At 41.4% G+C, this 142,724-nt stretch overlaps 3 protein-coding genes and 1 long non-coding RNA gene across 11 annotated transcripts; 2 read left to right on the plus strand and 2 right to left on the minus strand.

Moving 5' to 3' along the window:
* Positions 1-26,345: 26,345 nt before the first annotated feature.
* Positions 26,346-48,778, minus strand: KIAA0408 (KIAA0408 ortholog). Its single transcript, XM_068936490.1, has 5 exons — positions 48,644-48,778; positions 46,639-46,980; positions 46,207-46,286; positions 43,480-44,848; positions 26,346-26,444 (listed from the first exon to the last, which is right to left on the minus strand). Exons 1-5 carry the CDS (start codon positions 48,776-48,778, stop codon positions 26,346-26,348), a joined length of 2,025 nt encoding a protein of 674 aa, XP_068792591.1.
* A 4,506-nt stretch (positions 48,779-53,284) lies between these two features.
* Positions 53,285-100,547, minus strand: MTCL3 (MTCL family member 3). 8 transcript variants are annotated; one of them, XM_068938251.1, is made up of 8 exons: positions 100,412-100,547; positions 96,977-98,076; positions 96,329-96,553; positions 92,635-92,793; positions 66,396-66,467; positions 64,533-65,699; positions 62,763-63,101; positions 53,285-53,392 (listed from the first exon to the last, which is right to left on the minus strand). In XM_068938251.1, the coding sequence occupies exons 1-7, from the start codon at positions 100,446-100,448 to the stop codon at positions 62,991-62,993; spliced, it is 2,871 nt and encodes a 956-aa protein (XP_068794352.1). In that variant the 5' UTR covers positions 100,449-100,547; the 3' UTR covers positions 53,285-53,392; positions 62,763-62,990. The 8 variants fall into 8 exon arrangements, with proteins under 8 accessions (XP_068794352.1, XP_068794354.1, XP_068794351.1 ...); XM_068938253.1 differs by having other exon boundaries at positions 62,763-63,484; XM_068938250.1 differs by having other exon boundaries at positions 64,524-65,699.
* A 111-nt stretch (positions 100,548-100,658) lies between these two features.
* On the plus strand, positions 100,659-116,772 carry LOC104153100 (uncharacterized). Its single transcript, XR_696144.2, has 4 exons — positions 100,659-100,842; positions 111,023-111,098; positions 112,918-112,984; positions 114,473-116,772. It is a non-coding gene; the product is annotated as an uncharacterized lncRNA (long non-coding RNA).
* Positions 116,773-121,460: 4,688 nt separating this feature from the next.
* Positions 121,461-135,230, plus strand: C3H6orf58 (chromosome 3 C6orf58 homolog). The gene is made up of 6 exons (XM_009688780.2): positions 121,461-121,869; positions 126,310-126,396; positions 130,014-130,198; positions 131,463-131,596; positions 132,095-132,333; positions 134,871-135,230. Exons 1-6 carry the CDS (start codon positions 121,500-121,502, stop codon positions 135,056-135,058), a joined length of 1,203 nt encoding a protein of 400 aa, XP_009687075.2. The 5' UTR covers positions 121,461-121,499; the 3' UTR covers positions 135,059-135,230.
* The last annotated feature ends 7,494 nt before the right edge of the window (positions 135,231-142,724 follow it).

Raw genomic sequence — 142,724 nt, forward strand, 5'->3', positions numbered from 1 at the left:
CCAGCTACTCGTGGTGCCTATTTTGTCCAGAGAAGGTGAACAAAGAGTCAATTTTCTACCATTCCATGCAGAACACATTTATCTGTCACTTTAGGCTGAGATTTTTCAAAGCTGCAATATTAGGACCAGATCCCAGTCCCTCTATGTCTGCAGATATGTTCTGTTAATGACCCAAGACGTCCACTAATACACAGTAGCTGTAAAGTGAGTTTCAGGTTTATGGTCACTGTATATTGGTGGTGTTACAAAATACCTGCAGCAGACTGATGGATCTGACCAAAGCGCTAATCAAATATTCTGGAACCTGTGTGGGAACAAATGGGAGAGTGTAAAAACATTTAACTGTGGGCAGGGTTTTGTGGGAGAACTGAGGAAAAAATACTCTGTGATGGCAAAGACTGGTGATATTCTGAAATTGCTCGTCATAAAGTTCAGCTATTGCTCTGCATATATATGCCAGGGAATACTCTATTCCCTTCCATACAGTTACTAGGGAAATTAAACAGGAGGTTGCAACTATTTCAAGGCTCAGAATGAAAAATAAAAGTGCTGGTTTGATGCAGCAGAGTGAAATTACAGGGAGTCTTTGGGCCAGGCTATTGAAACAGCCTGCAAAGTGCCCATAGGTCTTTATTTTTCTTGTTAAAAAGCAGACTTGGGCTCTGATTCTCCAAGCAGGAAAAAATGAAGTGAAGGTGTATGCCCCTTACCTTGCCTGCAGTACTGAGTGAAAAAATGTTAAATGTGCAGACACTATTCCTTGAAGCACAGCTCTGACTTAGGTAAAGATGTTGTGGGGACTTTATTGGGAGAAGTGCTTTCTCTGCTGTTAAATTACTGCTGCACCTAGTATGCAACCCGTGGTAGTTATTCTGACAGCTGCACACTGATATAAGAAAGTCACCAAGAGAGGCTGAATGCTGCTCACAGGCCTTGAAAAGTGCTGGGGCTGAAATAAGAACCAGAGCTTCAAGGAAGGATTTCTGCAGTGTGACACAAGAATATCCCCACCTCTCTCCAGGAAGTCCATTTTTTTTTCATCACGTACCTAAGAAAGCTCAAGTGTGTACAGATGCAGGGATTGGACCTTAAACAATGAGGATAAATGTGGAGAAGCAAAATTATTTGCTCTACAGATTTATTGAGCCTAGTCGCTACAGGAAAAGCCCTGGCAAGCAAAGCGCTCCCCTCAGTTATCTTTTAAAAACTTCATAAAATTAATGACATATAATTACAAACTGAAATTTGCTTGCAGCTCTGCTGAAATCCTGCTTATTTTCCTGGGCTCTCTGCAGAGACACATGAATAATGCATCTGCTACCTTACTGCTCCAGGTAAGAAGAATGAACAGTCCCCTGTGAGGAACTGTATCTTCATTTCATTGACAGTGTATCAAATACCAAAAGTCCTCAGTGAGCTACAGAGAATCCATTTAAATGAACAACAGGTGAAAAAACAGAACAGGATGTTAAATTGATATTGCTGAAGAGTCCTTCTTTGCTAGGGGGACCAGCTACATTAGCTACCTCCCATGATCACTGGAGCAATGTGAAGTTAAATGGTTTCACTGGAAGAGCGTGAGTCTCCTGAACACAGACCAGCATCTCAGCAGAGGCCGGCACCATGCCATCCTACTGGTGCAGTCAGATCTGGAACCGCAGCCCTGCCAGAGCACTAGCCCCTGTTACGGACATACTTCAAAGTGCTGCCCTAGTGTAGTCTGAACTGATGTCAGAAGCGACATGAGTCATTTCCAAATGCTGCTTCAGACCTTTACTCTCCCCTCCTCCCCCCGGCATCTACAAACATCTCAGTGCTCCTCAGCAATACGCAAAAAAATCGAGAATTGTTGCACCATATGTAACACAACGGTATGTGTCTATAGGACCTGCAAAATATTTACTGCACATAGCACAATTGTGATTTTGCTAGAAATGCCACAAGGGGGAAGAATCGTATTATTTACAGGGTAATGTTCCTATGAAGCAATTGGTTTCTTCCATCAAATCAAGATGAGATTGTTCTACATACCCCTTGATGGGTGAGGCTAGTGGAAAGAGGAGAAAGGATAGATAAGTCAAACCAATGTCTGAGAGCCAAGGAAAGCTCAGTCAAGCATTTCAAACAACATGTATCCAGACTGGGCAATCTGAGAAGTTTTGCATCATGTTGATGCAAAAAACCTAAAATTTTCTGGCCCACACAAAATCAGTCCCTTTCAAAAGTAGGCAGTTTTGTTCTCATGCAAACTGCTTTTGCTTAAATTTTCATTAATCTCTTCAACCAAAGGATATTTTAGGGCTCAGTCTGACAGCTGGCCCAGCTCTAGAACTGACAATACTTTTCCCTTTTTAAATAATGTGTCATAGAAAACAGCCCCTACTGGGGTTGACAAAGGCATCCAGAGGCAGCACAGCTAGTCAAAGTGCCTGCAGGCTCAACGGATATGATTCTCATTAAAAGCAAGTTCTTCTGTCATTACTCTAGCAATGTCTACCTACTTCAGTGTAAAATGAAAACCACACCCATAAGCTTCAGGTTCAGCTTAGCAAGCAAGGCTTTACATCATGCCAACACTCCAGAGTAAATCCATGTGATGATGTGGTGCTGCTTTTCTCAGAAAAGAAGTGGAGGCCAGTACAGCCTAGTCCTTCAGATAACAGCATCATCCTGACAACCTATGAACTGTAACTACTATAAATGTATATATCTATGTCCTTGTTCTGCTGGTGTACTGACCTAAGAAAGACATGCTTGCATGACATATAGTCAGTTGGATGCTTTTAGATAACTGAATAGTTCAATCAGACAGTGTAAAGAAATACAGAGTGGGAATTGCTTTGAAATATGCTTGGATGTTCCCAAACTTTTGCAAGAGTGATGTGAATACACAGAACGAAGAGAGGCACTGAATTAGCATTCCTAGGAAATGAATAAGCTGTTGCAGTCTGACCAGGAAGACAGACAGAATGTTTTCTCTTCTCAGGAAGTAATGAAAGCTGAGTTAATACTGCAAAACATAACGAGGACTGTTTGTCATAATTTAAAAATCAATGAACTCCAGCTGTTCTGATGGTCCTGTAAGGTTCATTTTCAATGAATAACTGATTTCTTCCAGGAGCATTCATGAAAAGAGATTTCATCCTCGGTGACAGTGTTGAAAGTCGAACTGGATGGGACATGTGTTTACAAGATAGTAGAGAGGCTCTCTGATACCCTGTTAAAATCGGAAATGAAACATGCCAAATGAGGATTTGGTTTCCACATGTAGTCTGTTTTCTACAGTTAGAAGATCAGCAGAATAAGACTTGCCTGTTCTTTCGAACAGAGGTTCAGCCTCAGTTTCAAAAGCCAATTCCTGGCTTGCTAAGGAGCACTTTCTACTCCCTATCTGTAATCTTCTGGCACACCTCAGACTAGTCTTACCGTGTCTATATCTGGTAAACATTAGCTTCTCTAACCAAGGAAGTACCTCACTAACCAGAAGAGATGAATCATATGGCATTTGTCTTTTTGATGTTCCAGCTCCAATCTGCCTCCTCTCAAGAAAGACTTCTGTCTTACCTCTGCTCAGGAATTAAAGATGTTTTTAGTCCCTTTTGAACTGAAGGACTTACCTCAGTGACAGAAGACATGTTAAGGATCTGGATCTCCATGTCTGCTGCTATTATAGATTATTCTATATGGAAATGGAAATAGCCTATGTGATGATGAGAAGGGACAATTAAATGTAAACTATGTACCCACTCGATGAATCTGACAGGACCCACTTTACTGTTGGAAAAATGCCCCACATATAGGCTGTTGTAAGAAATGATTTCATAGTTTCTAGAGTTCCTGATTCCTATTTATCTCAGTCTGTCTCTTCGGGTAAAAAAAATCAAAATTCTAGTGAGATTTTCAAATCTGCCTCTACCTGAGTTACAGCCAGCCCACCATCAGAAGCCATCGTGTCACTGCTGAGAGCAAACACAGCAAGCAGCAGTGTCAGCATGAATGGCTTTTGTGTCCAGTTCATGAGCTCTAATACTGCTAGGACACGAGGGAATTTAACTGAGAAATATTGTGGAAGAAACCCACCTGTACTTGGAGGCGTTCTTTGGGCAGACAAAGATCACACCCACAGAGCGATTTGGTCTTTAGCAGTTGTGCACACACACTGAGTAAATAACTGCATTAACAAGAAAGGGAAGACAAGGGAAATTATAGTTAAATCTTTGTTTCACATTCTTCTTTTAAGACTTTTTTTAAAAAGAATAATTTCTTAGAGAAAGCAGAAATATGTGGAAACTGCTGAAATTTCCTTCTATCTAGAGTTTATTCAAAGGCTGCTGAAATGAGAGTTGGAACGGCAACTTCTCAGGAGTACAAGGCCCATAACTAATTTAAATGAGCTATTGCACAAGTTTAGTCATTTTCTAATGGTGGTGCAACAAAAGGATTACATGGTCTCACCTATAGTGCTGAATTTAGGTAGGGCGCTATCCATATTAAATGGTAACTGCAAGAGCATTGATTTGCATGGTAATCTTTAACTTACCACTATTTAAATATGGAGCAGAATTTTTTCTGTTTCCTTAGGCTGCTCCTCTCTTTTAAAGCTAATGCTTGTCATCAGCTGCACTCATGAGCAGTGCTTGCCCACAAATACGTTTCTCTAACGCCATGGATTTCGATACAGAGATTCTACTTTAAATATGTTAGTATAAGTGAACTCAATTTACCTGAGCCATTGAAAAGAACATTTTAAATGACAATCAGCTCTCTTTAAAAAAAACAAAAAAAACAAAACTCCCCCAAACTGTGCAATCAGCAGATGCACAAGATATTCTAGCAAATAATTTCTGATTTTTAAAAAGATTGAAACTGAACTTTTTCAAATTTGGAATTAAATTGTGATGAATATGCAATACAGCCTAAGTCTTGGTCACTTTCATCTAGGAATCATAGCAGAGCAAGCTAAAAATTCAATGGCCTTCTGCCACTATTTTTTGATAATTCTTGGTATACTAGAGCAAATCAGCAATAGTCATCATTTTCATAAAAGACTAGGATGTAAATACAAAATCTCTGCTGTTAAAACTGGCCACTGAGATGAGAGAAAAGAAGTAAATAAAGATCAGGCTAAGACTGTCAGGTATTTTGATCACTTAGTAAACTGAACCTACTTAATGAAAATAGGTTTTAACACAAAGTTGCAAAGTTTCACATCAATGAAGAAGAAATACAAGCCAGACTACTAGACTGAAAGGAACTATCCCAGGAAAGAAGGGAACAAAAAATGCCCTAAAGAGTTTGATCTGTTTGACTTAGCATGAAGAAAAAGATGACATGATTACAGCACTTTTTATGGGGAAATATATGGGGTTTTACATTGCTCTAATTTTATAGACATGGTGTTAGAAAACCTAACCTGCTGGAAAATGAAGCCAAACTAATTCATGTGAGAAATTAGACACATATATATATATACATATTTTATGTATACACACACACACACACGCGCGCCTTTATGTATGTGTATGCATGTGTATGCATTTATACAAATATAACACCAGCAACCTGGAACATACTGAATGGTATGATAAAGCCTCCATCTCTGTAATTATTAGTCCCTTTCCAGAAGCCTTAGCTAAACACATTATTTTTTTGGTCAGACATAAATTGTTGCACTCAATACAGGAGTAACATGATAAAATGTAATGGTCTGTTCTCTTGCAGGAAGTCAAATTAGATGATCTAATGGTTCCTTTAAATCACTGAATCCACAAGGTATATCTCAGCACCATTTTCAAAAGTATTACCAATAATTACTTAGGAAGCCAGTGCCAAGCAAAATATTCAGTCAACACAATTGCTTGTTTGGCAAGTATTGCAGTTGTGCCCTAAAATTATACTCTGGAAACATCATGATATGGGGGATCATGGCAACATGTTGAGAGACCCTTGGATCCTCTGTGTACAACGTGGGATAACTCAAGAGAACTGTCATCCTTTTTTTGGCTGTGGGTCATCTTTTACTATGACTTACGAAGTGAGGCAGTGCAGCTGGCTGAGAGACTGCCAACTACATGGTAGAAGGCTGCACGCAACATATTAAAAGTATTTGCTTCACACTGATCTTATACGTACACATTGATGCAATAAAAAGAAAGCTACATGTGAAAACCAGATCCCCAAAGCACTTCATAGAATGTAAACAGGTTTCCCATTTAGATAGCTGGGGAGCAGAAACATGTGAATAAAGATAAAATATATACACTGAAAGAGATAGATTTATCAGCTGTATTATCTTCAGTATCTTCATAAAAACCTCTGCTGGACTCCTTCATGGCCATCACCTTCATGGTTTGCAATATCAACAGTATCCCTTAAGAATATAAAGCTTTGTTATACCTAGCTAAGTGCAGAAAATGTACCTTATTGTTTGATATTCATCTCTTATCTTGCACATTTCAGAAGCAAAATAATATTGTCTAGGCTGGGGGTTTAAACCTTTTTTGAATTGTTGACCCTTAATTTTTCATGTTTTTGGAGGATCTGCCCTGCCTTTAGATTTAAGCCTACTGACTTGCTTTCCTTAGGTCCTTTTCACTTATCTTTTAGAAGAAGTCTATGAACTCAAGCTAAAAACACGACTGATTGAGGCAGCATGAGTCAGGCAGCCTCTTGTACTTTGAGTGACTATGGCTGAGTGGCTTTTATCTTTGCAACATATAATGCCAATTACAGCACAGTACTGGCTCTTTCAGTAGAGGAAGGGGCAGAGTATGCCAGGTGAACGAACATGCCCCTTAGTGAGGGCATGACACACAGAGCTAACACCCGCAAGAAGACTTAAATATAAGTGCTAGGAAAATTTCAGGTAAAGAGAAGAGACTAGAGACTTTCTTCATCTAAGCAACACAATTACAAGTGCAGCAGTTGGCATCATCTAGAAATCCAAGCCAAGGCGCGCTCCAATACCTGTTAGTGTCTTCAAATATTGGCTTAACACCGCTTTAGATTTTGGCAACGCTAGAGGGGTCTGGTTTGATGGCAATACACAGTGTATGGTATTAGCATATGAAAGGAGAGTTTAGCAGGGTAGCAAATGAATGAGTGGTGAAAGCCCAGGGTTGTAGATGGATTCCAGAGGCAGAGAGTAAAACGCAGCATCCAGGAGATGGAGTGAAATCAGAGCCTGCTGATGATGTGCTGTTGTCTTCCTGGCTGCTGCCTGGAACAGAAATGTTATTGAGGAAGCTAATCTAGCTTTTAAAGGGAGAAAGGAGCAATTTTGGGTATGATGAAATACAGATACGTAGTAAAGCTGTCAAAGTTCACTCAAAGTATTCCACCTTAACCCCGTCACGCCTATTTCTATACTTTTACTCTGCAGAACACACAATTTCACTATCATTTTACAAACCGCACACATCAGGGGGCCTCTCTCCTTTGGGGTCATTTTGTTTAGACAATGTAAATGTCAGTTATGAGTATTATTATTTATATGGAGCTGTCAAGGAGTGAGGAGAAAATGATGCAGACAGCTCACTTCTGTCTTGTTAGCGCTGAGAAGAAGTCAGCAGAGCCTTTCAGAGAGGACACTGTCAAAGCCAAACTGTCTTCCAAAATCCACCCTCCAGAAACAGTGCAAGAGACGAAATGTTTTAAAGCCTGCCAACGTAGCACGAAAGTGCCATTTGCTGAAAAGCTCCCTTGATGAGTGCCTGCGATGTAAGAACCCACATGGACCAGAGGATGGACAGATTTTGTGCTAGTAATTGCATCCAGCTGCATTCGTTTGCTTTGGAGATTTTTTTTTTTTTTGCCTTCTGTTCAAATGCTTCTTGCCCTAAAATACATCTGAGGGATTTCCATCCTCTGGGGATATGAGTGTTTGAGCTGCCACGTGAGTACATGGAGCCGCTCTCCACCCCACTGCCTTGATGGCAGCAGAGGAAGGCCCTTATAGCCATGCACTGCCACCATTTCTTACCAAGCTGTACAGCTTGCAGCTCTCAAATGCCTTAAATAATGACAAACTGAGTGTTTGCGAACTCAGCAAAGGAATATTGGACATATTGCTGAGAACAGCAAGATTTAGGGCAGATTATGGTAGTTAGCCATGGATAGCCTGACCAGAAATTTTACAAGTGCCAAAAGGAGTTCTCTTCAGAGAGGTTTGGCTCAAATCCTAAAAATGCTTAAGTGCCTAATTCCCAAGGAAATCAATAGCAGTCAAATGGCTAAATATCCTACTTATTCCATAGAAGAAGCAGAAGGAAATCACTTTACCTCTCCTGTTAGAATTACTGTATTAACAAGATGCAACTCTGCTAACATTTCACTGTGAGGGACAAGATTAAAGGATGGAAAGGCAGATTCTAGATGAATGCTGTGAAAGCAACTTCCTGATATTCAGTGGTGCTCTCCAGAGAGCATCTCATCCCAGGAGGGCTTTGGAATAGCTCCAGGCGCGCTGGGTTTGAGGCTGTGAAATCCACCTTCCAGGTTTTGGCTTCAGCCCATTCAGAAAAGCAAAAAACTCTCATATTTCCCTGAAGGCTTCTAACAGAGACCCACTTACTATTGCTGCTACATAATAGTTCAAGAAAATAAAAATGAGCAGGGCTTTTATCAACCCTGCCCACACAAATATTTACTGTTCTGGCTCCTCCTTAGCCAGATCCACATTGTTAAAGAAATGGAATCTCTTCCCCAGCATGGGGGAGAGGATGTGGGTGAAGCGGAATAGGAGGAGTGAGTCTCTCCCTCCCTCTCCTGGTTTGCTGCGTGATTTCAGAGCCTTGCCCCTCTTCGAGTGGCTACCAATTCTATTTTTGTCTTATTGATGTGCTCAGCTGTTCTTTTTCCACTTGGCCTGCTCTGTGCTCAGATCTCAACTTCTGAGCTCTGCATGTGAAATCCGAAGGCAGAAAACAGTAAGGCACAGAAGCATTAAAATGAAAAGTAGTTTCGCATGCCCTTAAGTCTACTGTTACTGTGGGGCCAAGTCCTTTAAGAGAATACCGCAGTGTATTTCAACAGGGAGACAGAGGAGCTCACTTTCGCTTCTATTTCTCATTCTGTCATAGAGGGTCCCAAGGAGCAGAAACATGTGGAAAAAGACAAGAGCCCACTGCCATAACTCATTTTGGATGAGGCTATCACAGCTTAAAAAAATGTAACGCTCATTTACCTATGGGGGTGTTTTCCCTTTGACACACAGTTTGCTCTTGCTAACAGATACTGAAACCACAGCGGGTAGATTCGCCATGAGATGTATGCGTGACGGAGAAGGAAACATTAATTCTTGGGTTCCTCCAGTTCTTCAAACTCAGGCCACCACTTCAGCAAGTCTGAAGCCTTCCCCTGGGGCTGTGGAGAGGGCTCATGACAGCCCTCAGCTCTGGCTGAAATGGGGGTGAGCTGGTGCTGGGACTTGAGAAAGCTGCCTTGGGTTCACCAAGGACACAGATTTTCTGAGCAATGCTAGACAAACCCACCAAACGTTTCCCCATCCTCATGTCCTCACTTGTAAATAGGAGAAGGTGTATTTGCCCATCTCATGCACTGCTTTGTTTCAGTTCAGCAGTGTCTAGAAAGTGCTTTGGACAAAGGGTCATGACAATATCAGGACTTATGCTTTCCCCTTATCATGCTTATTTTGGCTGCTTATCTCCAAAGAATCTTATGTGAAGATGCTTATTGTTTATTGCTATATTTTACTTATTCTCTGGAGGCTTTTGATTGTTTTCCTCTAGCTTTAGTTTACCCCTTTATTGTCTCTTTTTTTTTTTTTTTGTCTTGTTCTCTTACCCTCTAATCATTTGTTGTGCCTTCTCTCAGGCTGTGGTTTAATGATGATTAATACCAGACCTGAGCGTGACCTGTCCTAACAGGACAAATGACATCGAACAATCACATTCCTGCCAAATTAACCCAAGCCCATACCAGCAGTTTATGGCAGTCTGAAGCTTTGACCTGAGCTGTGGAAGAACAGACAATAAAGTGACATAAAGTTGAAGCAGCGGCATAAAGCCAGCTGATAAAAACCGAAACCACCGATGCGCTTTGAACAAATGTGAGCTGGCAGAGGTTATTTGTGCCTTTTCATGTGGCTGCAGAGGTTTTGGTCCAGTACCAGGACCCCTAACCTTTCTAGTCTTAAAGATCTCATATTATCAAACCACAGCCTTGCCACATAAACGCATGCCGGTTCCCCTCTCCTTGCCCCTCAGACCCTCCGTACTCCACGTTTGTCCATTTCCCTGTCTTCACGGGCATGAGAATGGGGTGTGCAGTAAAGCCAAGCAGGGCAGAGGGCAATGAAAAGACTTTCATGGCACTGTAACCCCTGAACTGTTATTTAGCCTCTGCTCCCTCAGTTGCTGGCAAGTCCAGCAGTTTGCAGGAAGAGATGGGCAGAAAAACAAAACAAACAGCAGAAAAAACATGCTTCAGTGCATTGTATCCAGAAGCACCACAGTAGTAGTTTGGGGAGGAGGATGGTTACAGGAAAATCTGTGCCCGCCCCATTGCACTGCCTTCCTTACACTTGCTAGTTAGCTCCCCCAGTCCCTGCCTGCGTTTGAGGGCTGCGGTCGTGCTCCAGGCTTGCGTTTCTGCTGTGCGCAGTTGTCCTGGCAGGAAGGCTGTGCGGGCAGGCGGCCCAAAGCTCTTGGTGCCGCTCCAGGCTGCGGTGCACTGTGGGCCCCCATGCGTGGCCTCTGCGTCCACCTAGAGGGCTGCCTAAAGAAAGATCAAAGCCTGAACTGCCCTCGTGTCGCCTCTTTCGAAACTCTGGCGTTCTGAAGCCTGTTATTTCCATGCATAAAATGCATTTCATCTTCTCCGATCGCAGGGTGACTCTGGGACTAATATTGTTAATCTAATATTGCAGAGGGAGCGTTTGCACACGGTGCTGTTTTGTAAGTCTTGAAAACCTATTCATAATTAAAAGCAAAAGCAAAATTACAAAACCACACAGCTCAGATTTATTGTAAGGATGACTTTTTAGAATTAAAAAAATGATTGAATTTAGGAGAAAGAACCATTACCAGGAGAGCAGTTTTCAGATAGATTAGCTCTGTGGACAGTTTTGTAGGTTTATGTAAGAAGTGAAAATAATCCATTCAAGATGCATACTCAGCCCTTTCCCACAAATAAAAAAAGGCATCCAACCATATTTTGACAATAGAAAACAATATGTGTGTTGTAAGCCTGTCTGTCTGGGACTGAGTTAAATTTTAAGTTATTCCCATCTGTTTCGGATATCCTAACACATTTATCACAGTTAAAATACTTAAGAGCACAGTTTCCGTAACAGTCCAAGAGAATAAGCCATCACGATACCTGGTTGTGCACCCTCTCTCTTCCCATGTCCTGTGACAGTCACTTATACAACTTTTACACAAAGAAGCCAAAAGCCCACAAATATGAGGGTTGCCCTGCTAGAAGAACTGTTGTGTGTTGACACGTGTATGACGTGTGTATACTTGCCTACACAGCATCCTGATGTCCCTCTGGCTCTAATAGCACTGATGACTTACGTGCAGTAAACAAGTCTGAACAAAAGTCTCATCTAAAACCAGCACAGGACCTTGCTCAGCCTCTCTACAACAGGGAGCCTTCTGGCAACCATTTTCTGGCAGAGTTCAGCTGCGGAGGGAACAACAACATGGACAGGGCTGCCCCGGAGCAGTGTCCCTTGATGCAAAACACCTGGTGGAAAGCAAATGCTGCAAAGAGAAAGGCAAAACCAAATCTCCATGGTAATAATGGGTACGATAAGAAGGAAGGGTTTTAAATTAAGCGCAACATCAGAAGTCTTGTTTAGCCTCTGCAGAAATCTCGCCAGTGGTAGGGATAGCAAGGCAATGGAAGGGAGCTTTCTGAGAGAGTTCAGATCTGGCTGGTCTTGCCTTGAGACATTTGAGACTCTTCCTAAAACAGCCTCCATCCTTATTTTTTATTATTTTATGAGCTGTTCCAGAAATAAGCTACCTTTTCCCGGGACAAAATTAGCCAGAACCCAGAGCCAGGAAAGACTAGTGAAGTTTCCCCTCAGTTTCAGGCCTTGCATCATACAATTATTATATATATATACATATATATATTTAACCCTCAGGGCATCTGGGACTTTCCCTGGGTGAATATGCATGTGCTAATGGTTTTAGTGTAATTGCTCTGTGCAGAAATGCATGCAATTCCCTGGGAATTCTTGCTCAAGCAGGTAGTCCTGCATCAGCCAATAAAAGAAAAGCCGTAAAAAGTACAGCTAATGGCCATATAGCCAAAATATAGCCATATCACTAATATAGCAAATAAAAGGATGAAAAACAACAACGGCAGCCGTAAAGCACTCTCTGCCAAAGCCATAAGCATATAAACTCATATGTAGCCCTTGCTGAAGAGGAGCTAAGCTAGCCCAATCTTTTCTAACTTTCTTTGCTTTGCAGAGCACCACGCAGTTCCCAGAGGAGAAGCAGACCTTTTTTGTGCTTTTCTTGGCTTGCTCTTTTCTTCAGTGAGCCCTTTAAGAATCAGCCCATGCACACAGTTGGCCATAAGTTCTGCTATGGGAGATGGCTTGTTCATACTAAATTTATGAGCTACTTGGACACGCCAGGATACAGAAGGGGAAAAAATGGACAAGTAGAATAGTGGAAGCCTGGCAGTTTCCATAGCAATCCACTACCTTACCAAAAATAATCAATCAATGCAATGATAGTAACAAGTAGCAACGTGCCATCGCAGACTGCAAAACAGGAAGATATGGAGCAGAATCACATTGTCCACAGCATAGGAAAAACCACCAGGGTGGCCTTGAAATGCAGAAGTGGAACCAACGAAACAGAAAACTCCATTTGACCTGATTTTTGAAAGGTTGCTGCATCCAGAAATGTTCCTGACATAAGCTGGAATTGCAAGTGTCAGCATCTCTGAAAAGCAAGGTCCTAACAAGTGTGCATATGAATGCCGCATTAGGATATGGACTGTGACAAGAGACAGCCTGTTTGCACTCTAATTTATTTACAGTCTGTTTCAGTGAGTAGAATTCTATTTTTAATGAAGTGCAATAACCCAAACTGTTTCCCAACAACACTTAAATCACTAAGGAAAGACCTTTACAATCAGATGATGATCTCAGGAGGCTTGTTTTAAGATATTGTAACACTGATAGTTATGAAGTAATCAAAGCTGTTTTCACATTGGTAAGCAGGGAGGATTTTTAAGAGTCAAATATGCAGGGATTACCTGGAAGAGAACAATTTTTATTCTTAGTGTCAGGCCGTCAATACTATTTTTCTTATTCTGCGCAATTCACCTAATGCATACACTGTTTTTATGTTAGGTGATTCTTATTACATCTTATTACATCTTTCAGGAACAACCACCATTTCTTCCATCTGGATTTCCCAAAGAGCTTGCTGCTCGACACATCTGACTTTTACATAGCTTCATTGCTTTTCTGCTGTCTTTAACAGAGTTACTGCTATAGGCAAATGCCTCCCCACTTGTTATTGCAGGCAGGCATCATCCCACCAGCCCTCTCACATGTTTGCAGGGCTAATTTGCAGCAATTACCTTGGTGTACACTGACTTACACATCTCTTAGAACATGACATGAAAATGTGGCTCTCTACTATAGCATGCAGTAAACAAGATATTTAAAATGCTGAAAAGTACTTCTCTGCTGTATTTGCTAATGCTTTTTAAAGCTTTCAGTACACTTTAGTACAGAGAAATTTCTTTACAGAAGAGCTCCAGTGACTAGATGGGTGCCTATGGGTGACTAATGCTGCGTGGTGTAAGTCTGTGCCATCTGCTGAATTCGCTCATTCTGGGCATCATAAACAGCCTGTGTTCTCGAGTGCTAAAATACAATCGGTTTTGTTAGCAGCGTGCCTCTTTGTAGCCATTAGGAGAAAGGCCCTGGCACAGCTGGGAGAAACGGTTTTGAACAAAGTCTGTGGTACCAGATGGGGAAGCTTTTTCCTGCTTTGCGGTCAGATACGTTTTCCATTCATTCTCGGCGCACATCTCAGAGTAGACATACCCCCGTTGATGGGGTAGGGGCATGGGGAGGACAGACTGCGCAGTGCACGAAGCATGGCACTACCTGGTGCTGATGGCAGTGCTCCTGCAGCTCTCCAGCTTAACCTGTGTATCGTGGCATCGCTGCACTCGTGCTCTCTCCCTGAGAAGGGGACCTTCCAGACCTTCCAGTCTGAGGAAATGAGCCTGAGCTCCACAAACAGTCGCATGAGCATGCCTTTTTCTTTTCATGTGGCCTTTCCTTCCCCACTCCAGTAACGAGATAAGCCATGAAATGAATAGCTATAGTTCAAGCACTCTGAGCTGAGGAGCATACTAAAGATTAAAAACAATGTCAAAATATCAGTTTGGGACCTTGTAAAACTCACAAAAGCAAGACATTTGATGAAAGACTTCCCTCCAGTCTCAGTTTCACTACCTTGCTTTGTCCTTACCACACTGCGTATATACAATTAGAGTTTCTTCTCTGAGAATTTGGCAGTATCAGGGGACTGGGGAGTTGGCTGCTTTTTACACCGAATTCCTTTCCTTTTGTTCAGCCTTTGAGATTCGAGGAGCCAAGTCCGCGGGAACTTTCTGGAAACCAGCTCCTTCCCGTGAGGCTGGTACCCAGCAGTGGGCTGGGTTATTTATAGGTGGGAGCTTGGGTGCCCCTGAGGAAGAGGCAGGAAGCTTTCCTCCCCCTGCGAGGACCAAGTTTCATTCTGCTCCATCCTCCAGCTCGCAGGAATACAGTCCATCCTCCCCTTCGCACGCACCAGGAAGGTGGGGGACGGGCAGCTGAGGCAAGGATTCAGAGCAGCCAAGTGCAAGCGGGCAAAGGGAAATAGTTGAGCAGCATGAGGCTGACAAGGCAGAAAGAAAATCAGGAGATTTTCAAGCCTCTCCTAGCTGGTGACAGAGAAGAGAAGGTCAGTGTGTGAGAGGGAAGGCTGTTTCAGCTGAGGCAGAAAAATGTTTTGACGATTGCCACGGCCTGGAAAAAAGGACACACTCTTAGCACACTTTTTCATGAAAAACGCGCCCATTATTGTTGGAAAAGTCTGCGTGTTGTGAAACGTTTGACTGGGTTGGCAGAAAGCAGCGTGATCGTGCACAGCACCTCTGTGCCGAGTGCAGGGAACAAATGCAGTCAGCTGCTGCAGGATTCGCTCAGAAAGCGAGTGACTGCAATGTGTTTGTCTGGATCCCAGCCTCCCACGGCAGTCTCCTACCGGAATTGCTCCAGTATCTCTTTTCCTATAACCTGCTGCACCATCCTCTCGGTGCCTCCAGCCAGGCTGCTGAAGCAATTGCCTGTCGCTTCTCAGGCCATCAGATAGCCCAGCTTCTCCCCTTAGACAAGGTGCACTCAAGGCAGCAGCACCAGGATTCAGGCATTAGCCTGGCTTGCAAATCACTGCACTTGTGACCAAAACTTTGATATGGCATCATTGCTTTTCTTCCTACCATAACATATTGCATAGCAGCTTTTCATACCTCACCACTTCGACTTTTGGTGTTTTTTTCTGCCAAATACAGTAGCATAATAAACCCATGACCAGTTACACACTTCACAATTGTTGATATGCTGCAAGGTGAAGTCATGTGAAACTTCACAGTAACTTCAGCAAGAGAACAAGAGCTATTCCAGCCTCAGACAGGTGGCCCCAAATGACCTCAGCGTTAGGCGCTGGTTCAGGTCTTACTCACACAATCCTCTGCACCGCTTGATGTGCAATCCTGCTTCAAGTTGGTGAACATGTGGTCATCTGGAGATTGGGATCTGCTCACTGATATGGCTGAAAACCAAGCCACCCCAGAAAGGCCTTTTTAGGCAGGCAGCAGACTTGCACCTCAGCTGGACAGCTGCTAATGCCCTCATAGACGAGGTGGCAGAAGGAAGGACACCCAAGGGCTGGAGGAGCAGGACTCTGTTCACAGCAGGGCAATAGCAGACTGGCTAAAACAGATGGTGAAACGGCACCTCCCCTCCCCATCTGCTACCAAAAGGAGTACGGCCCAGGTATACAGCCTACAGTCTATCAGGCAGCGGGCAGTGCCACAAACACAGGTGAGTTAATTGCTTTACTACACTGTGGTTCTTTTCCTCTCCCTTCCCTTCCTCGCTCCCTGCCTCCCCCCGCCCCCACCCCGCAATGGCAGTTAATAAACAAAAATACCAGAAAGATACTTTAAAAACAGTTCTACTATGTGAGCATATGGTTATAATTACCGCTGTTATGGTCGTGTATTATTTTTCTTTCCTTACATCTCCTTTGTGTTACAGGAAATATGCCAGTTCTCAAGCATCTTGCTTCATTATTATTGGAAGGAAATTTCCAAAAAGCAGAGTTTGCTTAACACAGGCTCCTGAGCCCATCCTGAGAGTTACCCTTAAAAACTGGGGTGGAGCAATTCAGAAGGAATAGCAATTTCTAAAAGTCATGGGCACTTTCTTGCTTCTTCATTTTCATTTTGTATTTTTTATTTCTCTCCCTCATATATAACCTCTTGTATGTTTTCTTCCCCTCTTTCTTCTAGTTTCCTCTTACCTTAGGTCCAGTCTCCCTTCTTCTTCTCGTCATGATGTTTTTTCTAGCCCCGTTTCCCCACTGTCCCCAGGGTTCCCACCAGTCGTCCTGCCATCCCTGATGCTGCCAGCTCAGTAGGTTTACCTGTGTCCTTCTGCTGCCCTCTGACAGCTCCTGCCATTTCCCACCTTCTGATTTCCCTCCCACAAGCTTAAAATCAGCCGATCTCCTTATTTTCTGTCTTCTGTCCTTCTTTTCCACTATTTCCCATATTATCATCTTTTCTCTTTTCTAGCCCCCTGCCCTCACCCCATCATCCCAGGTCTCTGCTCCTCTGCCCAGCCTCGCTCCGGCAGCTCTCTCTATCCTAATCTTTCCCTCTGGGCTCTCCTTTCAGGGCTCCCCCTTGCCTGCACCCCTAAACCCTCTCCCACATTGGTCCCTGCAGGGGGCTGTCGTCCCCCTGCTTTTTATGACTGCTTTCTTGGTTTGGGGATTTGGATTTTGTTTGTTTGTTTTTGGTTTTGATTTTTGGTGTTTGGTTTTGAAAGGATGAGCACTGACACAACCTGAAAAATGCAAATGTTTTGTTTTTGGATAATTCCAGTTTCAAGAACAGAAATTTTCTCTGACAAAACGTGTCTTGTTATAAAGCAAGGCTAGCTCTCCCCTACCTTTGATAAATTCACCCAGGCACATACAGGTCACATGTATACATGTATGCACACACAGTCAGTATTTCTAGAAAATGCGCTCAACACTCTCCATAACATTAGTTCCCAGTCCTTGCAGAGTCAGAACTGATCATTAATTCACAGATATTTTTAATGGGTAAAAAAAAAAATTAAAGAAAATGCAAAAGATTAGAAAAGTCGGTCTACGTGGTTCTAAACTCTAGAAGTAAAGATACTTTTCCAGTAGACAAAACATAATGGAAAGAAACAAAAAAAAGTGTAGCATGAAGAGAAAAGAAGTAAACCAAACATGAACAAATGAGAGAAGCAAGGATGCTGTATGTGTGAGGTAGAATACACAACACTAACTCCAGCGTCGCCCGGTATAGACGCCAGATATTTCCAGGACTAAGCCACATGTAGACCATGAGTGTGCTGCATTCAAGTGAGATTACCACCATATATGAGAGGGCTGTATGCGGTTGTTCCCGTTGCTACTATAGGGTGCTAATGCAGGGAGGGGCCATCAGGAGATCAGCCACTTGGAGATCTTCGAGAGCACACAAGTCCTGATGCTCTCCACAAAATCAGGGTCCTTTACAGAAGTGTTTGGCCAGTCCTAGAACAATGCTGTCTTCTGTTAAAAAGTGACAGTACAGCCTAAGAGGCAAGATTGCAAACCTAGAGATGTGGTACGGACTTCTCCTGACTGAACAGGACTCAGCCCTCAGCTGCTACTGGCTGGCAGAACCTCACGGAAGCAAGGAGAGCAACCAGTGAAGGCTGCATGGCACGTTGCGGTGCTGAGGTTTGCCAAGTTGCAAGCCCGGGATGAAGATATTCGCTAAACACCCTGTGTGTTGGCAGCAGAAACCAAAGAGGGTTTGTTTCACCATGGGCCTTCCTGCAAAGCAACGGAAATCGGGTTTCCCAGGGGCAGAGGTGTCCGGTGTGGCCAACTAGAGGGGATGCTGGGTATGGGAAATGGCTTTATTTCTTCCAACTGCACACAGGAAATCAAGGCTTTCTATTTTGTAAGTTAAATAAGATCACACCAAAGAACACATGTAATTCAGGTAATCGATTATACCTCACAAAGGAAATGATCCTGAATATTGATCATCTGCTCCAGCTGGACAAGGCATCTTTTATTTCAACACCTCATGTCTGTGGGGCACCAGGCACCGGGAGAAAGAAAGTCAAGAAAGTATTGTATCCACCATATTTTATATTGCCATTGTTTCACTCAAAACTAACTGCAAAGCACTAGTAATATCAAAGGCTAGACCTTCCATCTGCCTTTCACTATTTTTTGCATTTCACAAAACAGGTCAGGAAATGCAGTGCTTCAGACCAAAGGGTTATTTTGTTATCTTCTGAAACTGTTGTTCCAGAGTGGTAGCCTAAACTGCTTTAACTGCTGACTGTCACGATCACTGCTCTTACTCCCTCATTTCCACCACTTTCTGATGATTGCCAGACCCTGCAAAAGGCATTTCAGTGCACTGGCCTGATAAAGAGGCATTCACTTGCTTTTGAGGGGTTAATTTGCTGAGGGTTTAACATGCTGAACTGCACAGCATGGGGTTCAGTAGACTCCAGGGCCATTGCAACAAGGGGGCAGGAGCACAGCTGGAAAAGGGCGGGTAAAGGGGAAGGGGGAGACATGCCAGGTCAGCCAGCAATTGGGCTCTCAAGCAGCCCAAACTAATTTGAGTACCTAGGGGAATGAAATTCTTCATGGTTAATGCTTATTTCTATTTTAGTCTGAAAGGACAGTCCAGATAAACAAACAGTCTCCTTGAAACAAACCCTCGAATTCTCCTCCAAGTCTGACCTGCATGAATCAGGCTGGGGTTTCATGTGCAGTTAAACAGATCTAATTCCACACTGTCATCAAAAGGGATGAGGCTGCCCCCACTGCACATTCCCAAAGCCTTCCTTGCACTATTACTAGCAGAAGTGGAGCTAGATGGTAAACTGAATCAGGGAATGTCTCAGGCTGACCATTATTTTTATTTTTTCCTCTAGGTTAGTTTTCAGCTGGATCTCTCCCCTGATCCTGCCTGCCAGGTGGAGGCACAAGTGTTAGCACTGGGAATGTGTGACTGGAAGCAAAGTCCCTTTCAGCAGCAGCAGCGCACACTGCAGTCTGCGTAAGCAGCACCTTATGACATCAATGGCATTGCACAGCAATGCTAGTGCGAGGCATCTTGGGCCATGTGTGCTCAAGCTGAGCATGTGTGTACGTGTACATGACCATGTCCATATGTAGATCCTTACTCATAAAATAACAGAGCTTATTTCACTGACATGGAAACTGGTACACACATGATTCTTGTCCTGACTTGGCAGTGTTTCCCCATCTTGCTGCCATTAGTGCATTTTTTCCTTTCAGTGGTCCAGCCCTGGAGACCACCCCGAGCTCTTCATGGGATATGTTTGGCAGCTACAAGGATTTGCATGCCAGTTGGATTATATTTTATATCACCAGTGGTGTCTGGAACAACGCCTGATCTTTTGGCTTCCTTCCGTAGTGACCTTCTCTTTGGTTCAACTGCTGCATGCTCTGATGCCTGTCATTCTGTGAGGTGCCAGGGAAGCAGCAGCAGGACAGAAGTCCTTCAGGGTTATAGCTGCCCTTTCCACATGAGTTTAGGCACTATGAGGAGGTTCACAAAAAGCCACTTATGAACAGTTCAGCCCCTGCTGGACAGTGTCCTCTGTGCCAAAAGTGGGTCAGCAGGAGCTCCTGGATTTGACAGCTTTGGCTTATCTGAGTTAACAGCAATGCAGTTTACCCAGCACTGGCCCATAAAAAGCACTGAGAGCTCTTGTCATCCCTTGAAGATGAGGATTTGGAGACTGGGTTCTTCCTTTGGCTTGTGGCCATGTGAAAGTTTGTGTGTACGTGTGCATATGCGTTTGTACAGTTCCTGCCCTGATATACAGCAATTTGGTGTGTGCTCTAGTGCAGTCTCACACTGCTGTAGGCTACCTCTTGACACAATATAGTGGGCTATGCCCACTATAGTGGGCTAGTTGGGGCTATGCCCTCCTGCATCCTCCACTTTGCCTTGTACATAGAAAAAACATATTTTCTTTCCTCTGAATATATATTTTAATTTGACCCAGGAGACACCCTAACAGCTAGAAGCTCATAATGGAGCATGATCCTGGGAGGCAAATGGCAGAAGCTCCAGCATGGTGGAAGCAGGAGCACTGCTCCGTGGGCACCAGGCCTACTCACAGACATGGCTGAGGACGTGCGGGGAAACAGAACATCTCAAGCAGGTCATGTAGCACCAGGTTGAGGAATGCGGCTACCTTTTGCAACGCAGAACTGAGGTTCCCTGGCACCATGACCATTTTACATGACTCAGAAAGTGTAAAAGATCTTGAAGGAGATACAAATTCTATATGAATTTGCTCAGAAGTGTGCATTTACTCTCCATTTTGCAGTAAATGAGAGCCAGATCCAAAATATCCAAGTTAATATATCAGTGTGATTCCATGTTGTATTATACCATGAAGGGCAAATGAAAGGTCTAATCCTGTAAAAGTATTCAGTGCCTACAGAACACTTACAAACAGCCCTCAGTGGTTATTTATAGCAGGGTGCATGTTGCTCCTCAGTGCTTGGAGATCTGGGTCTGCTGTGGCAGAAGGATTCACAGTCTAGAGGAAGTTGTATTTGTTCATGGTTAGTAAATAACAGAGATTATTGTAGCTTGTCTTCCGCTACTGTTTGCCACTCACTTTTAAATACTACCCACTTTCTCTGTCAGAAAAGTAGACAACTATTAGTAAAAAGCAGAAAAAATTACACTCCAAAAGTATTTCCCACTGAAATGCAGGCCCCTCTAAGCGAATCACACCGGCTTAGCTCTGCATAGCTATACCAGGGTACAAGGAAGGGTAAAAGAAAGAATATTATATCCAACTACAGGATCTTCAAAGAATTTTCATGAATGTTTCTAGTAACATGCTCTTTTTTTCTTTTTTGGTGGAATGTTCCTTTGCTCTCACCTTTTCCATCCTTTGGCTCCAGTTCAATGAAACACTTAGGCACATGTTTAACTTTAAGCAGTTAATCATGTCCTTGTAAGTGTTTTGCTGAATTGAGGCCCTGATTGTTAACTGCCTGCTTCTTATGACTAAGCAGGGTTCTGTATTATAGCAAGCATCTGTTAACCTTCCCTCTGAAGCTCTGTGAGGTTGCTGTAAACATTAACCCCAACAGATTTGCTCTAGAGCATTACAAGCGGGCAGGAGACCTGCACGGATGAGCAAGGAACTCCTGGCAAAACTCCAGCAGAAGAAGGAAGTGTACAGAATGTGGAAAAGGGGACAGGCCACTTGGGAGGAATACAGGGACGTTGTCAGAGTAGGCAGGGATGCGACAAGGAAGGCTAAAGCCCAGTTGGAATTAAATCTGGCAAGGGATGTCAAGGGCAACAAGAAGGGGTTCTTCAAATACATCAATAGCAAAAGGAAGACTAGGGAAAACATGGGCCCGCTGCTGACTGGGGCGGGTGCCCTGGTGATGAAGGATACAGAGAAGGCAGAGTTATTGAATGTTGCCTTTGCTTCAGTCTTCACTGCTAAGGCCAGTCCTCAGGAATTCCAGACCTTGGAGACAAGAGAGGAAGGCTGGAGAAAAGAAGACTCTCTCTTGGTGGAGGAGGATCAGGTTAGAGATCTTTTGTCCAAACTTGACATCCATAAATCCATGGGCCCCGATGGGATGCACCCACGAGTGCTGAGGGAGCTGGCGGACATTATCGCTAGGCCACTCTCCATCATCTTTGAAAGGTCCTGGAGATCAGGAGAGGTGCCTGAGGACTGGGAGAAAGCCAATGTCACCCCAGTCTTCCAAAAGGGCAAGAAGGAGGAGCCAGGAAACTCCAGGCCTGTCAGCCTCACCTCCATCCCTGGAAAGGTGATGGAGCAGCTCCTCCTGGAGGTCATCACTAAGCATGTGGAGGACAAGAAGGTGATCAGGAGTAGTCAGCATGGATTCACCAAAGGGAAATCATGCTTGACCAATCTGATAGCCTTCTATGACAGAATGACTGGCTGGGTAGATGAGGGCAGAGCAGTGGATGTTGTCTACCTGGACTTCAGCAAGGCTTTGGACACTGTCTCCCATCACATCCTCCTAGCGAAACTCAGGAAGTGTGGGTTGGATGAGTGGACAGTGAGGTGGACTGAGAACTGGCTGGATGGCCGAGCTCAGAGGGTTGTGGTGAATGGCACAGAGTCCAGTTGGAGGCCTGTGGCTAGTGGTGTCCCCCAGGGGTCAGTCCTGGGTACAGTCTTGTTCAATATATTCATCCATGACCTGGAGGAAGGGACAGAGTGCACCCTCAGCAAGTTTGCTGATGATACAGAACTGGGGGGAGAGGCTGACACACCAGAAGGCTGTGTTGCCATTCAGCGGGACCTGGAGAGGCTGGAGAGGTGGGCGGAGAGGAACTTCCTGAAGTTCCACAAAGGCAAGTGCAAGGTCCTGCCCCTAGGCAGGAATAATCCCATGCAGCAGTCCAGGCTGGGGGTTGACCTGCTGGAAAGTAGCTCTGCCGAGAAGGACCTGGGAGTGCTGGTGGACAACAAGTTAAACATGAGGCAGCAGTGTGCCCTTGTGGCCAAGAAGGCCAATGGTATGCTGGGGTGCATTAGGCAGAGTGTTGCCAGCAGGTGGAGGGAGGTGATCCTGCCCCTCTCCTCAGCCCTGGGGAGGCCTCACCTGGAGTATTGTGTCCAGTTCTGGGCTCCCCAATCCAAGAGAGACATGGCACTGCTGGAGAGAGTCCAGCGGAGGGCTACCAAGATGATTAGAGGGCTGGAGCACCTCTCTTATGAAGAAAGACTGCAAGAGACTCCAGGCCTGTTCAGCCTGCAGAAGAGAAGATTGAGAGGCGATCTCATCAATGTGTACAAGTATCTGAAGGGGGAGTGTCAAGAGGATGAGGCCAGCCTCTTCTCCGTGGTGCCCAGCAACAGGACAAGAGGCACCAGGCACAAACTGAACCACAGGAAGTTCCATCTGAAGCTGAGGAAAAACTTCTTCACTGTGAGGGTGACAGAGCATTGGAACAGGTTGCCCAGAGAGGTGGTGGAGTTTCCTTCCCTGGAGATAGTCAAAACCCGTCTGGATGTGATCCTGGGCAATATGCTCTAGATGACTGTGCTGGAGCAGGGAGGTTGGACTAGATGATCTCCAGAGGTCCCTTCCAACCTAAACGATTCTGTGATTCTTTGATTCAGAGTTTACTGGAAACACTTGTCACTCACGCCAGTCAATCTGGACTTGAGGATGACTAACTCCAGGAAGCAGCCCCAGACAAGAAGTTGCTGTTTCCCTTGAACACCCCTGCATGCACGCTGTCTTAGCATCAGTTTCAGCTAACGTACATCTCACCCTTGGGATGGCAACATTGCGCACCCTCTGCAGGAAGCAGACTTTGCACCGGAGGCTGCATGTGACACTGCACCACCACCATCCTATTGGAATAGCACTGAAGACAGTGCTCTCAAAGTCAAACCCTCCATGGTATTTGAAGTGAGGGATAGGAAGAATATTTTGTCTGCACATGTTTTTCACTGTAACTGCATGCATTTGCACTGTATTAGCCTAAAGGTACTTTCCCACTTGCATTCCCGTTAATATATACCTCATTCAACTGACATTTGTTTCTCTATTTCTGTATTACAGTTTAAAATCTAACCAAAGACAAGCCTTGTTTTTTGCACTGCAAGCCTATTTGAGAAGGGCTTCTCCAGGCACCATGCAGGTTCATAGAGGGACTGGAGAGAAAGCTGCAGAGCTGAGCACAGAGCCACTTTTGCACAGAGAAAAGACTCATATAGCACCATCTGCCCTGTAAACGTTTCTGGCAGTGCAAGCATGCATACCGTGTCCCAAATGCATAGCACCCCCCACATACAGAAAGCTAACATCCCTTGCTATATCACATCGTCTTTTCCCTGATTCACTTTACCTGGAGAGACTCGTACAGGGATGCTCCTTAAATGTTAAGTTCTCTAATTGGTTTTAGTCCTTGTCATTGTCAGGCATGAGTTAGCGTGCTAGCAGGAGTGAGCGTTTAATGCTTTGTTCATGATTGTGCAATAAGGATGGAAAAGCTGTAATGACTGTTTCATGATGTAGGCACTATAAATAGAGCATATTATAAAGGAGGCTCTCTAATGCATTTTGTTCTAATCAACAACAACAAGCTGACTCCAATTATATGTTATTGTGTCTGAGTGAGAAAAGTATTTACACTGCAGAACTGGTGTGATTCACAACACTGGTTTATTTAGGAGTCACATTCAATTAGGAAAAATTCATACTAATCGGTACTGTTTTCTGCACTCAGGCACTGTACCATTCACTGCTCTTGCTGCAGTCAGTACATAGGTCCCTTTGTTGGACTCACGTTACTTACATACATGGCTGTCTTCTCCAGAGTTCATTGAAGCAAGAGGTTTGTGTCCCAGCTGCAGGAAAACCCCAACAGACATAAGAATTATTGATATGGTGAAGTTTTAAGATCCTAAGTGCATATGATCCTTCACAATTTTATAACCTAAGTAAACAGGAGAGACAAAAAAGGTAAAAGGGAAGAGAGGAGGGCAACAGGTCAAAGGGACTTGCCATAGGTGGCCCGGCAGATGAGTAGCAGAGAGAGGAGAATAGACCAAGTTTCCTAACCCTTCGGTTATTAGATCTGACTGCAGCCCTAAAGATACGATGTTTTATTTTCACATAGGTCTGAGCTATGTCACATTAACTTGCCCCTATAGCAGACTAGAAGCTGGTGCACAGAATCTCTTTGTGTCTTAGCTGACACTTGGCAATTAATCAATAATTCAGTCATATGGCAGGGTCCTCACATGTCCCTTTGGGCTTGAGGAAAACTGTCATAGAACATGATCAACCTGCAGATGTTAAATGCTCAGAACTTCAGTAAATCAAATCCAAATACTCTGCACTAACACTTAGCAAGAACTGGACAAGAACTGGACCTATGATAAACACAACTTTCAGCTATTTTCGCTATTCAAAAATGTGCTATAAATACTTAACATTGAGAAAAGGGCAGTGTTTTATCTTTCTTTCCTAGCAGCTTTGAAAGGTTGGCTAATACTTAAAGAAAAAAAACTCTTCAGTCGTGAAGGAGCCAGAAGTATATACTGCAGTTTGGTAAATACAGTTATACATATTATTTCATATGGTTATTTTATGTAACAGCATTTACATGCCTAGCTTTTCCAGGGCACTTAATATGTTTTGATAGCCAGTGAAGATCACTCGCTGGGAGGTGGAAAGCAGGGAAGCGGAACGTATCTGACGTTTGAGAAAAATTACTGTCCATGTGGAGGTCCCCTGCAGTGACTAATGGTATAAAGTTCCTCTTTGTCTCCATAAAGTGGCAAATTTGAAGATACTACTTGTGCTTTCTTGGTTTCTTTTTAACTGTTGGGCAAAGAGAAAAAATATAGGGAGGAGAAGAAGGAGGAGGAGAAGGACAGAGAAAAACAAGTAGCAGTTGTGATCAAAGTATGAAGTAGCCTCAAAGATAAAAGGAATGGGCCATTTTTCTCTTGGATACTGTAATCCTTTGATGATGAGACCCCTTGTTGTCAGTGAGTTGCAGAAGCCAGGGCCTGAAAAATATCCTTTTGCACATTATTAGCAGGCTTAACCCCCAAATACCTTTCCCTTTGAGAAATATGAGACTGGCATACTACTAGTCTGTACTTCTTGATCGTTGAGAGTACGAGTTGTGACTCTGTCCTAGGGTGTTGCTAACATCTGGAGCCCAAATTCCAGGGAAACTATGCATTATTGACTCCTGAATTAGACAGACATTTTGCTGCTGCCACTCTTCTGAAACAGAAAATTGTTTTATCCCCCACTTTGGGAAGTCTTGGTAGTACTCAAGTACACACAGCAAGTACATGTGCCAAGTTACACTTTTATTAAGGATGTACAGTGGTTATTCTGACATGAAATGTGAATTCACATTAGCAAATCCTTGCTTGCCTGGTGTTTTGGGCATCTAACATGCCACTTAAGCATCAAGTATTCTAAACCTGAAAATCATTGGCAGCTGATGACATCATCATCATTATCATCACCATCATCATCATCATCATCATCATCCATTCCTGGCAACACTATCCAGTTTCCAAGGCAGCCCTGAAGCCCATAGGGACAGAATGTCCATAGCTATGTAAATAGCATCACCACAGTAAATATGTAAACACAATGTTAGGAGGTGGTAACACCTGATACTTTCAATACCAGACTATAGTTAGTACCTCTGCTATGACCTAGTCGTTCAGAAATGAGTTATTGCTGATCTCTTGAACTTGTTGAGCCTATGAGCTCATTTGGAAGAAGATTTATCTCATTTGGTGGTAAGGTGTCTCTTAATATTTGCCTGCACAGCTATAAGAAACGCAGGGCATAAGACTCCTCTTGGTAAGATAAATTGCTCTACAGTATTTGGAGATGCAGTAGCTATACATATTTTAGCTATAACATTTCCAGAGATAGTTTTCATCTAATGCTGTCTACAGTAAGAACATTTAGCACAAGGATAAAGCAATTTTTTTCTCTCTCCATCTCTTCCACTTAATGTTATATATTGTTCATGGCCACAAGGTCGGATCAACATGTGTTTGTATGTGTTTGGAGCTGTGCAGCCCACATCTCCCCTGGTGCCTCCAAAAGATACCGCACCAGATTTATGTTTTACATATTAAAATACAGGTTTATCGATATTTGGATGTTTTTAACCAATTATCCAGCATACGATTACCCACCTGCTTTATTTTATCTACCCTATTTTAAAATACATCTTTTTTTTTTCATCTGGCTCGGTTTCTTAAACCTTAATTTCCCAAACACTAAATGCTCTCTTGTAATCTAAGATAACGTTTCCCTTACCAAAACAAAATTAACCACTTAAAACACTTCTTTAGATCAAGCTAGGGATCAGAAACACTAAACAAGATCAAGGCCTAAGCAATTGTCTTCTGTGTACTACGTTTGCATGTTTGATTTAATTTATTCTCTTCTTTAAAGGGTGAAGGGAGTGACGTTATACCAAGTGAGAAAACCAGAGACTTCAAATGAGCGTGTGCCACAAAAAAATTCCTAACAGTGTGTTTCAGAGAAGAGTCTAACATCCCCTGTACCTGAGCAGGCTGACCTGGCAGCTCTGCTTCTGCAGGCAGCAAATGGAGGCTCCTTTCAGAGGAGCAACCTTGGCCTCTCGCTTTGTCCTGGCATTGCTCCTGCGCAGCAGCGTAAGCCAGGCTCAGAGAGTGAATGTCTTCTGAGCAGGACTAACATATACACATGTATTTCTGTCTCACATGTATATCTGAAGAATAGCTTTCAGCTAGATTTTCCCAGTACTTTTACTGCATGTCTGTCCTTGAGGAACTTGTAGTATTTCTACCAGTCATTGGCAAAATGCCCATGGACTTCAATGAGAGTTAAATTTGGCTGCAGAAAGAGACATGTCATTTAGTCTGTGTGATGGTTTTCAGTCTTTCATTAGCATTTGCTGCCCACTGCTATACAGAAAAAAATGACAGGTTTCTAAAAGGAAAGCTGATTCTTTTGTATGCGTGTTTTCTAACTGTATGGGTAAAAAATAGACATGGCAATTTCCCTGCCCGTAAGTGAATGTCTGGAGCTTCTGGAAAATCATCTTTCAGAGCCCACAAGTGAATTTGCAGGGCTCACCCACAGGCACCCAGGTGCTAATTCCATGATTGAGCCAGGCTGAGGGGAGTCAGAGACACTCAGCAAGTGACACTCAGTGGCTTAGCACCTAGACGTCTCTGTTCAGTGCTGGGCGGGGCCCCACGGCGTTGTGTGGCCATGCCCTGACACATCGTGGATATAAGAGGTGCGAGTTCAGTTCCCTTCTCTACCATGCAGTTGCAGGGTGGGAGTAGAGGCAATAGGAGGCCAGAGGCTGAAGCAGGGTTTGAAAACCTTACTCCCATGAGAGATCTCTGGAATCATACACTTCAGTGCCTTTCAAACATGGCTTTAAAGTGGGAATAATGGCATTGCACTCCATCCAAAAAAAACTGAGAGGGCCAAGCCATCAAAGCTGAGGAAGCACACAGACAGAAGTAGATCTGGGGAGCACACCAGGGAGCTGAGACACATTCTCTTCAGAGCAAGTTAGCTCATTTTCCTTCTTCCTGGTCCTTTTTTCTTCCTCTCAAAGCATATGATACTGCTAACTACTACTCAGGTCTAGCTGGGCTGCTAGTACAGCAGCAACGTTCCTACCTACTGGTGGGGGAAAGTCTAATGCCAGCCTCAGTGCCACAAAGAGTAAGGAGGGTAATTATAGTTTTGGTGAGCTTTGCCTGTGACTCAGTACCACTATCCACTTTCCACAGTCTCTAATTTTCAGCGACTATACTTAGATCCATGTTTTTTTCTGCAATATGGACCTTCAATAACAAAGCATCAGAAAGGGTGGCAAAAGTGAACCCAGAGTGAACCTAGGAGACAATTATTGTCGGCTGTTCCTTTACCTGTCTTCAGTGCAGAGATATAATGCCAAAACTACATCTCGTAGCATGCACTATCACATCTTAATCAAAATGGAATATTAGTTGCATAGGAATTAAGTGTTTTGTCAGAAAAATATCTGTACTTATGACTATGTGGACAAACATTGTCATATTTGTATTGCTTCTCCCTGTAAACCGTGTTTGGGGCATTTGGTATAGCAAAGTTTGGAAGTTATCAGGTTTAAAGCACCAAACAGCTACTAGAATCACAAGAGGAAAGAAAAGGAAATGCAGCACTTTTTGCAGCAGTCTACACAGAATCAGTACATAAATCATATGGCAAATATTAGAAGATGCTGTTTGGCAGTATGTCTGACCATGCTTGAATAATCAGGTCATTCTCATTTGTTACTGTTCCAATCTCTCCTACAAATACTAGCTTCCTTGTTTTATTTTAGTTTACAAAGGCCCCACAACCATCTGCGATTTGGCAGCTTCTACTGAGTTAGAAAATATCAGCAGGAGAGGGGAGGGGTGATTAAAGAGAAAAAACAGAAACTTTTCCAGCCATCAGCCTGTCTTCCTTTTCCGTGTGCTTTGTGTGAGCTCTGCTGGCAATACCTACAACTTCTTTCTTTCATTAGAACATCTGATTTTGTTAACTGGCTGCCCAACACTTGATTAAAGATGTGTTTTTAACTGAGAAGAGTTCAATTAAATGTGAGAGTTATATGGATCCATGACGTTTATCAGGGCGGGAGAATAAAGTATTGCAAACTTGGAACCTACTGCATGGAATCTGTTAACTCATACTGACAGACAGAGACCAGCTCAGTTTTGAATCCAACGTGCCTTATATGGTCAGCAATATTTTAATAACTTTATCCACTAGCTTGATAAAAAGAAGCTCCTTTTTTGACAGTTTGCAAGACTGTCAGCTGGCATTTGGGATATCCAAAACATGTTCCCAGTACTATAATTAAAACTCAGCAAATTTTGCCAAAGAGAAATTTGGAAATAGTTATTAATTAAAAAAAAAAATCTCTTTGCATCTGTTCAGGTTCTTCTTTCATGGCTCCTTTCCATAGCATTCTCACAAAAATAATCAACAATAGGAAATATTAGCTGAAAATTCATCTTCAGCAAACAGGGCATGATCCAGGCTAGAAAAGATTGTTAATGATTTCAGTGGATTTTGGATTTGTTACTATTCCTTCTGCACTGAAAGGGAGGTCCTATTGTCCCTCAGTTACGTCTGTGGAGCAACTAACACAATCTGAACAGACAAGTCATCCAAAGAAAGTATTATTATAACCACTATTTTGCAGAAGGGAAACTGAAGTCCAGACCCTAAAAAGCATGTAAGTGCCTCTCTCACTCCTGTAAAAATAAACAAATATTAGGTACCTATTTAAAAATTTGACCAAGTGATTTGAGAAAGATTAGCTAAGGCATCTTCTAGTAGATCAGGAAGACTCAGCATAGATCTCCAAAGTCCCAGCCCCATGCTCCAACTTGCTGCTGCTTCTGTTCTTCTCATTAAGCCCCTGTAGATGAATGAGCACAGAAATCTAATAGTGAACGTGCAGTTGTCAGACCAGAAACGTGAGTACAAGGATAAACCTCTGTAAAACATACCTCCATTTTAAAAAAGGACTCTTAAAAGAGTTAATACAGATTTACAGAATTACTTACCCAATGTTACGCGGTTCACTGGCTAGAAAAATCTTGACAGAGTTAACAAATCATTTGAGACAGATAGCAACCCAACTTCTAGATAATTCTTTCCATGCTAATCTGTGAAAGTATTTAAAATCTTTACCCAATCAGTACGTTACTTACTCTGAACTGACTCTGAACAGAACAAATGCCTCCTCCTCAGGCTTCAGTGAGATCTACAGTTAATGTAACATAGCTTGCAAGTACTTAACGGATGGATATTTCATAACGGAGAGAGAGAGGTCTAAGAGATTGAGGCCGCCAGGAAGTGAGATACAAAACTTACAGGTTTGCCTTCTTGTCTTTTCTGCACTCCAGCCAGAGGTCTGTCACTTAGCCCTTAGGTAGCCCTGTATAGATCACTAGGGACAGATTTCTGCCACCCACTGGGTGCCTCTGCATTTAGCTATGCCAAATTAACATGTCACTGCTTTGAGATCTTTGGCAGACCCATTGCAGAGTGCTTACAGGAACACCTTACACACTGCTTCAGGCCAGACTGATGCAACATCAGCCACTGCTAACCAATATTCAGAGGATGTGAACCACTCTACCAGAGCAATGGGGACAGAAAGTCTTCTGTGCTAGGACAATAACGTCATTGGACTGGAGCACCTGTCTGGACAGGGAAAGTTTGCCATAGCTTAGGCCACAGTAAGACAGTTGTGGCAAGCACAACAGCGTTAGCTAAAGACCTCAGTGCCTCCTGCTGCAGCTGCATCTCCTTCCTCTGCAAAAGGGCTCACCTTCCCAGCAAAAGCTGCTAGAATGGATCGTACGAGTTCCTCACCCACTTCAGTGCAAAATCAGCTGGATTTCTCCTTCCCCACCATCAGGTGAGCTGCCCCAGCTGATATAAATCTGAGCTTGTGGCTTGTGAGATAGTGTAGGTTTCACCCTTCTCCCTCTGAGAGGACCGTAAAAAACAGCACAGCACGTCTTAAGCCACTGCGGCTATTTCTGCTGTGATCTTCGGCTTTACTTCCTAAAAAGTGTTCCCAGAAAGTGCTGTTTCCTGCTTGTTTTCTCTGTGCTTCATTTTCCTCCTCTTCAAAAATGCGAATGATCATGCTTGCTCCACAGGGCTGCAGAAAACAACTATCTTGTGTTTGTACAGGGCTTAAAATAAACATGCACCAGTGCACCGCTCAAAGATTTAAGGACTGATAAACAGCATGTTCACACAATGTAACCTGCCTGTGAGAAAAATGATACTTTAACCCAGTGGTCTTCTGCATCCCCAGATTTATGACTGAGACGGATCGCAGTCATTTATTCTACCTCCAAAACAAAGTCTAGCGATTAGAAGTATTTCTTCTCTGATAACATAAACGGAATTTGCCAACTGAGATCTGTCTGAAATGATGCAAATGGAAGAATGCCCTGCTCCTGTTGATCCAAATGAAAGCAAAACGCTGTATGTTTTTAAGCCAAATTAAATTCAAGGAAAATGAAGACCAAACTCTCTGTATCTTTGCCAAAGAAATAAGAAATCCAAGAACAGCATTTCCTTATTCCTGACCTGCTACAGCTGGCCTTTTCTGTAGTATTCAATTAGTCAACAGTGGATAATACCACTGTCACGAAAAACACTTTTTTTGTCAGCAGAGACTAAGTAAGTATAAATAGAGTTAAGAGTTTCAGAAAGAGTAGAGGTAAGGATGGTTCTGCAGGGTTTTTTTGTGTGAATGTGTGTTTTTTATTGTTGTTGGGTTTTTAACTGTGTTCAGGAAAAGGAGCACTCTAAGATTTACCCTCTGACAAGCCTAAACTTGTTATGGATGGCAAAAACGTTTCTTTCCTCCTCCCTTTCTTGGTGAGCAGTAGCACCAAGAGTTTTGCAACAAAGAAATTAAAGATATCAGTCAGTATCAACTCACTGCACAAGCACATATTTCGGTTCTCCTCTGACAACTGTTCCCCTCACAGGGAAGTCAGTGCAAACTCGGAAATTCACCTATGAACACAGAGAAGTCCCTGTAATGCTCCTCAGTGCAAAAAGAGGAAACATTTCTTTTCCATACCCATCTATGGCGATAAGTCATTAATACTCAAGCCAATAGAGCAAAGCTGGTATGAGTTTCATTGCTTTATTAGAGATGTCCCAGATGTGGTTGGATCTTCGGCTTCTTCTTCTTTTGATTTTTTTATGTTCCTGCTCCTGGGGGTGTTGAGATTCATGTCTTACACAGAAGGCCTTCTGAGCTGCACAAAATGCTTTGAGATTCATTGTAGTCTCTGTGCTCTGATATTTATACAAATGTGTCAAATTCAAAGTCTCTGGTCATCTGAAATTCAAAGTCTGTGGGAGGTATGATGGTTAGCAGATTAACCTGAGATTTGTTTTTGGATTTCTGGAAGGTTCAAGCAGCAATTACATTGTAAACCAAAGATCTGAATTAGGAGACGCCATTCTTTTCCCACCTTCGGATAAATTCAGCTCAGACAGCTTACTGTTTGGGTGCCTATATGCAAAGTGACTGAACCAAAACCAAATCCAGTCATCATGAATTTGGGAAATCTTCATTCTTGCTCCAAATTCTTTCTCTACAGCCTGTCACTCTCCAAATCAAAAGAAAATTGAGATAGGGAAAAATATGAATATACTCAAAGTGGTCCTGTAGAAACAGCTGCAAACCAGTAGTTCTCAAACAGGGATCATGAAAAGGGATTAGGACAGCTTTGGCCGAAATGAGTAATAACATCTCCTTTCACTAGGATTTTGGTTGGGATCCCAAGTCCAGTGAAAAACCACTGTTTGTTTCAGTTTAGCTAACACTGATTGCAATTGTGTACTAGGCCTACTGTTGCTGTTTCCACACAACAGATTAAAAGTGCAAAAGCAAGAAGGAAGCAGTTAAAAAAAAAAAAAAAACAGGTCCTATATACAGGTGTGTCATGTATATGTTTTTATGTGTATACACATAAAAGTGAAGCAGACACCCTGAATCGGTGAGCTCTGCTTTTCTCAAGTATCACAGAGCCACAGAGATGGTGTTTCCAGCATTACATCAGCCTGCTTCTCCCAGACATATTTAAATGTGTATCTCCTATAAAAGACAGCAGTCTAGACCAAAAGACATATGAGTTGGCACTGACTGGTATCTCCTAGGACAAACAGAATATCTAACATGAAGGCTGTACAAGCAGCGTAGATTTACTTAAATCACAAGACCAGTGTCATCTCTTCTGAATATTGCAAATTACTTTCATCATCCACTTTCCACTCACTACAACAGAAACAAGTTGGCTTATTTCCCAGAGCTTAAAGGGACAGTTCAGTTCTAAAAGCCTTGGTGGGCTGACTGCAGATCACTTTGGCTGGAGATTTTTTAAACAGTTTTCCATTCTTCTTGGCCCTTTGTACATCTAGTTCAACTTTTGGCTAACTTCCAATCGAGAATCAGGGTTTCTTCACTCCTAGTCCAAACTGCTGTGAAATTTTGCTGTAAAATTGATTCAAATTGAGGAAACCCATCCAAGAGGTCATTGAGAGGGAGACAGATTCCTGCAGAGAAGATGCAAACATTTTCGCTGAAGTAGAAAAGAAAAAAAGCATAAAACTATTTAGCCTCAAAGTGGCTGCGTTAGTGCTTGTTGCAGAATGACAAGCAGCATCTTCCTCTGGCTTCTCAGAGCTGGTCCAGGACTGGTCATGTATTTTGCAGATCTGAAGGCCTGCAGAATAGGAGCTGGAAAGTTAAGAGACTCCTCCAGGCAGATATTTTAATCAGAGTTATTTCTCTTCTGCTTTGATTGGTTAAATGGTCACTTTCTGATGGAAGGAGAGGGAGGGCAGGAAACTTCAGAGAGGAAAAATGGAGGTGCAGCTTCTCCTCATGGACAACAATGTGATTTTCTGTTTAATCAATCTTGACCTGTCAGAGTACTTTAAAAGTCTCATACACTTGCAGAGAGAGATGCTAGTCATCTCTAGAGCAAGCTAAAGGGTTTTTCTGACTATCTCTTTTTCCACTTTTTTCCCTGCAGTACAAGAGGCAAAATGAGGATCAGAGCCTGAAAGGTAGGCTTATGATAGTTGGATGGAAGAGGTGGCACATATAAAAATACGTTTTTTATTAAAAGATTTGTTTGCTAAGTACTTACATGAAAATGTGTTTCTGGGAACTGCAGGATCCTTTTAACTTACATGCCGTTTTTAACGTGTAAAGCATTTGCATACAGTTTTACAGATAATTTATTTCTATGTAATACATGTCTGACTGTGCTACCCATATATATAGTAAATGGTGTCTTACACCACAAACAGCTCCACTGGACACTGTGAGACTCCTCCAAGTGATTATTTTGGTTTCAGAAGAATTCCTTGTGTAACTTCTTACCAGAATAGCTAGGGTAGGCCATCTGCCTTCAGGTGATTTTGAAAAAAAATCCAACTCCACCCAAAACCACCAGAATGTCTTTGTGGAAACTAGGAGGTTTCTGCAAAGAAAGCAGCAGCTCATATGGTTAACTGTACACATATATTCGTCTGCAGTTCCCTTTCATCAATAATATCTTAAGCAGCTCTACATCATATATAGTACCAGAATAGCTGACCCACTGCAGGTATCTCATAGTGTAGAAGTAAAACTCAGTAAGCTTTCCTGTATCACCATGCCAGTTGGCAGTGTAGTGTTTGCAGAGTGCACGTATTAGTGCAATTTTCTTTAAGAAATCTTCTTTGAATATGATTTGGTGATGCTACAAATTCTTCCAACTGAAGTGAACTGTTTCCGTGAAATTTGAGGGGCACTGGCAAAACACTGTGCAATGAATCACAAGCAGGTGCACACCCCCAGACACCACGATTTGAGGGGTGATCAAACCGCGACGCCTTAGCATCAAGATCCCTGTGACATGCTACTTTTAGTCCCAAGCTAGAAGTGTATGCACCCACGGAGGCCACATATTAAAGCAACCATGGCTTTACTGAGGTGAAAAGTAAAGGGATTTTTGCTCACCCATTAATATCAGCCAGTGTAGCCTGTCTACCTGTATTTCACTCCCTAGACATATCTGTGCAATGCCTGCTCTCCTCCCCATTCAGATCAGGATCGCTTCTACTTCCTAGCAAAGGGAAATATTATCCCAGGCAATACAACAGCTTATTCTGCTGCCACATTAGACAAACTGATTTAGAAGTGTAAGATGTAGGGACTTTTCCGTACAGTGTCATTTTGCAGTTAATCATGACCACACACACATAAATATGTACCCTTAGGAGGGGTCAAACTCTGGACCCTTCAACAGAAACACTGTAGACTTCAGTTACTTGCGAAAAGGCATAACACAGCAGCCCCTGGCTAGGTACTAGGAAAATTATAATAATACACAGTAACTACTATGTTGTAGTCAGTTTTTTTTTTTCACTTTTCTTTTCCCTAGATTATAGTAGGGGATTTAACACTACATAAAATGAATCTGATCCAAATTCATGAGATGTCCCATCCTACAACAGGTTCTACTTCTCCCTTGTTCCCTAGATGCAGAAGACAGCATAAGATTGTCATTTTGTTCCCAGTGCAGTAAAAAGCATCCTGTACTGAGGTGTGAAGTTGCTTGTACTGTAGTCTGGCTACCTGGCATGACCAGTGGAGGTCAGGTACGCTCTGACTCTTGTTGCACTTAAGCACAAGGTTGATTCACATTTATTTTTGAGGTATCTCCACATTTCAACAGTATGACAGGCTGTCCCCTTGTGCGATGCTGGGAATCTGTGCTGGGTGAAAGGTACCATCTGTTGTGAATTCCCTAACAGTCATGCTATGATCACTGGCATGCACCTGCTGGCAAAACCGACTACCATAGAAAGGATTAGCAAATGAAGCGAAATATTCTTCACCATAATATGAAAAACGGGAAGAAGAAAGTATTAATCTGACATCACTAATATGAGTCTTTCAGTAGCTCTTGCTATTACAGACTCACAAAGCAGGAAAAACATACATACAGAGATGCTGACTGAAAAAAGGCAATATATTACCGGACGTTTCAGATGGTATGAAGCAGGCAGTACAAAGGGATCTTCCATTAGAAGCAAAGAACTAGCCACAACATTTACTACAAGTGTTGAACTCTCCTATTTGATTCTTCTATTTTCTTTCTGATTTTTATTTGTGCACTTTCACCTTGATCATTTTGAGGGTTCAATCGGTCTTACTCCATGGAAATTCTGATACAATTCTTTCCAGAACAACATTGTTACCAAGGCACCATAAAGTATGAGATCCCATAGCCACAATACAACTGGATGAACAGTACACATTAGAAACATGTTTCTGCTGAGGAAAGTACTTTGCAAAACAGAAAACTGGAGCAGGGGGTGAGGGAAGTGGGTTGAAGAGAGAGGTGGGAGAAGCAAACCTCAAAAGCAGATTAATTATCATTTCAAAGTATAAGAGCAACAAGTTTATATAGTGTATACCACTAACAGCTGATGAAGAAAGTGCATTTCCAGTGATGCAAAACAATAAATCAAGATCTAATATATTTGTGAAGGGCAATAGTAGTATCATCACTTTTAAGAACAAGATGTCCAAAAAATATCTTGACTGCAGTACAATTAGAAAATTCTGTTATATGCATACAGACCAATGGCAAGGAAACACATAAAAATATACATCTACTGGGAACTGAGCAGTGGTGGAAAGGCCAGAGGCAACAAGGGATTTTGATGTAGTTGAGGAAAGCAATTGCATTCTGCCTTCCAGTGTAGAGAGCATATACACAATGAAAGAGACAGATTAGTTCAATAGAGAATATCAACAGTATAATGGCTAGAGTTGTATATTACAGGTCCCAAAGACAAAGAAATTCTTTGCATAGCAGCGCTACGAGAATTGCATAATTTCTTGCATGCTAGGAAATTTAAGCCTGGTCCAGAAATAATTAAATTTGTAAGGGAATTAACCTGCCTGCTGCGATGTTGTATAACTTTGCTAAAAAGCTGTTGAAGCCATTTGGATACAAAATCCCTATTTACAGAAACAAATTCTTAAATAGACAACTGGAGAATTAATCTGGTGCTTTGAATGCTCTAGAAAATTGTATTACACCAATTGTCAATTCTTTGCTATATATAACAGCTAACTCCCCTTACTGTATGTGTAATGGTCAGAGATAATTATATTGTTCCTGGAAAACAAGCAAAGTTCATCCTTTCAGCAACATTTTAAAGATATATAAGAAGATTATCACTAACAGCAAAGAGAAAACTCTTAGTGGAAATACACTCTGAGTTTGAGGAATGACAGCCAAAGGTTAATAGAAAAGTTTTTCCTCTATTCCTTCTGCCTCTATCAGGCTCTGAGGGAGGCCAGTTTTCCAGCATTCAGGTGGCTTGCTGTGCTGTGTGTGTCGATAAGACCTAAATGACTGTTTTCTATGTGTTTCTATGCTACCATCCTCCTCCCTACAAGGGGATTTAGGGAAAGATCATGCCTCTATCTCTCAGCGTGAGAGAGAATTACCCTTTCTGTCAACTAAGTACCAGCCAGCTGAGTCGTAGTGACGACCTCTCAGCTTGATAGTTTGTGAGTATTTCAATGGGCAGCTGATTTTTTGGTGTGAGAGAGGATGCAGTTTAATGTGTATGCACTGTTAATTATTTTAAGGTTTTTATAGCTTTGAAAACTCACTGCTGCATATATTTCAGTGCTAATGCCCCTACACATGCAGTACAGAGAATCTTAGATTTGTTCAGAATTCAAGTAAAGAGAAACTCTATTTGCATTAAGACTTCAGAAAATATATGCAGGAGGAATATTAAATCTGTCCTTTTAAAAGTAGGCTTGCAAAACTAAATGCTCCTGTAGGTCATACGAGGATTAACAGACAGGTCAAGTTACACTTAGATCATTTGTGGTTCTTGAGTGAGTGAGTGAGTGAGTGTGTGTGTGCGTGTGCGTGTGCGTGTGCGTGTGCATGTGCGTGTGCAGACACTCTCTTACCTCAGAGCTTCAAAGATGACTACATTTCCCTGTCATAGACAATATGGGGGCGCTTGGAAGCCCAACAGAGCTCTTCCGTTCTTTAGCAAATAAGTGCAGTAAAGCCATTACTATGGTTTAGTAATTACAGTTCTGGGAACTAAAATATTCACCACAATGCACTGGTCCTGTCATGGGTACGGTTGAAGAGATAATATTTACAGTCGCAGTGGCAAGTTTCTAAAATTGGTATATCCAGCTAGCCATCCATAGGCCAAAAGAACCAGTTTTGATGATTTTGGGCATCAAAACTAATGTGTATGATTAGATGGACACAGAAAATCTTGACAAAATGGACTTGTCCTTGACCTGTTAGTTTATTTCAAAAACCTCCTGTTACTTAAACTTACATACATCAGGGAGTGCTGTAGGTCCTTCTTCTGTTTTTCAACAATGTTATATATGTCAAAAGTGATCAAAGAAACTAAAGTGAGCTAAAAAAACCACCTTCATTGACTAATCAAGGGAAACTGTTCATACAGTTACATACTTCAAACAAAAGTGCACCACCATTTTTCAAAACAAAACTGCTTAAGATTACCATGAGGTAAATTAAAGAAAAGTTGTATCACAGTCAACGCTGATTGAAATTAAAACCAGTATTTTATACAATTCTCTCATACTACCCTCTCCTCAGCTTTAGACATTTAAAGCTGTTCAGCTACTTAGGCATTTAAAAGGTCAATTTGCCAGGCATTTGGTTTGCTGATTTTCACAGTTAGATATAATCTTGAGCAATGTTCCAAATTAACGTTAAAGCATCTATAATTTTTCTAGTTCTAAGAAAGTTAATGGAGTGCAATCTGTAAATAAGGGCAAATAGACGAATCTATAGTACTCTTGATTTTTCACTCAAGCACACAGATTCTTGTCTCTATCCAACCTGTACAAATTTGCTTCAAGGTTTTCTGTCCTTGTAACTTTTCCAGTAATAACTTTGCACTAATGTCTGAGTAAATTCTGATGAATTGGATGTCTTTCTTGAAGCCTTCATATGTTGTAATGGGGTTTCCCACCACTCGTACATAGAAAGGACCAGGAAATCTAGATTGGGGAAAGTCTCTGAGCACATCTTTGCCATGCAGGCAGCCACAATGGTGTGATAAGGCTGGATTTATGGCTCTAATGTCTGCTCACTCCAATACAGGCATGCCTGAAAAGGTACTGATACTACCACATAGGCTATAGTGCTCAGAAAACGTGGTCTCTTGTTTTCTCTCTCTGCAAATACTTAGTTGCACAGAAGAAAGAAGAACAAAGCCCTAAAAGGAAGTAATAAGTTGTGGATTCTCAACATGACTGGAGTAGGACAATAAATCACTATCAAGATAAGCACAACTAATTTTCCCTATATTGCCACACATACAATTCACTAGGACAAAAGCCTACACTCTCTCTGAAATCCTTTTTACATTCATATAAGAAGATGTGCATGTTAATGGATCCTGGGATGATTTCTGAAATTCGTTTGAACACACTGTATTTCTCCAGGGGAAGAAGAAAAGGTGCAAGACATAAGATTAGGCTGATGTTGAAGAAGGGCTTCTTCACTCCTTTTAACCTAGACATGCTGCTTAACGATAACGTTTATCATCATTACCACACTATGCATCCAGCAACAGCCTGGAGAAGGGTGTAAAAACTCCAGGATGAAGGAGACTTCTTTCGGAAAGTTCAACAAGAGTCTGGGGAGCATCCATACCTATCCATACACATAATTTGGGTGGCCAATAATACAGAGTCAGATGATGACAAAAACATACTTCCCATGCCATTTGTCTAGGATTTCTGGCACCACTGTGATCATAGCTTGATGCAGTATTTCCATACCACGTGCAGTTTGTTGCCAGAGTGCAAGTAAACTTTTTAACTGACTGCCACAAGTCAGTCAGGGAGCAGTGAGTTAAAAATTGGTTTAAGCACGCCAGTCTAGAAGAAGAGTAAAAAAGAAGTGTGACTGCAGCACTGGGAACAACTACAGTCCTTGTCCTCCTGCCTTGAGTGAAAGTAAACAAGTCCATTCTTATCTGACTTTGCCAAACCCCAAAGTATAATGTTAGAAGGAAAAACAAGTTTTACAGAAATGAGTATACATAACCCTTTTCTGCCCTTCATAAATTGTATATTACACTAGTTGAATTTACTAAAGTTAAATGTTTACAGAATGCTATATATATAATGGCACATTTAAGCTTTTTAAGGGGTTGGAATATTTCAGACATGTCTCTGGTGCTGAAAAAGGCTAATGTGGTACAAATCATACAATATTTTAATTCAGAAAAAATATGTTTGGGTACTTTGACCTAGCATCATATGGATTAGGAAACTGAACAAGGATGGCACAAAGCGTGACTGAGGAATCAGTCGAGCTAGTCTGCTTCAGATACGTATTGTGCAAGGCATTATCGCTGCAATCAGAGTCACAAAAATGCATATTTAGTTTTTGTACATTAAATACTACACCTGTGAACCTATGTAAAAGATATACAAAATATAAATGTCATCAGGACTGTATATTTCAAACTTTTTAAAATAAACACAAAGTATATATATATGTAGGCATATAAGCTGTAATTTCAATGTCAACACTAGCACAGTTTGTCTCTTCTAAATACAGACCTGTATACTTCCTATTCCAACACATGCACCTACAAACACATGATCATGCATACAGCTTTATGTTCTGCTGTTTGCAGAAGAGTCAGAATATACAGCACTATACATTGTTTCAACTCAAAATTGAGTGGCAAATTAAGGAAGATGCCATTCAAAAAAAATTCCTTGTGAACGATTACCAAAAAAAAAAAACCCACAGAAAAAGAAGGGTATAGTTACTTCTTTTCAATAAAAACACTGAAGACTGTGATGATGACCTAAGATTCAAAACGCTTTGTCCAGCAAGTTAAGTGATGGGATCACTCTCGGACAAGATACAACAGTGTAGAACTGGTTGCTATAACACATACCGAGCACAGTTATCATGAGGTGTGGAGCTTTCACAACAACATCCAACCCACCTCTGGGTTCAGACTACTGAGGTCTCTGACCTAAAGGAGACGGAATAGTTGTACGTCATTCTTCTCATAGCAGGCGGTGCTGATGGTGATCTGGATGCCCATCTAGAAGGTAAGCGTCGATTTGCTGGCCGAGCTGGCCGGGAGAAACCTTTCCCACTTGAACATTTAGCTGGCACAGATACCTAGAACACAAATGCAACTCCCTGCTTAAACAAGCTACAGCACAAAAGGCTTTTGTGGAATGCAAAGGGAATGTAGGAATACATTTGGGGTGACCTCAGAGCAGGTGGTCTTAAACTATTAAAAGGAACACAGTAATGCACAGAATGCAAAAGAACAGATATTTCTATGTATAGGGATTCTCACATTAGTTGCAGTTTAAAACATGTGGAGACAAGTGTTAGACACATTAAAAGGCATAAAATGTTAATGGAAGCCAAACCTGACATTCACTGATCCTGCCAATTTCTTTTCATTTTTGGAAGTTTCGTGAATTCACTCTGTATACTGTTCTATACATGAAACTCAGAATACCGTCTTACATTACTGTAATAAGATCTATGTACTTTTCAGGTATCTTTTTGATAGATCCTATTTCAGCAGTCACATCTTGCTAAGAACCGTTTCCATTAGTGCAATGTGAAGCTGTTTACACTTCATAAATTATTTATGGTTCTTATTTATTAATGCAGTGCCATGTCTGCATACAGAGCCTTTATATACACAGAAAAAACAACAGATTATGATCTTAGCTACAATGATGTAAATCTGAAATAGTGAAAATAACCCAAATTCCTCCACGCCTCATGCCATTTGTAGTTCTTTACATCTGTGTGAAGGGAGTGCTGCCGGATCTAAAGTGCTACCCCTAACGAGGCTGCATTCTACATTCACTTTATATAGATAGAAATGACAGCACAAAGTATGAGCCTATGAAGAAAAAAATCCCATTGGCTTAATAAAGTTATTCTAGCTTGCACTGATGTAAATTATGACCATTACGTGGTCATTATTTCTTCCGTACATATCCACTGATGAAAATTTTTTTCCTGTCAGATCTTCCCTGGATAAAAAAGAAATCAAATGCTTCATTTTTTTTTCCATCTAAACCGTAGTAAAGATGTTTCTGCTAAGCACGACGTTGCACTACTGCAAGGCTGACATAAAGACACGCAGAAGAAAATCTACAGGGTCAGATTCTCAGCTGTTTAAATCCACAATAGCTCCACTGAAGTCTGTGGACTTGTGACAGTTTGAGGGATACCAGCTGACCCATTTAAGTTTTTCAGCTCCAAACATATTTGCCTGCTCTTTTCTGAGGTGGTAAGGGGCATACCATTTTGTGCTCTTTGGCCAATGAACTTTTGGGGAAAACTGACTTTTCTTTCTTTGTGGCCATTTACAGAACCTCTAACTAATAATACATTTCAAAAACATATGTTTCTCATTTTATTAGGAAAAAAATGTTGTCAAAAGCAGTTTTTATAAACTTTGGCAAATAAAATTCAGCCAAATGTAAATTAATTAGTTATGCCATACTCTTCAGTTCCTGTGGGTCTATGCTTGAATATATATGGCAAGCCTGGAACTGAGACATAAGTAAGAAGAGTTTACCTTATTACTGGAACTTCAAGGAGCTAAAATCTGATTGCAGTTTTCACTAGTTCAGTTTTGAAATACCTGCACTGCAGTGACACTGCAGTTATCCTCAATTTTACACCACAGCAATAGAGATCAAAATCTGGTGCATGCCTTTACTGGAGTCGTGCATATTCACATACTTCTACCCTCCTGTAGCTCCAACTTCAGAGGAATTACTGCTGATTCATCCAGATCTTGGCCTAAAGTGTCTAATTTTATATAACTATTTACAGTCATGTTAGCTTGCCTTGTTTTAGAATCTGAAGCTTGATATAAAAATGAATTATTTTGTTCTTGCCAGTCTTACAAACCTTACCTCTGGTAACTTCTGCCTCTCTTTTCCTTGCTTGAGTTGCTGCCCAGTATGCCTGGCTGAATTCTTTGGAAATTCTTGCTTTCCTTGGTCAGTCTGGAGCATTTCTAAATACTGACTCGATGTCTCACAACCCCCATCAGTGAACTCAGAATTTGCCTGTGTCCCCTTATCTTTGCACCATTTTGCATTACACAGAGAAGTCACTGTTGATTTTTCATAGTTTTTCAAAAGCTTTTCAACAACACCGTAGTTTGACCTTGAGTCAGCTGAACGCGGGCGACCAGATAAATTACTTGGTCTCCAGTCATGCTCGTGAAGCATGTGCCTATAACCACTAGTATTTGGAAGACCATTTATTTGCTTTTGTTGCCCTGCTGTTCTGACAACTTTGCTGGGGTTGCTAGCTTCTTGTTCCTTTGCTGCAGAGAATCTGGGATTTGGAATACAGGATGAATTTACAGTTTCTTTCCTGCTAATTGCAGAGTCACACAGTGAGCTGCAAAGTTGGTGATCTTCTGATGCTGTTCGAAGCATTTGGTTTTCCTGCAAAGAAATGTTACATTTATCTGTATGAAATACAGTCCGGTTAAACTCATCAATCTTTGCTGCTAGAGTTTCATTTCTTTGGGTCTTTCCCAAAGTACACCTAGAGTCTTCCAAAAGATCATTGTGCAGGGCAGCAGGGGCATAAAAGTCATTATTGTAATAATGATTGCTATGAGACTTGAGATTTTGTTTCTGGTGCATCTTGTTGTTTTGGGCCATATTTCCATCTGAACAACTCTTCTGGGCAGACAGTGCAGAAGGTTCATTTTTACTATCCTTTCCAAGTTTGCCCACATCATATGCCCATGTGTTGTGGCAGAAACTTGCTGGTACATTGCACTCATTTTTGGTTACAGGTATTGCAGCAGTTATAGGCACAGGACCTTTTGCAGTCTGTCCTTCATTTGCACAGGCCACGGCACTTTCATCTTGTTTCACAGGTGAAGGATTCATCAGTTTCCTTCCGCTCCTACAGTCCTGAACCTTGCAATTGCTTTTGACACCTGGATCTCTTATTGGTGCTTCAAAAAGCTGTACAACTGCAGAAAGTGAGTTTGTCAGGTGCCGAGAAGTGCTCCGTGGAGGAACTGGTGGAGCTTCTTTTTTTTGCCAAGGTCTGAAGTCTGTTCCTCTGTCACCAGCACAATAAGACAAGTCCTTCAAACCTTTGGCAGAGCTCATTAGATTCTTCCTATTGTTATGCTCCTCTTTTTCAAAAGCAACTGAAGTCTGTGATTCATTGCTGGACACATGGTTCATCTCAGGAAGAATAACTGTATTTTGGGTTTCTTCAAATTCCCCCAGGAAAGGAAGTGACTTCATTCTGGACATAAAAGGAGAGGCATTTTAAGGAAGAGCAATAAGAATATTCCCTCAGGGGACATCAGCATGGATTCATTCTCCCCATGAACAGGTGTTTTAAGATTTGCTGCTTAAAAAGGATTTGGGAGCAGTTCTGCTGCAGCTGATACACTCAGTATATTTGAAACATACATGAAGAATTTGAGAAAAGCTCAACTAAGGAAATCTTGTATTCTTTTCCCCTTGTCACTGATATTATGTTTCAGACTTTTTGTCGATGATTTTTTTAAACTATCCTATATGAAGGCTAGTGGGATCTCACAAGTTTTAATAACTGCAGTGAATTTTGTCTCACAAACAGAACGAGGAAATCCTTAGGACATAGCGCATCTCTTGGGTAGGTTTCCTAACACTCAACATGACAGTACAAATCTATCATTTTGATGTCTGTTCAAAAATTACCTTCCTCAGCCTGCATTTAGAAACTATTCATCACTTATTACTTTATTTGCTTTAAAGATACTAACACTAACCCAACTGCAGTAGTAACTTAGTGACAGCCAGCAGACTGATTTGGCATGAACGGGGGTGTAAGGAGTCCCTCTGCTCTTTGTGAGTGTCTTGGAAGAGCCTGCCACCATGCAGACTTTCTAGTTAAACTATGCAGCCTCCCTCCATCTCTTTCATGGTCTGTACCCTGTCACAACATGGGTATGTTCTTACCTTCTGAGCATTTTTGCACAGCTCAAGAGGAAGACCGGTGTTTAGCTTGGCAAAGGAGACCATGAACATTGAATTTTCAGTAGATAGTGCAATATTCATTTGCAGTTCTTTTCAGGGCATCCATCAGGATCCCAGGGCTTACCATCTTTAGCTCATCCATCAGGGCTTACCATCTTTAGTATAAATGTATGGTGGCTCTCCCTTCTCTTGCTTTCTTTGGGCTCTTGCACTCTCAGTCCCTGACATTTAGGGCTGGATCTGGTCTTAACACAAAGAAGCATCCCATCCTAACATACCCATGTAATGTTGTATAAAATTGCATGGAAATGAGATAGGGACAGCCAGAAAAATCTTTTCACTCTCCTAATCCCCCTGTGTAGCCATTGGAAAGAGGTACAATTTAATCTCATATAAATTCTAATGTCATTTTGTAGTTTCTATAGATAAACTTTATTTTTCAAGTAAAACATGGCCTTGAGTTACATTTCAGCATATGTCATTTGAACGTTTTACTCTGAGCACTGAAACACTCAGAGGATGGAACCTACCCAGATCCTAATATTTCAACAGCACCCTCCCCCTTCAAAATGAATAGAAGCACAGTAAGTCTCATTCATTTTCTTTCTCTAACATAAAGAGGTCAAACAATGTTTTTACCTTCTGTGGTTGGACTTCTTTCGAATTTCCTCTTGATAGCTGCATAATTCTTCACTAACTCTGGCAAGTTCTTTAAGAGCCTTTATAAATATAAAAATATTTATTTAACATAAGCGTTCTTAAATGGTACCTCCAGAATTATTTTGAAACTTGTGGTGATTTACATATAAGAATCAGAGCAGAGCAAAGTAGCACAATGAAAGTGAGGAAAATGCCCCCAAGTTATGAACTGAGGTAAAGAACATGCTGTTAACACATTTAATCAGTGATAAGAAACTCATCAATAGCAAAGTGAGAAAGAAGTAGAGGAGGGAGTAGCAGTCCCTTGCTGGGAAGCTAAAATCAGGGAGATCAGTTCTTTAGGTCTGGCAGGCCAAAGGCCTCACTGTTTTCCTCACCCTTCTAACTGAAACATGCTAATACTTTACTTACTACATTGAGATCACCAATGTAATTCTTGGCATTTTTCTTGGGAGCTTTGATGCTGACGCTATCTTCAGGTTCCTCATGGTTCTCAAAGGCCAGATTGTCCCTTAACGGATCATTGCTTTTCCTCTTGGCTCTGGTTTCTTTACAGTCTTGTCCTGTTTTACTGAGCAAATTCTCTTTTTCCATCCTGTCATTTGCTACCTTGTATTGATAATTCAGTTCGGCTGCGTCACTCTCTTCCGAAGCAGGGGAACACATGGACAGCTGCAGCATCTTGCTATGAATGTCCTTATTATCGTATACGTTCATATTGTTCTCCCGTCTAAGTTTTACCTCCTGGTAAAGCTGAAAAAGAGTAAAATGCTCTGTTAAATCATGATACTCCGATGACCTTTATGATGAAAGAACATATTTATCTTTTTTGAACGATGCTTCACTCAGTAACATTGGGTGTGGGTAGAAAGAGTTGATATATGCAGATGACGGTATTTATAAGATATCTCTTCTCTTCTTCAGCCATGTGCCTTTTGGAAAGAAATTGCAGGAAACTGAAATCAAGGGCAGCTTAAAAAACAGCTTAAAAAGTAACCTTAGATATCAATAGCCTCAGAACATCTTCTGTAGTTTTGTCTGGTCCTGTACCACCCAGGTATTTGCTTCATTCATTCTCTTGCCCTCCACTCCTACTTTTTATCACTTTTTCACCCTGTCATGCTTTCCTAACCCACAGGCTAATGAAAACATATGGAACACACATGGTCTTTGCTGTTGTTATGAGGACTTCTAATAATGCTATCACATCAGAATACCTTATCACAACACACTACCTTCATTCCAGAACGACTTATAAACCAAACAAAATGATATTCAACTGCATACACAGATCACATCACTAACTTTTGAAGCATTCTCACCTTGGTGGTAAAATTAAGTAAGACAGCACAGAAATGACATAACACAAAAAGGCAGAATGTGGCCATGACTATCATACCAAAGTCCAAAAGAACTGCTGGCAATATATAAGAAAGCTGACATTATGGAGTTATGCTGCAGGCTGAGGGCAGTGTATGGCTGCAATTCATTTGGCGCTGATCATTTTCCTTCTCATATTTTCACGTGAGCAATCTCTGCCATACATTCCTGTGCTGCTCAGCCACAGGATGATGTTGGCAGTGAGCAAGCAAAACTACTTCATGCGTATATTAGAATGAAAAATGTGGAAGGCTCACTAATGAGAAACTTGCCCATATACATTGCCAAGGAAGATTCAATTTGTGCATTACAGAGTGCCAGAGGGTTCTGCTGAAGTGATAATTTGGGGATAAAAGAATAATGAATAATTGCCTAAACTATTTCTAGAAAGAGATGCATTAAAAATGGCAGACAGTGAGTGTTTGTTACTATGTGTGAACGCAAGCTGTGTCAGGGCTTTCACGATACTTACTGTAGCCATTTTCTCGGCTAAATGTCATCCATAAATGGAGTAGATCTTGCCAGAATAATTCTGCATCATACAGTGTTTGATGTATGACATTCTTTTTAATATTACTCTTTATGCCAGCAGACTTGTTCCAAGCAACTACTTTTTACCAGAGAATTATGTTATGATACCTAGATTGAAATTTTGCTACTAAATATGCGTTTTCCTAAACCCCAGGTCTGTTCAGCATGTCCTTACTTGTAAAAAGCATGTATAAATGAGCACTGTGGCTTATGCTCAGAAGAACTGGCAGCAGTATATGCAGCCAACATTATAGCAAATTTGACACAAAGTAATATTTAAGCTCCTACTCCTTATTCATGATTAAATGAGCAGTTGCAAATACTTCTTAACCCCAGGCTCTGTATCCTACCATCAGCTATTAGAAACTCCCAGTGACAGATAGGGAATAGGAAATAATTCACAGAAAAATTCATAGAAGTCTCTATAGTCACTCTATAGAAGTGATTCTAGTCACTGACAAGACTGAAGTGAAATGTCAGTGTTCAGAGTTTTGTCTAAAGGTACCTCTTCTATTTTCTTCTGCATGACCTTCCATTGACATTCCCATTCTTTCCTTTCATTGTCAAATCTCTCCAGCAATTCCATCTTCTCTTTATTCCAATTCTTTTCAGTATTCTCCAGTTGTTTATGTAGGTCCATGGCTACAGTTTGTGCAACAGCAAGAAGATAGCTCTGCGTTTTTCCTTCTTCCCTGAATGTTTCCTGGAAGTTTATCAAAATAAGTCTTACTCATATTTGATTTTAGCTTTCAGGAAAAAACTATCAACAACCTCCCCCCTACCCCCAAAATAATTAACTCACATGTTTTTGCAAGAGACAGTATCACAGGATTGCATGATCTATATCTGCAGTATGACTGTAATATGGAAGAACTAAGCATCATGGGAAGCAAACCTAGGAGTACATAAGCCCAATCTGAAAAGGCAAGGAGCGATGCACATCCAGCATCATATAATCCAGGAATGTCTGCCACAATAGGCTGCGTACTGTGGCCACTTCACATATCTGCCATCACTCTTCACTAAACCTGCTTTCAATGAAATTTGAGTCTGCATGACACCGAATGGCACTTTAGCACCTTGCGATCCTGCAAGGTCTGCCCCTGAGGGTGAAAGCTACGTTTGTCTTTGTTCAAAAGACAACCATAAATGTAAAGCTGTAGTGTTTGCTCATGCAATCTTTTCACGCACGCATGTAGCATGACAAAGATTATGGCATTCTTCTAGCAATTGAAGACTATAAGCTTCATACATGAAGCAAATTCTCATGGTTATATGAATGCTTTAGAATACATGAAGGAAAACAGGAAAGAAAAGCTACTTACATGTTACAAACACGCATTCAGTAGAAAGCATCATTCTAATATATAAAGAACCATAGAGCACTACAAAGTGTTAGTGTAATTTGGATATACAGATCTAAATCTAGAAACATTAGTTCCAGGACCAACTTAGGGAGAACTAGAACCTATCCACTGATTGCACTAACTCAAACATAGCTGGAAATCTGTTCTTTTGACGTTGGGGCAAAACAGTTATAGATTTGATGGGCTGGTCATCCTCTTGCTTTCTCAGCTTTGAAAATGGAAATTCCACTATTATCAGCACTTTTACTATGTTAACAAGGCCAAAAAACCCGTTCATTCAGTTACAATGGCTTCTGTGGTGTAGGCTTCTGTAGCGGCTTGTACATACACACTGATACTCGAGTTTGCTAACTCTGTCTCCCAAAGCAAGCTGTTGTGTTACTTAGGTGGACAAGGAATCTAGTTCTAGTCACAAAATGCATCTGAACTGCTTTGATCTCCCACCAGAAAGTAAGCGTATGTGCAGACAAACAAACTATCATAGAGTTAACTAGGGGTAAGCCCTGTTCACCCTTCTGGAGTTTGTTCACTTCCCTGACCGACAGTCAGTGCTTGCCAGCTCACAGGAACTGCTCATTTTATCTTCTATATTTTCTTTGCTATAGTGAATACTCATTCTTGAGCTTCCTGCAAAGTTCTTCCTCATCCCCTATTTTATTAGGCAAGTCATGTTTATTCAGCTGTGGCTCCTATGCTTACCAGTGTCTGCATTATTTCAGCTGACTGGTGAGCTGATGCCAAACTTGGAATCGGCTTCTTTCATTAACAAATAAGCAGAGAGCTCAGCTGAAGTCCAACAGGTTGCTTGGGTCTTTGCATCATATGAAGTCCTGCTACAGGATGTTTCAACTGACAGCTACCAAGGGCCCAATTCAAATTCAGTGGTAGCAAAACTGTTCACCCCAAAGAGTTTTGGACTGAGGTCTTAGAGAACGGGCTGATTATGTTCTGAATATCTCTGCCAGGTTGTTTCACAATTTCACAGTGGGGTCACCACGTCACCACGTAACATGGCATTGGAGTTTAGCTCCTTCAAACTTTTCTTCACAGCTGACTTAGAACTCTGAAATGGCAATCTGTCCCTGAACTATTTACAGAGATATTTCAAACCTTTTCTTTTTCCAGTTGCCTAGAAGCATATAGAGCAGCTTTACAAAAACATAAAATTCCCTGAAACTAAGAGAGCTGCTGAAAGACAATACAGCATTCTCAACATAAGAGAAGTCAAACTCTGGTTTGCTCATGGCTTCCTTGGGAAGGCAGCCAGGCTATAGAGACTTTACCTCTCCAGACCAAAGTTTCAGCTTTGTGCCAAAGATTTTGGTTAAGTGTTGATCAAAAACAACTTACTAAAATCCTGCTGCATTAATAATCTATTGCAATTTAAACATCTATTGCTAAAGAACTTTACAACCATTTCAATGCTTTCTCACTTTGCTATTTCAAAGGTTGTAACTTTTGGTGCAGTCATTTGCTTTTTTTTTTTTTTTTTGCTACATTTATGCCTTTATAACTTTTTCAAGACATCTCAGAGAGATATATCAAAATAATTTCTCTATTGACTCTGCTTCTCCAGATTCTTTCAAATGTGTGTCAGAAAGAAACAGATAAACTGTGGAAACACTGTCAAGTCATGAACTAGAGATACAGGCAAAATCTGCTTACAAGTTGTACAAATCATGAGTCACCCAGTACACCATTAGTAGTAATGAGCATGACTCAATCAGCAGCAATAAATACGTATTACTGGAGAGAAACTCAAGACTATACATTATAATCTTATATATACATATCAGAACAAATATATAATCTGTAATCCTTTCCAGCATGCATACAGCATTAAAAGACTGCTCACGGTTTCTTAGTGCTGGGAACCATTATTGCCATGTTTGCATCCACCTTAACAATTTACAAGCTGTTTCATATGGGACTCTAATTATAGAAATAGATTGGATACCATCAAAATGCAATAAGGTCTTGGAAAAGGTTACATACTGATAGTTATGTGTAGCTCCAAGCTCCACAGCAAACTTGTACTGCCTCTTTCGCTTCTCTGATTTCCTTTTGACACAAATACTGAGAAGGAAACTCATGTTTACTGATGCTAGCAGCTGGATGACTATACACTTCTGCTTCTTTTCTACGCTGGATAAATTCCTGGGAGAATGTTAAATCCTATCTCTTTGTGTCTCTTTTCCTTTTTTGTATGGGGGGGAGGGGGGTCTGTCTGATTTTTTTCCTACTTGGGAACCAGGAATAAAAATCTAATCTGTAGCCCTGGTAATATACCCTCTGTCTGTAGTCAGTACTGGGATGTCCTCATGGGCCTCTCACATGGCTTATACAACCCAATAAGACACAAAATGCCACTTCTTTTTTATTTAAAAGTCTATTTCCCTTTTATGTAAACAAAAGGCAGGCATGATTTTAATTTTCTGTGTGGAACAGAACACTATCTGTGTACTTCCAGTATTGGCTTTTTCTGCATGTCCTAGACAAGGTCAGAAACTCATTACAGCAACCAACTTCAAGTAAATAATCAATTTTGTCTACATCAGATGCATTTTCCCTTTACTCTTCCTCTAGCCCTCCCTCCTCTCAAGCAAAAAAATGTTTTAAGCTAGTATTTGATGTTAATGTTACTATTGCCCTATGTCTTACCTATGTCCTTTCTATCTACATATTAAAAATACAAAATAGTTTGAAATCAACCTCTCTAACTGGAGTATGGAAATTCTGAAAATAAACTGTAGTGTTACCAGTAGAGAAGATTTTTTTTTCAACACAGATTAATTAGATTGCGTGTGCACAACCATTCGGATATACAAGTCTTCCCCCGATTTTAGAAAAAAGCTATTAAACTGTATTTCTAACAAGGTGCTGCATTTTGGATGACTAAGGAAATTGTAAAATTATTTATTTATTTACCCAGTTAAAAAAGAGTGACAGGTGTTACATTATTGTGCACTTTATATCTAAAAAGAAATGACATTTGAAAGAGAGAGGAAGAAAAAAAGAGAGGAAGAGAGAGAGAGGCAGAAAAAGAAAGAAAGAAAAAAGAAAGAAAGAAAGAAAAGATAGAAAGAAAGAAAAGAGAAAGAAAAAGAGGAAGAAGAGAGAAAAAGGGAAAGGGAAACGGAAACAGAAAGGGAAAGGGAAAGAAAAAGGAAAAGGAAAAAAGAAAGGGAAAGGGAAAAAAAGGAAAAGGAAAAAAGAAAGGGAAAGGAAAAGAGAAAGGAAAAGAGAAAGAGAAAGGAAAAGGAAGAAAAAGAAAAAGAAAAAGGAAGAAAAAGAAAAAGAAAAAGAAAAAGAAAAAGAAAAAGAAAAAGAAAAAGAAAAAGAAAAAGAAAAAGAAAAAGAAAAAGAAAAAAGAAGGAAAGAAGGAAGGAGGGGGTGGAGGAAAAGAGAGAAAGAAAGGAAAAGAGGAAAAAGAGGGAAAGAAGGAAGGAAGGAAAAGAAAAAGAAAGGAAGAGAGAGAAGAGGAAAGAAGAAGAGAAAAAGAAAAATATAAGGACTGAAGTGTTCAAAATGGTACCTATCATCTGTATTTGGTTAATATATCTGTCCCTGCTCTGGAGAAACTAACTGAACTGATCAAGTTCAGTTCTGTACAAATAAAGAACAAGCATAACATACCTAAATGCTGCATAACATATAAATAGGAACATTAGAGAGATGTTTAAGTAACTGTTTGCCACATTAGTAATTTTCATTGTTTTTTAAATCTTAACAGTTTAAAACTGTTCAAAAATACTAATTTAAAATGAAACAAAATCATACCTTTCATAGAGTAAGAAATCCTTTAGAAGTTTTTCAGTCCATTTCTAAACAGCAGTGAAAGCAATGAAATGCATAGCTAGCTGAGATCCAGTTCTGCAAATCTTGATCTTTAAAAGGAAAAAGAAAGCTAAACAAGATACAACCTTTCAAACAGGGCAGCATTTGCAAATCTCTTTGAATAACTCCACAACTTTTGCAAACTGAAAAACAGTTCCGTTTAGCATCATCCTAGCAGCTGGCCTCTATGTGACGTCAGTGCATGGAGGATGGTTTTAAAGCCATCTCTTCCAACCCCCAGCTCTGTAACTTTATATCTCCTCATATTTTGTGTAAACAACTCCAAGTCCAGGACATTTTTAGGTTTTATAGTGCAGCCCAGTCTTTAAAGCTTGCCAAAGCAGCCAGTGTTAATATTAAAGCTATGACAATAGGCAATTTTAGACTTCTTTTATTAGCATCCATGTTGTAAAGGAAGATTATTTTCTGCTTTCCAAACTCACTTTTCAGGGTTATATTTATTATTATTATTTTGAGCTTTGCAGCTTGATCATTATAAACTGTTTTGTAAAGAAGGTAGGTTTAAAGAGGCAATTTTGTTGGTTAACAGCTATCTTAAAGAGCGAAAAGCAAACTGCTCGTCCCTAAAATCTTCTTCTGTATCAAAATCACTTACAAAGTATGGAATTATTGGGTATTGTGTAAACTTATTGTCTGGCATTCTGGGAATGTTGATAATGGTTTCTTTGGGATATACCCAAATATTCCCACTACTTTTATAAGGATTCTGGATCAGATTCTCCAGTCTGTTAAGATTCTTTGTGTCTCAGCAAAGTGGTTGAAATTGAATGGAGAAGCTCCCTTGCGCAGGGAAACTCATCCCAGGTGAAACACTAGTAAGGATGTTTCAAACACACCTCAGCCTGTATTTAAAGCCTTGGGGATGCACATAGCAAGGGCAGGTATAGGGTGAGGAAAGGGAGCTTCTGTGATAAAAATGATCCAACAGGCGAGAGTCCATAGGAGACCCTCCAGCCAATGTAGCAGCCTCAAGCAGCTCCCCTGCTGCTCCACAGCTGGCTGGGCTGCAGCTGCAGGTGCGAGGAGCTCTGGCTTGCTCTTTGCATCTCTGCCCACCTCGGCATCTCACGGAGGCAGAGAGACTCTTGCACACAATGTCAAATTGCCATCTTTGCTCGTGGGCTTCACTGTAACTGCTTCTCTGCTATAGATTACAAACAGGTGTAAACTTAGCCCGGCTTCCACTGGGTTTCCACTCCATTCGGACAACTCCAGCGGGCACAGTATTAACATGGTTTATCTACCCTGCTAAATTTAACTGCAGCTCCCTCCCTCCCTCTATTTGGGACCCATTCCCACAGGCTCTCTCTCAGAAAAATTTTCCTTAGAAAGAATAGCCCTAAGTAGAGTGGACACCAGCTGGTGCCATTTGGCTTCAAAACCGGTTGCTGGGCTGCTTTTATTTGGCACAGTGAGGTCATTCTCCACAGGAAGAAGCTGCATTCAACCACCACCACCCTGCCAGGTAATTGTGCATTGCCACGCTTGGATGTACCTGGGGACAATGACTGAGATCAACCATAGTCATAAATTTCACATTTCATAGAACGTTTGTCCATATGTATACCTGGAGAAGGGCCACCTCATATTTGTCTCATGCAGCATAAAATAATGATCAAATGCTGTCATCAGATGTGTATCTTCAAATGCACTGAACAGGAGTGATATATATATTTGTGGGCAGAGCACATCAGCTGATGACAGGAGGATTTGTGAGACGAAGGACATGATCGGAGGATTCACGCATACTTAGCTTAGTCAGCACTTTCCTCTTGAGAACAATGAGCCATATCTGGGATAAAATCCATGCACAGCATAAAGATTTTAACTCTGGGTGCATTTCATAGTAAATACCAAAGCAGGTTTCAGGGAAAACACATTTTTTCTCCTTATATGGTCTAGCTGTAAGTCTCAGTGAATACATTACTCGGGTGCTTATTCTGCTTCCATGTAAGATAAATAATGGGACTTGGGCTATTTGCAAACATTTCAAAAGTCATGTAAAACTCAACGAAGGTGCTCAAGTACATGACTGAATGCTCCTGAAGAAAATTCCCAGCCTCTATACTCTTAGGATTTAAAAATCCTTTCATAAAATCAGTTTGCCTTTCTCTCGGGAAGTTACTTCCAAACACGCCAGCTGGCACCGCTGGGAGCGAAGCCTGAGTGCCTGGGAGCTGAACTGAGCCTGCAGCTGGGAGCTGTGTGCCACACGCTGCCTCCTCACTGAAGCCAGCACAGCTGCACCAGCGCCAACGAAGACAGAAACTGAAAACACGTTTCTTTCACTCTTCCATTTCCCCTCAGCACACACTATTATTCTTGTGTACTTAATACTAGACTCAATGCCCCTTGTCTTGTTATGCAAACTCTTTGAAATAAAACACAGAAGAATTAAAGAAAACAACAGACTAAATCTCAGGGCTTGAGTTTTCACCCAGGCAAAATCCTACATTTTTGTCAATGTGAGGAATAAGAAATAAGTGGGAGAGCGAGCCGCTCATTAGCAGACTAGATCTGAATCCCACTCAGATCACCGGGGCCCTCCACATGAGCTCCACCACTGAGCTGTAGATCAGGTCTTTGTGGGCTCAGGGAGGCCTCTGACAGGGGGTTAGGCACATGGCTTTCACCAAGGAGGCAGAAGACTTGAAGAAGTTGACAGGGTTGTGAAGGAGCTCTGCCTTCTCATATACAGGACTTAACGGAACTTAAACTGCACTGTTTCCCTGATTGAGATCATAACTTGACCCCAGCCCTCTCTTTAAAGTGCTGTCCGACTTTGGAAAATGGCTGTTTGAAGAAAGCATTTTCTTCTTTAACAAAAATGTCCTCATATGTTCATCATACCTGCTGATCATCACTGCAAGGGCATGCTGCCATGCAAAGAAATCAGATATGCCTTTCTTCTCCCTGCCCACTGAAAGGCTGTCCTGGATGGCTACAAACACTATTCTAAACACACTCTTTTCCAGGATCATGCTTGGAAAAAGGAAATTTCCTGGCCTACCCACAGCAGCGGGATGACAGTTCAGAGACAGCTTGAGACTAGGTAGGCAAACCTAAATGTTGCTGCAAGCACGTCAAAGGGCCATTTTAAACTCTTCCTCCTATGGGAAAGTCAGAGCAAAGCTAGAACAAACACCACAAAGAGAGCTCTAAAAACCTGGGCTCATTGTTCCTGACACCCTTATGAGTAGCAGCTTTTGCTTTCATTGAAAAAAAATGGTTATCCCACAAATGACGACTGTCCCTTCTACAGCAGCAGCAGACAGCAGGAAAGGGCTTTCTGGACTCTTATATAGGCAAGAAAAGCTACAAGGCCATGATAGGTTTACCACAGCTAACGTACTGCTTCCATAGGCAAAGCATACTTTGCCTATACCTGGCATCAGCCCTGCTTTTGTTAATAGTCAGCACCTCAACAGAAAGGATGCAATGGCGTTTTGGAGAAGTCCTCGGCTAAATTTCTCTTAATCATATCCCTGACACATTCCCATCAGTGTGGCCACGGTCTAGCTAGTAGGCTGTGCCCATATAGGAAAAAGGGGTCAATTTAACATAGGCCTTATTTAATCTACCTTAAATAATAGCAAGATTGAAATCAGGAGCATGAGTATTAGGATGGGCTATAATTCCGGGCCTTCAGTAATGTGTACTCTGGTTGCTATTCTGTGCTCAAGATCATTTTTGATAAGTATCTTCACTTCTGCTGTGCTAGCTAGGTAACAGCACATTCATTTTGCTGTGCCACCATAAAGCTGGTAACAAGGAGAAAGCACAGAACTGCTACCACTGTAATCAACCCATCTGCAACATCAGATTCCTGACTGATGTTATTTTTTACACTTCAAGAATCTTAGCAAAATAATAAATAAATAATAATAAATAAATACTAATAATAAATGCTAACAGTGGATATGTAAGTCAGGAAATGGGCAGAAGGGAGTATGAATTCTGTCTCCTCTTACTATTTTGCACTTCTGCAAATGTGTATATTATATACTAGCAGGGATACAGAGCCAATAAAGTGTTATATCATGCCATTTCTCCAAGGTTTTATTGGAAATCAATGGCAGATACTTTAGATGTTTACTTTAAATAAAGCCACTGTAATTATCCCCATAGGTATCTGCATATGTAATAGCAAAAGTTGGGTTTGAACATCACTTCCCCCAGCATCAAAAGAAAATCAGGGACAGAAATCTAAGCTAATGGGAATTAGGTCCCTGATACGAACACTTTCAGAAGTCTCCCACTCACCTATCAAATTCTGGGGTGATTAAGGGGAAGGGCATCCAATATGTCAAAATTCTGCTTCTTTTTGTAAACAACTCCCAAAGTTCATGCGCAGTTCATGTCTTTTTATAACACATATTTAGACAGTCAAGTTTTTGGCAATTTTCTGTATTCCGGCTGCCGGGCATATTTGTGCCCTATGGCACCTGCTGTCTTGTAGTTTTGATTCTGAAGCACTGGTGACATGTGTCAGCAGACACTTACTCGCTCTCTTTAACTGGGGCTTCAGACATAGTTATTTTTAGTTGAAAGTAATACCATTGATCCTGGAGAAGATGATCACTCTAGTATCATGGGAATTCTTCTGTAACAGTGAAGAAAATATTTGTAGAAGTATACTGTCAGGGCATTCAGAGCTGACTTTAAATAGGACACAATTATTTGCATTTCTCTGGTTGCATTACAGGAAAAAATGCATATGCTAAATGACATAAAAATTCATCTGAGCTATTTCCAATTTACATAGGTATAAAAGCATCAGGATTAGATCTATATATGCCAGAAGATCTCTTCTTTCTGGAAGAACGTGGAAGGCACGCTGTGAGTGTGCATTCAGAGTAATGTAAAATTAAGGCAATCTTGGGGTTAAAATTCAACTTTTTTTTTTTTTTTTTGCAAGAATGGAATATTAATGCTAATATCCTGCCCAAGTTCAGACTTGCATTAATTCTATTCCACAGAACAAGATTCCTCCACTCATTTCAAACGGATGTCGCTTACCACATCCCCTTCATTAAAAGCTTGTGCAACATTTCTGTGTACTCTTACATAATCTTTCTAACACTTAGACCTCAGAGCTGTGTATGAGTTGCCTCATTTACTTCACTGGACCTATCAGCAGCAAAAAGTATTGCGTCTCACAGTTTTCTAGGACTGCATACTCGTGTCATTTCTATATTGTGCTCCAGAGGAACTGGACAATTTCATTTGTTCATGAAATGACTTGGGGCAACTTAAAACGTAAGCTGTAATGATGATCTTTTAGATGAAATGTGCTCCATAAAGGTTGTTTACTATGATGGTGAAAGCTTCCTTAACATCTGAACTTTATTCTAAGCACACTTACAAATATTAACCCTGCCTCACTGACCTAGACCAGATGCTTTATTGTTGACAGGCTTTTCCTTCATTTGAAAAAAAAACCTACCTCAATTTGGGTTAATTCAGCCTCCTCTTATCATAGGTTTTAGAGAGCAATGATAAACATTTCTTTAAACTCTGAAATATTATGCATATTAAAGCATATATAGCGTGTCCACTCAAGTAATTGATGAACTTCATTATACTTCCTGTGTTTATATTAGCGAGGTCTGCATCATTTGAGCAGCTCCGCACAGGAAAAACCAACGGTACAGGTATCTGCCTCTTCAGAAATGCCTGGCTTTTGTTCAGTCAATGACAATTTGGCCACTGCTCTTGCTTAAATTTTCTCTGTGTTTCTCTTACTACACTTGCATGCCACTAGCACAAACATCAACAGTTAGAGAAGAGATCACTAGCAGGGGAGCTGCAAATCACAGGCAACGCCTCCGAAAAACAAACTAGGAGTGTCAGAACCGCTCCTCCTTTTATCTGAAACAACAAGAGTACTGCTACAAAGATGTTCTTCAACCGATCAACAGAGGCAAAAACTGTTTTACATTTTCTTATTGTAGCACATTCTAAGAAGTTATTTGTGAATCTGCCATCAGCATAACTGAGATTTGAACATAGAGATAACCTGGCATATCTGGCTTGTTGCCACATTAAAGTAATATTTTATGTTCTTCTTCTTACTATTTTTGCTATTTAGAATTATATTCTATGTGGCAGACAGAATTTAATGAATTAGCAGTGCTCTGTTTGGTGCTCTGGCCAGCATGATAATGCGAGGAGGGCAGCCACTCTTCTTTGCCTGATTCCCAGGCACTTCAGCTAGAGGATGTAGATGTGTTGGACTGAATTTGCCAACCGACCTGTGAGATGGACTTTGCCCACCAGGCCAGTAACTGAGTGGAGAGAATCTGCTTCCTTTCCTGACAAGTAAAGCTACATTTCTTTGTGAGACCAAGTCATTTCTATTCAGCAAGACAGAGTGCTTATTTCTTTGGCTACATGTTACCTTCTGGCTATGGATAGATCCCTGTGTTGATTTTATTAGCTTTCTCAGCAGCTTTTAAAATAGTGAAGAATGGTGGTGGGGGGAGGGGGGGCTGTGAACTTCTCTGCAGTATCTAGTGTGAAAAAAATAAGTAGCTCATTGTTCCCTTCAAGCTGGATGCAGAAGGCTGTGATAAAAATGTCTCATTTCTCAAAGACATTTCTCTGTACTGAGGTTTGCAGGGGTCCTCACAGTTCTGCTTGCTCATCACAGATATAAGGCCTGTGGGAAGCTTCTGAAATGATTTGAGATGCTTTGGTATCCCTTCATTTCAGACTGTCAGCTGCTGTAATAGCTCCCTAAATGTCCCAAAATCCTGAACTTTGATTTCATTTCTTGATGCCTCACTGAATTAAGGTCAGAAAAGTTCAATTCACATGAAGTAAATCTAAAGGTATATGCAAAGAAAACCATTGTGAGAAATCAATGAGGTTATAATTGCCAGTCCTGTGCAGAGGTATCTCCACCTCTTGACTCAAGGTGTTCACAGACATTTACCTTCCTTGATATCTGAAAATGAAGCACATCTTTTCCAAAATACTGCCAAGTCATATTCAACATGTGAATTCAGTGTATTATGTTTTCCCACTATTTTACATTAGTACTGATACTGATACACTCAATGTAAATCAAGCTCTCTCTACTCATCTTTAATATATACAAGACTGAGGAAGGGATAAGTATGAGTTAAAATCCAAAAGCCTAGAACTCCAGATCAGATTTGAGTATGATTTTTTCTCCTTTATGAGACTTATTCAATAACATTTAAGAAAATGATATTTCTTCCCCCAAAGGGGATACTAAAAAAAAAAAAAAAAGAAAAACAAAAAGTCAGTCTTGTGCTAAGATTTGATAAGACAAGTTTAAGCCTAGAGTTATTACTTTTTTATGGTCCACAATGCAAATCCATGTGGGAAAAAAGGAACTTATCAGACACTTGCTGAGAAATCTGGATGACTGACAGAAAAGCAGAAGGGTCTTCTCCCAGTGATCATCCTGTGGCTTGAGAACTATCTTTAAGGTTACAGAAATTCACTGTCAAGGGAAGATGTGATTAGACCAGGCATTGTCATAATAATTCCAAATACATGGAATTTAACTTTTAAGCAACTGAGCATAAATTAAAGCAGCTTAGCAACTCTTCTAGATTACTCTGGGCCTGACTTTCTCTCAAATCAGGATACCAGACCAGGTGATCTATTCATCTCTTTACCTCTTTGTTGATTATCATTTTCTTTACATACCTCTCAATAACTTCAAAATAAATAATAAAGACAATAACCCTGGGTAGGAATAAATATTTAGATTAAATCAGTATGGGTGAATTAATTGATGCTATGCTCGAAGAGAGCGTGCTGAGGCAAAGCTAGAGAAATAAGGAGAAAAATATCAGTTTTGTTTAATTCTGAATGTTGTGAGTTTACTATCTTTTCAGTTCCCACAAAATAAATTCCATTACCTAACCTCTGCTCACCTCCGAGCGGTTTCTCTCAAAACAGAATTATTTCATGCAGCAGGGCACAACCTTTGGCAGGCTTCTGCTTAGCTGGGGAGAGGCATGGAGGTGAACTGTTCTCACTTGGGAACAAGTGAAGTGAACAAACTGCTGGCATGATAAATCAAAAGGAATCATTATTGCTATGTGAAAAAGCAGCTGCTTTACTTAATACCAGTATTTATTACCAGATCCTTTATCATGGCATCTGCCTAATAAATCTTCACTAATAGACTTACGTACTTGTAAATAATGGACTTTGGAGCATTCAAATCTGTTGGATGGTTTCAAAATAGGCTGAATAAATCAGAAAACAAAACGGAGCTCTATTGGGCATTTCAAATGAAGTTTTCACAGTGGAGGATCTACTACTCATAACAACTACTCGGTTTCAGTGTGACGGGGAGGGTTATTGTGAGTCACCTCTGTTCTCACTGCAGCCTCTTGTAGGCAAGACAGGAATATACAGTGATCATCAATGCAGAGCAGCATAGATATGCACACAAGCCTCCCTCATGTGTGGTCACTCACCTCTGGCATGGTTAGACAGCAAGGTTACTCACCAAGCCAAGGGTCATTATGTTCATTCTAAACTTCTTCTGAAACCTGAATGAGAGCAACCAGGGCCCTGGCAGCTGTGAGGCTATACTGGAAAACGTTTTCTGATAAAGTAGGTTGTTAGGAAATGCTGTTTTGATATCAGACAAGGTAACTAGCATTGTTTGTTTTAGTTCAAGTCAGAACACTGACTTTTGACCATTCGCGCCATACTGCGTGGCCATTTTTCTAGAATAAATACAGGATGCAACCAGCCTACTGCTCTCAGAAGACTCCTCCCTTACTCTGATGCATCCCCCTTGCCTATGTCATTCTCAGTGGGCTCAGGTTCCTTGCCCCATTTCCAAATAAGTGCTCTACATCAACCGTTCCAATTTCACTCCCTCCCTCTCCCCCCACATCAAATTCCATTCACCACAGAAGTAACCAAGCAGTTCTCCAGCCTAAGGTATCATGTTCACATTACAGGCCTGAATTAAAATGAGCTGCAAATCCAGAACTCTCAGTAATGTAATGAGAAGTTGCAAAATTTCATCTCTTCAGTGGCAGACTAATGCAAAACTGTTACTACAGGGTAGAACTTGGGTGTCTAATCCACATAATACAATGCCGAAAAATAGTATCATCAAAATCATGCAGAACATATACAAGTTGTGAAATACAATTGCAGAATACACACTGAATGTGGTTTTACTATTCATATGTGGTAGAATACAAATTATTTTTCTGGAAGTGGAAAGGAAAAAGGAGCAGACTCCTCACACCCACCCTGCACCATTCTGTTTTGCTTCCAGTTTGGCACAAAATTAATGAATATTAGTTAAATTTGTTCAATTCACTCAAGGTTATTTTATTTAAAAATGATAAAATCAGACAAATTGAAAAATACTGGTTTTTGTTTGCTTACCTGGAATACCTTGGTGAGAGGTTTCCTATTCAACTGGGTGACTTTTTGGTATATGATGTTTTGCTTTTTTGGTTTTTTTTTTTTGTTTTTTGGCAAACAAGTAGTCTTCAGTGTTTTTACAGCAGTGGCTATTACAGAAACTATGTCTCTTGCACTTCTTATCTTGGAGGGTGGACAAAATAAACAAACTGAAAATAATACTACAATGAACAGTAAATGATGAATGGCTTACAGTACAAAAAACAGTGTAAAAAGGAAGACAAGTTTAAATATTGTTGTGTATGAAAGGGATGAAAATAATACAAGGATGAGAATAAGTAAAATGATAGGCTGGAACATCTAGGAAAGTAAATACAAAGACAAAGAGAACAGTCAATTAATGGAACAGCAAGTCCAAAGTTTCAGCAAAATAAATAGTGAATTTGACTACGCTTGTGGAGGCACCAGGTGCCCATCTCCCATTGACTTCAGCAGGAGTTCTGCATGGTCACGTCCTGAGAAGACAAATTTGACTACTGCTTTTTTAGAGAAAATACTAATTAGTTTACTTTAAGTTTGTATGAGAACATGCAGTGCTCTATCTTTAAGTTAATGGGAGCTCTACAAGCTTAGAGCTATTGCTACATCAGAAAGTGAGCATGCTAAAATGCCTTTTCTGTTTCATTTCATGCAGTACATGTATAGTAATTGATTAGCTTTAAACTCACTGCGTCTGTGACTTTCTGATACAAGGAAACAAAAGACTAATTAGTCAGCATACAAATAAGAAATAATAGCTTTCAGCTTCACCTGGCAACTACTCTGACTGTAAACTAGCAGGACAGCACAAAGTGAATTAACACAACAGATTTACTAAAACACTGGGATAATACTCTGCACGATAACAGTATTTGTCAGCTATAGGACTGCACGACAAGATAAGTTTAAGTAACTTTCATTTCTCATGGCAAAAGAAAATAGCTGCGAGTCAGGAAGGAATTTGCTCCCCAAAACCTATCTGGAACAACTCTGCACGATGTATGCAGGATGTTTGCTGGCCCTTCTCTTCAGGGATGAGAGAGAGAGGTAGAATGGAACTGCACAAAAGACACGAGCCACCGCTACCTGACAGCAGCAACCCACAGCCCTTCAACCAATGATACAATCAATTTCAGCAGTTCCTTTATTCACATACTGCAGTTTCGTTCTTTGACTCTAAAAAACAGATTTTCACAATTTACTTTTTCCCATGGTTCGTCATGTCTTTATCATTTTGGAAACTGTATGCTTCCTCCTCTTTTTAATTACTGGGATTTTCTTTTTATTCATTTAACACGACGCCAACTACAAAGAAAACAACCATGTTCATTTTCATTTCTGTTGTGAAAATATGAAAATAACTTCAATAGTGGTTTCACAGCACTGCTTCATGCCAAAACTTGTCTGCACTGCCTTTGCTCGTGAGGATGGCACAATTCTGGCAAATGCACTTGCAAAGCCAGAAGAAGAAATAAAATCTTCTACCTCCTCCAATACTTGTGACTATGGTATTATTCTTTTAATTTCAAGGGGATGAGACTTAGTCATTGTTCACAAACAACCCCATCGATGGAAAGAGGATTCTTATGGCCAACTGGGGATTTAAAATAATTTAGGAAATAGAGATTCTGTAACAGAACAAACAGATGTATGGCACATTTTAAGGTGCCATACATCAAATTTTAGGCTTAATTCATTTGGCAGAGCCTTTTTACCTGTAGGCCGTAATAAGTAAAAGTCTACCTGACTCACTGACAAAGGTTCATCTGCACTTCGGTCATCTGATGACTTTGGAACTTCAAGTCTGTCGATGAAAGTCTGGAGTTCTTTCCTGAACGCCTTCATCTGTGCGTTGATCCTGTAGAGAAGCTCATGCTCACGTATTCTGCTGCCATCGTCCTCTTCGTCCATCAGTCCAAACAGATCCCCATTAGCTACATAAATTCTTGCCTCTGTTATGATGGTACTTGTGTCAGAAATCAAGCGATCTATTGTCTTGCCTAGTCGCTCAGCTTCAGAGCGGATATCCTTCATCTGCTGCCTGTCAGTGAAGCTTTTCTGCCACCCAGTTGGTGTAGGATAAAAAGACCTTGTGGGCGTCAGGCACCGGATGTTGCGCACCTCTTCCGAGTCGCTTTCCCCACCAATGGGGCCTTCCCTTTTGCGGTGAGGGGGACGGGAATCATCATCGCTTTCTTTTTTTCCTGCATCACTTTCAGCATCACTGTCTCTGGGACTGCCACGGATCCCAAGATGAGAGGCCAAATCATAGCGCTGCATGTTGGACATTAATACTCTGTTCTCATACTGGAGTTGCATGACTTTGCCACTCAGCTCATTGATTTGCATTCGTGCAGCTTTCAGCTCCTCCTGTAGTGCTTCTGTCTTGGCATTATCATGGTGCCTAGAGCTCTCATGGGCCCCAGACTTGTATTTGTATTTGTTCAGCTCAGCTGTTACACGCTTGTTTTGTTCTTCCAAATCAGCTAAATTTCTCCTCAGCAATTCTGTCTCATCTTCTACTAGCTGCAAATGCTGTCGCAGTTCTGACAGGGATTCACTCTGCTCTCCCAGGAGCGGATTAGCGGTCCCTGAGAAATCATCTCCTCTTAAGTCATCAAGCTCTGCTTTTAGTCCTCTATTTTCTACTTCTAGTTCCACTATTTTCCTCCCAAGAATGTTAGCTTCCTCCTCCACAAGTCTCAATCGAAGCTTGAGTTCAGCTTCTCTTGTAGTAGGTGGCCCACCTGCTTCACCTTTTGGCAAGGGACTGTCCAAATCGCCATAAAATGATCTATATTTTTGCAGCTCATGTTCAAATCTGTCTTTCTCCTTATCGATCTTAGCCATTTTTTTCCTCATTAAGGCTGCTTCTTCTTTGACAAATTGCAACTGGCACTTCAGGTCTTCATTATCCTCCTTAGCAAAAAGAAAAAGAATTACTTGAAGAAACTTGATGTAAAACAGGAGACCTCCAGTGGATGATCTTAAATTACAAGATTAACAATCAAAAGTACTTAGCTTCAGATACTAATAGATTCTGTTACCGTCATTTTTTTTTCACTGATCAGTAAATTAAAGAAAGGAAAAAATATATCTAAAACAAAAAATGAGAAGAAAGCCTACAGTACTTGCAATGAAAGCCTGCACAGTCCCCAGAAAATACCTTTTGGGGGCCCCTTATAAAAAAACTTGTATTTTCTACACTTGCTATACACAACAAGTGAAAAAAGATGATTTTTTAAATTACATACTCCAATGCCAAGTAACTAGAACTGCTTCCCATTATAAAGTGTCCAAAAATGCTGAAACCAGTATGCAAAGGGCCTATAGTCTTGATTCACTGGTGTTTCCATTTACTTATTTTGCCTAAAGTATACAGTACATTAAAGTTGGTGGGCTCTGTTGCAGCACCAGCAGTTCATTCAGGTGGTCCTTGACATAGTGTCGTCTTACTGCAGATCTCAGGTCAGAGTTCTCCATTTCACAGCATACAGAACAACAAAGACCAAAGCAAACAAGCAAGTGAAGTGCAAATCTGCAAGATCACATGCATTTCCATAATATCCCTCAAGCCTCAACATGAGCATCCAGGCTCCTGTTATTTTAACATACCTCCGTTGGTGTCTGCTGTGACTTTTTTTCTGATTTTTGCAAGTCTTTGCTGCCTCTTCTTTTCAGCGATTGCTGCAATGACAACAAAATGAGATATGCTGAATAGCTCTCTAAAGAAGTATACAATTCAGTCTTATTTTTAAAAACACAGTGAGCCAAACGTAACTACAAAGGAAATCATTTCTTGTAAAGTACAAATAAATTTTACAAATAAAGTAAAGTCCTTCATAATGCTCTTTCTGGGTGGCATGAGATCTGTAAACCACAAAACTGATCAGCTCTAGCATAAAGGGTGTATTATTTTTTTGGTGCTGAAATATGCATTACAGAGATGAAGGGAGGAAAATATTTGTGAAGACAAGTGCCGTTGTTCATCACAGTGGCTGGTATACATAGGAGGTTAACAAAATTATTTTACCATCTAGAGAGTCTTTAGGATACCTACTCTGTGCAAAGCATAATTCTATACAGTTAGGTAGAAATACCTGAAGTAGCAGTAATGAGACAGTTCACAGACTGGAATCACAACAACTCTAATTCTGTATCACCTGGACAAAACAGCCCTAGTGACAAATGAAGCATATTAGTTTAAGAAGCACCACCACTTGAGCAAGCTCCTTTGGTGTATTCTGCTCTGCTGTACAGCCAAAGCAAATAGGAAAGAAACTTCTTATTTTAAAGCAGAATACCCTGGGTTCAAAACCAGCTGGAATATCCAGCAAAAAACTCCTAGTTACAACAGAAAGTTCATTAGTGGACAAGTGGTAGCAGTGGAAAACAACTGCAACCATCCCACTGTCAGCACTCAATACAGATTGTAGAGAAAACAGCTGGAGGGAGGAAAGTGAGTGAGACAATATGTTAATACGTAACATCCCCCTTGCCGCTGTTCCCATTTCTTATGCCCCCCAGGTAAAATGCAGACCCTGAGGCAGGCAGTGATACCTACCATTACCACCTTCCTCTGAGACTATTCACTGGTAGAAGGAACCTTTGTGCCACAGAGAACTGAGACCCAACCATACTTCCCTGCACCAGCTGGGGGAGAATCCAGCTGTTCTCTAAAAGCCAAGTCAGTTCTTTTTAGTAGGAATTAAAATGTGTTCATAATCCTCAAGGAACAGATCACAATGGGCCAGTAAGCTGTATATAACCATCCTGTGCATCATCTGCCCACCGGTGCCAATTATTCCCTCTCTACTGCAGATCATCCTCACAGCAAATACTAAGCTCTATGGACTGTTCCCTCCGAAAGGAAAGTCAAAGCCATAGAAATGACTCACATACAAACATCAGCAACCATAGATGGGTTCTCAAGGGGCTTTTAGCTCAAATTCACTATAGAATTATGCCAGAATTACGAATAAAAATAACTTTAGATTCAGAATCAAAACTAAAATTCACAAATGGATCCACCAAGGAACGTAATTACAATTTTTATGCCTTTGCAGAAACACTGAGTGCTCTCAGCAGGTACAATAGTAAAATCAATCAAAGATTAGATACCCATGAATCACAGGATTCTAGAAGAAATCAGAAAAGATATAAAAATAGTTAAATTAATTCACTTTTTCCTTTTAAAATAAAGTAAAAGATGTAGGGATCCATTCTATAAACAAAACAATTCTTCTCCAGCATCACCATCAGTTATCTTGTTGGAGAAATGCTATGGGCATGCGGAAGGTTTTTTGTTTTTCTTTTTTAAACTATGAGGAGTTAAATTAATTTTAAATGTAGAAGTCAGAATTAGCAAATTTATAAAGAGTTAAACTTCCAGGGGTGCAGCTTCTTCCTATGTATTACCACTAGAAAAGTCCCTTTTCAAATCAGTTAGCACTACAAACTTTTCTTTGCACTAGACTCTTGCCAATGCCACCCACTGATAATAACTAGGGGACAGTTAAAATATATTTCTGCTTGATTAACTAAATTCCTCCTATTCATCTTGCAGAGCTCAGCATCCCTCCAGACATAATGAGGTTCTGAAATGCTGAGCTACAACTTCTTGTGTACCCTACAACTTTTCAGATGACAAGAGCTACATAAAAAAGTATCCCATGATCAAAAAAAAAGGTGAGGAAAGAGAGAAATCTCTATTTTTTTTTTTAATGTTAGAAGTTCATTTTGGTAGTCAGGACAGTAACATTTTAATAATAGCAATAGTTTTGTCTATGTAGCGACTAGGCAGTTACTTTTTATTCTGCTTTGCTTGAATTAAGGCAAACCATCCACAGAGTTTATATTACTCCCCAATGAAATGATGGTGTTTAGCAACATAATTTTATAGCAGAAAGCAAAGAAAAATATACATAATTCAGTTGGCAGGATAATTTGGGTAAGCAGATTAGATCCAGCTGGAACTGGCATATTATCTCTTTTCTTTTGAAAAACACCATGAGACAATCTATAATCATTAGAGGTTAAGATCTCAGTTGTACATCTCAGCTGACAGATGAAATCTTCAAAATCACAGTGCCATAACATCATGTTAGGGCACTGACGCAATACTCACACCGAATGAAGAATGCCACTTATCAAGCAGTATATCCTGTAACCTCTCAATAATAAATTTCTGATACTTTTTTCAGAGGGATATTTAGCAATTTACAGCAGCTACCTTTTCTATCATTTCTTCTCAAGCCCTGTCCATTCTTTAAAAAAGATAATGATCCAATTTTCAACACGTTAAAGAATTGATTGCTGCTAATGAGAGGAAATGCATCAAGGTAAAATAGAAAAAGAAAATAAATTTAAATTCAAATAAATATAGGGCAAAATCAAAAATAGCAATCCATTTTGCATGTTAATCTTCAGATTATCCTTGCCACTGTTATTAAAACTGTCTGCATATTGTCTGTTTTGGCATACTAATAGTTGAGAGGACCTGTAATTGACTCAGCCACCGCCATGTACAGAATTTATTTGCTCAAAAGGTTTTGTATTTGGTTACCTTTAATACAACTGTCTGCTTGTCCATCCTTTCCCTTTGCTGGCTTCTGTCACAGTATACCACATGGTATACTGTAGCGCCACTAAAAGCACCTTCTGCTGTTTTTCAGCTGCAGCAAAAAAAATCTGCCCTTCATATTTTAGAATTAGTTTTGAGAATCATTTGTTGTGAAGGGTAATTCGGGGGCCACCGCCATTCTTCTTTCATCTTTTTTAAATTATGCTCAATTCAGTGTAAATATGAGTAAAAATGAAGACAAAGACAGAAATGATAAACATAAGATTGTTGCACTACCTGATCTGTTTACATTTTTAATAACCTTGAACCAAGCTATGCATCTGCAGGAGAGAAGAATAAGTGAAAAATGCATGTAAGATTATTTCTACAATGAGGAGTTTGGTAACTGGTCAAGTAATAATGAAACAGTCCAACAGTGCTAGGGATTAATAAGCAACTGGTGCATGTATCATTATATCGTATAATCTCTGCTTACCTTAAGAAGGCAAGGAGGTAAAACCGGGTTTAATCTGACTATTCTAGCATTCATCGTGGACAGCACACGTGGGGCCACAGTAGTGTTCTGGCAACACTGAACAATTCCCACTGCCCAGATAAGACCACAGATAATGCTTGTATGATATGCATACTAGACCATACAAAATGGGCAACCCCACTGCAATGTTCAGTGGCATCAGGTCTCTGCTGACCTCCACTGGAGTTTATCCAACGTCTTGCTGGAGATGCTAAGCACTTCTCAAGACCAGATGGTATAATCCTTCTATTACAGAACCACAGAATCACAGAATCGTTTAGGTTGGAAGGGACCTCTGGAGATCATCTAGTCCAACCTCCCTGCTCCAGCAGGGTCCTCTAGAGCACATTGCCCAGGATCACATCCAGACGGGTTTTGAATATCTCCAGGGAAGGAGACTCCACTACCTCTCTGGGCAACCTGTTCCAATGCTCTGTCACCCTCACAGTGAAGAAGTTTTTCCTCAGCTTCAGATGGAACTTCCTGTGGTTCAGTTTGTGCCCGTTGCCTCTTGTCCTGTTGCTGGGCACCACGGAGAAGAGGCTGGCCTCATCCTCTTGACACTCCCCCTTCAGATACTTGTACACATTGATGAGATCGCCTCTCAATCTTCTCTTCTGCAGGCTGAACAGGCCTGGAGTCTCTTGCAGTCTTTCTTCATAAGAGAGGTGCTCCAGCCCTCTAATCATCTTGGTAGCCCTCCGCTGGACTCTCTCCAGCAGTGCCATGTCTCTCTTGGATTGGGGAGCCCAGAACTGGACACACTACTCCAGGTGAGGCCTCCCCAGGGCTGAGGAGAAGGGCAGGATCACCTCCCTCCACCTGCTGGCAACACTCTGCCTAATGCACCCCAGGAGACCATGGGCCTTCTTGGCCACAAGGACACACTGCTGGCTCATGCTTAACTTGTTGTCCACCAGGACTCCCAGGTCCTTCTCGGCAGAGCTACTTTCCAGCAGGTCAGCCCCCAGCCTGTCCTGGTGCATGGGATTATTCCTGCCTAGGTGCAGGACCTTGCACTTGCCTTTGTGGAACTTCAGGAGGTTCCTCTCCGCCCAGCTCTCCAGCCTGTCCAGGTCCCTCTGAATGGCAGCACAGCCTTCTGGTGTGTCAGCCTCTCCCCCCAGTTTAGTATCATCAGCAAACTTGCTGAGGGTGCACTCTGTCCCTTCCTCCAGGTCCTCGATGAATACATTGAACAAGACTGTACCCAGGACTGACCCCTGGGGGACACCACTAGCTGCAGGCCTCCAACTGGACTCTGCACCATTCACCACAACCCTCTGAGCTCGGCCATCCAGCCAGTTCTCAATCCACCTCACCGTCCACTCGTCTAGCCCACACTTCCTGAGCTTACCTAGGAGGATGCGATGGGAGACAGTGTCAAAAGCCTTGCTTATTGCCAGCCTTAAACTGCAAGCCAAATATGCAATTCTAACATCAGCTGTGATGCTGGGAGCTTCTCAGAGCATAAAATGATCTGGCATCTACTGTATAATAATTCAATGCAGAAGTAATAGTATCACACTCAGCTGACTGGCAAAGCCGTAAAATGAACTCAGGTTCTTGCTACCTGATTCTAAACTAATCAAATTGTTCTCTGCAGTTTAAAAAGAAGCCTTAAACAAAACATACCAAGATTTTCAAGAGACTTCAATTCGATTATTTCATATTTCAAGCTTGATCCTAGGGTAAATGATGTAAAAACCCATGCGAGCAACCACAGGAGGAATTGCCACCACATAAAGGGATCTATGAGTGCACAGAGCTCCCCTAACAGCCCTTATTCATCCTCATAAAGCAAACTTGCCTCTGTCTGGTCCTGCATGATCATGATCAGGGAAATGGAAATATGGCTTAAGGTTATTTCTGCATTTTCCCTCCATTCAAGTAAACCTTGGTTAGATCATGGATCTGGATCAAAACAGACATAAGAAGACAGAATTTTCAGGTTACTGCCATGAACTTTAATTCAATGCATTAGAATATGCATTAAAAACTAAATAGACACTATTCTTGTTGCCAAACTGAAAATATACTTTCTCTTCAAAATAATTTTTGTTTTTAAAATGCCCCCTTATTCTGTGACTCGTATCAGCCTTTTTCAGATACAGACCAAACTCCTCCTATACTGTCAGTCACTTTAGTGGACAACTTGCCAGGAACAAACTGGCTTTGTCTGTCATTGGCACAAGCATGTGGAGTCATACAAACCCATTACTCTTTCTACTGTCTTGCAAGGGCAGGAGTCCTGTGTATTTCAGCAGTCTATTTGCTTGCAAAAATGAGGCAAGGAAGAAAAGCAGGGGAGATGTGAAATGCAAGGAAACATGCATGTCTATGAACAAATATAAAGCTGTGGATCTAAGCAGAGCCCTCCAGATCTCGCAATGCTCTCTTCACATTAAAAACGGCATACTGGAAAATACTGATGTGGAAGGATATAAAATCTAAGCAAACCTTACTATTTCACCAAAGAGGGAAAAGCTGTTCTTACATAAAGTCTTTTTAATGTCTTTATATTTCAGAGGAGAAAAATGAAGTTGCCTTCCAATATTTGTATTAATTCACCTCCATTTTTTAAAAATTACTTCAGTTATCATTTTCAGATCCTTTGCCATTATTCGTCAATTATAAAAAAAACTTAAAAAGAGGAAAAAAGACTGAAAATTTATACTTTTCCCAAAGAAACTCACTTTGCATATTGAACCAAAAAATTCACTGCTAAAGCAAATAACGACAGTTGTGGGATACAACCAGGCAAAAACATTCTTTACAATTTGTAAAAAGAAGCAGCAAATAGTACGTATTATGCTTCCATTGCATTTACTTCCTTCTTATTAACAAAAGTCTTGAGCAGTAGAAGATGAAAGCTGCCTTTTCAAAGCTCTCCATATGACCTGGTCAAGTAGCAGGTCAAATTCTGATATCCTGTAATTACACTCTCCCTCATCCAGCAGGATATCAGAAAATAGCGGAAGTAACTTATTTTAAGAGGAAGATGTCTCCTGTCATTTGAACCTTTCAAAGGATGGAAGAGTGATACATGCTCAGTTCCCCAGTACTGTCCAGGTAAGCCACATTATCGAGGCAGGAATCACAGTCAGCTCCCTCAATTCCCAAGATGCCAAAGTCAATCTCAGAACACACATCCTCTGGAACAAAAACCCTGGAATAAGATACTTGGTTGTACAGTGATGCTAGTTAAACCTATTTCCTGAAGCTTGTCCAAGCTGCTGTTCATTTGTCAGCTCCATCATGTCTTCATTGAGAGAAGAGGGTCAGGTTTTTTTGTCAGGCATTATACAGTGTTTAGTACAATGCACCCTAATTTTTATCTGGGAGTGCCAGTATGATAGACAGTGCCGTCAATACAGTTCAACATACCACCATACAAGAATAGCAGTAAACAAAAGTCACAGACATGGGTATGGCAGTTATGAATTAAATACATTACAGGTTTTACCAAATATAAAAAGAGCCTTCTTTTTCACACCTATTACCATATGAAGAGATTTTCAAGTCTTCTTAGCCTTCAAAGTCTTTGTCTTCAACATCTCAGAAAAGATTGCAAACAAATTGTCTCAAGAGCACATGACAATGCAAACAACCAGTTTAGGTTCATTAGCTTGGTCACAGAAATGTATATATATAAACCGAAGGGTAGTTACAACATTCCAGCAAAGAAGGTTAGTGTGACAACAAAAAGTAATGAGAAGGAAAAAAAGAATGATTCTTTGCACAACACGGAGTGCACCTCTATTCTGCTAAATGGAAACATGATCAACCCACTGCTTTCCAGAACCGACTTCTATACAGGCACACAGCTGTGTTCAAGTTGGTTTCATACTGAAAAATTGTATTACATGCACAGACAGCCCTTACAGTCACTCACCTGGATTCACAGGGTGGGGCAGCAGCAAAAACATGTACATCAGGTAGTCTCATAGGCACACGGCAGAGAAAGAAGCTTTGCAGCTTCCCCTACAAGATGGTGGACCTTGCACAGCACCTCTGGTTAAAGGGACATCTCACAGAAAAAGTCAAGTGAAAAAGCTGACTAAATCAGATTTTAGAGTTTGTTTGAGAGGATGCAAAAAATTGAGAAGAATTCAAGTAGGAAAAATTCTGAAACCTACACTTGGTCTAGAAGTCTGAACAGCGGGCAGGAGATTTTCTGTTAATAGGGAGAGAAATTCATCTCTCTCGTGTTCAGCAATCATCCTTCTGTCTTCTAACTATAAGAAGGCGTATTCTTTTTCTTTCTGTCTCCTTTTCATCTGTTTTACTTGGGGAAACTCTACTGTAAAGCTAACAGCCTGTAAGTTGGCTGAAAAATATTTTCCATAATATGACATAAGAGGAAACATGAAAGGTGCTTGGGAATCGACGTTATTGAAAACAGAGGATCAGACTCTGCTGTGCGCTCAAGATTTGATGCCAGTGTGATCCTGCCACAAATTAAAATTGAGTTTTAATCTAAGCTTTGTTGAGCAGCTCACGCAAAGAAGGTTCTCTAGCAAATAAAGCACAAAGGCTAGAAGTGAAAACTGAAAGAAGACATTTTAGCAGTTTGCACAACCCCACACCCACCTTCCTCACTGTATGTGGTACCAGCCTGCGCTCCCATAAGCCTGCACCCAGTGCTTTCTCAGTACTTCTATCACGCAGAGATGGAGAGGAAGGGAAGGAGAATGTTGCAGCACTGGCTGGAGCAAGGGGCCAGTCTGCTACAGGAGGCTCAGAAGACTGTTGACTGAACCCCATGTCTCTTCCTCCTAAATGAAATTTGCTCAGCTTTTAAAGGGTAATGCTTATTCCCAGCAAGGGAAGGGGCTGTGGCTCTTAGGCTGCTTTAAAACCTTCATGTAGAGGTTGATTTAAGACTCTTATTTAAAGGTTCTCTTTACTAGGAATGTGAAAATCTCATTTTGAAATGAAGCTTGACAGTTTTCAACTCATTATAAATATTTGATCACTGGGATGCATTTTTAACTAGCTATCATGAACAAACATCCAACTCTTTAGCGTTTATCATAAACGTCATCAAACCAGCAGATCACCTGCAAATTAATGCCACAGCAGTTCTAATGGGGTCACACAGGAATCAATTCTTGGTCCTATGCTAATTAACATTTTTAGCTCCTGTCTGGAAGGAAACATAAAATAACCACAGATAAGCCTGCAGATAGAGCAAAGGCTGGAGAAATGTTAATTAATGAAAAGGACAGTCACTGATACAAACCTGAGTACAATAAAGCAATGTGTTTTAACATGACAAAAATATATCTATATGTGTGTGCAAGAATAAGGAATGAAACCAATGCTCAGACAATAGCAAAAATAGTCTACAGATTAGAGAAATTATCTTGGAAATCAATATCTCTGAAAAGGATGATGGGATCATAGAGGATAATCACCTGAACCGAGGTTCAAGTGTAATTTTGTACCCAGAAAGGCTTAATTTAGTCTTACAATATGCATGCCAACATTGAGGCTCCCTGTGTAGTCAGTAGAAATGGACAGGCATCTCCATAGATTCAGCCCATCCTCAGACAAGGATCATCTGCAAGTAGTATGTATCCTTCTGCCTCGAGAGAAGCCAAATTCCTAACTTAGATTAACTGCTTCATTTTCAGATAGCTAGATGATGTCCACCCTGAGCATGCAGATAAATAACAAAGCATTGATACTGGACTCCTGAATTTAGCATGGTTGTAATATCTGTTACCTAGTTGGTAACTAGTTTTCAGCTAATTCAGATGAGAAGGGAGATAAGAATTTTTAATTGTTATGAGAACAGTTCAGGAAGAGTTGGGGTAGACTCTTCATAGCTGTCAATGTTTAACACAGACAGACCAGCACGCTTTTCTGAAAGACAGGCATCAGTTTAAAGAAGATAGCACAGAGGTATTTACGACAGTTATGCAGGAGGCCAGAGTGGTGGATCAAATATACTATTCTGGCCTCACAGCTTCTGAACATATGAAGCTTAACTGCAGTTTGGGAGCACAGCAACAACACTAATAGAAACATGCCACATGGAAAATGAACCTTTGAGTGTATGTCTCTGTTTGCATACCACCGAGGTAATGTTCCAGTTCAAAACTCTTTTCTGTGGCACTGTTATTGGTTCCTTTAATTAACCACTTAATCAGAGACCTAAGCTGCTAGCATCTGTAAGAATTAAAATGATTCAGCCAAGCCGGTAAAAGAAAGCACTCCTGGTAATTAGACCACTACGATGTCATTATCAGTTATGCTTTAGAGGGATGCAGAAGTCTTTCACTATACATAACATTGATGGAAGCAGATGCATGGCAAATACCTTCTAAGTGCAAGTACTCATCTGTGACCTAAGCAGGGAGCTCAGTGATTACCCTAACCTGGATTCATAGTTGAGGTAGCCAAATTCAATTAACACAATCATACAACTAGGATGAGCCAAAGCAAAATGGAATTGATATCCACAGGTCTCACTCTACATATCTCAAAATATGCTGTTGTTAATACCAGCACTGAAAAGACACGCACTATGTCAAAGCAACTCAACAGAAACAAACACTTCAGAAAAATATCCCTGCACATCTAAGAGGTTAATCCAATGCCCTTTACTTCAGAATAATAAATGCCTCTTTCAGTACTCATAACTACGAAGTGTTATCAAGGCCTGAATATGTTAAAATCGCAGAGGGTTGCACTTCTCGATGAAAAAGATGAATACTGTGGTAAGTTAAAAATAAGGCTCTAGGTTGTAGTGACCAAACACGAAAAGCCTGGTGTTCTTACTCCAAGCTGATATTGACACCACAGATTTCAGAAGAGCAGTCTGACTGATCCCAGAGCCCAGCTACAGCTGGGTGAACCTACAGCTGGGTGCTCTCCCTGTGGTACACAATGTGACTCATCTCTACGCAATATTCAGTGACATACACCATAGAATATGGCTATAAATGTACACAAATACAAGCCTCTAAAGGAAGAAGGTGGTTCGAAGCGTAGCATACTTCAAAGACTGTTCAGAGGTAAAGCACAACTAGCATGCTGGTAGTTAATGAAGAAACAACTTGTTATCTTGTCTGATCACATACAGTCTCTAATCTTGTACAGCCTAGCCACAGAAGCCATTTGTTAGCAATTTGTTAGCATTTGTATTCCCCACCACTGTGACATGTATGCTATTTTCTCTGCTGTGCTTCATTTTTCATACATCACTCACCTTATTGGGTGCGAGATGTCTGCCTGATGTAGGCTCTGTACACGTGCGCGTACAGCTACATTGCACAGAACACTGTGCACAGTGCACAAAACACTGGTGTATCAGTATAAGGGAAAATGCCCTGTTTGATAGGATGTACCTGCTTCTGACCGGCTGTTCATTTGGCTGTTTTGCCTGTGAAGAAGGCTAGGCTGGACAGACTCTGAAGTCTCCCTGATAACAGAAATAATCTGGCAACCATTTCCTTTCTCCCCTTCCAGAAGTGAGCCCTGTTCAAACCCCTGTATGCTCTGCTGCAAAATGAGAAATCAGATTACTTGTTATTAACAAACACAGACCACAGAACGTGCATCACTGAGAAAAATCACAGAACGGACAGGGTTGCAAGGGACCTAGAAATCATCTAGTCTAACCCACCTGCTCAGAGCAGGGTCAACAAGGGCAGGTTTCTCAGGGCCATGTCCACTTGGATTTTGAGTATCTCCCAGGACAAAGACTCCACAACCTCTCTAGGCAATCTGTTCAAGTGTCTGACCACCTTCAGAATAAAAAAAGTTCTTTTCTTATGTTTAAACGAAATTTCCTGTTTTACAGTTTGCATCCGTTGTCTCTTGTCCCCATCACTGGGCATCAGTGAAAAGAGTCTGGCTTCATCTTCTTTACACTCTCCCATAAGATATCCATACAAATTGATTAAATCCCCCCAAGACATCTCTTCTCCTATCAGGGCCTGAGGCCACCAATAAGCCTTAGCCTCACCTGGCGCCTCCGTTCACACCTCCTTACCTATAGACCCAGCAGCTCCACTTCAGCTCAGGCTTGGGCCTTTACATGAGCTATTGTGGAGGAGCGCGGGTCTTCAGATCAGCCCCAGCCCCAGCCCCAGCCCCAGCCCCAGCCCCAGCCCCAGCCCCAGCCCCTGTTGATCTAGATCCTGACCCGTGGATTGACTTCCCAGCCCCATCTCAGTCCTGCGTCTTTATGGTGGATCACTAGACCTGATTCTGACCTGTGTATTGACTTCCTGGCGTGACTTCAGACCTGCCTCATCATCACAAACTTGCCTGACGATCTGGCCTCCTAACTGAACCTAGCCACAATCTCTGGGCCTGCCATGGTTGCCTCACTTGGATATTGTGGGACTGGACCCAGATTGCTGAGGCCTCTGCCTTGCCAGCTGTGGTTTCCCACTTGGCTCCTGGCTCCCTGTCCCTTAGGGAAGAGCCGGCCCACTCTGCTCCCTGGCATTTCCAGGCTAAACGGTCCCAGCTATCTCAACCTTGCTTCACAGGAGAGATGCTCCAGTCTCCTCATCATCTTTGTAGCCCTCCGCTGGACTCTTTCTAGTAGTGCCATGTCTCTCTTGTATTGGGGAGCCCAGGACTGGACACAGTCGTTCAGATGTGGCCTCACCAGGGCTGAGCAGAGGGAAAGGATTACCTTCTTCGACCTGCTGACACCACTCTTTCCAATGCACCCCAGGATCCCATTGGCCTTCTTGGTCACAGGGACACATTGCTGGCACACGTTTGACTTGCCCATCAGGTCTCCCAGGTCCTTCTCTGCAAAGCTGGGACGTCCCCCAGCACGTACTGGTGCATGGAGTTATTCTTCCCCAGGTGCAGGACTTTGGATTTCCATTTGCTGAACTTCGAGGCTCCTCTCTGTCCATTTCTCCAGCCTCTCGAGGTCCCTCTGAATGGCAGTGCAACCATCTGGTGCATCAACCACTCCCACTTTTGTATCATCTGCAAACTTGCTGAGGATACACTCTCTCCCATCATTCAAGTCATTAACAAATAGGTTATACAGTATTGGCTCTGGTATGTACCATGGAGAACTGCCATAGGCCTGAGTGCACTAACAGGCCTTAATTGCGCTAACCAGTATCACCTACAGCTTCCACCCTAGGTGGCCTCCACCCACCTCCTGCCCACGGACCCTGGAGCTGCACTTAACCTCAGGTATGGGTGTTCAGTGCCTGACTGAGCTATGTTGTAGGCGTACCTCTTTCCAGATCTGTCACGGCTGTGTCTGGCCATGGACTACGTTGATCTCAATCCTGATCTGTGGACTGACAACTTCTTGACTTGGCCTTGGACCTCTCGTCGCTATAGATCTGTCTGGTGATCACTGGGCTGTTTCTGAACCTGGTTATCATCACTGGACCTGATCCTGACCTGCGGACTGACTTCCTAGCATAACCCCAGACCTGCATCACCACCACAAACTTGTCTGGTGATCTGGACTCTTGGCTGACCATGGCTGTGATCTCCAGGCCTGCCTTGCTCACCTTACCAAGGTACTGGATTGTCTGGCGAGGACCTTGCCCTGCTGGCTGTGTTTTCATGCTTGGCTCCTGGCTTCTTGTCCTTTAGGAAGCAGCTGGCCCTTGCTCCTCCCTGACAGGTACACCACTAGTGTGGTGACCAGCCTCCAGCTAGACATCGTACTGCTGATCACAATTCTTTAAGCCTGGAATTTCAAGCAGTTTACAGTCCACCTCACTGTCCACTTAACTAGTCCATGCTTTATCAGTTTGTGTACGAGGACGTTATGAGAAACAGTGTCAAAATCCTTACTGTAGTCAAAGAAACAACATCCACTGCACTGAGAGCCTCAGCGCACTGCACAGTCTTTTATTTTTGAACGCACAGGAGAGAAATGCAAGAGACATTGCAAAGCATGTGCAACAGAACGTGCAAGTTGGATTGCCTCTTTTTTGAGAAATAAAAAAAATAAGATTGCTTGGGCAGCAGCTTCGAAAGAAAAGGACCAAGATTTACAGCCCGATCAAAAGCCCAGAGTATCACACTACATCTTGTGCATCCTACTATATGGCATTAACATACTGGTTATCAAACAGTATTTTCTGTCCTTCAGGAAGTGTTTGTTATATATAGCTGCACATAAGATATGCTTGCTTCGTTTGGTGTTTCTGATTCTGTAAATACTGGATATGTTACCCTAGCCACCTAAGTGCTCTGAATCACCATTCTGAAAAGGGAATGAGTAATCTATTCAATAGTAAACATAACAATTTCTGTGAGTTTTGTTTCATATGGCTGTGTTGTCTGTGTTCCCATTTGAGGTCTTGCCAGTCTTTTTCACCTGTTTTTATACTTGAAACTGCACTGACATTACTCCCTGAGGGGAGTAATGACATGACATGCTTCGGAACAGCCATCTGTATTATGACAAGACAAGCTTCTTGTTCCTAGCACTGGCAGCTGCGTTCAGAAGAGCGCTTACCTCTACAGTGCTACCCTCTGCTCACCCTCACAGGGCAGGGACAAACTACCTAGGGCCCTGGGGGCTCTGCTGAAGAGCCATGAGGAGTGCAGGCACCTTAAAAACACGCTGGTAAATTCCATGTGCAGAATAACTGATAAATCTACGAGGGGACAGAGTGGCCAGGTTTATTTATTAATTGCATACTTGCCAGCAGCACCAGAGAATGTAAAACAAAATTCAGTTTCATGGGCGCTTGCTGAAGAGCCTGATTTAAGACCATGAGAAAGGAAGCCCTGAAGAGAGCAGTGAGCACGCACGCACTAAACAAAAACAAAGCTATGGTAATTTTCCCTCCAACCTGAAATAAGCTGAGCTTTGACCTTTAGCAGCACTCTGTAAATGCTCTGTTTTGTCCAGGTGCCTCTTGAAGAGACAACTGCCCTTAAGCAGTGCACCGAACACAGTGGTGTAAGGGGCAAAAATTATTTATTATTGCTTTTCTTCAAGGCTATGGTGAGACTTCCAGCAAAGGATTATGACATTTGGTGTATATTGAGTCTGCACTATAATGTGTATCTAGAGCTCTGGATCAGCATTTAGAAAATTTCCCTGTTCTGCCTCTGTAAAGCCTTCGAGGTGATAGAGAGCCATTTTGAAAAGTTATCAGGATTCCCTGTAAAACTAGAGAACCCAGGGCTACGTCTGAACCCTCTTCATGCTCTCGCAGCACTATGAAGAGGTTGAATTTAATCTATTATCCAATCTCTTTCTTTAAGAAATAAGCAAATTATACAAACTATGCTTGATTTGCTCTTCAAGGACCTCACACAGAATTCCAGAGACTTGCCAAAAAATGATAAAATGGGCAGAAATAAATTTATAGTTGGAACTTTAAAAAGAAAAAAAGAGAAAAAGATATAATATATTACTTAAGGAAACTTTAGCAGAACAGCAACAAGACAGCCAATGTGGCTGATGTACCATCATGGATACAACTGTGAAAGGTAGTATGATAGCTAATGTAAAGCTAGCTAAAACATGAGCTCATTTTTATACTAGGATTTTAAAATACCTGGCATCTTTTTCTTTCATTTGAGCAGTCAGGTTGGTACCTCCATGTTTAAGACATGTATTTGGACAATTAAATGTCCATTTGAGCAAAAACATATTAAAATTGGGAAGGACAAAAATGAAAATTTGTCTTCTGTGACTGAGGACAATACAGATTCCTATAGAACTGTCTTTTCCCAGAAAATAAGTAAACTTCTTGGGCTTACAAACAGCACAGTGCCAAAAAGAGATTATCAGACGACTTACTGTGAGCCAAGCAACACTAGCTTCTCCAGACTTTCCTCCATTTGTTAGTGCGGTATGGTATTTTGAGGTATTTCGAGGTATGGTATTTTGAGGTATTTTGAATTTGCAGTCATTAGCACCACTGCCTGCTTAGGTAATGAGATAATAAAAGGCATACTTCCTCCTTTAGATCTTGAGGAAGTCACTCCCTAAAGCCTCTAGCAATCTTCCAGGCTGCCCCACTGGGAGTTCACAAACCATTTTCTCTCTGGTAACAAGTTCCCATCCACCACCTGAGCCACAGTTACCGCACTGTTCATTACTCACACAGACATCTGGGCATGCCAGTTCTGTCAGCACTGCGACTGCTAGTGATTGCCCCTTGCCAGTTATTCTCAAGCAGTAGGAATTCACAAAGCAGCAATGGACTGGATTTGCTGTTCTGCATCTCATTTGGTATCTCCTTTGGCTCCATACTAAGTCAGGGACCTTCGCCCATTCTTACACTAGCAAATGAAACAGGTCAGGGACTGTTCTCAGGACCTGATGCCATCTGGTACTCAACAACTCAGTCTACTTTCAGCTAAACTGACGATATAGCTAAACTTGCTTACAGCTTCCTCCCAAACAAGCACGAATGCATCCAAACTATCAATCAGGAATGAACTCAGCCCGAGGCTAGACCCCAATCATGCGCAAGCATAGAAGCAATGGTAGCTTGCCCAGGCCAAAATCATCCCAGGGATGTGCTGGCAATCACATGTCAGTGTGTGGGCCCACGTCTTAGCCTGGTTTATATTTAAAAGATAACTGCTAACTAATGGAAGTAAATCTGCACCAATGAATGCCTTTGAGAAACACGATCCAAGGGAAGAAATGGTTTTAATTTGCAGACTTGATAATAGGGTGTAGGGGGTCAAGTCCTTTCTCTAATACACAGTTCCTATGTGATTGGAGGCTTATCTCTTTTTCTTTGCCTATGTTTTCAAATGCTCATTATCTTTTTTTTATATAAGCTACTGGGAAGGAAGGGACCCTGATTTCACCTGGACACTGTATGCAGCACCAGTAAAAATGACTTACTTTGACAAGGGAAAGTGCAAATCAAAGACTACCCATATCCATTACAAAAAGGAAGGAAAAAAGTAACGTTTTTCCTGGCAAAGGGAAGGAACCTCCTCACCCTCATCAAACTACAGTAGTGTTTACAGACTGAAAGAGTTGATTAAGCTTTATTTTATGATGGTTAAATTCTTTTCTTTCTGTTTTAAACACATGCCACATATACTTTTTCACTACAGTTGCCACTCTTTTATTACCATTTTCCTGTTAGCAAGGAAACCCGCCACTCCTTTCGCACAATCCTTGCAAATTTGAAGACAATTTAATAAGTAACCATAAAACAGCGCCCTGGCTTCAATGACTCTTAAAAAGTCTCTTCTAGGCATCTTTTCTCACAAAAAGTCTTTGCAGTAAGGAATATTTAGAGTTTTTTTTTTTTTTGAATCTTTCATTATTTATTGCATATATTTTGGAGCTACAACTTTTTTGACCAGGCTGTTTATTTTTGGTGTTGGTAAACTCATTGAAACAAATGACTCAGGTAAATTGCTGATGGCTGATGCATAAACCTCATAAAGTTACATTTTAATTATGGGTGAACCAACTTCTTAAATGCATGTCATTTTTTTCCTGTTCATGATATGCCATTTTTAGGGAACACAAATTAATCTGTTTTTCCGTTATGATTCTTTTCTCATACTCAAAGAACTACATTGAAGCAAATTTTACTTATCTTGCTTACTGTGAAATTGGTGGAATTGATCAGAGTGTGCTCTGAGCAAAGATGTCAGAATCACACCCTCACAGATTATTAATAGCATCCCTGCTGACTAGTGTTTTTAAAGGAACAAAATGTTTGGGCTGGATACAAAATGTAACAGAATTTCATGTAGGTCAGTCTAACAGAAGTAACTGGGGGTTCTGCATCTGGGGAGATGTGGCGTATAGAGTCACAGAGAATCACACAGTCATAGAATCACTGAGCTGGGTTTGGAGAAAGGACATTTTTTGCTTTTTACTGTATAAACCCAGGCAGAGAGTTGTTTCTTATCTCTCTTAAAAGAAGTCTCTTCATTATCTTTTTTTTCTTTTCACTGAAGGAAAAAGAATTTTCATGAGGCAGCAAACTGAGAGCCCAGATCACTGAAACTCTCTGCTTAAAGGTACCGTTAGTAAAAGTGCTGCTGACGAACTCAACATTCGGGTCTTTCAAAAGACCCAGGAAAGAACTAGGCCTGTGAGAGACTTATAAACCCTCCCCTGCTGCCATCTTGTGCCACGAGCAAGTAAATTACTGTAACTCTTCAAATAATACAGCTTACTTCACTCATCTTATGATTCATCAGCTACTTCAGCAGGTATACCAATATCTCATCTCTCTCTAGCTTATCTCTACTCCATTACTCCTCCATTACTAGCTCTCTCTGAAATAGGAGAGTAGCAGGCTCAAACTTTGAAGAGAAACGGAAGCATGAGGGGCAATTCGGAAGTGCCTTGGGGACAGCACAACGGAGGAAACTCTCACACTTTCCCTGTCAAAGCAGCACAGCCAGAAAACCATCTCAAGTGGCCTCTATGCACACACCACGGGAAACACACAGAGGCTAGAAATCTATGTTACAGAGCCAAGATCTCACTGCGATCACGGAGGCATGATGGGATAGCTCACATGGCTGCATGTGGTAATGGATTAATATAGGCTCTTTAGGAAGGACAGGCTGAGAAGGCGAGGAGGAAGGGTTGTGCTCTACGCAACACAGAGTTCAAACGCATCAAGCTTTGCCTTGCAACAGCTGATAGGCCGGTTGCAAGCTTATGGGTAAGGATCAGAAGGCACACAAGCATGGCTGACATCATTTTGGGTATCTGCTACAGATACCTCATGAAGAGAGAAAATGGATGAAGCCTTCTTTAGACAACTAGAGGACGCTACATGATCTCTGCTATGTGAGGAAGACAATTTCTTGACACCACATGATCAATTAACCAACTGTGGGAGGCACCCTGATGGACCTCTTACGAATAAGGAGGAACAGGTCAGAGATGTGAACACTGATGGTAGCACTGACAGCAGTGGCTATGAGATGGTAGAGCTTAAGGTCCTGAGAGAAGCGAGCAAGACAAATGGTGGAATTAAAACCATGGACTTCAGGAGAGCAGATTTTGAAAGGATTTCATGGACCTACTTGGCAAGAACCTGTAAGAAAGTACCCTGAAGGGCAAAAAGGCCTGGAAGAGCTGGTGGATTCTTAGCAAAAACTTTTTTAAAGCAGAAGAATGGCCCGTTCTGATGTGGAGAAAGTCAAGCAAGTATAGATGTATGTGGAACTCCTGTCTGAGCTCAGATGCTAGAAGGAAGTACACGGGAGTTGGAAGCAGGGATGGGTTACCCAGCAGAACTATAGAGACTTTCCCTGAGTGTGAAGGGAAGGAATTAGGAAAGCCTAAGCTCAACTGGAGTTGAAACTAGTGAAGGATAACAAGCAAGGCTTCTCTAAGTGCCTTGCAAAAGGAAAGCTAAGGAAAAGGTTGGCATGCTTCTCAGTGGGGCAGGGGACCTAGTAATAAAGCCTGTGGTTAAGTCCAAGTTACCCAATATCTTTTTGGCCTTGGCTTTAACAGTACTATTTATCTTCAGGCCTCCCAGGTCCCCAGGCCTACTAGCAGAATCTGCAGGAGTGAAGCATTATCCACAGTAGAGGAAGATCACTTAAACAAGTAGACATACATGAGTCCATGGGACTAGACAGGATGCAGCGCAAGGTATTGCAGGGGTTGGCTGCTGTCACTGCAAGACCATTCTCTATCATCTGTGAAAGGTCATGGTGACTGGGAGAAGTTCTTGACGACTGGAAAGGCAAATGTCAAGAAGGGCAAAAAGACAGAGCTGGGGAACTACAGTCCAGTCAGTTTCTCTGCAGTCTCTGGGGAGATTATAGAGCAAATCCTCCTGAAAGCCATCCTGGAAATAGGATAGAGTGCATATCAGCAAATTCACAGATGATACAAGATTGAATTGTTGAGGGGCAGACAGGCAACATGCTGGTAGTCGACAGGGCTGCTATTCAGAGAGAACTCGATGTGCTGGGGAAATGGACTGACAAGATCCTCACGAGGTCATCAAAGACAAATGCAAAGTCCAACACGTGGGACGGAGCACACCCATACACCAGTATATATTAGGTGCCCACTGGATAGAAAGTAGCTCTGCAGAAAAGAACCAGGCTGGGGATCCTCACAGAAAACAAGCTGAACGTGAGTCAGTAGTGTACCCTTCCAGCACTGAATACTAACTGCATATTGGGCTTTATTAGCTTAGCCAGTAGGTTGAGATACAAGATTTTTCTCCTCTGTTCAGCACTTGTGAAACTGTATGTGAAGATACTGGCATACTGGGGCAGGTCTAGCAGAGGACTGTCTAGATAACTAGGGGGCTGACGCACAAGATACGCAAGGGCAGGCTAAAAGTTTGTTCAGTCTTAAGACAAGAAGGCTCAGGGAGGTTCTTATTGTCGTCTTTGGCTACCTAACAGGAAGGTACAGACAAGACTGAGAAATTCTTCTCAGAGATGCGCAGGGATAGGACAAAAGGCAGTGGATACAAAGTTCAACACAAGAAAGTCTGACTAGATATTAGGAAAAACATTTCACAATGAGAACGATCAAACACTGGAAGAGGTGCCCAGAGAGGTTGTGGAATCTCCTTTCTCAGAGATACTCAAAGCTCTGAGCAAGCTGATCAAAGCTGGTCCTGCTTTGAGTAGGGGGTTGGACCATATGAACTTCCAACCCAAATGACTGGTCCCTTCCGATATATGAATCTATCTAGAAAAAATACACAAAAAACAAGTAGGACAAGAGCATAAACAAACAAACTAGGTTTGCTTCTGAGACTGTGGATGTTGATTAAGGTTTTGTAACATCGGTTAACACACAGTTTAATTCAGCCATTCATACTCTTGCTGAGCATCCTCTGACTATGCAAAAATTCCTGATAATTTCTGTGGCACAGAATATTAAAAACAAGGCAGCAAAAGACATTTCTAAACTTGTTACTACTTAAAGACCAAATGCATCCCCACCTTATGAAAATAATGCACATTCCCAAAGACAATAGCAAGAAGTTGAGTTATTACGCCACAGCAGTGTGGCCTTCCATCAGATACTAAAAGCAACAAGCCTGCTCACAGCAGCTTACAGCAGTGATCCCTTCAGTGGTCCATACAAACCACGCATATCTTCTTCTGTATCCTAAAGTTTTTACAACTTCTGACAGCAGGAATATATAGATCTGTTCCTCAGTTATGAAAACATTTGCCTGCAATTGACCAAAGACACTTTTTAACTAAGAAGCCTGCGACAGAAAGTTTCAATTCTCAAGGCATCCAAAAAATGTAATATTGCTGTTGGATCTGCTTGCCTTGCCTATTGGTAATGCTGCAATACACCACCTATTATGAGATCTATTTCCAGTTTCTTACAACTTTGTCACATTTTAGATGTTGGAGCTGAGATTTTCCATGCTAAGTATCTGTCTCAGGATAAATATCAAGGTTGTTAGTATTTTGGAAAATTTCAGAAAATGATTCAGCTCTTTTCAAGAAGGGGATACCTTGTTTTGCTCATATTAAAGAACTCTAGCAGCTGTGCTATGTCCAGTATGTCTGTTAGCAGAGATTTTGTGTCTGTATTAGATATATATCTCTTACTTTTCTAATTGACCCAAATCATGACTGGCCAACTTATAACCATTCAAAATTCCATTCCTATATACAGCCAGGTGATTATTTATTGGAGTTTACCAGTTAAATTTACTGAAAAGTCCTTATTTACAAAGTGTCACATCCTCCCCCGTCCTCAGCTGTTGGCCTGTCTACGTATTCACTCCCAACTGATATACCATGTTCTGACTCCAGGGTAGAAGGCAAAGCCTGACTATTCCTGCAGTTGTTGCTCCATTTTGGTCTAGGAAAGGTTAAGGCCAGGCATTAGAACCAGAGATAATTTTCTCTTGCGCTCATACCGATATAGTTGCTGTTCCCTAGTAAAATGAGTGATCCCATACTGTTCCCAGTCCACAGATGCAGAAATTAAAGAGTTATACTTCAAAATAAGGATAGGAACAGAACCAAGCAAAGCAGCTGACCGTTTTGAATGAGGGGGGGGAAGAATGAGGAAAAGGGGACAAAGTTCACAGATGAGAGAAACTGTGACTAAGAAAGAGGGGAAAACTTACTGAGTATGAGGGCAATGAACTGAAGGAGGCTTGAAATCCAGAGGGAAGGTTGGACACTGATGAAGAGCTGGAGGGATGAAGGGAAGGAGAAAGGACTTAGGAAGAGAAAGGGCTATGAAAAGGAGAGACGTTTGTTCTTTAACGAAGAGACATAGTGGGATTAGACACAAGCAGACTGACACTGGCTTATTCACTGGTACTGCTGATCAAGGGGCTGGGACTGGGTCATCCCACACCTGTCCTCTTCACAGCTCTACCATTGTAGCTTTTGTTGCCAAATCTCCAGCTACTCTCCTGATTTCTAAGCAGCCTAAGCACTCAGAGATGTGTAAAGAGCTAATCTGTAGCCACAGGCTATATAAACAGGGCAGACAAAGGTTGCAAGTGGAAACAGAAAAGTATCATTACTTTTCTGTGGTTCCACAGCAGGTTAGCATCAAAATCAGGACTAGAATTCAGATTCCTCTCTCCAAGCCCAGTGCCCAGTTCCCTAACCGATGCTATCTTGGTCCGCTTTCATGCAGTGTACAATACAGACTTTTTGACAGAGAGGCCTCACTCCAAGAAAACACTGACACACATAGGGAAACAAATTCCTCTGCCTGCATTCTGAATTGACTGGACACAAGAGAAAACGCTGGTCTACATGCCATATAGCCACAGTTATTGGTAGCTCTATTCCTGAGCTAATAAATTACGCTTAGAAAAAGAAAGTGTTAGTTTGAGTAGAACATCACCCTAATGTGGCTATAAGAACTGAGCTGTTTTGCATCTGGCCAGCCTGGAGAACTAGCAGAGCAATTCATAGATTCCTATCCATAAAGATATATGTCTCGGAAAGCACAGTGCCTCCTGCAACTCCGTATCTGCATTGCAATGAGGATTTCTGAAGCCCAGGGTCCAGTACATCTGTCATATTCGCCACATTCTTCATTTCTCTCACAGCAAACCATGCAAAGCATGGCTAATTGGGCATTTCCTACACAGCTATAGCAACTGAATGAATTCTTATTTCATGCTATTAGAACGAAAAGCTCTACAGGAGTTAGCTCAGCTTTGACAAATGGTTACCAGTCTTTTTGAATTATTAAGCCTTTGTCAGTTTTCAACAGCATGAGTACAGTTGCAGATTTGAACAGTGCCTTTGCTTACCGCATACTTAAAAAAGAGCATAAAAATTAAAAACAAACTAATGAACGCAGCTCATGGGTTCATTGGTAAGGAACCCAACCCACAAATTTTTTAGATATAAAAAATTGTATCTAGCTACAATTTGGTTTCTGTTTCTTCTAGAAAACACTTAATTTCCCTACTTTGTTCTCAGCTTCCCAACAAGTACTGCAATTAAGAAGAACACATAATAAAGTAGCAATCGATAGCAGTTGCTGCAAAGAAATTCTTAGAACTGAGAGCCCAGATGAAAAATCCGGTGTTTCCATTTGGATATATGCAGGATATGTGGATATATACGCTGTTAAATGAACTAGCTGTAGGTTGCTCAAATGGGACTGCAAGGAAGAGTAACTGGCAGAAAGCATACACTTTGCTAGAACACCTTCCAAATTCTGGATGCTTGCAAGGTTCTGCTGACATCAGCAACATTAACTTCCATTTCTCAGGCAATATATCACAATTCTTCTTTCTCAAAAGCTTCAAATCAAGAAAGGAAATAGCAGCTATCTCTCTGTGTTAATAGATGCAGACGTTCACAAGTCTGTATTCACCCAAAGGTTCAGTGAAAGACTCTAGATCTGCCTCTGCACAAACACATCTGCTAGCATTTATCTTTCATACATATTTGCAGTCAAGCCTACCTACATTTTTTTTAAAACAGCAGAGAATCTCTACAAAGAGAACTTTGGCTCTGATCATGCTCTAGAGACTACCTGACATAAAATACTGCTTCTCTCTCCAACATTTTCTAGTACATCTTTCAACTGTTCTCTGCTGTCTCACACTGTTCATCATAAAAGGAGAGCAAATTTCCCAAGGCAGTTACAAATAAAGAGATTTTAAAAAGAATGGGAAGCTTTTGCTAGCCAACACGTAAAATTAGAGTTGTGTTTTTGCAGTACGTTTGATGACATAAAAGGTCAGAAATCAGTTATACATATGGTGAGCACTGTTATTGTGCTGTAAAATAATAATAGGAAAAAACCCTTCATTGACTGTGACGATTAATTCTATCATTAACTCTAAGGTCAATAGAAGTTAAGATCAGAATCCAGACAAAACATTTCCACTCTGCATGCCTATTTATGCTAAGTAAAACTTACTTAACCAAGAGGTTCCATTGGTTATAATGAGTGTACTGAAATTACAAAGGGTTGTAGAACAATGAACCTAGTGGAAATAAATAACAAGCAAACAGAAAATGAGCCTTATGACCATCTTGCAATGACATTTAAGACACAGGAAACCCCTGGCTGCACAAGAAGAAAAAAAGATACTTGTCACAGAAAAGCTCTAAGGCACTTTAGACTGCTTGGGATTGTTTTCATCGCGGTTTCATATGCTGTTAAGTTGTTCTGTATGAAAATGTTTTAATATTTTCATAGCTTCTTCATAGATCCTAAATTTCAAAATTGTAAGAATTAGCATTCTTCACCAACCTCCTTCCATTGGTTCTCCAAGTCACGGCATGTTTGCGAAGTGCATAACAATTTGCTTCACTTCCAGCTTGTTTTTCTCTGACCTGCATTTCCTCAACCACCCTCCAACTTTCTTCATCTAGTACAAAAAGTCCTGAGGTCTCTTTTCTTACTGGATGAGGCTCAGTAGCCTAATGTTTGAAATATATAGATAAAAATTACTCCCTAATTATGATGATGCGCACAATGACTGCGCATGGCAAAGTTCCCCTCCCCAGTTCAGTATCAGGATGCATTTCCGACTCTTGGTCAGCTCCACCTCTACTCTGGCATAGAGTCTTAATGCATTTTTGCATTCTGGCCCAGTGCTCCTGTTCGGTGCCAATGGGAACCATCCATCTGCTTCAGCTTCTTGAAAAGAGTATTGTGTAGAAGAGCCCTGGGTTTAAACATGATGTTTTCCTGTCCTCTGGAGTACTAAGTATCTTTCAATTGATAACAAGAGCAAAGACGGAAAGGGATAAACGCTTAATCTAAAGAAAGAAGTGCAATATAAGAACAGCAGAACCACAGTTCAGCATAGTGGGCTAGAGGGCAGAATTATGATAACGAGAAAGAGATCACAGAGGATAAGAGATGAGGAAACCTATTTATTGGGTTAGTTTCCTGCAGGTATATAGTTCCCACAAAGTGTAAGGTATTAAATTGCCATTACCCTTCATTTTAATCCAAAGACCCACGAGAATTAGCAAGGTAAAAGAAGCTAACTGAGGTACAACCTACCACAGGTCAGGAGCACAGGATTCAGAAATAGGAATCTGTAAGAAATACCAGGCCATAGAGTCTGAATGGACAAGAATAAGGGAAGATTTGGAGTACAGCCAAGTCTATAAACAAGTTATAAGGATAATTACAGAAAGATCATGCTCTCGTAAAGAAGATGGTCATGGCAATGGAGGGCAGTGGTATTTTGTGATGGAAACCAGAGTGAAAACAGAAGAGAAAAATTCCCAGGCAGAGGAGGGGGCAGCTGGAAAAGGCTCAGATTTCATGCCCTTTTCAAATCCGCAGTTATCCGGAAAAGCAGTAGCAGGTGGCAATAAACACCTGTTTATCCTCTACTAACATGTTTGAGATTCATTTCCTGTAAGGAAAACATATGAATATTTTTAATACTACCTCACTTTAAGTAAGCCCTTGCAATTCCTAAAGATAATTTAACTTACCATATAGCTGAAAATCTCCTAACTTTCTTAGCAACTGAAATACATTTCTTCTGTTTCATGCAAGATTAAAGTAGACTTTGGCCTTCCTGCTAGGGAATATTACTAAACATGAAAATCAATGACTTTCATTGAATTTTAAGCACTGAAATCGAGAGTTGTTTCTAAAATCTGTTTGGAGGATTCATTGCTAGTCGAAACACTTTCTCCTTTTAAGATTTGCTTTATTATTATTTGCTTTATTATCTCTCAGTCTGCCATGCTAATACTGCCGTAATACATTTTCTGCTTGTTTGATGGGACAGTATCTTGCATCTATATAGCGGCAATGGAGTAATTGTGAAGGTGAATTGGATAACAACATAAAATTATGCTTAAACTGAAAGGTTGGGTAGAGTCACTCACTCTCCAGTACTCGGAGAGTACTAAGTACTCTCTTCTCCAGTACTAAGAACACGATAGAATATAATGGGGAGGTGGTTAGATCTCCAGTCTTCACTGCACCTACTAGTAAGCAGCTAGTAAGGGAAAAATAGTGGTCCTTGTAAAAATATATAGGGAACATAATTTTCAGAACTAGACTAACTCCCTTCAGCATTCTTCCACCTATCTTATATAAGCACAGCGTCTGAAAGCCTCTGAACCCCGTTCCACATTTCCTTGTACGAGGAAAACAAAGCCTCATTTTGGTTTCTGTTTCTTCTAGGAAACACTGCATTTTTCTAGTTTGTTCTCAGCTTCCCAGTAACTAAGCTGTTCTGCACCACGCTTTGCTACTTTCAAGCTTTATCTGCCATATTTTGTGCTCCCAAAACAAGTTACGGAAGAGAAATATTTCAGCAATTAGAATTTGAGAAGTTCAGACACTTTATGTAGAAGTAAATAGCAACACTAACCTCTTTCATTTTTTCTAGTTCGTTCTGTAGTGCCTGTTTTGCAATTTCAACTTCTATAAGCTGCTGTCTTAATTTTTCATTTTCATCTTCTGTCACAGTGCGTTTTTCTTCCACGTTTTCTAATTCATGATGAAGTCTCACCGATACATCTTTTGCAACCTAAATAGAATGGTATTTCAAAAGAAAGAAAGAAGAAAAAGATTTACTGCTACCATACTAAGCATCTAAACAACTATTTACAGGCTAGTTTTGGATGTTTTTATGGAAGTAGTATGTAAGGAAACATTTAGACAACGACATCCACAGGTGGAATTCTAAACGATTCAAAATTCAAGCCAGTTCCCACAAAATATTGAATATTCTTCCTACAGACTTAACTGAAAACCACACTAAACCACTAAACACTTTCTCAGGTTTCTTTATACCAACAATGAAACGGTATCTTCATTATTCTTGGAGACAGTGAAGCATGTGTTTTCTCAAGCATTGCCAGCTTACACTTCTCAATGCACTAAGGCAGATGTCCTTCAAAAACTTAAGATGTGGAAGCATCAGGCAAAAGCAGGGTCTTCTCCAGGCCTACTGTACCTATGCATTGTATAGGGCTACTAACAATTGGGATACAATTTGAGTTGTGCCTGCTAGTCTCTCTCTCCCTCATGCATGGTTATATATTAAAATATGCCAATACCTGGCATTTACCACTATTTCAAAGAGTAAAATAGAAGCAAACAACATTTTTATTGATCTTTTATTTACCTAAATGATGTACAATATTTTTTAAATGAACACAATCACTAACACTTTCGCTTTCTGTCTTGAAAAGCATTTTCACAGGAATAGTGTTAAAAGGCACATACCAAAACCTAACTCGCTTTCCTTGTGTAAGTTAATGTGAATTTTGCCATTTGAGCCACTTGCACTGTATTTTGTGAAACCACCGAAACTATAATCATGCATTAAAAATATTTAAATGTACACTAACCACTGTTATGATGGTGACTTTGACACACACGGCTTGAAAAGTCTAATTTGTTGCTTTTTTATAACATTGGAAAGTATAATTAATCCTTCTTAGCATTAGCTAGGGGAGCTCAGAGAGCTACCCGTTACAGCTTTCCATATGACGATCATTATGTTTTTAAGAACTCCCTTTGACATACTAAAACTCTAAAGAAAAAATAATTGTAAGCAAGCAATCCAGAAGAATCCGACCTATCAGAAAACAGCAGCAGCTAGTGACTCACCCTCCCCGACAAGAAACACTGTGTGTGTGAATTACTGACACAACACTGCAGTGTAGCACAAGATCATTCAATAACATCCCCCATTGCACACACACTCAAGACACATAATGCCCAAAAGAAACAGCGAGCGGAGGGGAATTTAATTATAACCACACTCCAGAGAGACTGCGGAATGAGGTGAGAATCATATCAAGTCACAGAGCTGTATCTTGATGTCTTTTCCCATACTTGGTATTAAACTGTGCATTTGGTTATCCACTCAAAGTAAACGGACAACAACTGGGGACGTATCTAACGACATCCTACCAGAATTTGTCTTTATAATTGCAGCCTATATATCAGTGAATATAAAGAAATAATAAAGTCATTGCTAGTAACGATTTTTGGCACAAAATTTCATCGAGTCACAATAAAGGTAAATCCTACAGAGCAAACTAGATCACATGGGAAAAAGGCTCACTTATGCAAGATGCATTTTAATACAGATGTATGCAAGATTGTATCTCTAAGGGATTATGTTCCCTATTACATTACCCTTGTAAAATGGGCAGTGTTATTTTGGATAGAAATTCTTCAGGAAAGGACTTGGCAATACTGCAAAGAACTGCACATGAGCTACAGTTATAGTTAACTAAAAACCAGGAATTCCATTTGGCAGAAATTTGGCATTTGACATTCATTCCTATTCCAAAGCAGAACAAAATCCTGATCTGTGGGAATGTTTTACAAAAATGCCATTCCTTTTCAAAATAGTCACTTGTCTGGTAATGAGGAAAGACAAGAGGAAAGACAAGCAACAAATCCTAATTAAAGTGACCCCTTTGTCCATTTCAACCTAAGGCTTGAATTAGTATCTCCTATATTGCAGGTGAGCGCCTAACCACAGAATCAATTTCTCTCCCAGGCCCTGTGAATATATCAGTCGTTAGTACAAAGTAGCACTGAGTCAACAAAGAAACCAACTCGATAGGCTGGAAGCATAATATTCACACGGGACATGCAGGGTCCTGTTCAAATTCTGCTTGCAAAGGTGAATTTCTCAACTCTTCACCTGAATAGCATTTTGAGTGTGCAAAATGTCACTTGTTTTGATCAGAAATTCTATCTTATCCCTAAAAAAGATGCATCAAAAAGGTATTTCCACCAATTTTGTTTCTGATCAGGAAGAAAATGTTTTGTCAAGGGCCATGCAAACAGCTCTACTTACAGAATGGTCATGGCCAAAACAGCAAATGTGATTTTTGAGTATGCACAGAAAAGGAATATCAAATAGAAATATAGAGAAGGACATTAGCATTCTAAATGGCACTAATGAGAAAATTACTGGAATAATGTGTCTTGACTTGGTGTCCAAACTTAGTAAGAATGATGACAGGCTAGAAGATTTTCAGAAAAGCTGACCAAAGTCTGAAAAAAAACTTTGGAATAACAGACTTGCAATTTCTTATACTTATATAGCATTTATAATCTATACACAAAAAGAAGCTAAAAAATGACCTTGTCCGTGATCCTATATTAAATTAGTATTTTCAGTTGTAATCAGTAGAATCCACGGAGTCACAGGCAACTAGTCCTGGGCAGAAGTGTGGCCAGGAAGCTCAAATTGGCCATACAGCAGTCTGCATTTCCACTGAGAAATGGCTGAGAGACTTGTCAACTGAAAAAAGGCTGAGAAGCGCTGACTCAGTGGGAAAAGCCTTAACAATATCTAGTGGATGGAAGTAGAAGTTAAACAACTTCCACCTAGCACAAGAAACATTTTTTCCCGTAACTGGAGCAATCTGGAACGGAGATACTTCACCAAGGGCAATCTTTAAACAAAGACTGAAACTCTTTCTTCAACATCGGGCTGTGGTTCGTTCAGAAGTTACAGACTGGATACCGAGATCACACACTGAAATTCTATGAGCTCTGTCTATGATTTTAGGCAGATGAGGAAAACCTTGGCTTCACTGAAGATAACTATAGCTTTTCCACTGACATCAATGGAGTCAGGATTTCATGTTGTGACTCTGCAAATACTCAATCTAACAGTCCACTGAAATCTTACCACAGAGCATTGTAATCCCCTAAGAATCAATGGGACTATCCAGTGAGGTTGGTTCAATGCTGTGGTGGTAGAGTACATTGTGTGTTCACCATAAAAGATCCAAAGCCCCTAGATCCTAACCCGTATTTGAATTACTTCCTGCACACTAGCTCAACAAAACATGAATGGGCTATGGCTGCAAATAACCTACTCACAAAATCTTACTACAGGGCTACTTACTGGGGTGCTTCTAAGTCTATCACTAAGGTAAGTTTAGGCCACTGTTACCCCACGTGCTGTAGTGGCTGTGTGTTTTACAACGGAGGGATGGAAATGCCTGAGTCACTGAAGACCACAGAGCATGGTTGTGTCTCCACCTCCCGGTGTCCTGCTCCTTGACACCTGCTCCCTCCTGTACCTTGAGGTCCTGCTCCATGCTGCGCAAAAGCTCTCCGTCGATCTCTCCGGTCTGTGCGTAGCGGAGCCTCTTGCGCTCGGCCTTGCGCAGCCGGTATTGAAGGATCCGGCAATTCTTGTTGGCTCGCTCCAGTTCGTGGCGCATTTCTTGAAGCTGACAAGCATCTTCCTCGAAGAAACTGTCCCTCATCTCATCCATCTCAGTCCTCAGTTCATCTATCTCATTCTGACACCGGGGCAAGAAGGGGACAGGGATGCAACAGGTGGGTCAAAACCACAAACATCAGTGACGCTAAGCACAGGGGAAGGTGGCCAAAATGGAGCTCGAAGACAGGCCCTCCTCCCCGTAAGGATACTGGGTAAACACAGCAGCGCTCGCTAAAAGCGCCGTAAGGAACTAGAAGAGTACCACCGCCCGCACACCCCACGGCAGGGCCATCTTAAACCTCCCTCACACCTCACGCCAGGGAAGGGGGAGGCAGGGAAGCGTCCCTTTGCGGAGAGCTGCCCGGCCCGGCCCCTGTCTGCCTCCCACCTCAGCCCAGCCCGGCCCGACCCCGACCCCAGCCCCGGCCCCGGCCCGTTGGTGGGTGCCCCAAGAGCCCCACCCAGGGCCCCAGCCGCCCCAACGGCCGCGCCGGCCCCTCACCTTGAGGCTGTCGTTCTCCTCGCGCAGCTTCTCCATCTCCTCCTGCAGCTCCTCCTGCCGCTGCGGGCTCAGGGCGCCCTCGGGGGCGCCGCTCCTGCCGCCGCCGCCCGCCTCGCCCTGCCGCAGCCCCTCGGCCCCGGCCGCCGCCATGGCAGAGGGCGAGGAGGAGGAGGAGGAGGGGGAGGCGGCCAGGGGAGGCTCCGCCGAGGCGGCGGCGGCCGCTGCCGCGGAAGAGGAGGAGGAGGAGGAGGAGGTAGCGCTGCCGCTGGTGCTGTGGTTGCTGCCCTTGGTTTGCATCTGGGCGGCCGCCGCCAGCCCCTTCCTGAGGTGGAACTGGATGAGCTCACTTTGCAGGCATCCCTCCTTCCAGTACCCGCCGCCGCCCGCCGCCCCGCGGCCCTTCCCCGCGCCCGAGGAAGATGGAGGCGCCGCGGCCGCCTCCCCCGCGCCCTTCAGCGGAGACCGCCCCGCTTTCCCCCGCCAGTGCCTGGGCGGCGGCGGCGGCGGCGGCGGCTGCAGCGCCACCGCCCCCTCGCGCTCCCCCCCGCCGCCGCCGCCTCCTGCAGGGGGCGCCGCCGGCTCCGCGTCCCGCAGCGGCGGCTCCTCGGCGGCCGCCCCCGGGGAGGCCTTGCCGGCCGCGGCGGGCTCGGGCGGCCGCGGCGGGGCGGCGGGCGGCGGTTCAGCACCGGCGCCGGGCTGGACAGCTCCCGGCGGCGCCGCGCTGCGCGGCGGCTTGTCGGCGGCGCGGCCGCGGGCGGATCTCGGCGGCTGCGCCGGCTGCGGCCGCCCCGCGCCGGGCTTGGCGGCGGCCGGGCCGCGGGCGGCGGCGGCGGCGGCGGCGGCGGCGGCGGCAGCGGCGGCGGCGGCGGCCGCGGGCGGCGGCCGCGGGGGGGTGTCCCGGGCTCTGGCCGGAGAGGAGGCTCGCTGCTGCTTCCTGCCGCTGCTGCCCTCGGGATGGAGGCGAGGCTCGGCGGCCGCGGCCGCGGCGGCGGCGCCCCCTGCAGGCGGCTGGCTCATGGCGGCGGCTATCTCCGGGAGACGTCCATCACCGGCGGCGTCCTGCTCCTCCTCCTCCTCCGCCTCCGCCTCCGCCCTGGGCGCTGGAGGAGGAGAAGAAGCGGAGAAGACGGTCGGGGTGGGCACAGGGAGGGAGACACGGTGGCAGCCCAGGGTACAGGTGTGGCAGCCGCCAGCGGGCACGGGTCTCCGCGGCCCCGCCACGGCTCCCCGCCGCCAGAGCACTGCGCGACCCGCCTCGCACACCGCCCCCCAAGCCACCTGCTGCCAAAGCACGTCCAAACTGATGCACTCCAAAGCCAAGGGTATCACAGAGCAAATTTTCGTCTCCCCCTGACTGGCATCAAACCGGAGCAGCTTTACGACTGGACTCCACGTTGCACGGCTGTGGCTGAGATTGGTTCCCACTTCTTCTGTTTCACCTAGGGATGTTTTTCCCCACCCATGTTTTTCCAGAACCCTTCCCTGTACAGGCTGCAACATCACACTTATGTTTCCATCCTCACACCTCCTTCCTTCTTGCTCATCCTCACTGCTGAGCCAAGTACCAGTTTGGGTTGTTACTGCACCTGTAGGTGCTACCTGCATCTGACTCTTTAAAGGCCTCATCAAGGCATCTTTCAAAGCAGAATGGGGAAAGGCTGTTGTACAGCAACAACAGAGCCCCCTCCCCCTTCAGCTTTGACAGGGTCTCTTCCAGGACCAAGTCAGGCTGCCTCAGCTCAGGAATCAAGGGTCATAAAGGAAATGCGTAGATGACAGGCACTCCCTCAATCAACTTCCAAGCCCCGATTTGCAATAATTTGTTTTCCAGAGCCATTGCCAGGTCTTAAGACTGACTCAGGCTTGTTACAGGTTATACTGACATAGGAATTAGTCATAATCAGGTCAGTGGATTTTCGAAACAGAGGGACTAAGGAATACACCCTAAGTTGGTACTGGATGTCATGTGATGTTCATTTAAGGATGCTCAAATGACAATTTTTCCCCCATATTGCCAAAGCTAGAGTTTTCATGGTCACAGTAAATTGTTAAAAACAGCTGTTAAATGTCATATCATGCCAGAAAGATACTCCTTAATATATTCTGAAAATAATGGCTAGCAACTATAAACTGTTTTCACATAGCCTTTATTCGACTGTCCTTAAAGGGAAAACATGGGCAAAAGTAAAAATTACAGCATTCCTAGCACGGCCTAATGATTTGAAATTAACTGTAGCTGTGGGCCAAAAGGGAATAAAGAAAGAAACCCAACTGCACATGGTCAGCACAGACAGTATCCCATACCCTAACCATTGGTCTGCTCCCTGGAACAGCCTGGACAAAGACACTACACTTACCCTGCACTCACTTGCAGGGGCACAGGCTTTCCTGTCAAGTGCACTGTCATCTATCACACTGATCTTAAACAATGCACTGAAAATTAATGCTCAAAAGAATGTAATTTGGCAGAAACTTCCCAAGCAATAAAAGGGGAGAGCGGAAGAGAAAACCTGTCAGAACCTATACTTGTATCACAACACTTTATAAAAGATTCGCTTTACATCTCTATTAACGACCACAAATAGAATCTCCAAACTGCTGTTGTTCAGAGCTGTACAGGTATCAAATATCAGTCTTGAAATCCAGACCTGAAGAAACCGCAAAAAGTCAGGACTTAGCTTGAATCCTGTACCTTACTCATTGTTATGACTTTTATCTACCGTTCAAAATTAAATTAACGGAAAAGGGAACCCTACACTCTACCTGGATCTCTTCGTGAAGTTTCGCTGCAGCAAAATCATCAGGCTCAGCAGAGATCTGCCAGGAACATGGCCTGAACCATGCGTGCCCCCGACTCCAGGACCGGCTACCGCCTACAATTCAGTTGGCTGGTTTTTTAAACGGCACAACCAAAACCACTCTTGAATCCGAAATCTCCGTCCTCCACAAAACTCCGCGACACAATCTCCTCTCCGGGGGCAAAACCACGTGGCGTTTCAAAGAGGCGACAGGACGCTGCGCCTCTGCAGGTTTTCCTGTCGGGAACAGCTGCCAAGGCGGAGAAAAAAGGAAAAAAGGAAAAAGGAAAAAAAACCCACCATAAATAAAGGGCAGCAAGAAAAGGGAGAAGCCCAGTGGCTCCGCCCGCCGGCGTGGGGTGTCCCGGCGGGGCAGCGGCCGGGCCTGCGCCGGCCTCCCCGGCCCCGCCGAGCGCCGCCGCCGCCGCCGCTCCAGCTCTCGCTTCGCCCCCGGGCTCTCGGGCTTAACAGCACTTCTGCCTTTTGTCCGGATTTTAGAGGCGCGGGCGGATTTTCTCAGGTCCCCCCTTCTACTTGGCCGTTCCGCTGGACGCGAATCCTGGGCAACACTCCCTCTCTTAGCAACAGCAAAAAACAAAAAAAAATGGCTTGAATAAAAAGCAGCCGCATTACTCACCACCACTTTTGTCTGCTGCCGGGCTGGCGAAATGCATGCACAGAGGGACAAGCACCCGCACACGAGGTACCCAGCGCTGCCAGAGCCTCTCAGGAAAATGAAGCAATATTCATGAGCTGACCTCACTGGGCCTGGGAGACGGAAATTGGGGGAGGGAGGAAAGCAGTGAAGGGAAGAGAAAAGAAAAGATTAAACGGCGAGAACCCCGCCCAGGCCTGAAGGCTGAGTTGCGTCCCCTTGTCTGTCTGCACATGGTGGAATTGGATTACAGCGCAAATGGGGGAAGGAGCAGGCTGCTTGCAAGGGATGCGCCCGGTTTTTCTTCCCAATTCATCCCAGCAATCGATTCTGATCAATTATTCAGTGTCCCCGTTAGGGGAGCCTGCTCTGAACAGGCAGGGATGCCAGGCGCCTTCTGCATCAGCAGCAAGGTAATAACAGGATTTTCCTTTGTTCGGTTCCTTCATCTGCGCTCGAAGTGTAGTGAATCCTTATTGCAGCTCATTGACAAAAGCCTGCTACGACTGGGAAAGGTAGAAACAAAGGCAAATCGTTCTGTTCTGTTGAAGATAATCCCCTGTTGCTATTTATTCCTGTGAATAGAAGGACTAACGTGTTATTTACCATGTACTAACATCTTGGGCAAAAACCAAAGATAAAGTCATTTCTATAAGCTGAAGGGGTTTGATCTGTTTATTTCGTTTCCTGATCATGAGGTGAATTTATCTTTGCTCTGAACGTCGTAGATGGGTCTTAACACTTTGCACGTAAAGTCTCTCCCAATTACAGACAAAGACAAATAGAAAAAAAAAAAAAAGCTATCTTTCCTCTGCTCTCCGAGAAGAGTAAATCGATTAACAGAGGGAGTATTTCCATCTGATGGCTCTGCGTGGAAGTGTCATGGACCCACCTGTGTGTGTGGGTGTGCAGAAGCTAGAGGGAAGCAGTGCTTAGGCAGGGGGCAGGGTGCCCACAGCCTCTGCCTGGACGGGTGAAGTCGGGCCGGGTGATGACAAGTGTTTTCTCCTCCTGAGGCAGAGCGAGGGGCGGCCAGGGTTGGAGGGGGAGGCAGGGCACTTTGATCCACATCCGGGAGGAGAGAGGGGTTCCAGGCTGGAAATTATCCCTCGGGGTAATAACCTGAGAATTTGAAGCCTGAGGGCCCAGGTCCAAGATGATGCAAAGTTCACACCCAATGCATAGGGAGCAGGGCAGCATGTACTGCTGGGGCTGCAGAGGCCAAGGAGAACACCCACCTTATGTGTGGGTATAGCTATAAACATACCATGGATATATATGTATGCACACATATACATCGATATGTGCATCTATACATGCCTTTGTGTATATATTTATATACACACAAATAGACTGCACATACGTACTATATATGTGTATACCTATACAGATGCACACATATGTATATACATATATCCGTATGCGCACGTGTGTGCATGCGTGTATGTCTGTGTGTGTATGCCTGATCTGCAGGAAGAGGTTCGTATGCAAGCCCTGGGGCAGGATGACTGGTGGCACCTTCTCCAGCAGCCCCTGCCTCACAGTCCCCCCCCCCCCCCCCAGCCCCTTCTGGTATGCAAAACCTTGCATCTGAGACAGAGATGTGCAAAGATACTCCCCCTATCTGCATGTCCTCCAGCTTTGAGGCCAGGGACCATACAAAGTGGATATATATAGATATGATGAGTTGAGGATCGTCAGAAAAGAGGAGATGGAATAATTATGCTGAAGATGAAAAAGACTGGGATAATTAAAGGCTACTTTTTGAATTCATAGTACTTAGTGATTTAAGCCTTTGAAAGCTACCATAAATGTAGTCTGCAATCATATCAACAGAGTAAGTAAGTGATTGAAATATGAGAAGTGAAAACACAAAATACTTCTTGAGATGGAGGTAAGAAACAAATCCAGTATAGTGTAGTATTCCTAAGAAAATGACGGATAGATGTTGCTAGAGAAGATCTAGGCTCCTTGTCTTAGTGAATATACAGAATAATGGAGGTGAGACCATGACAGTAACATAACGTTTGGCCCGTACAATATCCTGCAGAAGAAAAAGTACAGCAGTCCCTACCGTAAAGCACTGAACAGCAGTTATCATCTTTTTGCTCCCTCAGTCTTGCCAGGATGGCCCCTTTATTCTAAAACAAAAACGAGAAGTGATAACTTCTCTTATTATCTACAAAGAATTTGATTGTGCTGTTGGAAAGATACTGATCCCTGTTCTCTTATACTAGTGCCCAAATGGAAACTAGGTCATCAGATTATCTTCAGGCATATTGTCAAGCCGTAAGTCTGATATTATAGGCCAACCGTACATCAGAAAATTTTGCTCATATCTTAGTATCGTTTGTTATTGTTGATACCATTATTATATACAATATTTCTATTCTGATTGAAATTTCCATGATGATACAAGTATAAATATTGATACGGGCATAAACATCTTCTACTCATGTCATTTACTATTTAGGGGGAATGGGTATAATCTATACAAACTAAAGCATCCTTTTGCTGTTAAAAGCTGCATTTCCATTAGGGAATTTGTTGCTAGATCTCTGTAGGTGTTTTACGGGATCAGTAGGTCTTTTCTGGACTACATCTACCCTAGACTTTGTCCAATGCAGAGACATCTCCCAGATTTTTTTCTACCATATACAGAAATATTAATAAAGTTCCATTTCTGATCAGATTTTGCTGCACGTTCTCCAGAAAAAAAGCTGTGGAAGGAAGTGATACACAGAAAGGAACATCTGAACTTTATACAGAAAACAAAGGGCTCTCAGCTGACTATTACCATTCAGGAGTGAAACCCTCGCATGGTGCTGAGCAGTTCCATAAATACGTTGGCTCGAATGTCAGTGGCAGGCAAAAAAGGAAGTCAAATATTAGAAATTATTTAGACAGGGATAATGAACAAAACAGGAAATATCATTCTTTCCCCGGTGTAATTCCATGGTGCGGCTCAGTTTTGATTACTGAGTGCAGTTCTGGTCCCCCATCTCAACCAGGGCATGGTGAAGGTACAGAGAGGGGCAACAAGGTTCTGCAGCGGCTCTGTACGAGGAAAGACTAGGTATGGTAGGAGCCTTCAGGCTGGAAAAAGGTATGACGGAGGAGAAATGTGATACAGGTCCCTACACCCATCAGTAGCAAAAGGAGGGTAAAAAGTTCAGTTATTCACTGTCTCTTCCTATACAAGTAGTGCAAAGATGTAATGCTAAATGAAAGAAACACATGCACTGTGGTTATGCTGTGAGACTCCCTGCCACAGGGTGCTGTGAATATAAAAGTCTGCATGGTTTTAAAGAGTAATTGAACAAAGACATGGAAAAAAAAATCCATTGAGAGCAACAAAGACAAAACCCTTGACTCAGGAAATTTCTGGGCTGCCAATTTTTCATTCTGGGAAGTTGCTGGGGAGAAACAATCATTGTGTATCTTTGTGTTCTCCTCTAGTATCCACTATTGACCACAATCCGATACCTGTTAGTAAGCTAAAAAGATCTTTAGTCTGTCTTAGTATGACAATTCCTATACTATCATGTATCACCCTCTAATTTTGCTTCTCTCTTTTTTCTACCTTTTCTTCATTTATTTTTTTTTCTTCCACCTTGGATTTCGTGTCGTGCAGATCACTGGCAACCTGCTATATCCTGACATAGCATACATGTACCTTTCTCAGTACTTGGTGGATTTTTTTTGCTTTCGATAACTAAAAGTGTTTTGACCCAAATTAGAGCTGCAAATACTTTACTTTCTAGTCCCCATGATCACTTGCTCACTTAGAGAGAGATGTCTTCATCCAGCCCGCAATTGTATTTAATTGCGTTTATACAAGAGATGGAGGGCCACTGGACTAAAGGGGGAGGAGGAGAAGAGAAGGAAGAAGGAGAATTTCTCCCCAGAAAAGAGCTTCAATGTAAGCCTTAGAGGTGCTCTTTCTAAGGTGAAGATGAGACTCGCCTTATGTAACACCCTAAAAGTATGACCCAGGCATGACCTCCTAGCTTTCAGTAAATATTTTAAAAACAGATTTCCAAAGCCGCCTCCTCCTTTCCGATGGAAAGGATACTTTTCCAAGAGGCTCCCTGGATGGCACTCGGTTGCTGTACTTTGGCCACATTGCTTTCCCCCCTCCTCTCTCCCGCTGGGCATGACCCTGGGCTGTGCTGGGGGCAGAAAGGGGAGCTGCTGCAGCACGTTGTGCTAGCTCCTGGGCTTGCAACTGCCCCCTGGCATCAGCTAGGCCTCATCTCTCTGCCCAAGAAGATGTGCCCAACAGAACTCGTCATACTAAGACCAGTATCCTTCTTTTCTATCCCCAGAAATTTCAAAATTTGAGATTTTAACTCACTATTATTTTATCTAGAAGGTCCTAATGTCTATTGTACTGAGCAGTAATTTAAGGAGGAACGATGAACACTTTATCACTGCTCTCCTTTCTTATTTATGTGGAAATAGAAAAGCCTTCCAGACTTACTGCACAGCAGAACTGAACTGCACCAAATCATGACATTTCAAAAAGAAGAAGGCTTTATGTGAAAGAGGAATTACACTTTGGTCTAAAAAGTAAAGCTAAGGAATAAACACTTTAAATTCATACAGCTCAAAGAGAAATAAGAGCTAGCGGCACTGAGTAGTTTATTAAAGCAGCCATACTTTGACACACATATGTGTCCAGCTCATTATATAAAATAATAGCAATCCTGGCTGTCATGTCTCTCTCTTTCTCCTCCTCGTCCTCTTGAATGGCTGTTCCTCAACCAGAAACAACTGTGGCATCACATATTGTGGCAGCACCTTCTGTTCATCCACATCCTCATATCCCACAGCACTCAAAGAAAAAGAGCCCAGGATGCCACACCACAGGGACAGCTACATCATCTTTACCCTGGCTGATAAATCATCAAAATGAGAGAAGTAGATTGTCCTGCTTCTCAGTGCTATGTAGAGGTGGCAGTTGGATCTGATCCACTGTCTTCAGCCTTCATTTATTTAATGGGCCTCTTCATATACCCCGGTTCAGGAAGTTTGTGTGTATGTCATGCATTTTTTTATACGTGTCTTAGGTAAAGTTTAATCCTTGCATGTCAATAGCTGGACAGATTCTCAGCTTCACATGGAGTAACAAGGAAGAACGATTGAAATTACAATTAAAATTAGAGGAGTCTTTAGCATTGCCAACAGAGAATAAAACCAAGTGAAATTAGGTCTGTTGCTTATTAGAGCTCAATTCTTATAACTATGAAATAAAGACTTAGTTCTGTTTTTGCTGTCAAATATTTCATTCAGCCTTTCTGAAGGCTGCAGGAAGTTTTATATTCCTGCCTTTTATTCCAACAGAAATCAATTGTACCGATTGTTCAGAAATTATGACAGAATTGAGCATGCCCTGAAACAGGCCAGTGCTGCTCAACCATTTCTAGTGAAAAAATGACCTCTACCAGTCTCTCTCTGCCTCTCATGGATTTGCTATACCGTATGTTACCAGAATGATTTATTTTAGAAATAATGATTCTTGAATATGGGACTTTAGTTTTTATTTACATTGAAAAATCAGTCTTTCCATGTCACTGTGTTTCCTGTAACTCTACTTGATTCATTTTTCTGTATTCAGCAGCTAGCATTATACTAAACTTGCAGAAATTCTATCATGTCTACATACATCTGTACAGGTTAAATATTGCATTTGTACCTAAAGCTCGTTGATTACTTAATGAGGTTAATGGGAGAGTAACTGTACGGATAATTTTATAGCTAAAACTGCAGGGATGAAAGCCAAACTATGACATTTCTCTGCATTAACCAATCTCATATCTTGTTCCATTGCATTAAAATAACACATTCACTGACTGCTAAAGAAAATGGCGTTCTTATCTGGGCACTCACATACTACTGGTACATTCAAATAACTGGTTCCAGGGAGGGATTTCAAACACAGTCCACAAATAAAGAGGTATATGATGGAAGATAACCCCAGACCTCTTCTGTAGCACTACGCTGATGCTCTTAAAACAAAGTTAGTCATGAGCAGGTTGCACCCTGAGGTCTGTCTGCCCCCTCCCCAGCCAGAGGCTGTGCAAACAGCCTGCGAGTGCATGGCCAGCCACAATCTGTGCATCGTACTGAGGGAGGCCCACTTGCAAGTGCAAGGGTTTTGCTACTCACCCCGAATGTCTAAAGGCCTCACTGAGACCTGCCCAAGTGGATTGCAGAGCATCTTACCCCAATGTGCTCCGCAGAAAAAGTAAGTGCCAGCAGCAGTTCCTGCATCTGAGGACGTTTATGGACCCCTTCCTCTAGGCCTAAGGGGAGATTGGAAGAAGAGGGGTCCTCCCAGTCCCATACACCTGGTGACTAACAAGGCACAGTCTCCACAGTGGGTGATTTTTGTTCCTTATTCCATTACAGCCCCGTGACTGGTTGTTGCATCAGTCAGGTAAGGGTAAAAGGAAGGTACACAAATTTAAAAGATCTCAGGTGCTCACTTCCCTGTGATTGCTAGTGGACTTAGGCCCTTACCTTCAAAAGATGAGGCTAAAGAGAAGAAACAGGTGATGAAATGGTCTGCATTTTGTTAGCTGAGAGGCTTGAGGCTTTTAATTTATTCTTCATTTAATGTTAATTTAATTTTTATTTCCTTTTTGTTGATTTGGGATGCTTGTTTTGATGATGAATGGATGTGTATAGTTGTCTAGGATGGAACTATACCCTGTTATTCTGACTTCCAGGTAATGTCACAATACCATACACATAAGCTTCCAGGTGCAAAATTCACCATAGTTTTACCAAGAGCTACTCTTAGACAAGGTGTTACCTTTCCGTCTTCGGTGCCTCCTGGATAGCTGTCTACCTCATCAACATCTTCTTAGTGATAATCCTTCTTTTTATTTTGTCTTTATTTATTTGCGATAACTTGCATCTCATGATCAGTGATTTTTGTACATATCTCTTAAGCCATTTGTGAGCTTAATGCGTTTTACAGAGGTAACTCATGGTCTATGAACTTTTGAAAATGTCAGCAAGCTCCTCTCTGCTCATCATGCTCCTAAATGCCTGTAAGAACTTATCGTAAGTAACTTTGAAAACAAGTATTCATTCCTACCTCTCAGTGGCTTTTGAATATGTATAAGAAACTATACTTAATATTTCTGGAATCTTACAGTAGAGCTTGGCATTTTATTTATTGATTTATACACGTAAAAGCCATGGAAAAATCACTGTACTCATGCAAGTTAAAAATTAATAAATCAATGGTGAATCAGATCCTTTGGTTACCAATTTGTTGGACTTTTTAATGTCTCTTATGTTATAAGCTAAATCCTGGATCATATCCAAGCTTCTTACATAATGCTGTATTGCTTTTTGAGGAATTAGAGATGTTCTGGCACATATTGAAATAATAAAATCAGGATATCTGGTTTTCTACCAGATACATTTAAGCAGTGCCTGTATGGAAAAAAAAAGGTTTGCAGGTATTTCAAGAGATAAATATAGCAGGTTCATTGCGTGGTTTTTGATTCAGGGACTGCATATGAGAACAGCAATTGAGAAAACGATTCATCCCAAATATCCCTTGTTTTGTACACTGATATTGTTTTATAAGGTCTTGAACTATAGATAGTTTTGATAGGCTGTCTTATTATATCTACAATAGCTTCTGTTCTCTTTCCAGGCTGCCTGAGAGCAGTTTTTTGTGTGAATGAGGCTGGAGTCATGGTTTCTATGGTGACGTCAACCACATGTCACCTCATCAGGCAGCTCCGGCCCCTCCAGCACATAACATAGCACTTGGCACCCTTTCGCTGCAAGCATTGCTGATGGGGGCAGGGAGAGAAGCTAGAAATGTAAATCCTGTGGGGCAAGTCCCCTATGGCAGCTATGCTTCTCGACCACCTTAACTCCCTCGTGTACACTTTGCGTTTAGTAGACTCATGTGAGAGACAAGGCTCTGCTAGCTCAATGTTATTCTGAGTCCCACCAGAATAACATTATTCAACCCAATACATTTACTCTAGCGTAATTCTATTATAAGAGAAATAGCAATCAAGCTCAGTGGGGTAACATCAGTGCAGGTGAGATCAGAATCTGGCCCAGAGGCTCCGTTTCACATTGCTATAGTAATATGCACATTGCTATGGTAATGTGTGAACACTGGATGCTTGATGTTGTTGCTCACGGAGAATCAGAACATTACAGGATAGATCTAAAATAATCAATCCTTTATTGAGCTGGGGCACTAGAGACTATGATTAAAGAGTACCCTAAGGCTTAAAACAATGCTTTTGAGTTGAAAAGGGTGCTTTTGAACTAATACCTTTCTCTCTCTCTCTCTTTCTCTCTTTCTCTGAATCTGAGGTGCAGTGTTAACATGTCTCTGTGAGGTCAGCAATAAATCAAAGTGCTTTCTAATTTTATAAAAAAGCCTTTCTTCTGAGAGGAAGTACTGTAGTTACGGGAAACTAAGGGTCCCTGTACTCACTTGGGGCTGCGAAGGTTCGTACATAGATCAGAGAGATGCATCCTGATCTACTGTATGGTACTGGGCATACTACATAACTTTTGAGCATCACAATCTCCTAAAGTGACAGTAACGATTGCTACTCTTCCTTCCCCTCCCACCCTTGAGATTTAGTCCTGGAAAGAGTTATGAGGAACAGATTATTTCAGGGAAGTTAAGTCCCTTCTCTGAGAGAAGATTGAATTTTGACTTTTGGAAAAAAAAAAAAAAAGGATTCGTACACACTTTTCATTTGCATGCACTTTCCGTTAATCCATAACAACTAAAAAGACTACCTAACTAGGCAGAGGCATGATTCCAGATTTGTTTTGGTTATGCAGTGCTACCACACTTTCAACAGCTTGAAGTAAGGAAAAGTGCAGTGCTGAAAGTTCCACTACCATTAAAGCCCACAAACAAACCTACCTAAAAACTTCTTTTGAGTCCAGAATCTCTCTCTTTCAGCAAGAATAAGTGGCTTCCTCTTCAACTGCTGCTGTGGTGATGGCCTCTCTCATTGCAGGATGCTTTGTGAGCCATTGGGAATCTGAGCCCTGAAGTATGAATCTGACTTGATTAAGTTTATTTTTACAGCCTTTCGGCTGCATTTTCTAGGCAGGCGAATGTGAGAGCTTCATAACTGTAATAAAGCAGTAGGTTGGATTGCACTTTGGGTACTGTCTGTATAATGCAACAGAGACTGGTACCAAGAATAATGCTGTGCTCCTGCAAAATGAGATGATATGAAACGGTCCCACCTTCGCAACTTCACATCATCCTACCAGCATCATTTCTGGTATACTAAAAAAATCTAATAATTGCCCCACATGCACAAAGGAAGATGTTGATCTCTTGATCAACAGTGCTTTAGCTTTATCTCTCTGCTAAAACATTTTGAGGTGTACAGAGGAAAACTGTAAAATAAAAGTTCAATGTTGAAGGAATACTGACGAAACAGAAAACAATGGGGCAGAGTGCAGGGGAGCGCTATTTCCCATCACTGGAAACTGAAAGTGTTTACAGGGAGGAAGTACAAGAGTTCATTGGTACATTAAAACATTCTTGATGTGAGAGTGATCTTAAAAACACAAAAAATAGCTGAGAATGAAAGCATAAGGCAGAACTGCTCCAGTTTGTATCAAAGAGCTAGCAGCTTCTATTCACTAATTACGATCTTGTAATCATACTGAACTGATAGAAACCAGAGTTGCTCTCAGGCTCAAGCAAAGCATTGTAAAGCCCTATACTCTAATCCTGAAAATGCTAAAATTCAAGTATGCTAAACCCTTATTGCTACAGATGTCTCTTTTACAGCAGTATCAGCTTTCACAGCTTTTACTGAATCTTATTTGAGAACCTACATCTTTGCTACAGTGAGGATTGTCTTGAGTAGGATTGCTCAATTACAATTTACTGACTTCAGCTGGACGATTTCCCTGAAACCCACTCATTTTAGTAAAAGCTGACTGAGTAATTTTATTGAGGGCCACTCCTTTTTTATGCAGTAATCTTGCCACAGGCCACTCCATCTCTCTTTGGCCGTCCTAGCCTGCTGCTGGTGTTTCCTGAGCTATCAGGAGGAGAGGTGGAAGATATGGGATATGGGAAGATATGGGAACTCATACAGAAATGCGGGAAAAAGCATACTTCTGAAACCAGGCAAAGGCCACATCAATTGTCTCCACAATGGTAATCAGAATCGGGTTCTGTCATTTGATGACATATTGGGCCCTAGAGAATCTAACAGTAGAAGATTACTAAACTCAGTCCTGTATCTTTTGTTTTCCATATGCATCTTTATGATGCTTCTTCTTCAGCATAGATGGTAAATGAAAAGCAGCTGCAATAAGTGCAGGTGATAAATATGGTCAGAAGTAAGAGCAGCATCTTAACAGATTAGGTGCATACAAGTGGAATTACGGTGTCTTTTTCTTCATTATATTCATTATAGGGTATGTTTAATAGTACATTTTCTCAGACACTGTATTTACTTGCAGTATATTGTCTCCTTTTTGACTTTAGATCAGAAATCAAGGGATTTATGATTCATTTGTTCACGTTCTCTCACTTTTTCCCTTCTATCCACGCAGACTACCTGCACTACTGCAGTAAGAGTAACATCTCTTCCGTGACTAAACATATCAGCAGTTAGCATGATGACCTCAGGTAAGTAATGGAGCATTTCCTCAAAAGTTGTTAAAAGGCAAGAATTCCCCAAGAAAAGCAGAGCAGGTGTCGAAGTGATCATGGAAGAGCCGAGCAAGAAGTCCCACAGGGAAATCTTCCTCTGGCCTAACTGAAAGGAGGAAAGAGCAGAGCCAGAACTCAGAGATTCAGGAAGGATGTGGAGGGAGAGAGGCGGCAAGAAGAAGCAGGACTGGAGAGCTGATAAGAGCAGAAGAACATTTCCACATTTGTAAACCTCACTTTGGGTATAAAACAGCATTACGTGTATGAAGTTCTGCTTGGTGTGTGACCAAGCAAATGCTGTCTTAATATTAAATCCACCTCCAAAGGAAATTAGCTCATACAAATCCTTCCTTCTCTCTGGACATACTGAAAGGACAAGCACACTGTGTGCACTAGTAATAGAATTGCAGCAGGCTCTTGTAAAGGCTAATGCAAAAAAAAAAGCACAGCAACACGTGAGAAAAGGGACACCCTTGTGGCCGAAAAAAAAAGGGCTCTAATATTGAATTTATTTTAAAAATATTCAACCTATTTTGATTTTCTTATTGCATATCTGACAGAGAACTAGGGAAGATCACTGTGATTACTGGGTCTGAAAAGAGTAAAATGCCGTAAGACTTTTATGTTATGCAGAGGCCTTGTACAGGCACAATTATTTTCTGATAAAAAATAACAGAAAAATACACATACATATTTCTGTATCTTAAGGACTAGGCAGTGGAAACACCTTCTGTCATTTCACAGTAAAACACTAATAGTATTAATAAATGTTCTTATTAACAGTATGCATTGATTAATAATATTAAGGAGGATGGAGCAAGCGATTCTGGAAACAGCATGTGACAAGCAAGGAGGCTACTATCACATCATCTGGTGTCATTAGAGAGCAAACAGTGGGTTGATTTTAACCTTAAGCAAATGACTAGATTGACTAAATATTAGTCAATTATCATTAATGGTGAAAAAAGTAGCCAATTGCACCCACTAAGACCTCTAATACTCAATCAGTGGTTTATAAAAATGGGTTCAATCACATTACTGAAAATTAGAAATTTATTGTGAATCCACCTAGTGGATGGACCTATGTTTAAGTAGTGTCTTTTAAAATCAGGTCCTGAAGTCTAATTGAGATTGCTGTTCACTACTGCAATACAAAAAATGACAAAAAATGCAGAAAAAGAATTAGTTTTGGTTAGACTACTCACCTTTTGGAGGTGTATCATAGAGCTTGGTTGAAGAACTGTTTAATGCTAAGTCTTGCAATCTCTAGAAAAGTTTTGACATAATATCAAACTAGTTATCCTTCAGACAAGCTCGTACCATAACTTAAGTCTGTGTGCCCTCATCAATCACCCTTTCAATTAGTCTGATTCAGGCTATCGGGAGATAACAGTGACCTGCTCTGGTGTAATTGGCACATCTATGATGGCAGAGTTATTTCTGTGACTGCCTGATTAGTGCATTGGCAGTATCCTCTGACCAGGGAGCTCTGGAAACCACACGGATCAATACTTCCCTAAGGCAGGACCAGCTGTTAGTCCACTTCCCAGACAGCAATATTCAAGATTCTCCCCCTCAGTCTTTCTGAAAAATTAGAAAACATCATTAATATATGGACAGGGCTTCGTCTGTGTGACAATATCCATCCTGAGACTCAGATTCACTAATTGGTTAGAGTTGGAACAATGATGCAAGAATATAAAATTTTTAAAAGACACACACAAGGATCATTTAAAGATATCATGGAGATCAATAGAGGAAAAAATAAGCTTTAACTTATAGCATTTTCTTACAGGAAAAAACAGGAGAAGTTAGAGTGCCTTCAGAGTCTTTTTCTTGGCTGCACAGTGAGCAGAGGCATGGTGAGTTGCCACATTCTGCCTCGCAGTTTTTCTTAGTCCCTTTCTCTGATGTCCAAAACACTCCTATCTTGATCTATAAGGAAGAAAAGCAAACATATATTTACTGCCTTGCTTAATGCAGAATATAAATCATACAGCAGACCAGCTGTTACATACAGCCTTCAAGATGCACTTTATGAGAAGAGCACAACTCAGTTTTAGTGTGGATTTGGCTGTGAGTCCCTCTTTCTGGCTGGGGGTCTCCATGTGTCGGTACTGGTCCTGTTCTCTACCTCATTACCTGGCAGAACAAGTTTCATCTGGGTCAAGAGCAACCTGGTTTAAGTACGGCATATGATGTTTATGCTGGCTTAAGGCTTTAACCTGGCTGCAGGAAAACAGATAGTATCTGATCCAACGTAAAAATTGTTGGGCAAAGTTACTGTTTTATCGTTTTTTGAATAAACTTTGCTGTCAGAGGTTTGTTCAAAATCATTGTGTATCACATTGCCACAGTATTTTTGATCTGAGGAGACCTAAAATCCTATCATGGCATCCATCTGTCAACAAATGCTAACTGGGATGAGAATGTGGGTTTTTTACTTAGATGCTAAGATTTGGATTATATGTGTATTTGCATATTTAAAACATGTTGTGTTCCAGTCTGATGATTTTTTTTCAGTTACACTTGAAAGTAATAGATTGAAAAGTTATATAGCATCATCTAGTGGTCATATACAAATCTACAGGAGGCTGCAATTCCGCCATCCTTATATTGTTACTTTTTGATCTGAAAGGAAAATACAAAATATGTAAATTCTTTATTTTCAGCTGTCGATCTTTAGACTCCAAGAAAGAAATAGACCATTAAATTAGGAGGCGTGTCAGGCCCATACTGTTAGCATTGACGATTGTAGAATAAGCATATCAGACACATTATTGCAAATTTTACTGCAAATGAGCTTAAGCCAATGAATTTTGATGTGGAATTGTTAACACTGGCATGCTAAGAGCCCGGGATCACCTGTATTTAATTGTGATATTGCATTTACTGCTATCAGTTCCATTTGACAAAATAAACTGTAACTTACAACATTTTCAAACTACTTTTTCACAGGCATAGAATCAGGACAGGAATCCAAGTCTTCTGGCTCCAAGGCTGAGCTTTTATAATTAGATTAATTAGAATAAAATGTCTCAAAAAGTAACTGACTTCAGAAATCTGCTTTCTGTAAAACTCGGCTGTTTATGTTCGCTGTTCTCGAGGATTTTTGTCTTTTGCCTCTTTTTTGAAAGATTAAGATTCCTTTGGTTGTACGTGATTATGTACTAAATTAGTATGTATAAATTAGGCTGTAGTGAGGTCAATGCTGAGGCAAGGAAGTTACCCCCAGGCCTTCTTTTAAATCGAGGCTACATTAAAAGACTTTCTTATAACACAGGGTACAGGACAGTTACACCACCAGGGGATCTGGTGCCTATGCCAGTGATACTCTTATGCATTTCTAGGATCTCACCATTGCCAGGAGAGGCAACCTCTATTCCTAAGGAGAAGAGCAGCTGCCTTCCCTTTCCCGATGGCACAGCCTGTTCGGATAGCAGCTCAGCAAAGTCACTTCCAGACTGGTCCCTCAGTACCTCCTGCTGCCAAGGCACCCAGCCCTTCTGTGGGGCCGTTTCTCTGCTGTGTGCAAAAGCCGCGTTGTATTTCCCTGTACAGACTGCAGAATAAAACCAGTGCAACGGCGCAGGCAGTGAGAAGAGGAACTCAGCTCGTGTGTCAAATCACTGTGACAAAAGGGCAGAGAGCTATGTGGGAGGCTGGGGGTGACACTCATATTTTCTTTGTGGAAGGATTACTCTCATCTTTCTGGTGGGCTGTTAAATATGATTCAAGGTGAGAAAAAGCACATGCCCTGTTAATTGAGGAAATGATACTTCCAAGGAGGCCAGGAATTTTTGGGAAACCAGACATTTTTTCGTGTGAAATCAGTGAGTTCTTGGAGGTCCTAATACGATAGGAATTCCTAGTGCATTAAAAGGTATTCCTTTCAAACCCAGTTAAAGCAAAATATCTGTTTTTCTTGCATTCCTTTGAAAATCCAAGGCCTAACACTTCTATGACAAAGGGCAACGGATTAGAAAGCCCTGTCCTACAAAAATTGCCTTGTTGTATGCAACCAGAGTTTTTGTTATCGGTCCACAGCATGGAAGCCTTGTGGTATTTAGTAGTCATGTTTGTGTTTGCTGTGTAATATAACCTGATAGCTGTTAGCAATCAGGAAATATCATGCCATTAGTTCTCACGTACTCATATCTGTGGGCAAGTACGTTATACAGAGATGAGTGCATCACCTAAATTTCGCATGAATCGTTAGGCATTGAATATTATTATTAAGGAATTGTTACAGGTGTATATGAAATCATGGCGTGTGAGAAATTTTACCAGCAGTGTCCTTGGGACCTTCCAGATAATGTAGCTTGGGAGGTGATGTGAAAAAGAAACAAAAGTGAAGAAAAGTGAGCCAAGGGCATGAAAAAAGGTGGACAATAGAAATATCACATTTTTGAGAAAAATGTTTTTTTTTTAAATGTCATCTCTCAACTGCATGCTGAGACATCTCTCCACATACTGTCAATAGGTCTCATTTCAAGATAACATTAGCTTGGTTGTCAGTATTATTGCCAAGTACCTTTCAATACCCAGTCATTTCTCTCTCTTTTAATATCTGTCCATGCATTTATTTGCACCCTACATACCTTCTCTAGGTCCACAGTACCATATTTATGTTTCAGATATGACTGATATGGTATAGGAAGTAAATATTAGGTATACATCCTAATGTAACCAGATATGTTTAGAATTTGTTTTTAGCAAGTTATTCACGGTTGTCTATACAAGCCTGAAATCAGTTTTTCTTGAAAATCACCCTTACTTCCTCTGTCATGGTGAATGAAATAGCAGAATGAAGTTTTTCTATTCTATATCTACACAGAATATCAGTTAGAAACAAAAGTGTTATTCTTTCCAAAGACAAAAGTAGAATTAGGCAATAAGTACAAGGATGATTTATATCTTCCATTTTTTATTTTCAAAATGTCACTGTGTTTCTTTAGATGTCGGGGACGATGTGTAGGGCGATGTGTTAGGAGCAGCAACAAAGTATTTTCTCAGTGCCAGAAGCCCTGGGAAAGTGCACATAATACGAAGACCTGTGTCAGTGCCAAGACGGACAGGTGCGCGTGAGCTATCCGAGCACACATATTGAAACTAGGGCAAGGACGTCAGAGAGGGAAGATAATCTCGATGCAGAGCGCAGCATGTAGCAATGTAGCAAAGTAACTTTAATCTGTAAACACAGCTGTATTCTCACATAATAAGGTATATAAGAGATGACGAAATATGAAATAAACAATCTTGCTTCACTACACACAAGGTTCGTGCTTCAATCCCCACATTTAGAGACGTCTTGTACTAAAACTTATTTTCCCCGCTTGCACGGTATAACCTAATTTATTCCTTTGAGATACATTTTTGCTAGCTCTACTTTTCTTTCTTGCAAGGAACCTTTTCCCTTGTCCCTTCTCTCTACTTTTTTCATCCAAGGAAAAATGGCTGCAGCTGGAAGAAGATGGGTCACAGTGCTACAAAAAATTCTCTCTGCCATCTCTGGGTTTGAAGAGGTGAAAATATCTCCTAATCTAAATTTTTTGGATTAATTAATTATCTCTTTCAACTCACAAAAAAGCTATTTCAGCCCAAGATTCTAATTGATTCTGTCATTTTACCTACTTCACATCAGATAATCATGGCAAGCTAACATCTAGCTGCAGATTTACTGCTTTGGATGTTTGTGACTTTCTTTTAATGAATCTTTGCATTATGCTGATTTTTTCTAATTAGTTATCACACCTGTTCTCGTTTTCATCTAATTGAAATGCTGTGCTAAAAATATAAGTGAGGTTTCAATTAATTTGTCTTATAAATGGATGCATAATTAGTGAAAGATTGAAATAAAGCCAATTCACAATGTGATCGTGTTACTTTTTTCCTGCAGTTTATCCTTTCCCGAGCGATATAATCAGCAAAAGATTTGCTTGAATTTATAAACAGATTTAGCTCTACATTTGAGTAACTATCACTGAGACAAACTAGATATATTATATTGAAAATTTGCCATCTTCCTACATTAGACAATTGTTTACAACCCTGATGCTTTCAGGAATATAACTATTTTGATTTCATCTTATTTTAAATATGCGTTTCACTAAGTGATTTTTTATGTTTGGCTCAGACAAACGAATTTCATCACATTATGAAACTAAGATTGAAGTCTTTTTATGGTAAATGTTTCTGAAGAGGTAATGATGAAGACCTTATCTGTAGGTGCTGATTATTATAGACACCTAAGTCTATGCTCAGTTTAACCCACAATCTTCACTTTCTGAGATCAGCAAAAATACATGAAAGCTATGGTACCATCTAAAGTAATCAAGACAAATGCACTTCCATAGGATCATTATGCAAATGATTAAAGATGGCCTTTAAAGCTCACCCTGGAGTCAGTAGATTACTTAAAAATATAGGTTAACTCAAATTTTCCTGTGGCTTGAGAGATGCACAGTAGAACACCACCTTTCACATATGCCTTAACGCTGGTAATGCAACTATGCTTGCAGTAAACTCAGTTAATCTGAGTATTGTCTGTTCTCTCCTGGAGGAATGTTCTAATCTGAAAGAGTACATGTGGGAAAGTACAGGTATCCATTCCACATCTTGTGTGAAAGATTGACCCCAAATCATTATTTTCACCTTTCTGGAAGTTACTTTTCTTTTAAAATTAGCAATTGGAATTCTGATAGTGTTGTATTTGCGCTAGTCTTTGCAGCCATTTATCCAGGCAGCCATTCATCCAGCCAGCCTCATGGAAAAATGGCTACTTCATCTGGGAAAGAAAAAAATTGCATATTGTATATCCCATACAATGATTGATCCGGTATTTTCTACTACAGAAGTGTTTGACTTTGATTGGGAGCATTATCCATTATTGGCTTCTTAATTTAATATTTTGTGTGTTTTGTGTTTTTGTAAACCTGTAGAAAGATTTTTTAATGTGAGGGGTTTTTTTTAAGACAAAGTGAATATTATATTATGACCCTCTTTGATTAACGGGAATTATCAGCACAGTTTAAAGCCTTCTTCACGAGCTACAATACAGGTTACTCTTCTTGGAGAGGCACAGTTAGCAGGTAATATAAGAAGGCTGTGTGCAGAGAGAGAAACAGGATGAAAAGATAACATGAGAATGATGTTTTCCAAAGGAGGAGAAATGTTAAGCCCAAGGATGCATGGAGGAGCCAAGATATGGGGACATAGCACCTCCTGTTTTCTCCACTATACATATACTATAGCCTTCACTCAGCTTCTAAATGCTCTCAGCACTACCTGTACCACTGAACTAGTGGTGGAGTCCACCCATATGGCCATGGCCTTTGGCTGATGACCTTTTCTTACAACCACACTTAAGAGAAGTGAGGTAGGAATTAAAAAATCCTTTTATAGCCCTATCATGGGATTTTGCTGAGCAGCGTTGGAGCCATAAAGATCTTCCCTGCCAAATACCGAAGGCCTGTGACGAAAAGAAGTAGAAACTCTATTCAGAGAAATAACTGAAATAACAGAGAAATAACAATAGCAACAGAGATTGGTAAGCAATCTAAATATATTCACTGCTACAGGTTTATCCTATAAAATACGTCACAAACGTCTTCAGCTACAGCGTGGTCTATTTTATCCCAAAACGGCAGTGGCACTATTGCTCATAATCCAGAGGCACTCATAGCTGCTGGTACAAATGGGGAAGGCATGGCAAAGGGTGCCAGGTGACTAGAAGGCTCATCTAGACCAATATCCCATGCTGATCAAAACTCATTCTTCTTCTCCCTAGGACATTTGCCCTAAATAAAAATGGATGAACCTTTCTCTTAGCAGCTGCATTATGTAACTGAAAGATAAAGACTTCCTTAGGTTACCTGAAGGTTTCTCACATGCAAAGCTGTGTATGAGTTCTGGTTTTGTTCCAGTGAGTCAGATGATGGCTCTTCTTTAGCAGCTTGTCAGTTCCTTCCTCAGTGTCTCATCAGGACTAAGGATCTCTATGTTTTAACAGTTTTGGGACCACATATAGGCTACAATTTCTTCTTACAGTCCACTTCATTGGAAGAGGTCTTTATCCCTGTTAGACTGCTGGATAAAGTCCTGGTGACTGCTCTCCTTCCTTGTACACATTAAAGAAACTTTGATGTTGTACAGCCTTCAAACACATGGCTTTTTCTTCTTGGTTGACCCCCAAGTACTGTAATATTCCAAACAGTATACCCTTTCAAGGTAAGAGTCAACTCACTTGACTGTAACTGTTTGAAAGAAAGACATATAGTTGTTTAAACTTCATCTGTAGTCAATGGAAAGAGGCTGGCCTGTCTAGAAAGAAATTCCTGTCAGCACCTCAGGAACCTTTATTAAAATGGTATGCATCACCTTCTGGGAGTGTTTCCCTGTCAGTATTGACTAGAGGAGGAACCTACACAACTAACTTAGACTAGCTGCCTAGCTGTTACATGACTAACTTTAGCACACTGATAACATAAATGGTAACAGATCTTGTTTTATAAGCTTCTTATCAACAGCCTGCTTTTCTCCACTGACAACAAAATAGTGCTGTTAATACATTACCTCAGGTAATCTAGTTTAGTATTGGTGATTATTAACATTTTTAGGGTTATCTTGCGGTAGGCTTTGCAACCACTATAGTGTTTTTTCATGAAACTTGGTAACTCCTACATATCAGTCCTGAATTTGCTGTCTATCACTATCCAAAAACTTTTCCAGAATTTGTTTTTGCTCTGAGGTCTGTAAGATCACAGCATTACTAAGTAACTAGTAAAGTAAGCACTTCTTAAGAGAGCGATGATTAAAATACTGATGCTGATGTTATTCATAGTCTTCCTTAACCTTCCGCTTTGATATCCCTGAATGCTGATAACCCTGAAGTGATGGTTATGACTCAGCACCCACCAGCCAACACCTGAAGTGCAGCTAACATCAGAGGAATCCTCACATCTTATCAGGGAGGCAAGCCAGAAGGACTCAGGGCTTGAAACTCCAGTGTAGAGATTTCTCAAAGGAAAGTTGTTGTCTTTATAGTGTTACATAGAGTCTTACAAAACCTTTAGCAATGTATTTGTCCATGTGCACAAGTGGGAAAATGCCGTAAGACCTGTACAATGAATTAGAATAGTTTACAGGAAGAATATTTTTATTATGCATAGGAGTCTATTTTAAAAAACAACTTTTGAACCGCTTTAGGATGAAATAGGTTGTTACGGTTCTTTTGTTAATATGAAAGAATAGGTAGCTCGAACTTTAGAAGGTAAAGGAACTCAGCAGATCCTGTCCAGTAGATACATTCTTATTTTGCAGTATCCACCATTTACTGTATAGCACAAATCTTTTCTTCTTTAAATAGCTTAAAAGCTGGTATAAGGCAGGGATTTATACCATTAATGAAGCTTAATTGTTTATTATGAGTCTTTTAAGAACTTACATTTTTGCATCCAGAATAGCAATTAATATTTGTGTGCCTGCCCACATTGATGTTAATAGGGACTGCAGCCAGTGTTGTCTTGCTCCAATCCAATGTATTGGTTTATGTCACCTTAAGCATGCAAAACCTGACTGAAATGCATAGAATTACTTAAAATAAAAGAAACATTTGCAGTTTTTCTCATGTGAAAGAAAGACTGCAGAGATAAGAAATGACATGTTTGATGACTGCTCTTTTGCAACAGTTGTTTGTCTGAGAAAAAGCAGCTGAAAACTACAAAACCTCAGAAGTAGGTGAGGTGAAGGTGCCATAACAATTTTATTTTATTCCCTTTTGGACTCAACAAAATCATGGAGATTTTTTGGTCGTTATAATGGCCATTTCCACAAAAACAAACACGGAAAATACAGCTAGCCAGCTGTTATACAGCCTGGAACCAGGCTGAATTGGTTATTTCCAATATTTGTAGGATTTGGATGCTGCCCCAAGCACTTTGCCAGCAAGGGAGCAGGCAGCGGTCTCAAGGCCAAAAGATAAAGTTGTTAGAACCAGCTTTCTGGCTCACTGTCACACTTTCTTTTGTGTTATGGACTTGAGCTCCGTGATATTGTTGTCTGCACTTTATGCTGAAGAGCTAGACAGCGAAAGGGGAAGTTGGTAACTAGTAGGAAATACGTGGACAAAAGGGTACATAACGCCACTATACAATCAGTATAGTGGCACAATGTCCTTTCAGGTGGGTGAGCCCTGAACTGGGGGCTAAGTATATACTGTGGACTGCTTCTCTCTAGCTCTCATTGGGAGGACAGAAGTCTAAGTACTACTCATAGCTTGCTACCCTGGCAGTGCCACGTCAGGCTCATATGAAGGAGAGAAGGAGGCAGGAGATCTGTTCTGTCTGAGTCACCCTTTTAGCCCAGCCCTCATCTTTCATGATAAAAGCCCTGCAGCTGCAAACACCTGGGTCACAAACCTTCACAATGTGGGCATACTTTGGCACATATGCTCTTCTTGTAGCAACTGCTACCCTGAATTCAGTGACTGCCGCAGCACAGAGAGGAAAAGATGCCGTCAGAGAAGATGTCTATCCTCCTCTGTGGGATTCTGCCCCTGAAAGCCTGCTGGATTTCCCAGTAGAAGGCAACAAAATTGTCATTAACGCTTGGAACTACCGAGAACGACTGGGAGCATATAAGATTTTGCTAAATTCTTCAGCCAAATACTTTACTGCTTTTGGATCCCAAAATTTTGGCAATATTCTCTGGGGATTGCCATTGCAGCACGGGTGGCAATTTCATACAGGTATGAATAATGTCCTTAAGCAGCAGGAACAGCTAAATGTTTACCAGACCCACTCTTGGTCATTGCTCCTGTTGCTTTGCAAGCCCAGTACAGCCTCAGACAGCCTAAATTTTGACATAGTCAGCTAAGATGCTGATTGAAAGAGAAGTTCTAGATGAAGGCAACACTCCATCTAACTGAGCAATAGCTGTTGAACTTTCTGATGGGAATGGTATTACCACACATAGAACTGATCAGAATCCAGAAGGATTGTGGTTAAGAAATGCTAACAGATCAAATGAAGAGGATAATATTTCAGTTTGCTGAAAATATTTGAAAAGATATCTCAGTTATTCCAGATTATTGCAGCTAAATTTTAGGACCTGCACTCTGCAGTACTGTTCTTAAATCGTTGACTGTTGGCTGTTTTTTGTCTCTTAATCTTATGGTCTTTTATCAGTGGTTTGAGTTTCATTTCAAATGCAGGTGATTGAAAATCCACCTCTCTACTCAGAATTTGTTTCACTTTTTGCTCTTTTAGATCACTTTAGAAGCAGGTTTATTATATTTCAAACACTTTTGTTTTCTTATATGCTTTTAACCACATATTTAATGTTTTTCTAGATTTTTCTAAGGATGTCCAAATTCTAGTGGCTCATTTCACAAAAGCTGATTGCTGTCTGGGGCCTTCATTCTTGTTTGTTTGTTGGCCGTGTGATGTGTGAGTCATTTGAGGCTAAGGCTTCAATATCTTATCAAGGGCTTTATCAGAAAACGTGTTCTCCTGCACATCGCTTCACACACAGTGAAGCCTTCCATTCAAAGCTGGACTTACCTAACTAACCTTATTCTAGCAACCAGAAGAGGCAGGGAGAGAGAGAACAATAATCAGTGATGTTTGTTGGACCTTGTGCCTGGCGGTAAATCCTTCTTTCTACCTACCTATAAGCAAATACTTACAAGCAATTGTATGCCCCTGCCTGTTGTTGAGTTTATTGGCCCCAGCCTGCAGTTTTGTGAGGTGGTGGTTTGGCTAAAGCTGTATGTTTGTTCGGAGAAAGACGGAGGGCCTGCACCTGGTGGTGAAGGAGGGCTGCAGACATGGAAAACTAATTGCTAAGTAAAAATAGGAAAAAGAGGTAGAGTATGCAAAGTCCAAGCAGGCAACTAGCTGACAAACAGATAGCAGCAGGGAAAATGTGTTTGGAGTTGAGGTAGGCTTTTGCCCTTTCCTTTATATATAGGATACAGCAGAAGAACTGACCCAATACGTGGCAAAGACAAAGATGACTGGCTGCAGAAGCTACACTAGAGTGGGGACCTGATGAAAGCAATCTATTTATGTAGTGTGGCCTCAGCTATGAAGTGAAGAGGTGCCTGATCACAGTGACAGTTCCCAAATAGAGATGAGTGGCACAGAAGGTGAGAGGAAGCTTTGACCCTGGAGGCAAAGCCAGGTAAAGGTCCACTGTTGCCTGTCAAAGAGTAAGAAAATTGGTCCTTAGACCAAGGCATCGTATTTTGGAAATGACATAATCAGAAGGATAAGAAAAATCAGTAGAAAGAGAACTAGTATTTGCAGCACCGAAAAAAGATATAGAAGAGTAAGCAGGAACAAACAACAGATAAAAAACGCTTGCAAGAAGAAAGTTCAGTTAAGGGCTAATAGGAGAAGAAAATGTCAAGAACTGGACTGAGAAGAAAAAAGAATGATACATAGGAGATTATATGGAAAGCATAAGAAAAAATTCTTCTGGTGGCAAGAGGTGGAACAGAAGGAAATCATGCATATCAGCAACATGTCAGCCTGTATGCTGGAGCTGCTTGTGGGAAGGCTTCTAAATCCACCACCAGGCGGCCCTAGAAAAGAAATGGTGCTCTGCCTGCCCAGAGTATGGACAGAGCCTGGGAAAGGGGAAGAAAGGAGAAAAGGGGACAAATCAATGGTCTTTCTTGATAGTCTAACAAATCACATGGCCATATCAATGCAGGAAAGGTTCAAAGATGACTATGGTGGCTGGGAAAGAAGCTCAGGAAAGGAAGAAATTTGGATTATCTTCAGTGGAATGATTTACTTCTTCCAGATCCCAGTGGAGGAGGATCTGATGAAAGTATGACAAGATAATAAAGGCCATCAGAGAGCTCAAGTCGTGGTATTGTAAGGAAAATTTCAATACTGGCAAGCAGTCTGTGGCAGAGCGTTTGCAACAATGGGCTTAAAATTAAATCAGTGTTTGCCCAAATTTGCAGTAGGAACTATGATGCTGAGCAAATGGGAAAGACAGGATGGCTAATAGAAATGAGGTTGTGAAAACAGTAATTGTCACTTAGGACAGACTGAGAGAACTGAATAGCCTCTGCCCTGCTTGAAAGAACTGGCATATAACACTGTATATCCAGGAGCAAGGGTTTTAAGAAAGTTTCAGGTGGTACTATATGTCTAAAGAGTAGGGAAGGTTGTACCTATACTTAAGAAGAAGGAAAAAAGGGATAAGGGCACCAAAAGATCTACATCTTTTCTCTCAGCAGTAGACAAAACATTAGAACAAGTGTAGAGAAAAGAATATTTAAAGGTATGGATGTAAATAAAAATGGAATAGAATGCAACTTGTGCTTATCAAAGGTAGATTGTGTCATGCTATCTGGATATTTTCTTTTGTAACATAATTGCTGTTTTACTAAAGTCCAGATATGCATTTCCTTGCTCTATAAAGGCAAAGTATTGAATGAAAGGGGCTAGTTACACTTCACAAAATAAGAATGGCTAGAGGAATTGTAAACCTGGTAAAGGAAGAGCTAGAGGAGAGTTTAGTGTTGAGTGTGTGTACAACTAATGGAGGACACACTCAAAATTCTTCAGTTAGCATTCTTGAGAACAATTGTATTAAGTTTCTGATTAAAATCTTGCTACAAAAAAAGTAGTAAAAAAATCTTGCTAGTAAAATTGCACAAAGTTGCTAATAAAGCTAGGAAGCACTATCAATACAGAATAAGAATGGAATAGCTTGGATAGACATCAGGACTGAAATAACTATCATGTTAAGCCCAGGGAATAGGAGGCAACAGTGTGGACAAAACCAAGAGCGTAGACCTGCAAGTGAGGTTAGTGCTTCTAGCACCGACAAATTTAAACACATCCTGTGATTATCACAGGCACTGCCCAGAAGTGCCCAGAAGTAGCTTCAAGTGTAACTCTCTAAAGCATTCTGTCTTCTTTTTTGTTCTTTTCCTTCATCTTTCCCCTTCCATCCCCTTTGCACACCAGTGAGCTGCTGCTGATGATTTCTGATGCCCTATGTAGAAGTAGAAGCTAGCAGAAAAAAAAATTCTAAAAAAAACATTCTAAACGTTAGAACTATCCACTTTTACAAAAGATTTTATCCTATTTCAGCAACGTACATTCCTCTCCAATGCAAGCTCCTGCTCTCAGTGCTCTACTACTGAAAGACACGTGCTGGAGCAGCTAGCATGCCGCAGCCTACAGACTCCATCCAGTCAGCTGGAGAGGATAATTAGGATAATTTGTATGTGCATGATTCATGGTCATGTCTTCTCCTGAGAAAAAAGTATCAGGTGCCTTACCGCAAAATCTAGTTGTTAAAGAATGTCATGAAGTTTAGTTTTGATCTAATATAAATGACCATACCTGTATTCAGCTGAGCCGTCAGAGGGTATGTGCTCTGCAGGGCAGTTTGCGAGTGTCTGGAACAGCTCATACCATTGGACCTGATCATGGTAATTGCATATCGTATACTTAAAACAGGCTGACTCACTGTATAAATACTCACATACCTGCATTCCTTTGATGATTCATGCTATTTCCCCATGTCATATGCTTAAAGTTAAATGTCTTACATGTCTTCATGAATCATTGTGAAATGTCTTGTGTGTTTGTGAAAACGTAGATGCTTGTGAATTCTGCTAACCAGATACAGCAATGTTTGCATGTTTAGCTTAACAGTAAAAGCATGGCTGTTCACATGGTTAAAATGGAAGGGATTCTGTATCATACAAGCCAATTAGGCGAGACAATTATGAGCACATTAAATCTGTGCTATTCTGCTCATTAAACCGCTCTCCTACGTTAGCATTCTCACCTCTATCAAAAATGCATCAGTTTTGCATGAGTTTATGTCTGTATGTGCATGCATATTTATATCCCTATACAAATATCATTGCAATGTCCTACTTTCAGACAGTTCCATAAATTCTCAGAATACTTTTATAGTGAGTAATAAATTGAACTGTAAAACAGTCAAATGGCTTTGTACTGCATGAAGTATTAACTGAGAAATTCAGCTACTGTAGGAACAGTGGCTTATGAAGCAGAACAACAGTATTTGTTCTGCTTCTCTGAGAAAAATTCTTCATGCTTTACTCATACAAGTTTTTTTGATCTCAGTGGGGATTTTGCGTGAAAATGACTGCAAAGCATTTGACATGTTATTTCATTTGATTCAGGCAGATTAGCAGATCCTTCCAGAGCAACTTCCTGTGTCTTTGAAGTTGGAGACCTTCTGTGCATATCTGTAAGGAGCTGGTGGGCCTGTAAGTATATGCTATTTCAAAAATGCATGGAGAAACATGTTGGAAACGCCATAATGGGTATCTATATTTGCAGACATCTGTAGAGATTACATTTTTCAATTACTCTAGGTCAGATTTGTTCAGTTTAAACGTTGGTACTTCAAGTAAAACGTAGTGTGAGAGTGTCAAGCAGGAAGCTCTGTGGTTCTTATATCATCCTTGATAATACAAACCTGATCAGACTTTTCGGCCTTCACTTGTACCTTTAAAACTTGACTGTGGGCAGTTGGCTGCAGAGGGGAAAGAAAATAAAGGGAAACTTTGCGCCCACGATACTCAGCTTCATGATCTTCATTACACCGACAACATTTATTCAGTGGGCTTTCAAATATCCAACAGAAACTCCATTAATATTTTCACCCCAGCATACATGAGCTATAAGATAATTTATGTTCACTTTAATACTGACTTTGGATTTCTAGTGGGCTGAAAATGTGTTAAAAATCTCCCATTATTCCAATAAGTAGCAACAGACTGAAGGCAGAGAGAGAGAAATGGGTGTAAAGATCAAAATTTCCAATGTCACTCCCAGTGACAGTCTCCATATCTCAAAAAATACACATCTAATTAATTCAAACAGCCCTTCCAAAAACAGCCCTTCCAAGACATCCAAAATTCTTGGATACTTTTGATAATTCAGGTCATTCATAGGTTACCTCTGTTGAACTGGAGGGACCAAGTAACTATTTTCGATGGCCTACACAGTTTCTTGTAGCATGAAGTATATTATCATTTTAGTAGTCAAAATGTGTATCTCTGATGTAACTGGAGAACAAGTCTATCCATTACACCTAAGCAAACTTTAAGACTTAAGTACTCACAAAGATGGTGGTATCAAATTTGGAACCATCTTTGCACTAGACAGTGCAAAAAAAGGGCAAAGTGTCAATCTCTACTGAAGAACCAGATGTGAACTAACTTAGCCATATATGCTGTTGGCATCACTCCTAGCCGATGTGGCAAAGCACCTTTTCGCCCCATAGGATATGAGGGTAGGTCTATTACACCCCCTGCCAGGACTGTACCAGGAATAACAGTGCGTGACAGCGAACTACACCCAGGTTCTCATGCAGAAAGAAAAAAACAGACCTAGCAGTTTCTAGCCAAGAGCTTTGCAGAAGAGGAAAGGGTGTGAACTGGAATGTCACATGTGACTCAAGGGTGTCCGTTTATTTTCAGATAAGGTAGCCCCGGGGCTAGCACTTTTAGCATCGACAGAAAAAGCACCAATACTACAATGTCTTAAGTGCTGTACATTTGCCCTAGCAAGAACCCTGACTGTTCAGTTCACCAGCGGAGGATTTTGATGTTCCTAATGTTAATATTAATCCTTAACATTAATGACTTTAATGGTCTTTTAATGATTTTATTTCCCTGTGGCATTTTTTACAGTTGATATCTATATGGAAATAGACTACTCAGACAATAATATATAGCTAGATTTCCACAGAGCTCGTCTTACAAAGTAATATTGCCAACTTTGTTGTTGTTGTTGAGCCATTGGAGAAAACAGAGAACAATTAAATTTTTTCATCTGATGAAGTAAAATTGTACAAATAATTTACCTACACCCAAACTCAGTTACATACTCCAGCCACTGTAAATGGAAATCCTCAAAAGATGTTTTTGTTGCCATTCTTCAAAGCTGAATGAACACATTATTTTAAAAAAATCTACAATTTCCGTTTTTTCTTATCTGAGTGAAAGTCAATTTTCTTTAGACTATCATTTTTTTTCTGAAGCTAGAACTCAGACCCTTTTGGAAAGTTTATCCTCCACTTTTTCAGAGATGGAACTGACAGGTAAGATAGGGGAAAAAAAGACAAACCTGACCTATAGCTTACAATTAATATTTCTATTTAAAGGCAACAGTGTGGCAAAAATCTTTTTTTAAGGAAGTAAAAAGCCTTACCAATCTTTCAGTTTCCATATTCTTTCTCTTCTTAGAGAACAACCTCCCCCCTTGTATCCTCTAGCACTTATTCCCTCCATCACTTCTGTTCCTCATTACCTTTGCTTCCCCTCTCCGATTTTCCTGTCACAAGTCCTCCTCCTGTTCCATGAGACCTGCTGGTAAGCTGCTGTGAGCAGCTTCATCCGTCCCTGCCACACAACTACTTTGTTGTAGAGGTCACATAAAGCTTCAGGCAGTGAGCCAGAAATTAAATGTATATATCTTCATATGATCAAAGATGTAAGCGCAGAGTAAGTTAAGTTTGTAAATTTAGAGTAAAATCAAGGGTTACTGCAATACTCGATGCAACCATTCAGTTTGATTTTCTGCCTCTGAGAGTGGTGAGCACTAGATGCTCTAGGGGAATGTGACTCAGGCAGTGATTAGGAATGATCATTATATAGTGCTGCGCAAGCAGGTGACCTCCCTGGAACAGAAATTTCCTTTACTTTCTTAGTGTTTGCATTCCTGTTTCTCACTTACTTCTAAAAACTACACTCCTGCATAACACTGATTTTGCTGCCTCCAGAAAATGTATACTCAGCCTTTATTCATCTTGCGACAGCAGGAGCACTCCAGAAGCCTTTCAGAATATACAGAAACATCTCTTATTGTTCTAAGGATGTGAGCGCTTTAGGTGAGCCTTTAGGGCAGCCCTCTCTCTCCCACATAGTCATACCAACACAGGAATGAGACTAAACAAGAAGCTAACATTTAATAATCCCTGAGGTGTATGAGACACTGTGAGACTGCTGCCTGAGCCCAAGCATGTGCAAATGACTCCTCAGTCCAATAACTCAGGACGACTCATCCAAGAGGTAGAACATGAGGGCTCCAGGCTTTCTTTCACTGAAAGTTACTAAATTTTTTTCTACGAAAAAGAACAGAATTAAGAGAAGAATCTGAAATTCTCCTTCCACATGAAGACTATCCAACAGCCATATGGGCACTTTCATAGGAGATGTGGTCAGACGGAGTAGGAACTGAACCTGGGTTGCCTACAGGCTGGGTGAGTGCTCTAACTGATGGATCAGAGCAAAGGAAGCCACCATCCTAAAATGAATCTGATAAAGTCTATTGAAATAATTTACAAGAGCTTTTAATGCTTGAGATCCCTTTTTTGAAAGCAAAATTACTGTTTTACGGTAAAATCACTAGTATTTGCTTTTCTCTTTCCTATATGCTTAGGATTCATACAGAGTTTTTTTATGTAGGCAGTACTCCTGGAGTCACTTTATGAGACCCCTTCATTTTTCACCCTGAAATTTCCTTTCTGTGCTTAGTTGGCATCCAACATTTGAAAGGCTTTTAATGTCCTCTCCATTACAAACTATGGAGACCTATTTTCTCCAGCTGCGTGTCCTTTCCTGCAAAGTACGGCACACTGTCGGCTCATGCAAGTTTATTAATGAGCAATATGTAAATGAATATTATGAATCATATCTAAATCAAAACAGATACCATCATTAATGCATTTCAGTACAAATGTCCCTACTGCTGAACACAGTTGTATCGTGGCGATTTGAAAGAGTTGCATTTGGTATTAGGGAATGTTTGTTTTTCCGTGCAGGAATTTTTCATTTGCTTGTGGTTGACATCTCTTCCTTTTTAATTATGGTTACAGGTATGAATTACTACCTGGCTATTATACCCTTTCTGGGTGCAGTGGAAGCTGGCGTCTTTGGAGAGTTGCCATACGAGATAGAAATATTACCACCAGAGGAGCAAAGAGCGGACTTCTGTTATAGTGTTGCTGATTGCCGTTCTCGCATTCCCGAGCTTATGGATGAGTGGAAGGCCTATTTTGAAGTAAATAATTTTATATTTTCATATTTTGCTGGAAATTATGCCAGAATGTTACTTTACAATTATTATCATCGTTTGTAAGATTCAGAGGGTTTGCTTTGCTGTCAGTAACAGCTTGATACAAAAATAATAAACAGGAAAAATGAAAATAATGACATACAGTGAGTCAGAAATGAGAAGTCCAGGATTTTTACAGACTATGGATTTGTTCCTTCCTTTCAAAATATTCCTATAGTTTGGAATGTGTCCCAAGAGACTGTTGTGCTAACAGTTATACTTACAATGTTACTATACTGCTAATGCTAGCAATGCAAAATAAGCATGTGAGATAGAACGTTACCCTTAAAAACGTCCTTATGCTGGTTTTATAGGATTTATTTATTCCTGCTAATGTCTTTAAAAAAGTGAAATCTGAAAAATGTGGAAACTTCATTCAGACGGACTCTTATTCTTGCAAATACGTATTTTCTTTCTTCCTCACTCCCTCAGTTGTTATCTTATCCCAAAGATATCAACATTTCTTACTCCATAGATTTAATAACTATGCTTACAGATAGAATTCTTTGTTCAATATTTTTGTGAGTAGTAAAATAGTAGATAGTGATCAGAAAATTTAAAACATAAGTCCTCCTGCCAACTCCAAGTGGAGGTAGAGATTATAAGGGCAAGATGGGATCTCTCACTATATATATACGTATTTTCTTAAGATTCTTTTTCCCAAACAATATGTTTAGAAAGTTACTATAAAAGGTCTACTTTTTGAATAGCCTTAAAGATAGCCATTAGGAGCCACTTATTTTCTGAATATCTTGAGCAGTTACAGCTGAAATAGTATGAAAAGTGTTTCAAGGAATCCAACTACTGTAGTATGGAAGCTTCCATGGCACTCAGACACGAAAGTCCACTGAATTATTGTAACAAAACACTGAATTGTAACCCCTAAGTCATGTGGGTGAATTACTTGGTCAGCTTAAGGCAAAGAAGGGTAAATCTCATTAACTTCAAAGGGGGTATGAATTTACTTTGGACATCTAAATTGATCATCTTTTTCTCCCTATGTGAAATATTAGTATTACTTAGAAAGTGAAAGCAACACATTCTGACTACTCAAAAGCAATTTTATTCAGCTTGCAAACTTACTGTTTTGTGGGCTATGTGCAAAATTCTGAAAAATGTGAGCTATGTGCATAGTTCTGGAATTGGGCTTAAAAAAAACACCCTATTTCTCTACCTTCCCTCCCCTCCCCCGCCCCCGCTTTTGCTGTAGTATCTATTATCTACAAAACAAAAAACTGGGAGCTCTACAACGCTGTCTTCCTTCAAACTGGACGATGCCCTCGGTCACATGTGGAAGGCACACGTGGCATCCATTGCTTATGCTTTACCCAAATTCCAAGACAGGTAAGAGAGTGAGAGACGTGGTCAAAAGCGGACCTTTACGACTTCCTTGGCTGTTAGTAAGGATAGTATCCGACCAAAGCCAGTACGTGCTTTCTTGCTCATTTGACGCCTGATCCACAGACCTTTAAGCTCTGCTCTTCAGCACCCTCAGAGCAGGGGCTATCCTGATGCTAAGGTCCATGCAGCAGCGGGAGTTGCACCTCCTGTGCTGCAGGCTGTCCAGTCTGACACTAGTGGGCCACACGATGTGCTTAAAATAAGATGCTGTTTCCACTCTGGGAACCAGGGCCCGAGTGAGGAGCTATGGCGATTCTGGCCTAGAGGCAGTGATGTCAGGAGAAATTAGGTAAACAAGGCTGAAGGTGTGTTTAAGATACTGTGACATTGAGACTGCCCAGGATTTTATACTGAATAAACACATTCAGGATAAATGATAGACTAATTAGTTCTATAATGGATTTCAGTTATCTGTCACATTTTCATTTTAATTTCTTTCAGCTTAAAATATCTCTCTCATCCAGAAGCAAATTTTGGAGAAGACTGGGCTAATGGTGTAGATTTCATTGCAGCCACACATTTCTCTACAGATTTGCAGAATATAAACAGCTTCCAGGCTTTCCTGCCCATGAGGATGCTTGTGGAAGGGGATGTAATCCCATTCATCAGTGACTTCAGCTGGCAGCAAAAGAAAGTCTTGCTTTCACTGAGTGCTCTTCACAAGACAAATCAATTAACAGGTGTGAGTCCGATCTACGAATATCTGTAGTCCACATATATTTTATCTTATTCTCTGTTTCTACTCCTTTCTCCACATGATCACAGTGGCTTTCAATATGAAATAGTATAATCACGTCCTAGATGCTCTTAATAACATAGTACAATAAAAATAAAATCATAAGTAAACGACTTACCAGAGAGCAAATGCAGCTCAGGGTAAAACTGATGAAATGTGCTGAGGTTTTCACATGAGATAAATGTATCATTTGCTGGAGCAGACGGCCTAACATTTTTTTTCCTCCGGCTTTCAAGGAACTATAAAACACAAAAACTAGTTTGATCTGAAACCATTAAAGCTGTAAATGAAGTTGCTAGATTAGCTGAGATAATTAGAAAAAATATGCAAAAGATCACGAGCAACAGTGTGTGCTCTCAAAATTATTCTCTGTTTTTTTTCTCTCGATCTTTGGTATAATAGAAAATATCATCTATCCCAGCAAACTATCTTGTTAGACAATCTCTGCTAGATCACTCTGGCTAAAATAAGTTGTGCATCACCATCCAGTGGTGACACGTAGAATTACAGCTTTTTGTGGCTTCAGTTCGTTCTTTCATTCAACTTCAGCTCATTCAGCTGCTGGGTTTTTTTTTATTTTATGAAGGAAAGTTAATTTGCATCTTGAAGTGAAAATACAATATAAAACATAGGAATTCTATATCCAGAGCTATTGCATTTGTTTTGTGATCTTTTCCTTCTACCTATACATTTCATGTAAAATTCTTTTGCTAAATGTAATTCTAGTTGAAAAAAGCTGTTTAATGAAGCTATTTCATGTTACAAAAGAGCATCCTCACACCATCGAGTGCTTCCCTTACACCTTCCACACCGCTTGAGGGAAGTCTTGTAGTCTGACCAAGGCACCTTTACAGCTCTATCCTATGCCTGGCAATCCCTCCAGCAGAGCAAAGTTTCTATAGCTGTCTCCAGTATCTGTCCCCATGATGAGAGGGGAGGCAAGGCAAGAACAAGCATGACCAGCCAGTAGAGACCACAGCACATCAGGGCAGAGGGCAGCAGGGACCTGAGCGCAAAGGCAGCAGAGCAGAGGAGGGCAGCAGTGGAGTCAGGGAGGAAAAAAGGCATGGATGCTGAAAACAGCAGCAAGAAGAGAGGGATGGCAGGTGCAGGCCAAGAACAGCAAAGTCTGTAGCTAGAAACCCTGGCACTGTGTGTAGCTTTGTGTTCAGCTGAAAGGTAAATGCCAGCTAACTCAACCTGATGATTGCTTTGCAGATCGGAAAAAGGAGCTTCAGACTGTATTTGACTTGGGTCCGATCCCACAATCTGACCAGGCAACTGAAATACTAGGTCTTATTGCAGTGAAACTTATGTGACAAAATGTGACATCTTGCTTTTGTAGTCAGGTGCTTCAAACTTTGGAATGCATCCTGTGAGATGCGGAGTCATTTTCTGGTGCTGGAAACTTCAGTGGCAGATAGAGAGAGGGTTTCAGTACCAAACAGGATGGGACCCTGTCCGACCCAGAGTGAGATTTGTTTTTTTTGATTCAAAGTTCGATTACTCCTCCTTTTCTTCTACCTGCCACTCTTTATCTAGCAGGGAGCTGTACTCAGAGAGTGCTGTGCTACCTCTAAAGCCTCTTGAGTGATGGAGACAGTTAGAAGCTTTACTTTTTTATGCTCTGCCTCTCACTGATATCCCAAGGTAAAAGGGCAGAAGCTTTGTTACCCTGGACCTTTCCTGCTGTTCTCACCTGATTGCCTACAGCAGCACGGGCTTTCACCTGGCAAGAAGGCTATTTGCTGCCTTCTCCTCTTAACTCTTCACCTTCCTGGTAAAATCCTGTGACAATGAAATCATTCAGTGTTGCCAGTCTTAAATAGAAGCTTCTTTCGCAGGAGACTGATTAAACCCCTCTTTGCTTCCTACTGGACTTTTCTTCCCTCTCAGATTTCCTCTGTGGACCTCTCACCCACCATAAAGATCAGCATTGTTCAGGAGTGGGGGACAGGCAGTGAATATCCTGTGAGTTGGTGCTAATACTAGACTGGCCAGGCATGCTTCCATAGAGAGCTACTGCTTAAAGCCTCGATGAAAGTATTAGGATCATTTACCTCTGCAGCCTGAGGCCTTAGCTGAGCAGAAGTGCAAAACCTTGGTAGATTTAAAGTAAAAACAAAGCACATGATTCTAACTACGAGGCCATTGCTTCGTAAGCTAGGAAGCTCTGCACAGTTGCAGAACAAGACCCTAACATCTATCTTCAATCATTTTGACTTGCCACACTGATGAAAAGGGAATCAGCCCAATTATCTATCAGTACAAAGGATCCCGAGCTGAATAAATGGTCTATGTCTCCTTACATAGTTGTGGGCAATTATTACCCCATCAGCCTGTTTCAGCTTTGTCTCCATTTTGGTGTCCACAGGAGAGTGGTAGGTGTTCATTACCAGATGCATGCTTCATCCCTTGGGTGCCGCGAGCTGCACGCACTTCATGTTAATTTGGCAATGTCACATTGTGTTTCTTTCGAAGGAGGCTGGCTGCTGAAGCTCTGGCGAAAGGCTATGTCTACTGAAGCAGGAAGAGAAGTGGGCCGAAAACTGATTGAAGACTTGGTGGCAAGCCGGAAGTTTAACCCAATGCGAATATATAATAATTTGAAGGGAGCTGATTTAACAGCACCCAGTTTCCTAACAAAAAGCAGCTTCAACATTGATTGATTTAATCTTTAGTAGCTATGAATCTGGTAATCTGGTCTTTTTTCATACAGCAGGATTTCCTGAGTAACCATGTGTGCGTCTCTCTCCTATTTGATCAATACTTTTACCCTTAGTTTTCCTAATTAGCTCATTTATTTCACTCTTTTGCTTATAAATAAAACGTCTCACAGAAGATCTGACTTTATTAGTTATTTATACTTTATAAACAATGTATCATTACTGGAAGAAAAAATTAAACGAAGGCCAATTATATTCTCTTTCAGTTTATTTTTTCCCTATATACAGGAATCCAACAAGATATGTAATTTCTCATGTCCCTGATGGTCTAACAGATAACCATCCAGAACTTTTCTTTGAAGCTATGATCCAAAACCATTGTCTTGACTTGATATGTTTCCACCAGAGTTGTTATTTTACAGTCCATTTGAAACTTTCAAATTAAATACTTCAGTACAGACGGATTCTCTCTCCGTGGTGCTTTGCATCAAGCAAGTACCTCACCCTGTACTGTGGAGCCAGTCCTGAGAAGTGCTGAATCCAACGATCTTATTCCAGAGCAGCTGTTGCAGTATTTGCTTCATTTCACTTGTCTAAGAAAGCATTCTTCTACATATCAATCTATGCAATTATGTAGTCTGTATTGCCACAGGTTTCTTCTGCCTTCCCCCATGTCCACCCCTTCCTATTGCAGCTTGTCCTACATTAAACTTTATATATTGAGGAAGAGATAGGTTTGCACTATAATTTCTTGTAGTGCCTAGCACATTCAGCCCCAGATGCAAATCATGGTCTTCTGGGTGATAATACAATATTGAGAAGTAATTGCAATAACTTGGTGTCGGAGGCTGAGGGCAAATGGGCCAAGGAGCCTGCAGACAGACAAAGGGTGGATTTTCTTAGGAAACATTCTGATCTGAAGTCTCCGTCCTCTGACAACTTCCCCCAGAGGGCACACATGGCTGAAGTTAGCTTTTTGTGATGAGGAGTAGAGAATGGCGATGCAGCTGCCGTCTGCTGCATCCTACCAGATTATAGATTATGCTATAACACAGCTCAGAATAGCACGAGATTTATCAGAACCACAAGCCAAACTAAAGGAAACTAGCTTTGTTTTGCTATTGGTCTGCCCCACTTTGGTTGCACCTAGCGTCTCAGTTGCTAACTCTGTTCCTTACGTGGCCCAGGCCTCTCAATGCACCCCTAACTCAGAATAAAAAACGCATATGCAGCTGACTGTTCTGTTGGGGCACACAGTTTTACTCTGTTATGCCCAGGTAACATCTTTCACTTGTATTCATTGTAATGGCTTCCATACAGCTCCCTGAAGTAGCCTTTCTGACTCAACTATAATAATCAAAACAGTTTTCCATGGACATTGGGGGTGAAGTTTTGACTCCCGGCTTTCAGATCTTCCGCCCTGCACCAAAATGACTGAAGGAAGCTCTAGCACCTTCAGTAACAACTGCTCAAGGACCCATGCAACATTCGAACTCTGGAAGGCAGCTTTTGAGGTCACCCTTAAAAACTCATTATCCAGCTATGGTGCAAGCACTGTGCTGGGGAAGGAGGAGCAAGCTGCAGGCAGAACCTGCAGAACCATGCAGTGCATGGCATTTTCAGGCTTTTGAGCAGCTCTAGGGACTGGGAAGCAGTCCTTAAGCCTGCTAATGTAATATATCGCTATGTATGAGCTATGTGAGGGAGCCCTGAGAAGCTCAGAATCAGGAGCATGAAAGGCAATGCAAAAACTGCAGCACTTTCCGTATCAAATGGTGAGGTGCGGTGTGCCCTCCAGGCCCAAGTCCTTAAAGGCACACTTCATGTCTGCTTGTACTTCTAGTCCAACTCAAAAAACATGGAAGCCTTAGCAGGCTGTGGTCCGTAAGCTTCTCAGGAGTCCCCAAACTTTAGAAGAAGTCCTGAATTATTAGCTGCATACCATGTAAATGAAAGGAAAAGAAGATGATCTGTATCTTTCTGTGCCACTTTCCAAGTTTTACTGGTTCTTTCTCCCAAAACTTGTATGATATTTGCACTGTAAATTAAGAAATAATTATCAAGATATTCAGCACTTAAACACCATTCTGTCCTTTAATGTCCCAGGACAAAGGTTTCAATTATTCATTGTCATTTTATAGATAAACTCTTAATGTGCCATCATTAGCTAACAATTTTCAAAGGAAATAAGCTAATGAAGACTAAGAAAACGTGGGAGTTTTTACCTTAATTACCTGGTTCATAGATCAGAGTAATTATATTTCAGCAGACTTTAGGTATAATCTAAAATTAATTACCACAGCTGCCAGCTGTTAAAATATTAAGGTAATTGTACTCCAGAAAAGTTTGAAAATAAATTTTGACCTTTTCTTTGGTTAACTTAGATTTAACCTCAGGTGGTCTTTGAGAAAACAAAAAGCCATGAGTACAAATACTGACAACAAAGCCATACGGCTGCACTTGAGAGGATATTCATAAAGCACGTTTTTAACAAGCTAATATTTCCTTACCTGAATTCAGGACAAAATTAGGAAATGATGTAATTACTCTGAAAAAGAGCTATCTTTCTTAACATAGCATTGGGCAGGCACTTACTTCAGACACTTTGTCTCTCCTGATAGAGCATGCCAGTCGGCCAGGAAAAGGCTTTAGGAATTGACCAGCAATCATGCTTGGAAGGCTTAGCCATGAAAAAGAGTTTACGCAAATCACAGGATGGTGGTCTCCAACAAGCAGAGCAGATCCAGCTATCTTGAAACAGAACATACGCAGCTTAGTGTGAAAACATGCGGGTACCAGAAACTAAGCAGAGAGAAAAGCACCAGGAGAAGGCAATATCAATATAGATAGCGGGAGGTCTCTAAAGGAGGATGAGAGAGCGCTGGAAGGGTTTGTTTGCAGACTAGAATTAGCAAAAGCTGAGAACTAGCAAAGCAGCGGTTGCCCAGGAAGGAGGACCACCGGAGTGAGAGAAGGTTGCTTACTCAGAGTTAGTTTGGGGGTTTGAACCCTGTTCTCATGCTTTTCACACGTGTAATCTCGTTGGTTGCCATTTTTTTTCATGGATCTACTGTTAGAAAAAAACACAAACGTGACAGGCTGCAGCTGCAGAAGACCAGGAAGTTAAACTTCGTTACACATTTGCAAATAATAACCCAAGGGATTGAAACAAAAACCTTCAGGAGGGAGGGAAGGCTAGAAATCAGTACATGATAAAAAAAATATTTGGGAAAATAACCCACCAGGAAAGAGCCTGGCCATCCAGGAAGCTTTGGCAATAGCACTGAACCCAGCGCTCATGTCACAGATGCGCATGGCTGGTGGGAGATCACTATCTTCCCCTGCTGTTTCTAAGCTACTCGCGCTCAGGTCATCTAGGCTCATTTTAGGCAGGTCAGTTCCTAATCTCTCAAAGATGCGCAGTTTCCAGCACCTCTCCTACAGGAGTGCTTGCATTTCTGAGGAAGGGTCAGAAGCCCATGGGGGAGTTCTTGTCCGTGTCTACACATTTGCAACTGGAAATACAAGTGTTGTATTTAACCCATCCTCAAAACAGACTAATTCTTTAGTAAATATTGTCCCAAACATAACGAACATAAAATAAGGGCTGACCTCTTCAGTGAATGTCGCTTGTCCTTCTACCCTTCCCCTTTTCTAGGAAAGCTACCTCTTTCATCACAGAGCTGTGAGCAGATGCCAGCAGTCATTTCTTCAGCTTTCTTAGACATCAAGACATAGATAGGGGTTACAGGGCCTACACACAAAAACATAATTAGTAGAAAGACATGAAACAATCTCTTTAGCAGGAATCGGATTCCTGGATTTCCCCTTCCCTATAATTCCTAATCTATGCAGACTTGTTTGAGCACTTTTCCCTTTCAGCCCATGTTCTCTAATGCATGATTAATTGTTTTTTTCCAGAAGGAAAAAGCACTCACCTCCAGACCTGCTGGGTGTGGAAGAAGGGGCAAAAGTGTTCCTGCCTAGAGCAGCCTTTAACCTGGCAGTTAGGAGACTTTGCTGGGAAGCAGCAGTCGATGTAGATTTGGACCCTCCCAGACAGAAGGCAAAGTATTTGTATACTTTTATATAAATACTATACCTTTTGTATTTGTATAAATATTTTAACTGTTGGGGCACAATGTAAAAAAGAGCAGCATTTCTCAAAAACAAACTACTCAATTACATTTTCAGAATGGAGTATTTTGACTGACTCCTTTCAGCAGGGTGTTCGGAGCAGTGGACCTCGAACTCCGGCTGTTGAAAGGGGCGAGAGGCAAGATACACTCTTTTTGCAATGTTTCCCTCACTTCACCTCAGCAGTTCCAGGAGCAGCACGTAGCCTGTTTTGGATCTCATGGTGAGTCTCCATATACCAAGTGCAAAGAGCAGGCACCTGAAAAATGTCTGAAATGTGCTTCAGCTTAATTTTCGAAGAAAAATCACTGCTTGATACCACCTCTCCCACTGCCATTTCATTTTTGTAGTGACGCTGGACATCTGAGCACTTGCTGTGCTGTGTTCTAGTTAAGTTTGCAGCCCTTACAGCCCGTATCCACAAAGGCGTTTTGGCTCCTAACACCCATTGCTTTCAACAGAATTTAAGAATTCAAAAATATTTGTAGGTTTGAACGTAACCTTATTTTGGATGTAACCTTCTATGCTAGAGATGAGACAAAATGGGCCACGATGTGTTGCACTACATGAGATGCCTGCCACACTGCCCCAGGCAGGGGCTGGTGAGGATTTTGAGGAGAACCCAGGGGAGCCGAGGGCTGGCAGAGGTGCCAGCCGGCACCCGCTGGAAATTGCCACTAGGGCTAGGAAGCGCTGAAGTTCAGAGTCCCTCTAAACAGTGTTTGGGGGACAAAGAATGGAGGCAGAGTCACATCAAGATTTGGTACAAGGCATTCATGAGTACTTAAAATGTGACTCAATTTATGTGACATGTTTATCTTGAAAATAAAAGGTAATATGGTTTTTTTGATTTCGATTTTTGTTTTGTTTTGTTTTAACTGATTCATTCCTAGCCAAATTCTCTAGGACAGGAACTGCAATGGAGGTAAATTTATAATGTCTGTCACTTCCTTCTACAAACCTTTTGTAACTATACCTAAGAGTCACGTGAGCTAGTTGCATGAATGTTTGCAGGAGAAGACTGCAGTAGGTACGGTAGGACAGATAATGCTGATATAAACCAGCCTTAAGGATTGGAGAAAAAAAGCTTAATTTTATAAAGAAAGGCTATGTTTCTAACTAACTCTCCTTTTGTGCAATGTTAGGCTCCTAAATACTTACAGATGTGACCAGTGAACTTGAGAAAAACAGGCAGCTGCATTTTACTCCAATGGAATAAAGTGGAAAAAGGAGAATCTTTTTACTTAAAAGATAACTGAAGTACTTCATGGGATGATCTCCCTAAGCCCTCTTTCAGACCCTTCATCTGTTCCATAAGGACCAGTGGGACTGTGAAAGAACTGGTGTATTTGCAAGAAAGAAAGCGCATCTGTGGCTCTCCTATGAAGAGCAAAGCAGGCTCTGCTGCTTCACCAAAGCTGGCCTGAGCCAACAGCTGCAACATGATGCGCTATTGTAAAGCTCAAGAATACTCCCAACACACAGATGCATTAAAAAAAAAAAGGAGGGAGGAAAATTAAAAAAAAAAAAAGAAACAGCAACAACCTGCCACTAATCCATGAAGTAGAAGCAAGAGAACTCTTTCTCTTCATCGATTTTATATGGTGTCAGGGACTTGAAAGTTAAAATGGTATAGGGACATCCAAGTGAAAAATGCTAGGAAAACACTCAGACAGACTTAGGAGAGGTAGCAGAAGTATCAAATGCGTTAGGTGAAGAGATAGCAAGAATAAATAACAGTTTCTTATTGGGAGGAGTGTCATAGATAAGGATTTATTTGATATGTACAGAAACCCTGTATTTGTATTTAGATAAAAGGGTTTTTGGCATTTAAAAAGAGCGCTGGGAGAAGATTTTTCTTATCTTACCAGGCACAAAGGCTAGGTATATAAAAAATGAGCATGTTGATCATCCAGATAGAAAATACCATCTCACTAAGGGCTTATGTACACATCGAGAGCTGCAGAAACAGCTGTTTCTGAGCAGCTCCATGTACAGACAGGCCTTAGTGAGAACACAGTGGAAAGACTCCTTAGCATTAAATGAGATAAGCCTTTAAGCTAACAGGTCTGTGCAAAAGCTTATGCCAATCTTTTGCATAGCAAATACCTTATTATTTAAATACACTTCTATTCTCTTCAGGTATAGTGATCATGGTCTGTGTTCGGCTGAAAACGACTTTCCCCTCTTGAATGCAGTCTTCTTGAGTAAAAATGTCTGGGAATGATAACCAGGCCCCTCAAGGAACATAGCAACATTACAGCTTTTCCAAATGCCTATTAGCAAGCGGTGCAAAACCACTGCGGTCATCTGTACAGCATAAGGGAGTCACAACACTTACTAAGTCTTAAACACTGAACAGGAGCCTGTTTCTAGGATCTTGCTTAATGCCTCCTCCCTCCCTTCCACTTTCCACAGCAAGGCTGTATCTCCTGTGTTCGCAGCACAGCACCACGGCCTCTCTTCCACACCAATAACTGAACGCAAATGCCACTGTCCCACCGGGTCATATAAGCTGAACTGCCAGGCTAGTTCTCTTTCACGTGATAGGATATGATGTTGGCTCAGGCGCCTGAGAAAAAGATGCTGGAGAGCTCTGCAAATAATATATTTACAAGGCTCATAAAGTTCTGCCACCTTTACTCACGTGAGCAAAACTCGGTGAACCCGATGAAGCTGAATATATAAGACAGGACTGTTGCACATGACATTGGTGGCAAAATCAGACTCTTAATTTGACTGAATCTATGTAAAGAAGAGAATTTACTTATCTAAGAAGCAATTTCAAAAGAAAGTGCTGCAAAAAGGGCTAGATCTTGTTTTTGTTCACAAAGAGCGTCACAGATGCTTTTATGGTATATTTGAAACAAGCCTAGGTTTGCCATGAAAATAACTGCATCCCACAATGTTCTTACCCATCCTAACAACTAGTGGAACAAAGGAGAGCCTAGATTTTTCAGCATCACATCACCAGTGCGCAGCAACATGTGGAACTGGGCTTTTTAATCTCAGAATCACAGATTCACAGAATAGTTGAGATTGGACGGGGCCTCTAGAGATTGTTTGGTCCAATCCCCTTGCTCAGAGCAGGGTCGCTTAGAGAAAATTTCTCAGGACCGTGTTCAGTCAGGTTTTGAATATCCCCGAGAAACAGAGACTCTACAACCTCTCTGGGCAACCTGTTCCGATGTTGGCCACCCCCACAGTGACAAAGTTTTTACCTATATTTAAATGCAATTTCCTGTATTGCAATTTGTGTCCATTGCCTCTTGTCCTGTCATTGGGAACCACTGAGAAGAGTCTGGCTACTGCACTCCCCACCATGTATTTGTACACATTGACAAGATCTCCTGGAGCCTTCTCTTCTCCAGGTTGAACGGTCCCAACTCTCTCAGCCTCTCCTCATCTGACAGACGGTCTACTCCCTTAAACATCTCTGTGGCCCTTTTGCTGGATTCCCTCCAGTAGCTCCATGTCTCTTTTGCACTGGAGAGCCCAGACCTGGACCCAGCACTCCTGATGTGGCCTTACC

This window comes from Struthio camelus, chromosome 3, assembly GCF_040807025.1.
Source record: "Struthio camelus isolate bStrCam1 chromosome 3, bStrCam1.hap1, whole genome shotgun sequence".
Classification (NCBI taxonomy): Eukaryota; Metazoa; Chordata; class Aves; order Struthioniformes; family Struthionidae; genus Struthio; species Struthio camelus.

Coding starts and splice junctions, on each gene's coding strand:
- C3H6orf58 (XM_009688780.2), top strand. CDS start 121,500: ATGATAAAAGCCCTGCAGCTGCAAACACCTGGGTCACAAACCTTCACA. Junction 126,397..130,013: donor TGTAAGGAGCTGGTGGGCCT/GTAAGTATATGC, acceptor TTATGGTTACAG/GTATGAATTACTACCTGGCT. Junction 132,334..134,870: donor CAAGACAAATCAATTAACAG/GTGTGAGTCCGA, acceptor TTTCTTTCGAAG/GAGGCTGGCTGCTGAAGCTC.
- KIAA0408 (XM_068936490.1), bottom strand. CDS start 48,778: ATGGACCTACATAAACAACTGGAGAATACTGAAAAGAATTGGAATAAA. Junction 44,849..46,206: donor AAGAAGTCCAACCACAGAAG/GTAAAAACATTG, acceptor TTTTATGTCCAG/AATGAAGTCACTTCCTTTCC. Junction 26,445..43,479: donor AGAGGCAGAAGTTACCAGAG/GTAAGGTTTGTA, acceptor TATGGGCTTCAG/GGCTGCCTTGGAAACTGGAT.
- MTCL3 (XM_068938247.1), bottom strand. CDS start 100,448: ATGCATTTCGCCAGCCCGGCAGCAGACAAAAGTGGTG. Junction 92,794..96,328: donor GCATGGAGCAGGACCTCAAG/GTACAGGAGGGA, acceptor CATTCTATTTAG/GTTGCAAAAGATGTATCGGT. Junction 66,468..92,634: donor AACTAGAAAAAATGAAAGAG/GTTAGTGTTGCT, acceptor TTGTCATTGCAG/CAATCGCTGAAAAGAAGAGG.